Here is a 123,114-nt window from a genome sequence, read left to right as displayed (position 1 = left end):
AAACCTGTGAAAAACAGGCAGGATTTTACCAAGTGGAATAACTGACCCCGGTGAGCAGCTTGTTCAAGAGGGAACTTTGGTCCTGGGGTGATGTCCTGCTGCTGCAGCTTGGTGCAGGGAACAATTGCTCCAGGGAGGAGGGGGTTCCCCAAACATTGTCAGCTTACAGCTGGATGCAGTTTGAAGCTGGGCTGTTCACTGAAAAAAGAAATACAGGTTCAACAGAAAGAACATACATGGTTTGCAAAAGCTCTGCTTTACCTTAGTTGTTACTACTACAGGGTAAAGATATAAAAATAATGTACAAAATTACTACTCTATATAAATTTAAATATAATTATATAAAATATAATTACATAAAAAGTAAAACCTATATTCATATATGGGTAATTAATCTGGAAATCCTCTCCCTTGGAAGAAATAGACTGACACTATTTCACCAAAAATGTCCTTACTTCATAAATTGACAGAGCAGAACATCACTAACAACCAGTGATAGCTCTCATGTCCCCCAAAAGAATTGTCAAGGCTTGTAAATACGAAGGAACTCTTTCTCAGTCACTACAGCACTGATGAATTTCCTTTGGCCCTGAAGTGTTGAAACTTCAGTTTCAACTGACTGAGCTTGCAGTCAACAAATTGAAAACTTTATTAGATCCCATAGCTGACACGAAGAGTTTAAGATACTCAACATTGATTCCATGCACATCTCAGCATTCACTGCTACCTCCACTCATCTAGTAATACTCAGCACATGTGAGACCTTGGTACAGGGTTTACCACAGGATATTACATGTTTTATTCAATATTCATTTTTTCAATATTCATTCACAATATTCATTCAGTAACAAGCTCATGCTTCTGCCTGTGCATCTTTTCCAGTTGATAAAAGTACTCAGAACTGATGAAAACAAATAGTTTCTTTCAGATTTAGTACAGAATTTGTTTCTGAACTTTGCAAAAATTTATTTAAAAGCATTATAGATAATCTTTGCAACTGTACCCTGTTGAAATGTCTCATTGTATGCAATTCCTGCTAGATTTCTCAGATTTACACATTTAAACTTTAGAAACTGACTGGACTCAGTGGATGAACAAATACTGCCTCGAAAAGACCTACCCAAACCAGAATTTTCCGGAAATGCATTAAGATACATTCCCATTGAATTGAAAAACTGTACGTGGACAAGCAGTTAACCTCAGCTGCGAAGAGGTCTCTGTTTCCAAACGCAGCTTTGTGCACTATTTGATCTTAATCCCTCACGTCTCAGTGGAAACTAATTTCAAAAACAACGGATTTTCTGACATCAAACATTTGAGGCATCCGGAATTAAACACAAATAAGCGGCCCTCGTTCTCCGGGCGCTGTGCAGCCTTACAAACCAGCGCCCTGGGCTGTCAGCGGGGGCGCCGGCAGTGATGCCCGAGGCACGGCTCACCGTCACAGGCATAATTTCCCGCAGGAGAACCGCGCTGTAGGGGTGTTCGAGGACACCCAGCGTTTCAAACACCCAGACGCCGAGCGCCGCTGGGGGCCGAGCCCTGAGGGGGCCGAGCCCTGAGGGGGCCGAGCTCTGAGGCGCCCGGCCCGGCCCCCGCCCGCCGCCCGCCAATGGCGCGCGCCGCAGCCCGGGCGATGCCGTCACCCCGCGCGGGGCGGCCGCGGATTGGCTGCGGCTCCGGCAATCGTCACATGGGCAGAGATCAGCCCAGCGCCAGAGCCGCCGCACGGGCTCGCGCCAGCCCGGCCCACCGCGCCGCCCTGCCCCGCGGAGCCACGGCCGATGGCGGCGGGCGCCGAGAAGATGCTGAACCTCATGGAGGTCGGCGGGTCCCTGCTGGAGCGGGTGGCCGTCGGCAACCCCCTCTCCCTGGTGCTGGCCGCCTCCGCCTTCGCGCTCAGCCTCGGCTACCTGTTCCAGCTCGGCTACCGGCGACACCTCGGCTCCGAACAGAAGGTGAGCGCGGCGGGCGGCGGCCGCAGCGGGGACGGTGCCCCCGGGCCGGGGGAGCCGGGCGGCCGCTGCAGCCTCGGGACAGCCCTCGGGAGCGGCCCCGGGACAGCCCTCGGGAGCGCGGGGGAAGCGGCGCTGAAAGCCCGGCGTGGGGGAGCGGGTCCGGCGGGCGGGCGGCGTTCCCAGCAGCCGCGCCGTGCGGCAGCCGGCCCGCTTGGCCCTCCCCGGGCTGCTCGGTACCGCGGGGGGCAGAGGCACTCGCCTGGCGGAGCCCTGGGGCGTTCCCAGTACTGTTAAATCGATGGAGCTTAAGAGAAGGTGCCCTCAAATGTATGAAACACAGGTGCTTTTGAGGGGCTGTTCAGCAAATCCTCCAGCACTGTTTCGTTTCTGGCTGCTTTCTTTTCAGTTGCAGTATCTTTGTGCTTCACATTCAGAGGCAGCGTAGGAAGAATCGTAATCATATGAACTTTATTTTAACCTTTGCTGCTTTTAAATATAGCTCTATCTGAACAACTGAATAATTTTTTAAAGTTGGCCTTTTCACAAAAGAGTTTAAACAGATATATATAAAACTTTCTCTGTGGTTAGTTTTTATGTAAATGGACATGATTTTATAACTTTTGGGCACTGGCACATGTACTTTGAGCACCAAGCCTGGCAGAGTTCGAGAAGCGTTTGGACAGCTCTGTCACGGACGTGCTGTCACCCTTGTGGGTGGTCCCGTGCAGGGCCAGGAGTTGCACTTCAATCCTTGTGGGTCCCTTCCAGCTCAGGATATCCTGTTAGTTCATGAGTCTGTGATCATCTCTGAAGAAAATTCAGTGGTTTTTTTTCTCTTTCTTCTACAGAACTACCCACCTTTTATTTCATCAGGCATCCCTTTCCTTGGTCATGCAATTGCATTTGGAAAAAGTCCCATTGAGTTTTTGGAAAATGCTTATGACAAGGTACGTTTTCCCACATGATTGGCTGAGCATATACAAACATAGTTTTGTGTATCTATTAAGTTCTCTGTCTGGGGCCTGTTGAAAATCAATTTATTCTCATTTACCATCTCAAATATAGAATGGAGTGTGCACAGTAGGCTCTGTGATCTTCAGATCTCTTTATGTAGTGGTAGTGTTTTCTGAGCTCTCATGATTCATGTCACAAATATGCTTGTACATTTGGGTAATACTCATAGCTGAATCACAAGTTAATTAAAAAGTCATTTGCATGAAATTATTTCTTACTGTAATTGGTAACCTTTACTCATATTGTTTAGCAATCTATGACCAGGTTGGGATGTAGCTGACCACCTCTGTGGGCCTCTCTGATGTTAAAAGAGCCAGTGTATAAAACCTCAGTAGTTTTTATACTGTAACAGCCCAGAAGGAATTAACTAAATCAGTAGAGCCTTAATTTCAATTAAATTAAATTTATCAGGCTGTATTTCACATTGTCTAAAACTAGAGTTATAAGCTTAAACCTTAGCTTGGTTAGCTTAGAGAAAACTGAATCTGGTGCATGAAGGTCTGCTAGAGATGACTTTTAAACTTCAAAATCATATTTGCCCCTAATTATCTATGCATAACTCCATAAATCCATAATTTTTTGAGACAGTGTTTGTAGATTACTGGGGTCAGTATATGCTGCAATATCTCTGCTATTTTTTTTTGGTGTGACTGATCTTTTATTAATGTTTTCTAAAATAAATGGTTTTAAAATGTGCATGCTCACACGTGTTCATTATAACATTAGATATCAATAGTGTGTACATAGAGAACAAATTCAAATGTGGTTTAAAATATATTTATCTTTATTAAATGTCTGGATACTTCTTAGGAGAAAAATTAATTTATGAAAGATATGGGATAGAGATTTAATGATTTTTGTTCTTATTTCAAATCAATTGGTTTTTTGTTTATTCTCTCACTTAGTACGGACCTGTGTTCAGTTTCACTATGGTTGGCAAGACATTCACGTACCTGCTGGGCAGTGATGCTGCTGCGCTGCTGTTCAACAGCAAGAACGAGGACCTGAACGCGGAGGACGTGTACTCGCGCCTCACCACGCCCGTCTTCGGCAGGGGCGTCGCCTACGACGTCCCCAACGCGGTTTGTATTTTCAGGGCCATCACTAGGAAAGCGGGGCAGCTTCAGTGCTGTGTAGGCAGCCCTGAGCTCCTGGCTCTGTGTGTGGGGTTGTGTTTGTATGATCTGTACATATTGCAATAGGTAAGCAGTCTCGTGGATAATCTGGAATGTTCAGGTTGCTTTGTTTACCACCTGGCTGTTTGTCACTCTGGATATTATCTTTCGTTTTTGACACCACCTAATCTCACCATAGAGGAAAAACCAGTCAGTCACTTTTTTCTTCCCATGCAGCATACCACTGCCTGCAGCTCACTTTTTCCTTCCAAGCAACTTCAGGTCTTTCTTCTGAGAAAGCCCTAAGAGTGGTAACTTTATATATGTGCCATGCCAAATTTAGACATGGGAGTAATAATTTAACAGTTTGAACCACAAGCTTTGTTTTGCTCAGACAGAAATCATTCTGTGTATGTTTGCAGAATACAGTCTGCTCGGGAGCACGGGGGCTGTGTCACATGGCATTGTATCTGAGCTAGGCATTGGCTGCTTTCTTGTTTGTGAGGGTGGCCTGTCATGTCAGACTCAAAGTGCAGAAGCCAACTTTTCTGTGGCTCCACTGGCGCTCTGTTCAGTGCATGTTGTATAGCAGAGTAGTTGGGTGGAAGAAACAGCACTGTGATATACTTTATTTTTGGATCTTCAGTTCTGGCCTCATTTTGTTAGTGTGAATGCCAGTCATTTGACCAGTTTTTGTGACCATCAATTTATTTTCCTCCTTAGCATATCTCTTCGTTCATCCCTGCCTACATGCTGTGATTGTTGCCCTGTTAATGATGTGGCTTAGGGGCAGTAATCACGACTCTCTGTGCTTCCACGCTGGCATTTTGCCACGATCCCAGAATAAGCATGTTGGCCATACCCTGTTCTTTTGGAAATCTCATACACAGCTAGCTACCTGCAACTTGCTACTTTCTAAGTAGGTAAAGGAGAACTTGGTTGTCTCCTCCTTTGTCAGAAGTACTAAATTGTGGATAGCAGTCTGGGGGAGAATTGGTTGGTTGGGTGGTAGGTTCTTTGCCACTTGATGGATTTGCACAGCTCCTCATCCCTATGAGAGCCAGCAGGACTGCAGCCTGGACAGCAAGTAGGAGACAATTTCTTCTGTCCTAGGACATCTCTTCCTTGAGTGGGATCATTCTAACAGACTTGTCTCTACCAGTTCACATAGTCAGAGATCTTTCTCAAAAAGAAGGGGATGGAGTTGTGAATCACTTTTGCAGATGCTGGAGTGTGGAGGATGCACAATTCGCTGCAGTGCATCTCGTGTTCTTCTCTGGTATATACTTGTTTCAGAAGAGTATCTTTGAATCAGGCTGCAAACTTGGCCGGATTTTCACTGTGTTGTGCTTGTTTTGTGGATTCTGACTGTCATGGGATGTCTTCTTGAAACTGAAAGGTCATGGTTTGTCCTTAATTCTGTGAAAGTTTACCCACTTGTTACAGATGGTTTGACTTCTGCTTTCATGCTCTTTGTTTGTGGATGGATTTGAATGTCTGTCTTCATGCAAGAGGTAGTTCTTTGATGTGATCTAATCTCATCCATCAGTTTTATAGAATTTTCTGTAAGCTCCTTGGAAATGGGCATTTCTCTACCACCATGTACTTCAGGCACCTAGGGATGATTAAGGTCTACCTCATTGGCCCACCATATACAGCTTTTTGTTGCTTTTTTCTGAAATTAGGTATTTTTCTACAGTCACTGTAGGTTTTCTTTTTCCCTAGAGTGCACTTGAGTTCTGCTTTAGTCAAGAGATGAACCATATTACTCAGTAAGCCTTGGGTATCTGTGGATATGTCTGCTTAATTCATACCTTTGATACCACAAGGACTTCTTTCCTATTATCTCTGCAGATTCAGGTTCCTCAGAAAAATCCTTTTTTCCCCCCAAAATTCCTTTTTTTCCACAGTGAAGAGATGCAGGGAGTTTGCTATTGACCTTTAAATGATCTCTGACTCTGATTATCTCTAGTTTCCTTTTATGAAGCTAGAGAGGTAGCACAGCCAGTTGTGGCCAAATGCATTCTGCTAGAGGTAAGCTGGGGTTTTTTGCACAGTGTCACCGCCATGATTTCATTTCAGACATCTAATAGGAAGGCATTTAGAGAGCCATGGAGAATTTCATTGGCATTCAATAATTGATGGGTCATCCTGAAGTTTCTTTTGGGACCCCCTTTTCTCTGCTTAAGGTGCTAACTGTCTGTTAATTCTGTGACTTTCAGTCATGTGTTTGGAAGAACCATCCTTTATAATTTAAAATTAGTAACTTGCTTACTTACCAGTGATTCTGGTAATTGTTAATATCCATAGTCAATACATCAACTCATATTCACTCTCGCTCTTTTCTCTCCAAGCCTCTTGCAGATAGTTTTTTGTTGAGAGGAGCTGAAATTGGAGAGGATGTGTTCACTCCTTTGGCTATTCCTGTCTCCATCAAGCTGGAGAGTGGCTGGCATGCTGCAAGGGAAAATGTGCTTGTCTCTTTGCTCTGTGGCATGTGTGCCCTCTGACAGACTGCTGGGCTCCTCATTGCATTCTCAGAACAGAAGCCTCTGGGAAGTAGCTTTTCTCTTAATGCCTTTTGTTCTGTATCATACATGCAGAGCCCTTGGTGGGAAGACAGTTTTTGGTGTATTAGTCATGGTACAGTGCAGATGCCTCATTCATAATGAGGGCATAAAAATCAAATTATTATTTTCTGAGTCAATGTCTTCTCAATGACATTGAAAGGTTCTCATGTAACAAAGGGTTTTTCACTGGTAGGTTTGTTAGCTGTAAACCTATACGTAGAAAAAGAGGTGAGAAGGGGGTGAAACTCACCATTTTCCTAGGAAGCAGTTTGCCTCCTGCCTGTCTGACTTCCTGGGCAGTGAGATCAGAGGGCTCTGTAAAAGAAAGAGTAATTTCTAGTTCAGGGACCTTCTGCCTGAGAGAACACAGGAGAGGGAGAGAAGGTGAGGAGGCCACATATCAGGGGACACAGGCTAAATCCAGACTTTGCAAAGATGGGGCTGGTTATATTTGTGATTATATATCTAAAGGGCATTTCAGCATTTCACAGTTCAACTTTGCATGCATTTTGTATCTTCAGGGAGAAAACTTAATTAAGATACTAAAATATTTTTTTGTTTGGCTACTGCAAAAGACAGAACTTCTTTTGCAGTAAGGAAAGAATAGCTTCTTTAAGCTATTACTTTACTTGAATGTTTCTGAACTGTTGCTTCAAAGATAAAGAAGTGAAAAACAGAGTATTACCTATTAGTAAAAACTGAGTATCTGCTGTACCCTGCAGTCCTAATCATAATCCCTATTGAATTTGGATGTTCTTATAGTAGAAATTCTAATAAGTTTTAATCACATTAATATGATGATCCTTGTACTGATTGCTTATTCTGTCTTGGTTCTTTTAGGTATTTTTGGAACAGAAGAAGATGCTCAAAACTGGGCTAAACATTGCCCAGTTTAGACAGCATGTATCTGTGATTGAAGAAGAAACAAAGGAGTATTTCAAAGCATGGGGAGAAAGTGGAGAGAAAAGTAAGCAGGATCAAATGCATTTTTCCTCCAGTTTTCTGGGATGTACTTAAGGCCAATGCAGTATATTTTTGTAAAAGATGTACTGCAATATAAAAGAAATTAAATATTACATAGGTAAAAGGATACTGAATATCAGAAGAAAGAAAATACAGATTTTTAAAAATCAAATGTAAGACTATTGGAGAATAAAGCTGCTCAGAAAATCACTGAAAGGGATGAAGGACTATGTTAGTTTTGCTTTCCTAGTCAGCTCATAGTGCACCTGTTTTGCTTGTTTTGGATGGTGTCAGTCAGCTCAGTGTAACCACTTCCTAGTCCCTGGGAAAAGCTGCAGCTCTGACTTCCTAGAGAGCCTGTGCTGAAGATCTTGGCTCTGGGAGTTTCTGCAGTGAAAAACTGCATCTTAGAAGCTCATATGGTTACGTTAGTGACTGAAGTGAAATTGTTATTTTCCCTCATTCCCAACTTGCCCTTCATCATCATTGCAAGCTCACAGTTGCATAACAGTGTCAAATATTCTTTAAACATACATACTTATATTTAAATGCATAAAAATTATATAATAATGTCACATTTTAATATATTGAATTACTTTGAATGTATATTATTTATATGTAAACGTAGTTCATAATATGGTAATATAGAAATTGATATTTAAGTTTCTGAGGACTACTATATAAAAATAATTCAGTGGGCAGCAAAATTAACTGGTTTCCTATGGATTTGGATTTCAAGGTTAAATCTTTGTATGACTTCACCTATATTTATTAAGGATTGAGCTTGTGATGCATGGCTTGCTTTGTAAGAATTACTAACTCTGCTAGAAAAAATTCTAGAAAGACATACCTTAGAAAAAAGGTATCCATGATATAATTAAAGAGTTGTTCAAAGAGACATCTGATCAGCCACATTTCAGTAATGTTTTTCAAACCTTTCCTCAGACCTGTTTGAAGCCCTTTCAGAACTGATCATTTTGACAGCAAGCCATTGCTTACATGGGAAGGAGATCCGAGGCTTGCTGGACGAGAAGGTGGCTCAGCTGTACGCCGACCTGGACGGGGGTTTCACTCACGCTGCCTGGCTGCTGCCAGGCTGGCTGCCTCTGCCGAGCTTCAGGTACAAGCACTGACAGAGCAAGCAACTTAAGCATTTTATCTAAACATCATTGTTTGGATTGCCCCCCATCCCCACCACTTCTTCTTTGTAAGCTATTCTAGACATCCCAATAAATGCTCATAAGCATTTTGTGTTACGTTGTGTAAAGTTGCTAATGGAAGTGTTTTGAATCGCAGACGACGAGATCGAGCACACAGAGAAATAAAGAATATTTTCTACAAGGTTATCCAGAAACGTCGAAAGTCTGAGAAAAAGGAGGATGACATGCTCCAAACTCTACTTGATGCTTCATACAAGTAAGCCAAGAGTTTAAAGACTTATTTGAAGATTTACTTTAACTTTGAGCTCTTTAGTTAGAACTATCTACCACAACCCAAGAAACACTCCCACATGTTCTGAATTGGCTTTGTTGCATGCAATTTGTCCTAGTTGTACTCTTAAAAACAGGTTTAAAACTTCAGTTGTCAATGGTTATTCAGATTTCCGAGATTTTCATTGATGGTCATGAGGTGATGACTGAGGTTGCTTCCTTTCTCTTTGCTGGCTGTTGAGGAATGATTTTCTTCAAGGCTCCTAAAGAGTCTCTCTCCCTCTGTTCTCCCTTCTCCTTCCCCTTAGATCTTTCTCCTCTTTATTTAGGGTAGGCAATAAAAGAGTAGGAGTAAGGAGTACGTTAGAAGGAATTGTAACTGCTACAGTATGAATAGCAATGCTCAATAGTGAAGTGTGACCAGATGAAGCTGCAGCGCGGTTCCTTCTGTGCAGGGACGGGCGTGCGCTGACGGACGATGAGATTGCGGGGATGCTGATCGGGCTGCTGCTGGCAGGGCAGCACACCTCCTCCACCACCAGCGCCTGGCTCGGCTTCTTCCTCGCCAGGGACAAAGCCCTGCAGGAGCAGTGCTACGCAGAACAGAAAGCTGTGTGTGGGGAGGACTTGCCACCCTTAACTTATGATCAGGTCTGTATCTTACATAAGTCCTAGGGGTATTTTCATACTTTTAGATGATTATTTAAAAAAAATTAAAAGCTCATTGGACCTGAAATACAGTCACATGCTTTTGTGTTAAAATAATAATTGGCACAGTCATTCTCTGATAATGCTGTTTGCCAGTACATTTCCTCTTCTCTCTTCCTGCCCAAGTAAAGTCAGCTTGATACTGGTTTTTTAATCAGTGTTCATTAGGGAAATTGTCATTCCTATGTTTATTTAAAAATGACAGTTCTGTAGAAGATCCTCATATTTTTACTGAGGAAAGCAATGCAGTGTGACCTTGTTCTTTAATTAGGCAACAGAAAATACTTAAGAGATAAATCACTAAGACAGTAGTTGTATTTGATTGCACCAGTCAGTTTTTTCCTTCTTAATTGAATCAAATGGAAAAGAAATAATCAGTGTAGCTAATGAAGTACATGTAAATACAAACTACTTACTCTTCACTATTTTATGTTTTTAAATGGTATAAAATAGCATTTTGTTTGTGTTGAATAAACTTGGCTAAATTTTGGTATGTCATTTTCTCTCTATTTTCAGCTCAAGGATCTCAGTTTGTTGGATCGCTGTCTAAAAGAAACTTTAAGGCTTAGACCTCCTATAATGACCATGATGAGAATGGCCAGAACTCCTCAGGTGAGAACACTTTGGAGCTAATTTCACTGCAGCAGCACAGGCTAGGTCTCAGCTGGCAGAAGGAAACAGAAGTGAGCTGTGTTTGGTGGCAGGGAGGAAAGCTGATGGCAGCGGTAGCATAGCCAATGTCGAGTTAGGAAAGCAATTAATACCTTGAACTTGGTATTTTTTTACCTTCATGTGGAATTGTGTCCAGTTTCAGACCCCTGCAGCCCCCAGCAAGCAAAAGACTGATGAAGTGAAACAAGCAGAGGGGCCACCTGGCTGAGAGAGGGCTGCAGCACTGCTGGTGAGAGGCTGAGGGAACAGGGATTGTTCCACCTGGAGAAGAGCAGCTCTGGGATCCAGCACCAGCCATGTGCTATTTTCTTTCAGCAAAACCAGTAGTTTTGTAGTTACCAGTCTTATTTGAGCTTAGTTTGGTGCCACCATTTTCTTGTTTGCCAGGTACTTTTAATTGGTGTAATAGAAAAATTTGGCTTGCTTTTAATACAAGCTAGGTAAATCTGAAAGAAAACTTGCTGTTTGTACAAGTATGGTACCATGTCAAAAATTCAAATTTTTTTTAACCATGTCCCTTCAATGTCAAAGGCTTTCAATAAATTTTAATTTCATTCTTTCCTTTTTTTTTAAAAAAACCTCCTGTAGAACTGTGAGCCTTACTAAAACAGCTGGAAGGTTCCTGCAACTCCTTGAGCACTGTGTCCTGTTCAAGTATGAGAGGAAGTGTTGGGTTGCAGTAATTTTAAATGCACTTGGCCAAAAACTCTTGAAATTTAAAGTGTCATGATACAACACTTCAGGTAACATTTTAAAAAGAAAAATGGAGACATTTTGTCATGTGGGGTCTTGTCTCTTCTCTTGCAGACTATTGCTGGATACAATATTCCTCCTGGCCATCAAGTGTGTGTATCTCCCACTGTTAATCACAGACTCAGAGACTCCTGGAATGATGCTCTGGACTTCAAGCCTGACAGATACCTCCAAGATAACCCAGCAGCTGGAGAGAAGTTTACATACATTCCATTTGGTGCTGGTGAGTAAGAGAATGCAGCATCTTGTGTGAGGTTGTGCTGAGATGCCTCACACCAACTATCTCCTACAGCACCTCTCCACACTGCAGCATCTGAGGATAGATTTGGTTTTTTTCCTGTTTTTGCCTGAAAGTTTTCTTACTCTGAAGGTGCTATTAAAAGAAAAAAGTTAATAGTTCTGCATTAGTCATAGCTGTATATCTCTCACAGCAGTTATCAAAACACCTTCAGGTTAGCATGAGTGATGCTTGACTCACATCTTTTCAAGTCAAGGACAAACCTGGTAACACAAGTTCAGTTGAAGGCAGAGAAAAAGTCTGCAGAGTCCCAACTTTCAGAACAGTTTGCAAATACTGCTGTGATGGAGTTAGAGCTGATCTCATTTCTGTGTTGCAAATGCTTCTTTCCTGATATATAAATTAATGCTGCCTAGTGGGGGCAGAACAGCACAATCTCGTTCCACTTACTCATCTGCTTTATGCAGTGACAACTTGGAAAAATAAGACTTGGGTGGAATTATAGAATGGGGTATGTGAAACATCAGAGCCCCAGATTGTTGAGAAAGGGGCAACTACTGTCTGCATAAAACTTCTGAAGTTTTCTGATTGTCAAAGGCAATCCAGTGAAATATTCTAACTGCATTTTATGGCTCTCTTTTTAGGCCGTCATCGCTGCATTGGAGAAAACTTTGCTTATGTTCAAATTAAGACTATTTGGTCTACTTTGCTTCGTTTGTATGAATTTGATCTCATCAATGGTTATTTTCCAACTATAAATTACACAACAATGATACACACACCTAACAACCCTGTTATCAGATACAAGAGGCGGTCACTGTAAACTCTGGCGCTAAAACCTTACTTTTTAAAGTCGTGTGAACTAACAGACTTCTGAATAAAATTGTGACAGGATAAGTGGCAGATGGAAGCTGACGAATCTACAGTTAGGAAAGCAACAGTAGCAAAACTTCTGCAGTTGTAGTTTTGCATCTGTTTTGTTTGCCCACACTGTTTACTGCTGCTGTGGATAATTGCTTGTTCTACAATTTTCTCATTGCATTTTTAAAGCAAAAGTGTCTTTTTTATTGATGTAACACTTCTAAGGTGCATGCCAGATCCTCCTAATGAAGAAAAAAGTAATTTCTACAACTGGAACTTCTTCCTTTTGAAAAGTAATTGAAGATTACTTTCCCCAGACAACCAAGGGGCAAGGCTGCCTACCTTGCCTCTGTACCCAATTCAGCAAACCCATCTGGGAACAGGCACCACAGGGGACTCTACTTGGTGGTGCCCTTCCTTTGGCATTTATGATCCTGTTCCAAGTGAATGATGGTCTTGGCTGATTTAAGAAAACAACTGTGCAGCTAAGTGGTAGGCAGAGTTCAAAGTGTTCACAGGTAAGTCATTTCAAGAATGAGCCATTTAACTGTCTAACTTGAAGTAATTGTAAAATGCTTATGTTCAGAAAGAAACAAGTAATTCTCTAAAAAAAATTGAAAGTGGTGATCTCTGGAAGCTTGATGTCAAGTGTAAGAGTAACAGTATGAAGATATGAACAACATGAATTTTGTAAATAACATGTTTGTGTGTAAAAAGGTGAAATAGCTGAATGTTGTCTGGGTTTGTAATGACTCATGCAGGATTGCTAAATGGTGTTTGGTTCAAGAATGCTTATGATAAATGGTAATGAGCTCTGGCTCATGGGAATTTTGAATTAAATTTGTAAACAAACCTCTTGGAGAAGTTTTCCATGCATTTCTGTACTTCTTTTTGAAAAGGTTTCATCAGTAAATTTCTAACTCCCTCTTGGAGTGGGCAGTGCCCCCTTCAGCAGTGCTCCATTTAACCAGGGTTTTGTCTTGTCCTTCCTGGTCTAAATTCAGTGTAACTGTTCTAAAACCTGGTGTTTGTATCAGTCATGGCCGGTGAGGGAGCACAGGCTCCTCCCTCCCAGCCCTGTGAGATGTGACCAGGCTCTGCTGAAGCCAGGCTTGTCCCTGTCCCTCTCTCTGAGAGCAGCACTTTGGAATCTGTAGAAAGTCTAGCTGCAGTCACTACAAGCAGGAGGAACTCAGGCAGGAGTAACCTCTTCCATGTGAATAAGGGAGCAGTTCTCAACACACTTAGAAGCATGAAGTCGTGTTTATTTCAGTACTTTGACAAAATACCCATAAAATTCAAAACTTCTACCATTACAAAAATAGGTCTCTACAAGTGATATTCTGTCAGCACTGCCAGTAGCAAATATTACGAGAGTCAATGTAACTTCAGTAGCCTTGCCAGAAAAAGTGCAAGTAAACTTTGCTGAATGTAGCTCAATTTAATTAATAGACAAGTTTCATCTTCGCACCCTTTTGATAAATACACACTTTATAAGTTAATCATTTAAATTAGCATTCCACAAATATACATGTAATTTAATGGTTGGGGGAGTTTGCTTTGGGTTTGGGGAGATTTTTGGGGGGTGGGTTTGTTTGGGGATTTTTTTTGTTCAGATTTTTTTTTCCCATGAACACAAAGTGCCTACATCCATAAATCCCAGTCTCTGTGGGTGTGCCAGGATGGAACTGTATACAGTCAAATAGCTGTGTTCATATTGGTCCCACAATATACACCTTATACAAAAGCACAGAAAGAGCACAGATTTACAGAAGGCAATCTGTTAGCATCACTGCCAGTGATGGAGATGTTGAAGGGTATTATTATCTTCTTATACCCATGTGCAACTGAGTGTATGAAGTCGAACCTGTAAGACAGAGAAAAAAATGTCATCAGGATTACTTGGAACAAATACATGCACTCATTCAGCTGAATAAGCTTGAAAGATTTTACATGGGAAATCATAGAATAGGGACTTTTATAGATCAACTCTTTTAAGAACAACATTTTCCCAAATGATGGAGAAGACAAACACAAGAACCTCAAAACTGAAGTCTGATAAATTTCATCCCATTGTTCTGACAATTTTCTTGATGTATTCCTCTTTCAGTACAAAAATTGTCATCTTCTATGGGACAAATTGACTGTAACTTCTGTAATCGAAGTGGTACGAGAAAAAATTCTTCCACATTCCCAATTTTCTGGATACATTTTTCTCTATATAACTGAAACTCTTAGCAAGATGCCAACTGAATCCTTGCTGCGCATTTATTAGAGACCGGGGAAGTCAAGTGTTACCAATAATCTCAAAATCTACACTGAAAACATGCTTGTATTGCTTTTCAAAGAATTTCACAATCTTCTTTTAGGTGAGCTTTTTGCTAGAGCTCAGAAATGCCTCTTGTTCAAGGCTGGCAATTGAAATGGAAGCTGTGTATCTCAGAGAGCCAGCACCCGTGGGGCAGGGCGCCCAGAGGTGCGGGCAGGGTGCCCGAGCCCCACCTGACTGCACGCTGCCGAGCCGCTTCTGCAGCGCCTCCAGGCGGTGGATGTAATCCGTCAGAGCCCTTTCGGGGTCGTAGTTCTGCAACTGGGGACAGGCGAAGGACACTGGGTTTAAATCAGCATGCATCCCCTGCAGCCTGGGGGCACAACAACACACACCGATTCAGTAAGGGATACATTGAGTCAAAATATCAGCAACACAGCAAAATTCTGTAAGCAGGGATAACTTATGGCCTGCATATCCATGTAGCAGCCAGCACATCAAACCCATTTAACCTCCCTGCCACTACTGCCCAAGCCAGAGAAACCATTCCTTTGTTTCTGGACTTTTCTTTCTACTGCACAGGATTTGTTGCTGCATTTTATGGAGACAAAGACTGACCAGCAAATCCCTACTGATATTGCAGCAGAATCCATGGCAGATTGAAGTTTAGTTTTCTATTAAGAAGCTTGTGTCAACAAGGACACGGCCATCTTTGCATGCCTCTTGTCATTACTCTCTGTAAAAGTCAATAGTGGCTAAAATAGATTAAAGGTTTTTACCATGTAAACTGTTATGGTTATGAAAAACTAAGACAATAACAAATATCGAGGTGGTTTACATGAAAATGAAACCCATAAATGGCTAGAGTTTGATACTCAGTGAAGATCTGAACTCACAACTTCATGTAAGCTCATCAAAGCATGATGGCACTCATAAAAATGCTGCCGTTGATGAAAAATACCCGGTTTCACTGGCAGGGGTGTGTGAGCTTTGGCCTCAATCATGTTATGAGTAATCACACACTGAATGCTTGAGACACAATTTTTGACATATTCTTACAAAAAATTAGATCTTGCAGCATCAAAGGTTACAAACCTTAGCAGTAAACACTGAGGCTTTCAGTTATTTAAACAGTGCCTGAAAGAGAATAATATTAAAAGAACCCCAATATATGTTTAAAGTTTAAAGGAGATCTAGAAGATTCCATGCCTGACCTGGATCTAGAAGTATGCCTCTGTTCTCCATAAAGATCCATGCCAGCAGAAAATGAATCAGGCCGTAATTCATTACCTAGAAATACAAAATATACAGAATATTAGAAATACAAAAAGCAGTGTCTTGAAAAATAAAAAAGTAAGACCTTTTGCACTGGGAATCTCAGCTATGAGTTTTCTGTTTGCATGTCACAAAAATGACATTTAGCACGTGTAGGCCACTTTCAGACTCCCTCAAGCAAAAGCAGAGGTGAAATCCTGGCCTCACTGACGTCAATGAGAAAACTCTCACAGACTGAGCAATGATTTTAGTGCAGACCTAAACAGACAGTAAATAAGAAAGAAGCTTCTGATTCTCCTTAGACTCCTACAAAAAGCAAACAGAAAACTGCTATTTCCCAGACTTAAACCTGTAACAAAAGAATGACAAGTTTTTGTTCTAAGGACCCTGTGGTGCAGATCTCCTATGAAAACTCCAATGACTCAGCTAAAACTGCTTTCATGAACATGCTCCATAGGGAAACCTTCCATATTTTTTTTAAATCCCACCCACGATGGAGCAAAACAAAACTGAAAAGAAAGCAAATAGGTTAGTGTCTGTGCTGAGCATGAAAACTGAGAAATAGGTTAATCCAAACAATTCTAGCAAAAGAAAGAGGGAACAGTCCCCATTCATTCCTCATGAGGATAACACAAATTAAAACCCATCTCCATTAAGCAGTGGTGTGACTTGTGAATACCACTTTGTAAGTCATTACTGGACAGTGACTCACCTGTGTTCTGGCTAAAGACATCCCTATTGATAGTCAGAACTCCAGAACCTGTAATTCTGTGCCATCGACGAACCAGGAACTTCATTCTGCATTTCAAATTTAAAAAAAAACAAAAAACAAACAACTTCAGGATAAATGAAATAGTCTGATAAAAGTAATCTGCTTCTTGTATTCTAGAAAGTATAAGTTCTTGCAATTTCCATCAAGCAAAATTAACAGATGGGCATCTAAAACCTGAGTATCAAGTACAAAACATCCTTTTGCATATCCCTAAGAAAGACCATCTTTCATCCAAACCTGTTTTCAGTTCCACCCGTACAATTCCAGAGGTGCTTTATAGGTCCAAGTGGACAGTAAATGGCTCAAACACCGAAGCAACAGCACACCAGTATTTTAAAATCATACTAAATGTACTTTTTTTGTCTGTTGCAGCCCCAAAACTGCAACTGCAGAGCACTATGAGTAAAATCCTCACAACAGGTATGCGAACACTTCCTTGAATTTATACGATACATAAGGCTCAGAACAACAGCAAACAGAAGTGCCTGGGGGTTCACACCTTTGTGAAGAAGGTTTGTTAGCCACACTGCAGTACTATGCAGTAATAAACTTTATTTTTTCTTCCTCACCAATTCCTGCTCATCCTTAGTCTTCTGAAAATTAAAGGACTGCCTAGATTAAGAAAATCAATTCCTAAATCTATATTACACTTACATACAAGACTTTAATCTTTACAGGAAATTTAGTTGCAGAGAAAAACCTTTGTAAGTAAGTGCAATCCTTAGAATTGTAATAAAAGTTTTTTAATAATTTGACTTTACCCAGTACAGTGCATCTGAGATTATCAGGTACTGACCCCTTTTCAACTACAATCAGACTGCTTATTCCTATTGCAGAATTTACCTACACTCTGCTCACCTTGTCACCCTGAAAGTATCTACTATATTCATGACTACCAAAAATATGCCATTTAAACAGGATGGAATATGAAAATTTCTAGATTTCATTGGAGAGCTAGAAAAGTATATATTAAACAGCACAGTCATATCTGTTTGAAATGTAACTTCCTGCAGGTTACCTTGAAATTGCAATGGACACTCTGACTGCAGAGCGAAATCGTGTGAAACCCTTTGAATGCTGTGTGATGATTTCAAGGTCTGCGTAGGAAGGCTGTCCCCCCATCCGTGCTATGAGGGCCAGTGTGGCTTCTTCACACTCCTGGAATCCTCCAAGTAACAGCAGCAAATATTTTTTCTGATATATGAGAGCCTTCCGAAAGCTCTCTGCTCGTAGGTATTTGCCATAAATCCTCTGCAACAAGAGAAAAAGACAAAAAGCTCCATAAGCTCCAAGAATCACAACAGTTCCAAGACCTTTGACATTGTTACTTCTACAGCATTTCTGGGATTATTAATTTCATTCCAGTACCATGGAGAAGACTGTGCTGCTGCTCACACTTGTTGAATGCAACTTCATATATTGAGGATCACTAAACAGCAAGAAATAGAGCACACACAAAAGGACAACACACGTGTTTACATGTCATTCTTGGAGAGGAAAAATAGTAGTCAGATACCTGAATATGAAAATTTTAAAACTGAATTAGTATCTTTTGACTCAGAATAAAGCAGAGTGAACACAATGAAAAATAAGCCCAAATCAAAATTTTTAAAGCACTTGTAGTTAGTATGTGGGGGGAAAAAATCTTACCCTTAGAACAGCATTTTCAGTATCTGATCCCAGTTCTCTGAGGAAAGCCTCACTCCTGAGCTCTGCTCTCAGCCTGGATAGTTCTGCATCAGCTTGTTTCAAAGATTTCTGCAGCGACAGCCTTTCTCTGTTCCACATCTCCTTCTCAGAAGCAACAAGAGTATCAATATTAACTCCGACATCTGATGAGTGCCTGGAAGACTGAAGACAAAGGAAACTGAATTTGAACGACATAATTTGGAGAAGCTTAGGCCATGTCATTCTAGTCATTGGTTTGGTGGAGAGCTCATAAAATTAATGAGAAAAACTATTCAGTGCTTGGATCTGAGGCCACCCTTGCACTCTGACACCTCAAAAACAGTGACTTTAGGAGCCCAATCAATGTCCCAGTAAAATACAGCTTCTCTAGAAAAAAAGTCCCTTTAACTGGATCATACTAGCTTCTTGATTTTGAAGACTATCTGAATCTATCTGGATCTGCTCACGGTGATGAGATAGAGATAAAAAAAGAAAGGTACAAAGCGTTTAAAATAAAGGAGTAGTTAACAAAAAAGAAGCTGGGTAAAATCACGAAGTTTTACACTCAACAGAGTTGAGGTATACTGACCACTGAGCAAGAGTTGAGGCATACTGACCACTGAACAAGAATAACTCACATCAATTTACTCTGCAGAGGGAAGCCAAGAAAGACAGATAGCTTGATCACTCTCAACTGGGTGACCAGGACAAGAAATTAGGCTTTTTTATGTCTGTATACATAACTCATTAGATCAGCACCACCAAGGACATACATAGTCTGCAGAAGGCTGTCTGTGCTGGTATCTTCTCAGTTCTTCCTCCAGTTTCATAACAGCATTCCTCAAATTATTCTTCTCTTCACTCAGTCTGCTGACAAAGCCTGTCAGCTCAGCATTTTGCCTGAGCAGCCTCTCAGTCAGAGAGCTGGATGGAGTCCCTGGCGGCAGCACCATCTTCAGCTACGAGGAATAAAGAAAACCAAACTCAACTTCTACTTGATCCAAATTGCCAGCTTGAAAATAACTGGCTTACAGTGAAAAACGTTTATAAACAATGATAACAGCTTTGTATCAACTTCATATAAAAAAATCCATTGTACATGTAAACTACAAATCATGGTGTCTATACTTACTGTATACATGACAACAAAGTATTTTCATACAAGCTCAATTTTACCAGCTATAACAATTTGCAGAGTTTTCCACCATGTTTATCTAACCTAGAGGAAAAGAAAAGCCTCAAAGCTTTTTTCAAGTTACATTGAAAATCCTTGCTTAAAATATAGGACCAAATATAGGGACCAAATCAAGCTCACTTAAAAATCAAATATTGCCGAATTCTTTGCAACAGATTACCTCACTTCATTTTTTTTACATAAGTGCATGCCACTCAATCTTCAGTGGCCTTTCATTTAGTAAATATAGGGCAGTTTAAGTAAATGTGTTGTGTCAACACAATACAGTAAATACTAAATGTTGACTTTAATATCAGGAAGTACTGAGAAAAGTTTCCTCAGTTATAGGATTACTGCTGAAAAGAAAATATCTTAAAGAAAATGAGATGCAGAAATTTAAAATGAAACTGGAAAAGTTCTGATTTGAAAGTTGAAAAATCACTTTTAAAGTATTAAAATTAAAAAAAAAAAAGGAATGGGGTTTTTGCACTTTACAAACTCCAGTCAGAACACTTGCTGGAATTTTCCCCTATAAAGACCTGAATAAGTACAAGCTTACAAACTCCCTGCAGTTCTTCACAGCTCTTCATCCTAACTCTCCCATCAAAGTTACAGCATTGACTCTCACCTCTTCCAGACTGGGCAATCCAGGTAGTATTTTCAGTTCTGTAATAACTTCTTCAATAGCATTTTGTACTGAAACGAAGTCCTGATCATCTGCTGTTTCAAACTGCAATCTGAAACAAAAGGGGTTTCAACAGCAGATCAGCTGTGACACCATGAGCCAGACTAAAAGGACTTTCCATGGATTCCTATGCACTGGATCTATAGTAAGTCACTTCAGCAGTACTGGAGACAGGGCAACATTTTCAAGACTGCTAAGTGACTCTAAACAAAATTGTCTTGTTTTAAAACATAAGTATATAGAACAGATTCCACTCATTTGTAGACAGGGATATTCTACATGAAGCACATTTTAAATAGTGGTTCTGCCTCCCACAAATCTGTTGAATCTGTGTTATCAAAGGCCTAGGGTATTTTCCAGATATACTGCATTCTGCAAATGTTTCAGAAGGAATGTTTAATATTAAACAACAATCACAGCAAAATAAAAACAGATTCAAACCTCCCATGGACCTGGTACCATGATATTTTTTAATCTTATGGAGACAGTAACCTTCCAAAAATAAGAATCAAGATCAGTTTCACTTGACCATAACGATTTTTCCCCAAGGAGGATGATTCAGAACAATAATCCCTATATTCATCCCCTTATGCATGATGAATCATTTAATTACTACTTAAAATTCCTCTACCTATACCATACCCAGATAAACCTTATCACTTTTCAGAGGCAAAAAAGACTATTTTGCTGTGCCTTAGAAAGGACTCTATTAAAACATACAGGATTTACAGCAGCACTTGATACTCTGTGATCCTGTCTTCCATCAGTATATCTCAAGTGACAGCATACACAATAAAACTGTATATGTATTGTACACAATAAAACTAACAACCCCAAACTCAGTTAAATCCTGCAGTCTGTGAATTAGGATTCAAACCCAATATATTAGCTTGCTGGCTGCTATTTACTAAACCAAATTGCTGGAAACTGGTCTAACCTGCTAGCAGCTTTCCGAGCCAACTGCTTCAGCTTTGGAGATGCATTTTGCAGCTTTTGTCTGACTTTTTCCAGAATTTCAGTAGCAGCAGAGAGATCTCCTGTCAGTGTGCGGCAAGTCAACTCATTCGTCTCAGCTCCTTCCATTTTTTGCTGGAGAACCCAATTTCTTGTTCTGTCATTGGGTGTATCCCAGGTAGTCTGGAAAGAAACGCGTATTTTAAATATATATCCATAGAATGTATATGATCCAGTGCTGTAAAATGAAAACATATGATTTTGAAACATACTCAGAAACTGAACAACAGATAAATCTGACAGAAATTTAGTGTGACTACAACACTGCTGTAATGTAGCACTAAACTATCACTCGTGAAAGGTCTAGTGTCTTTCTGTACTAAGAACTAGCAATCATGGAGGTACAGTGTGAATCCAGTGAAAAAAACTCAGCAGGATGTCACAAAGCCTTTCTGTTTCTTCCATCAGCAGCTGCTTTACCAGCTGTGCAAGGAATCTGGGAAACTGGGCCTATGTGTTTTGGTAACAAATTTATAGTCACAATAACAGGGGCTGAAAGAGACCACCATGGTCATGGAGGTCAGTCCAGTCCCAGGCAAGCACAGCACTGATGCTAGCACAAGCACTGAAGAGGTGTTCCTAGGTACCAGCCTCCCAACACTGCCATGGAAGAACTGCTAACCCTCACAAAGAAACCTGAGTCTGTGGCTCTGCCTTTGGCTGTTTCCCCTACAGGACAGTACCAAATAAGAAAGTCAGAGTGTTTCAAACATCACAGGAAACAGCAGGAGATTCGTTATTTGAAATTCCAGGCAAGTCCTGGAAAGCAGATCAGACTATCTGCTGATGAGGAAGGGGAAAAATCCCCAACAGCTGCTGCTAACCTGATCCAAGAGAAGACTCTGCTGACCACAGTGCTGGCAGCTCCCTGTGTGCCCAAGAACGAGGTGCACAAAATGAGCATGGCAGGAAGGCTGCTGCTGTCACAGTTATCAATACACTCAACAGCCTGCCTCTAGATGTGGGTAGTTTCCAATGCTTCAGAAGAGAAAAACCAGTAGCCAAAGTAGATGAAAAGAAAAATTTCCTTCTTGGCTCCACATACAAGTAACTGGTAAAACAAATGATGACAGGATGGGCAAAAACATGGTGAACAAAGAGGCAAGCAAGTCTCCTGTCAGTCCTCTCTGCAATTACCCACAAATCACTCACCAGCAACACTTACCTCTTACAAGTAAGTTTCTAAAAGTAATTTAAAAATAATTTTAAAACTCACCTAACTTTTTATGACAGTGAAAAATTTAGAGGCAACAGAGAAAGCACTTTCACTCAACTAAAAATTAGGATAATTCCTAAATTGATTTTTTACCTTGATCTTTTTCTTCTATTTTGTTTGCTAACATACACATATTCATACATATGCTTGTTTGATTGCTTACTCATTTCTTTACTGAAGCTGTTGGAAGATCCCTTATGGTGTTTCAAAGATCCCTTGCAGTTTATGAACTACAGATTAAGGGCAGTGACCTGAGGCATTCCAGAGTAGGAATAGCTCATTCCTGCAACTGGTTGCAAGGAACATTCTCCTGTACTGAGACACAAAGTGTATGTATAGACCCAGATGCATTGTCCTGCTCATGCTCCTCCTTACACACTTCTATGCTCCTCCTCATATACGCCTATAATTTCACTCTCAGGAGGAAGCATGTGAATAGTTTTAGGAAGCAAACTGGGATGCTTTCCCTTTTCCATTCTCTGGTGCCCATGCTCTGTAATCTGCAGGCTATTTCACAGATTGAGTCAAGGCACAGTGACACATAATTGAGCAAAAGAATTAAAGCTAAATAGTATATTTCAATATTACACATTACTTTTAATCCTACTGTACCTCATTTGGGTTGTGGCTTGGTGTCCTTTTGGCTTCCTTTCTTCCTTCATCCTCCTGCTCTTTTTTCTGTAGATCTTGGATTATTTCCTGCAACTTCTTTGTTTCATTCCCTAATTTATGAACTTCTTGCTTCTTTTCTCCAAGTTGCCACTGAAGGTCTTCTACTTTGGACTCCAGTTCATGGAGTTTCTTTTGTACTATTATGTTAGCATCTTGTTCTGCTTGTAGTGCTTGTCTCTGAATCTGCCTTTCTTTTTCCATTTGCTGTCTCACTTGCACAGATTCCAGTTTGTATTTCTCCATCTCACTTACTAACTCCACTATACGGTCATGCTTTTCATCCATTTGCTTCTGTAGCTCTTTAAGCAATTCCTCAGATGGATTAGGTGCTCCAGCTTTCCCCTTATCTTCAGCACTTTGAAGCTGAGCACACAGCTCTTTTTCCCTTTCTAGGGCACTGCTTATTTCGAGAGCTCGAACCTTCTCTGACTCAAGAAGCACCTGCAACTCAGAGTTACGGCCTCGCTCCCGTGACAGCTGGGCAGCACTGAGTGCTTCTTGGGATTCAATCCTCTGCTGCAGATCACTTGACAGCTGCTTCTCCTGCTCCAGAAGTTTACTTAACTCTAAGTTCTTTTGTTTTTGATCTTCAAGAGAAAACTTTAAGTCCTTTCAAAAGAAAACAAGAATTGATCAAAGCCATTTGCACATGCTTTCCATTAAATTCTGCAAAGTGCAAATATGCTGCCTCTACACATGCTGCCTTAACAGGTTTTGCTATTCCCAAGTAATGTGACAATACTCTGGATGCTGCAGTTACATCTGATACTAAAATACATTACAGATGTCTTTATTCTAAAATCAGATTATTTCATAAAAGAATCTTTTTAACACATACTTTAAAGTGGGATACAAACAACTGTAGTTCTGAAGTTGAAGACTGCCAGCTGCTTTTGCTTTCTAAACTGTGAAAATGATTTTTCAGCTTTGGATTTCAAGATGTAAATAAATTGACACTGTTGAAGTTATTGCTTTTTTGCCTTTTGTCTTGTACCAGGATACCTGCTCCCCCCTATATCAAATACTGCAGAGGTACCAAGGAAGGTACTAATGGAGCATTTTCTCCTAAAGTAAACTCCCTAGTTTGATTTTCATGAGGTGAAACTGCAGACTTTTTAAACTGTGACAAACAATATATCTCCTTAAATCATATTCTTAAATACTGTATTTTATGAGTCAGGCTGTGGTGGGGGCTGAGTGTAGCCATCAGCAGTGTCCTGTCCCCTTGAATAACTGAGAGTCATTATAGAATCTTTTAATCTTGGGCCTGAAAAGCACAGTAAAATTGCTATTGATTTAAATGGAATGTGCATCGGGCCTTTTTCATACTTTGCCACACAGCTTCTACAGATTTTTCTTCAGCTCTAGATGATATAATACTACAGCTGAAGAGAGAACAATGAAGCATGCATTGGACAAAAAATGTGAACTGACATGAAATATTAACCAAAAGAATATTTTCATGCTCCTTGATGTCCTAGACCACTTGGGATTGTGGAATACCTCAAGCTCTTCTCTTCCTCTTTCCTCACTGCGTTCCATTTTAGCTTTTTCTTTTTCCAAAGCCCACTGTAGCTCTCTTGATCTTTTCTGTTCATTGGCCATTGTATCCTTGAGAATATCTAGCTCAGCTGCTTTTTCCTTAACTTCAGTCCTAAAAGAAAAATGGAGCAAACTTCACATTAGGCAGTGACTCTAATCCTATCATGATGCAGTCAGTTACTTGGTATTTATTCCATCCTGGGCACTGAAAACACTGCTAGTCTAGTAGAGTAACAGTAAAAAGCCTATTTAGAAAGACAAGACTAACTCAAACCCAAAAGAGTTGCATAGTTCAAGAACTACAAGTGTGTCCACCCTGCTACCTTTGTAGCTGCCACTGGTGGGGGCTCAGAGGCAGTTAAGTGTTCAACCTCATCCAGCCACGGGCCAAAATCTTAAAGAATGCCATGGAAGTGCATCTTGCTGCCATGTTTCTCAAGGGAAAAAAATATATTGGGGAAAAGGAAAAATCTGTGACTTAAATCTGCATTTTTTTGCAAATCAATTTTGTATCTGTTTTGAAAAAGAAACTTGCTCCTGATGGTCTGAAAAGGTATAAAGTAATCTGTAAAGTTATCCAAATTTAAGCTCCAGCCTAATTTGTTATCTCTGAGCTGAACATTCTGCTCATGGGTGCATCCCTTTGGTTCAGGCATAAATAATAATGGCTTTCCTAAGTGCCAAATCTGTGGTTTTTACTATCAACCATGTCCAAAGAACATTTAAGACTATTTCATATGGAAGTACTTGCAAAGTCATCTTAACTTTGCAATTTTTTTCTCCATGTTCATAGAGATTAAAAACCTTTAATAAATATGGTCTATTTATTAGCTTGTATAGAGTAGCCTAATGCAACAAATTTTAAAAAGGAACTTGATAACTAATAGAGTTGATTATTAATTGAAATATATTCTTTGTGAAATGTAAAAAGTCTATTTTTGTCAGGTAGGTTTTACAGAAATACTGAGAAGCAATTGTACTACATGAGATCCAGACCCTTAAGAAAATCAGAATTATGGTTTCAGATAAGGAAACATAATCTTCACAGTCAACACAAACTGGCACTGAAAGCCACACCTGATAGTTTCTAGGTCCTTGAAGTGCTTGTGCTGTGCTTTAAGGGTTGCTTCAAGCTCTAGTTTGGCTTGTGCAAGTTCATTCTTCATCTCTGCGCCCACCATCCTCTCTGAATTCAGCTGCTCCTGAAGCTCTGCTGCTCGGTCCTTCATACTCCGGAGCTCCACTTGCATCTCCAGAATCTGCAACTGCTTCTGCTGCATATTATACTCCAGCACTTCTAATGAGAGCACCATTCATATGGAAATTACTTCATGAAAAACACTGTGTTTGGGTAAAGCCTCTCCTAGCCAGAGCATGACCACTATTGGGCTATTATTAAGAGTGATATTTTAAAATAGTATTTTCTTTCAGAAGCACAATAAAAGCAAACCCATGACTTTTATACTTGAATATCTTTCATACTTTGAAGAAATTACTTCAACTTCTTTATTTCTTAAAGGCTCTAAGATGTGTGCAACTATATCAATACGCATCATTTGGATAATGATTAACACAATTTAAGTTAGTTATACTATATATGTATACTTCTGACCTAATATTTGTAACTAAACACTGACAGTGAGCTTTACTTAGTTTTAAACTATACCTGTTCTCTGAACCTTTTGTTCTTCATTCTAATTCCTTAGTTTCTGCATTATGACAGAATATTCAACTTAGATAATTTCAAAGCTGCTGAATCTAAACAGTGAAGCATATACATGGAAATGGGCCTTAAAATTCAAGCTCCATTTTTATAGCAATTGAACATAACTTTGTATCACTTTCAGTTTGATATAAGTCATAGGAACACAGACTATCTTAATTTTTGCAAAAGTAGTTAAGTAAGACTGAAGAAGATGAAAAGTATGCATGGTCAGAACACACATATCAAAATCAGAGACTAAAGAAAGTCACCATTTTGGTCACTCACAACATTATGAGCACTGCCCTGAAAGCATTTGGAAACAGACATATATTACCAAAGAAGTCACCTTGGCTTTTTGAATCAATCTCTTGCTCTCTCTTGGGGTTACTTCTCTTACTGTTCATCTGAGCATGTAATACTTGAATCTCCATCAGCAAACTTCTTCTGTCTGCATTCTGAAGGCTGTCCATTGCTGCTCTCTGGTTAGTAGCCTATTAGCATTAGAAAGATTTCTAAGTAAAACTCCAATTTTTATGAGAATAACTATGGTGTTGACATCACATTTATTTATATATTCACAGTCCACATATATTCAAAACATCTTCAATGAAGTCAGTATTACAATATTTGGAAAAACTACTTGTTATTTTTTAGTTCTCTTCTAGACATCAAAATTAAAGACTGAAAATTGCTATCACTTTTCTGGCAAACTGCAATTTTCTCACTAATCCTTCCATGTTCCAGAGGAGGTAACTGACTTCCCTCTGTCCCATAGCAGCCTTCACACTTTCTCTTCTTGCAAATTATTTTGTATAAACAAGCTACCTTTTCTCTTAGACAGTGTAACATAATTCTAATCAATTTAATGACATCAAGCTCAGGACAACTATGCTCAATGCAAATTGATCTCTGCAGGCTGTATATATTCTGTACCTTGTGCACCCAAAAGTTTCTTTCCCATGCCACATAATTTTTCTTTTAAAAGACACCAGTTCTTTCTGCAAGTCTGACTTTGTTTTCATCCTTAGACTGTCAAAACTACCACTAATACATATATTTATAATGGATTTATAAATTTAAAATTAAAATAGACAAACACTTTGACTACAGTACAGTTTATATTACCTGCTCTTGTAGTCTGTGCTCTAACTGATTCATCAACATCACTGCATCTCTTGTGCCCATTTCTGCAAGTTCAGTTTGAAATGCAGCAAGGAGAACATTTTGTTCCCTCACAAAAAGCTGCTGAATGGCATGCAGAAGTTCTCCTCGCCAGTCTGACACACCTTCAGGAGATTCAGTACTTGCATAGATCTGCAGTGGTACAAAAACAATTTAAAGAGCCAAATGGAAAGATTACATCATTATAATTTCTATGTATAGTGTGTGTTTTTAAGTGGAATGTTTAGCTTTTCTTAATAACTGTGTAAATGTCACCCATCCAAATGGATGTGTTTATTGTACACATCACAAATTTTTCTGCATTCATAAAATCATAAACTTTTAGCTTTGCTTTCGATGGAGGCAATTAGCTTTTTGCAACTGAAAACTTAGCCCTGTGTAGTTACTACTGATGTCACTATATCACACTACTCTTTAATTTTTATTATATTACATGTCTTTCCCTAGGCTCTCACAAAGCTATGTGGTATTGTGCAGATACTGTGTATGAAAAAGATTTCATTTTAAATGACATGAAGGTCATCTGCCCACTTTGCATGCTAAAGAAAATGCTGAAGTAATAGAAACTACCTGCATATATCCAGGAGTCTAACTGGGGTAATTTAACAAGCAAAAGTTTCAACAGATTACTGATTAATGAGCCAATAAATAACAGCATTAAAAATTCTATTTAAACTGCTACTGGAACATGTCTCAAAATACAATTCTTCTTAGAAGGTGGACCTATACAGTCAAAAGTTATCAATGCACAGAAGAACAAATATAAGCTGTAATCCCATTAAGTGCAATATGAAGTTTTATGGCACATTTAAAAAAAGCTTCACCTTGTAAAAGGATATTTAGGCATTTAAGCCTGAACAGTGGATGCGCCTTAGAAGGCTAAAATAAATAATTTTTTACTCAGATAGAATCTTACGATATTTTTTATACCTCAGCTTCTCTATGAACTTCCATTTTTGCAATTAGGTCTTTCAAAGATGAGATGGTGTTTAAGAAAGCTTTTCTTTCTTCTAGCCAAGATTCTGGCTCTTGCTTATGAGGTGACAGATCTTTTTCACTATATGGAAATTCAGTGAGAGACAGCACCTGTATGCCTTCATGATGGACTGCTCTCAGCAAACCCTACAATAAAAGCAAAAAGAAGTCAGTGGGGCCAGTAATAACAACATATAACAACAAGAATAACTGCAATATTTAATATGTATTGGAAAGGCGGTACTTCTAATTTGATCAGGATAAGGAAATTATACTACCTGATATCAAGGACAGAAGAGTCACCCAGTCCTTTATATGTGTCACAAAGAAACTTATTAAATAGTTAAAATTTTCCTCAGTTTCAAATAAAATTTTCCAGTGTACATCTGTCAAATCAATTTTTTATTTTTAAAATAGCTACTAAAGGAAACTGACATTTTCAAAACAGTCCTGGGAAGGCTTCCAGGTGAGCTCCGCCATTCACTTTTTGAAATTATTATGAAGCTAGGGCTTTGTCACAAAATACTTCTTGAAAAACGTAATTAAAACATGATACCCTTACTGTTTATAATAAAAAATTTGCTTTCATAACACAGTTATAAAAATAGAATCCATAAAATTGTGTAACATGCGATCATGACATTATTGTTAATACAATTAAATTGCAATAAATTATAACTATTTTCTATTTTTATTTCTCGTAATCATAACTGAGAACAAGCCTACAGATATAAAACTCATATTTAGCCTAATTTAAAATGCAAAAATGCACATCACTGTGAGAAGATGTATTAAAATAGTCAACACTAAAACTTATCTAAATGGCTCTGTTATAAATGATCAAGCAGAAGGCAATCTCAACTTTCAGTAGTATCACTCTTGTTCCTTAAAAAAAAGATTGAGTCTATTTTACCTTAATTTTTTTTGGGAGTAAATCTGTTGAAGTTTCACCTTCATCTATTCCTTCAGATATCGTGTCAGATCCCTGGGTCTGAGCAAGATACATTCCTTGACTCCAGTCTGAACTGGAGTCTAAAATAAAAGGAGAGAAAAACATGAAAGCTAGGTTACTGTGAAGCTTTGAAGAACAGGCATCAGAAAACTATTTTTTATCTGTTGTTTTAACAGGTAGTTGCATGTCACTAAGGGTTCATTCTAAGCCTGGAGACTACCTGTTTTATAGTTTTTCTTTTTCAGTTTCAGAGAAGTAACAGCAAAACAAAACTAAAAAATAAAACCACAACCAAACTTAAAAATCCTTATCTTATTTTACAAGACAAACAACTACTTGCATAAACACTTGTGCCAAATGACCCCTCTTAATATGCTTTGCATTGCCTATGTCAAGGATCGCTTGAATAATTTCATTACACTTGGAGAAGTCAATCATCATCTCCCACTGGTAGGGAGTTGTAGCTTTAAATACTACCAGGAGATGATGAAGCTATGGTGAAGAGATCATGTAATAGCTAAGAAGGATACAGAAACTCCTATGGAAAGGAAAATAATTAGCATCTGATGCCTCAACTAAAACCCATCTCTGCTCCAGACATTTTCCTTTTGTACCAAATTAACAGACATGGCATGCCCAGAATCTTTTGCTGGTGCAATAGGCTTCTGCTTCAAGCTGGGCAGTAGCTGTTTTGATTTCTTAGAACACAAACTCTTTAATGGTAAACTTAATATCAAACAAGTAGATTTAATTTATAATGCTGTCTGAAACTGTACAAACAAATCTCTTACCACTAGAACCTCCATCTCTAGCTTGATGTGGTGGAGAACGTGCTAATCCAGAAACTGGGATTCTCTGTATTTGGAAAAGAAAACAATCAAGTCTTTAACCCCTCACCCACTCTCAGGAAGGGAGAAACTTTTAAGAAGCAGGAAATAATGTGAACCAATTCCCCTGCAATCAAAGCAATAAAACTGAATATGAGAGAGATGGCATTCCACAGGGTGACCTACATTTCCCAGAGCAGGGCAGGTTCAAGGTAGAAGCACAAGGAAACAACTGATAGCTGAGCACACTTGCAAACTTCAGTGCTGAGAAAGGGGTTCACAATCTCTCCCAGGGCCATGGAAACATTAGAACACTTTAAAGTTTTTTACTGAGCATGTGGTGGTTCACACTTTACAGATTTTATATGGGAAATTCTGTAGCAAAAGCAAAAGCTTGAACTGAAATATTTCAGTAATTATAAAATAAAATACATACTTCTTTGGCTTGTAGAGTTTCTATGACTTCCTTTAAACTATTACATTCTTCAGTCAATACTTGTACTGCAACAAACTTCTCTCTCTTTAATGCCTCAGACTCAGAGATATGCCTTGTCTCCATGTCCATGATTTCAGCAGCATGCAGCTCCTGCATTTGGTCAATTTTTTCAGTAAATTCTCTTACAATCTCTGCAATCTCTTCTGAAGAGCATCCATTTTGCAAATCAATTTGGATTTCTGCATTTTTAACAAGGACTGGTGAGACTTCCACAGTCTTGTCTGTTTTTGATGAGGAGCTGTTTCCAGTTAGAGTAGACTCACTGGCTGACAAATCACATGATATTTCTGCATCCTTCTTGCCTTCAGTTTTCACCATTTCTTTGTTCTTTCTCAGGTAACTTGCAAGCTTCTCCTCTGCTTGAACCAGGTTCTCTTTGACTTTGCACAGGTCTTCCTGAAGATGTATCAGACTTTCCTCTTTTACCTGTAAATATGGAGAATCTCAACTGCAATCCTTCCAAATACTTCAAACAGCTAAAATCCAATTACAGCTCAGTTTAGTTCTATTTTAAAGCAGTTATGACACATGGTAGCACATATTATCTCCTCAGAAATACAGCTCTAGATCCACTGTTGCACTGCAGTAAAACCAAGTACTTTGGCAATGAGTGAATATTTGATCTACAGCCTCAGCTCTGTTCCACTCACAGTAGTCACTGAGTGGCTGCTTTTCTTGGTGGCATTCTCAGTAAAAGATAAAAAAATCCCAAACTATAGCATGCATATTTGAACAGTAAGTCCTGTACAGCTATTTGATTTAAATACAATATGGAACACTCTGGTTCTTACTGTTAGTTCTTGCTGAAGTTTTTCTGCCTTTTCTCTGTAACTGTTTAGTTCTTCCTTAGCAGCAGCTGCCTCTTCTTTCACTTGTTCAAGTTCAGTAATAAGCACTTTTTCTTTTTGACTTTGCATGAGCTGTGCTTCTACCTATATGGCAACACAAAACATGGAAAATGGTAAAGATTCAAATTTTAACAGCACTGATCACTTTCACACCAACTTACAAAGTGAAAAGACCAAAGGAGAAAACAAATGTATGTAATTTGGGTTAACACAGCTTCAAAAAAATAAGACTAAGACCATGGGAGGAAAGACTATCCTACAGTTCACTGAACTCAAGCATAAATTGGACACACCACACCGCAAAGGGAGGAAGGTCAACAGGGAGTAGGAAATTATAATATTATTTAACTTATAAGACATTTATGACATGCATTAAATTTGTATTTGGATGAAAGATCTTAGAATCTTTTCTTGTCCAGTACTAGGTTCCCTGACTTCCAAAACTCTCACATTCAGAGACATCAAGGCCATTTTTGGACTATCAAACATAGTTTGGTTTCTGATGGTTCTAAACTGAGAAGCAATAAACCACTGCTGCATGGAAATCTGGACAAATGAATATTGGAAAAGCCACTAAGGGAAATATCTTTGGAATTGCGGTGGGAAAACAAGAAAACAACTCAAGATCAAAACATATATAAATAAACAACTTCCATCCCAAAAACACCTGTATAGAAAATCGGTATAATTTCTCTTATCATTCTGAGTCCTGTGTATGTCTTAGACACTTTATAATTTTAATTTTTATGTCTCTACATCCACACCATGTAAAAGTGTACTACATTCCATTCTATGTCAAGTCAAAGAAGGAATAAGAAATTTTATGCCCAAAATTCAAAACCACCTCACAATCATGAAAAGGCAAGGTATTTTTATTACATAATGGAAACTGATAGTGGGGTTCCTGTAAAATAACATCCTTCTCTTCTTTGTAACTGTAGGAGTAATATAGAAATGAAAGTGCTACAGAGCAGAATATGCCTGTAGTTATTCTCATTAAGAACTATTTCATTCATTATACTTACATAAAAGAACAGGTTTTAGTGAAAACAAGAGAAAAGAAAATGGCGTCTATTTACCTGATAGGTCTGCATGTCTTCTTGCTTAATATATTTCTGAATCTCTCCTTTATGTTTTTCTTTAACCTCTTTTAGCAATTGCTGAAGCTCTAAGAACCTCTCTTCTTTCACTGTAGCTTCCCTTTGTGCAACTTTTACATTTTCTTTTTCTAGCTCCAAGCTACGATTTACCATTGCCAGTTGGTCTTCCATCTCACTAAGTCTCTGTGTTAAGAGTGATAATTTTGATTCTGTCTCATTTTCAGTTCTATCACTCAAACCCTCTGTTTGGGTATTCTTGCTTGCTTCATCCACACACTCTGAAGCTTCCTGAATTTCCTGCATGAATCTTCTCTGCTCTTGAACTGCATTTAGCTGAACCTGACTCACAAGAGCAGCAGCAACTTTCTCCAATAGTGTCTTTTCCAGTTCTAATATCCTCTTTTTAAGTGTTTCTTTTTCAGCTTTGCTTTGCTCTTTCATGTCTTTTATTTCATTGTAGCACTGGCACAGTTCTGAATCTTTTTGCTTAATGCATGCCTGAAGTTGCTGCAGTTTTATGTCCACCTTGCTAATGGTGACTTTTGCATTCTCATCTGAAGTCCTGAGCTGGGACTGATCTGGCAAGTCTATCTCCTGACATAAGTCTCCTTTCATTTGTTCTGTTTTTCCATTGCCCCTGTCTTCTGGTTTTGACTTAACACCTTGGACCAGTGCACACTTATATTTCTCTGTTACACTTGCATGCTCTTTTTTTAATATACTTATTTCTTGCTTTAACTGGCTCATTTTTAACTTTGTTTCCTCAAGCTCATTCTTCGCTTGACACGCCTCTGCATTTATGTTTTCTACTTGCTTTTCCAAAGCTTCCTTTTCTGCCAGAACTGCTTCAAGTACGTGTTTTGCACTGTCAGCATCTTCTTGAAAACCAGCAACATCTGTTGGTGTCTTTTGTTCAATAATTGCCAGCTCCTGCTGAAGCTTATCAATTACATCATGCAACTGCTCTATTTCCTCATCGTTTTTCTTCTTCACACGTTCTTGATCACTTTTCAGACATTCAACCTGGGCTTCAAGCTCCCGTATTTGCTCATTTTGCTCTTCAATAACCTGGGGGAAAAAAGCCAAACAAAACCACCAAGATCATGTTTGTCCGGGACTTCCCAGAAACAGTTTAATCAAACTTTGAAAGATCTTGTTAAAGAAAGTTCTCAATGAACTTCTCAACATGATGTCTCTTCTAAAGCTTTAATGAGAATTGAGACCTCTTCAAATAGGACTGAGAAAGTAGCCCAAGACCTTAAAGAATTGAAAAATAGGTATTAAAGCATCAGATGAATTGAAAGCATTTGTAACATTCACAGAGCTAGGGAACACTGAATTTTAAGCAAATATTTGCTTATATAAGACACATCCAATTTAGATTAATATGTATTTTAAATACAAATAGACCTTTTACTAATTGTGTTGAAAAATACCAATGTGACATGCTTTTTAATCTTAGACCACTGAAAACACCTATCAGGTGACTGTGACATTTTCTGTCACAATTCCAAATATGTGTTTGTGTGCTTATGTGTGCATGCACACATGTACGCAAATGTGCACACAAACATGCAGGGCAAATAGTACACACAGACCCAGAGCACACTAATTTCTTTGTGCCATAGTTTAAATCAAAGTAAAAAGAGACAAAGTTACAGAAGTATTTATTTGATAATATATATGACTACCCAAACAAAAATCACAGACTCATGAAAACATGAATAAAATAAGAATAATACTTTCCTACATTACTTCTACAGACACTTGAAATTAGACACTGTGTAAAGGGATCAAAATTCTAAGAAATTAATAAAATTATGTAACTGATCAAATACGAAGGTGATGACTTTATGTTGCAGAAAAGAGAAGACATCTTATATTGGTTCCTAATAAATGAGTAGAAACAAAAAATGGAACGACTGGTATTGATGAAGTCTAAATTCAATAAACAAAAAAGTGTCAGCAAAAGGAATAAAAATTTGTTAAAAAACTTTTTTAAATTGCAGTGGAAGAAAATTTCATTTTAGTGTAGAAGAATGATAAAAAATTTATCTTTATGAAGACAAAATAAAGACAGACAAGATTGTAAGTAGTAAGGCTAAGAAACAAAAAATTATTTTTTTTAAAGTGAATGTTTGGAGATCTGAAGTCAACAGTGCTTCTACAGTGGAAATGCAGAAGGCAGAAGAAGATATGTCAAAATAATCCAGAAAACATATAATAAAATAAAATCAAATCAGTTATGGTATCTGAAATAGGTAAGAACTCTATCAGAGTCTTTTCAAATATAAAAAAAACATGCAGAAAAAATGAAAGATGATTAACTCATTACTCAAACAGCCATGTTTTTTCCTTTATGACTCAATACGTCACTACGCTTAGTTAGTTAGTACAATAACAGGATGACTCTGTAATAAGTATAATATGTACAAATATAAATGTGACCATACAAATTAGAAAGGCTGGTTTGTCAACCAAGAACTTAATATTAAAAAACCTCAGACTAGAGAAAGCTCAGAAACACTAAATAAAACCTGAATGAGTCATAAAACCATAAAATGGCTGGGGCTGGAAGGGACCTTACACATCATATAGCTTCAACCCCACTGCCACAGGCACAGTGACCCTGGTGACTGCTATCAACTCAGCATAACAGTTTCTGTTCTTGATAACATAATGGAATAAAGGACCATAGAATGCAGATACAGTAACTAAAAGAAAAGCACTTAGTGGAATGAAGATGTCTAAGGGACTTAGAAAAGGGATTAACCTAAGAATAATCTATTAATATTTAATAATGCTCTCATAACCAAGCAGAGTAATTATTTCATGTCCTGGAAAATAAAAGCAAGTCAGAGGATGAAATTAAGAAAATTAAGTTTCATGTAACAGGAGAAGAACCAATTCCTCAAAATGAATTATAACTGAATCGAAGGTATTTTTCTCAAGGCAAGAACTGTAAGTCTATTACTGAGGTCATTGTATAGAGCAGAACTGTTCTGGATTCTTGGATTCTGGATATTTCCTAAATCCAGTTTCCTAAATCCAATTCAAAGTTTCATCATTATTCACTGAGTTTCACTATAACTGAATTTTGAACTAAAGACTCAGTGAAATTATCCAGCTCACTGAGAGCTCTATTTTAGTGGATTCAATATGTTGTAGTAGAATGTTGGCCTAAATGTTCAGTCAGCTACCAAGGGATAACAGAAATCCTATTCTTAACTTGCTTTTGAATGAAAGCTTATGACTAATAAATAACATTCAAAATAGTCAGAATGCAAAATTCAGCCACTGAAAAAATCAGTGTGTTTTATCTGTATAAAATTAAAGCAAGCCAAAAAAAGATGAAGCTGATAATCAAAAAAACACATAGCTGAAAAATAACAGAAACATACAGGTGCTAAAGCTCAGTAAATAAAAAATAAATCTGCTTCTTTTTTTCTTTCTCTCTACTTCTAATAAAACATAGCATTTTCTTTGTACCTCCATGCTTGAAATTGGATAAAAAATGTTGCCAACACCACTATGAGAACAAAGCATTCACACAAGCTCATGGAGCTTAGAATTAACTGCTAAAAATGCATTAAAATCTCACATGATCCAGCAGGTGTCACTGGAGTGCAGCACTGAATGTAAGTCATGCGAGGGAAGATGCTAAAATGAATGTGGAGATTGAATTCAGCTACCTAAATACTATTAAATATTCAGAAGTATTGGAACAAGGAATGAAGAAGAATTTACGACAAGAACTCAAGCAGAAATAAAAGAGAATAAATAAAAAGAAAAGCAAGCAAAAAAGCAGCTGTCATACATGAGACTAAAAAGGAAAACCAGATTAGATTTAAAGCATTGCTTGAAATAGAAGCATTTGCATTTTTAAATTAAGGTGGCAATAGAAGATAATGCAACTGGTGGGGGACAGAGGTTTTTTTTTTCCCTTCAAACTAGCAGTGTTGTGAAAATAGGACTCTGAAATGGATTTCAGAAGTAAGTACCTTGTTGTCAGTTGTGACTTCAAGTTGCTGTTGCAGTTTTGCTATTTGTTCATGAAGATGATATATTTCCTGATCCTTTTCTTGCATGATGTGAGCGAGCCTCCCAGCCACTAAGTGATGGTCCTTTATGGCAGCATCTTCAGATTTCTGGATAGCTAGTCCTAGTATTTCCATTTCATCCTGCCCAAAAACCCCCCAAAAAACATGTTACAGTTGTATATAGCATTTTCAGCATATTCTTGTATGAGTATTTCAAGTGTAGGAATTAAAATACACAAATTTCATGGAATTACAAGTACTCATATGAGCCTTTTAGTATTTTGGCAAGTTGAATGGTGGAATACTTGAGAATAAGAAAGAATTCAATGTCTTGGCATTTTCAAAGAACTTATTTCTGTGAAGGAAGGAAACTAAATCTTTAGGTTTCTCTGTTGCACAGTTACCTTAAATAATTTGTTCTCTTGTTCAAGCTCCTGCAGGTGTGTAGTGGATTCCTTCCGCTGAATTTCCAGCTGCATGTGCAATTGCTGAACTTCTTCATTTTTATTTTCCAGCTCCTCTCGAAACTGCTCCAATTGTTCCTCAAGGTTCGTGACCTATGTTTCCAACAAAAGGAGCAGGAAAAGGAGTAGGAAGCCATACCAAAAATTAAGTGCTATAAATTTCTCTCCAGTAAACTGGTTGACTGTGTACAAACAAAAGAATGGGTACTTGGTGATATTCTGAGTCCTTAAACTGAATGGAATTTTATACAACACTACAAAATTCAGCTTTCCTTACTTGGGCTGAATTTCTATTTCAGAAATACTCATGCAAGTCATAAATATTAACATAGAACAACAACTACCATGGATCATGAGAGAATTGCGAAGGGATTTGGAGTGCTGTCTCTCTAACTATAAAAAATCTCATCTGTATAGTTCACTAACTTCAACAAAAGACAAAAACTGACAAACAAAGATCTAAGTAGAAAGACAGACATTTTCACAGGCATTTTACCTCCTTCTCCTTTCTGTCCACAGCTTCTCGTTCAGCTTGCAGTTGTACTTCAAGAGGTAACTCTTCCTTTACTATGATGGTGCCAAACTGTTTCCTTTCCTCCACCTATAAATAGAAATAATACTAATAGTTATCAGATTAAAAAAACATACTATTTTCGTCTCAAGAAAATAAGAAAGCAGCAAATCCTTGATAAATTTCAAACAAGAAATACCTTTTGCAAGTGGTCTGCACTGATGATTAAGGCTTGTTCCAGTTCTCTTATCCTGCATTCTAGCTTCTCAATTTCTTCATTTCGTTCTTGTACATCTCTCTGAAGCTGCTCCTTAGAGAGCAAAAGCTCACTGCATTTGTCTGTTTTTTCTTTGAGGTGATTTGTTAACTGTTCAACCTGATGACAAGATGGCAAGATTATTATATTGTACTGGACTGGAAGGGTTGGCTAGCAATAGCAACACCATGCATTTCTGACAGGAAGAAAATATTCCTCTTTTTCTACCATAACAAAACTCCTACTCCTTAGGTGAAACAGAACATACAGTCAGAATACTGTGGTACTACATCCAACAAATACAAACAGCATTATTTAAGAAGTGGCATGTTCTCTGCCACACCGCCTACTCTCTAGATTTGGTCTTGGTCTTCTGAAGCCTTCAGACTCTGCAGTCAGTTAAAAGCAAGCAGCACAACATCCCTATGCAGCCCACTAAAATGACGCCTTTAACATCTATGGATGGAATGTCTTGACCCTACGGTCAAGAAACTATTTGCCTCAGAGGAAAATCATAGTTCTAAAAATCTGTGACAAAATTATTCAAAAGAAGGAGCTGATTAGTGACATACAGGAATATCCTAAAACTCAAAGGATCTTTAACACTGAAGAGAATAGCTGTTCTTAAATCACAAAAGACAGAAAGTTTTGGTTTTTTGCTGTGTTCCTTAAATGGGACCAAAGAGATGTCATGGATGTAATAAATTCACTTTCTATGGGGGATTGAACATTCTGAATCTCAGTAGGTCAGATGTATGTATCTCAAAAGCAACATATTAAAAGATTACCTAAAGTAGCAGAGACAGTAATATCTATCCACTTCTAGCTGTATTTCAGAAATTATTAACTGAAATTACAGATAAGAAAGACGCATAACAAATCCGTAGTATGATGTACAGAGATAAGACCTGAGTAACTGAGCAAGAGACAGGGAAAGTAATCTTTGTCCCACTCAAGAAACTGATTTCAGTATTTACAATTAGGAAGTTACGATGTAGCCAAAAGGTAGAAGACTCAAAGCATTTCAAGAGATAGGAGAGAAGAGGACCAGAACATAAAGCTGACAGGATGGTATTATTGACGTTATCCATCCATGAGTAACATCACAGTCTGAAGTGACCTCAGAAAAGTCCTGAGAGAGAAATGGAAAAATAAAAATCAAGTCTGACGCAGGCTCTATGACAACCCTTCCTGGAATAAGTTGATAAAGCTGAAACAACAGTAAGAAACAAATTTAGTTATCAACCAAAAATGGTCATGGCATTCCCTCAAAGCAGAAGAGGATTTATTATTTAAAAAAATATGCAACTATGAAAAATAAAATAGCTCTCTCAAAAGCATGATAAATAATGAAAATATGTATATTTACAAAATATTTCAAGGAACATTGTGACATCAAAATACATGATGTAGTAAGAATATGTACTGCATTTGATAAGATAAATGTAAATCTAATACATTACTGAAAATCCCATCTATAATTCCTAGCATGTCACATTTAACATCACCTATATCTAAACCAGCTTCTACATCTGTGGTGTTTGCAGACATTACCTTACTGTCTACCTACTAAAAAATTCTAATTTAAAAAGTCAAGTAAAAATCTCAAAATTTTAATCACAGTTAAAGCATGTCTTTACAGCATGTTTTCAATTTCCATTGTAGCATATCTGCCACCTTAAGAGTCTACACATATGTGTACATGTACATATAAATCAGGATGATTTTTATATCTAGATTCTGAACAAATGGGACAATTTTTATCATGCTATCAAATTTGAACTCTTCTTGGGAGAATTTTTTAATGTGAGAATTTTAACCAGGAATTCCATGGCTATGCTACCCATGCCAAAAATAATAAACAGACATGTAACAAAATGAACTGAAAATGAACATCCTGGATTCAGGAAAATTAATTATGCTAGAGCCACCTCCATCTGTGTAAAATGTCAGCAGGAGAGGAATGTGCACATTCTTGGCAACAGAAGGAAACAGAGGTAGAATTGCTCTGTATATTCTGTTTAACATGTACTCAGCTAATTCCAGATGATTCATTGTTCACAGAGGTTGATGACAACCATATCCCATAGTGCTAAATTAACACTGTCATATTTAATACAAACCTTTGTACTAAAAAATGTTTAGAAACCCAATGAAACACAGTTTTAAACCTGTAAATTCTAAATAGGTAAGTAATTTGACACGCTCATCTCACATATAAGAAATGTATGTCCTATTACTGTCTGAGGTCCTAAACTATAGCCTAGAATCCTAAAATGGTTTTGGTTGGAAGGGACCTTAAAGGTCACCTAGTTCCAACACACCTGCCACAGGCAGGGACACCTTCCACGATTTCATATACTACAGAATACTAAATACTGCTAATATTTAAGAATTAAATGACTGCAACTGAACTACTCCAGTTAGACCTTTGATTTGAAAATGACAATCTAATGTAAAAGAGGGCATTTTAATGCTGAAAATCAAGCCAGAAAATCATGCAGAAGTACCAGCCTTGATCAAAAAGCAGCACACAAGAAAACTCACAAAAAATAAAATGTAACTTAATTGACTAACAGTTTATAAAAAAAATCTGCAAAAGCATTATTACAGATAGCATTTACACCGCTGACACTTCTTGATTTTGCTGAGTCTAAGAGCTTTCTGTGATTCCCTTGAGCTGCTGTTCTACAGTCACTACATTTGTTTCAGTGCCAACAGGTGTTAAATCTCAGTAACTTGATTCCCTAAGTAGTGTACATGTGTTATAAAAACAGGATGTCAAAAAAACCTGTAAGAACATGTAAAAATTGCTAAAATAGTCTTGAATGTTTCCACAAACTCTTGAGAACAGTGGTTTTTCTAAGTTAAGTTACAAGAGAAAGCCTTATTGAAAGTCAAGAAGTTTCTGTATGTCTGCTACCAAAACCAAACAGCCTAAAAAAAACCCCAAAACACCATTCCACCACTTTCCTGCAACACCTTCAATCTCAGGGCTTTTACTTTCCTGCCCTGCAAATGGACGCAGAGTAGGTACACCATAAAATAGCTTCATTATAATATCTTAAAAGCTGTCAAATTGTTATTTATATTCATTGAGTACAAGTAACAAAATGTGTTACCTCTCTGGTTTGATGTTCATTGACAGGCTGAGTCCTTTGTGGAATCTTAAGCTGCTGTTCCAGCTTCTGTATCTCTTGCTGGAATACATCTCTCTCATGCTCTCGGTCAATTGCTTGCTCCTGAAATTTAAGATATTATGTGGATACACCATTTGATTTAAAAACTATCCAAGTTAAGTGTCATCACTTCTAACTTCCATTCATGTGAGGCTGGTAATAGTAATATCAGAATTTATAAGGTAGCAGAATCTATTGCAGATACCATTAACATCTTAATAATTTGGGGCAATAAATTTCCTATTTTTAATAAAAAAATTAGCACAGCACAGACACATCAAGTAACATTTCACAAAAATGGAAGGTTTGTGTCTTCTGTTCCAGGTACACCACACAAATGACAGCAAGCAAATATTTTATGATTTCTTCCCTACGATTTGTCTTTATATAAATAAACAAATAATAAGTAGAAATTAAAACCAGAAATTACCTATGGGTTAATATATGAAAAGCCATCAGAACAAAAGAACTATAAATTGCTTGAAATACAGAGCTGTCTTAAGCAAGCACTTCAAATCAATTTTCAACTTTTAAAATGTTATTAAATTCTTGGGCTGGAACCTAAAACATGGCTGATGTTCGCTATCATCTACCTATGTTTGCTCAAGATCTGAAAAAAAATCAGCATTTCTCCCTGAACCAAACTTCAGTAGCAGTGCTACCCATCCTCCACATCTTCATGATATCTGCCTTTTACCATACTTACATCTAGAAATTTTCTTGTTTTCTCCAGCTGCTTCTCCAAGGCCTGGTTTTGCTGCCTTAAATCCATTAGTTCTGCATTTTTCTCTCGTTCTAGCTCTATGAAACGACTGACTTGTTCTTCCAAGTCTATTTCTAAGACTTTCACTTGCTTCTGAAGGTCATCATACTCCTTTTCAGCTTGACGTTGTACTTCAATTTTTTCCTTCATTAACTTTTCTGTTTCCTCCAGTAATTCTGAGTATAATAAAAGCATCACTACTTTTAGATACAAATAGTAAGCAATATTATGAAGCAAAACCACTCCCCAAGGTATCCATGCTGTAATCTGCAGAAGGATGTGAACTGGCTTGGGTTTTTACTATTTTTCTTTTTTGAGAATATATTTTCTTCTGAGAAATAATCATGATACTGACTGAAGCAAATTCGTATTAAAATTACTATTCTTTAGGTAGTCTTCAAAGGACTGTTACTGAAGTTGTATCAGAGCACTCCCCTGTTTAAGTTTCATATCAATTAAATGACCTTTGTACAATTAGAAAGAAAAGAAAATGTATGGGGTCAAACCACAGCTAGAGTCAGCACAGGAGTTAACAGTGATGTACAGAAAACCCAACCCTCTTCTCATCCCCATTGCCAGTAAAATCAATCCACTCCCAGATTTCATTATTTAATGCGATACACAAAAATAATTTGAGGGAAATACTGAAAGACTTAGCGAGATTGCTGGGCAGACAGAGAGGAAAATTACTGACCTGCAACTGGAGCTTGCAAAATCAGTGACTGCATGAATGCCCAATTCTGAGTCATCATGAAAAAGCCAGCAAGCACATATACAGGAAAGCCCCAAACCACTCTAAGACTCTTAAGCCACAGCCCACTGAAGTGCCTATTAAACAACCACATGAACCCCTTGAGGTAAAACCCAAACAAAGCGCACTTACTTTTGGAGAATCTTAAAAACAGGATCGATATTTAGACAGAAACAATAAAATTTACTTTCACTACAGAAGAAAGATCCTTCAGGCACCATCATCTTACATCGTATTTAACCAATTCTCATTTCTAGGTAACCATTATATATCAATATAATAAGATGTTTAATTACCACACTGAATGACTCAGCTGTATTTGGAAGTAAAAAGAAATAAAAGACTACAAAAATATCTCTCAAATACCATCTAAGTAACTATAATTCATAGGTGAATAAGATGATGGTTATTGATGAATTTGCTTATTATGTTTAGAAATTATAAGAAACGTTGTTAGCAAAATGTAGAACTGAGTATGAAATACAACATCAAAGCTGCAGGCCAGTAAGAATGACAAGTAACGTCAGTAAGCCAAAAGCCCAATAATCCTGATTAACAGTGTCAGTATGTGTCAGTCTTCCACCCAGTTACAGATTGGCCATGCAACATACAAACACACCTGCTTGGGAAGCTGCATCGATTGCAGCATCTACTAGGCCTAGGAGAATAGAGAGAGAGAAACAAAAAAAAAGAAGCAAAGTAATTCACATGCCAGCTATAGTTTTCTCGTGGTGCAACAATGTAAGAGAAAATGAAGCCAAAGATAGATGTGGCATTTAATGACAAAGTTGTTGAGATAACTTAAGGAATGTGTGACAAGTTATTCTGGTATGCATGATATAAGTACCTACACATATTTATAGAACTGTTTGTCCTTACAGCTCTTAAACATGAAAATAACTTTAATATATTTAGAAGCCTAAACTATATAAAAAATAACGAAAGTGGCATCATAGACAAGGATCTTCCTTATTACAGAGTAGGAAGCAGCAGGCTGTTCTTAAAATTTTGTTGTTACAGAAAATTGCAGGAAATTGCAAATACACAAGATGTGCAATCTACAAAAATGGCAACATTATAAATTGGAATAAACTTCTAGAAATTAGATAAAATTCTTACTTCATCCTGCTATTTACAATGTAAGCACCGCAATCCTTGAAGAATCAGTACTTCTTAAAACACTAGAGTCCTAATTTTCTTCCCCTCTCAAACATGAAATATTAATTTCAGTTATTAGTTTAAGGAAGAATTAAAAGACACTTTTACTTCATGAGGGTAAATGCTTTTTTTGAGTAAGCAGTTAGTTAGATTATACTGACAAGGTGTATATATCTGAAATTTTCACCATCAGGGCTGAAAGTTTTCATTACTGGTAGATAAAAGGCTTTCCTTATCATGGAACTGTTGTGCTATTCTTCCCTGAAAGAGGAATTTATTAGAAAAATTTATCTTCCATGACTAAAATAAATACAGCTGTCACATGTAGTGCAATCATGTTATAGTAGGTATGCTTCCTAGTCTGTCTTTAAGTCTGTTTGGAAAGTATTTAGACAGTATTTTTATCCACTGTTGCTATTCTATCTCCAGTGGTAATCTAAATGAAAGCAGATTTTTGGAAATAAAGTTTTTTCTGGCTTAAAGAACAGCTATAATTTCTCAACACTTCTGAAAACAGTCATTTTGTATTTAAAAATCAAGACAAGTTATCATGCTAACATTAGGCAACAGGTGTGAAAATATCACAATTGGCTCTATCACATTTTTACTAATGATCACAAGGCAATGGGGAGGAGCCTTTGCCAAGACCACTTATTGTTTTTCAGAAGTACAAGCAAATGTCATAGAAAGATTGTGATGAATACATACGCTGCTCTACTGGTCCCGCCTCTGCTCTCATGGCGTCCTTCTGTCTGGAGAGTAACTCCTTTTCCTCCTGGACCTGCTGCTGTTCAGCCTCTAATTCCTGCAATTTGTTACCTGTACACAGCAACTCTTGCTCTAGATGGTCAATCACATCTAGTTTTTCCTGGAGTTGTTTTTCCAGAAATGCTTTCTCATCTGCATAGCCATCAATGAGGCCTGTAAAACATCAGTTTGGAGGTAGATGTAATAGACAATCAAAACCAATTTTTCTCTTGTTGAAGTCACTATTGTATTCTGACATGAATGCACATGTCTGTTAGATGCTCAAACACCTAACAATTTCTACTCCTATCCTTGCTATCCTTTCATCATGAACAAATTACAGGAAAGATACCAGAACACCAAATAGAGCTCTTAATTTTAACTCAGCACAAAACCTCTGGAGCAAAGGAACTCCAAAGCCAAGGTAAAATATGTATGTAATAAACACAGCAGAAATAAGAAATTTAAATAAATTCAGTATAAATCACTACAAATCCAGTCTTGAGTCAGTATTAAAATGGATTTTACCCTGTCTTGAGAATGTAGAAAAACTAAAAGTATTTACATTTGTTAACCATGTAGACCCATCTTTTCTTTCCATATTTGAATTCACAGAGAACACACAGGACTGGGCATATAGGACTGGATATTGAAACAGAAAATACTGAATGAGTAACATCACTTATAACATTTCAAAACTTTGAGACAATACAAACTCCAGTGGTTATTCCCACCATATCAGATGCTGTTATGCTGTTCACAATGAATATCTAACAGATTTAAGTTGAGAGGGCATTCCCAGGTTAAATGGAAGGCACACTCCCACAAAAAATTATGAAGTCTGCTAAAATCACATGTTGTGGTATTTATTTCTGCCAGGGTTTTTTTGGTTTTGTTTTTTTTTTTTTTTTGAGATGTAATGAAAATTGTCAGAGTTCAGTGAACAAATTTGCATTAGCTTTTCCATCACATCAGATAAGTCATATCTGACACCACTAAAACACAAGAGGTTAGAAAATGTCTTAGCTGCAGCAGTTTTTGTGATAAGAAAGAAATGATCACAAAGGACAGATTTAATCTCAAGAGAAGACAAAGTACCACCGGATGTATAATGAACTAAGACATTGCTCTGCATACCTACCTAAGGAACTCAATAAAAGAATGTAGTTTGTCAGAGTATGCTCACAACTCAGTTCAACGGGCACAAATCAAATAAAGAGTTCTAAGACATCTTTGTTTTGTTATATCAACATCAAAAAAAGTTGTCAGTCATTTAAAAGTGTATTAATTTCAAATGCACCTAACTTACAACTGTGAAATATATTTACCAAAGGCTAACACTAACATCTAATTCTCTCTTATATTCTAGAACTGCTCATGAACCAAATCAACAAAGCCATTCTGTCCTAAGATACTAGGCTTTTTTACTTTATTTTACTGAAGATTTGTGAATAAAATTTCTATCAAGACAAAATATTATCCTCCAAAGAAAGCAGCAGCATATAGCTGCCTACATTCTGAAATTCTTCAATATTAAAAAGTTACATTTTGTAACTTCATCTGTGTCAGAATATAAATTCTTGGGTCATTTATATCTTGTGGAAGAGTTCTTCATATTTTTGCATGTTAAGATGTGTTCTAAACAATGTTTTCTTACTCTTAATTTAATCTTGAAAAAAAAAATAGTAATGCCTATTTCAGATTTTAATCCATTCCCTCTGAAATCAATTTTCATCCTTTCTGGTTTTGCTAAAGCTACTGAATTGCTGCAGCCAGTACTGCTGTTGCTGATACACAACATTTATGCTGTATGAACTGACAGGCCATCAGCTGTCCCTCACACCACATTTTAGACACATGGCTTAGAAACCTGCACTGCTTTTCAGCTTATGTGTGTCCCAGCTATTAACAGCATGTGCAAGCATGATGGATTATCTGTGTAAAAAGAAGAGGAAGCCTGGCAGGGTAGCATTCTCCAGGAGTAACATTTGACTACCAAACTTCACTCTATGCTCCCACTTTGAAACAGAGAAGTCTGCTGAGCTTCAAAACTACCAAAAATATCTTTCTGCTTACTACTATGGAGACCCTATCTATAGAACAAGTGTTTTTTGCATATTTTCCAGATGCTAATCAGATAAAATGACAGAAATGTTGAGTGGCTACAAAACATTGAGCTATCAAAACAAGAGAACAAATTAAGTGTCCGTCAGATTTGAACATATTTTCCAGATGCCAGAAGAGATTATTAGATTTCCCCTGCTGTAAGACACTATAATTTTTAATTGCTTCCTTAATGCAGTTGCAAATATACTTTTTAAAAGATCACTTCAAACAGTGCAAATTGAAACATATTACCATCACATAATCACATTCAAAATAAAAATCCTGTGCCAATGTCAAAAGGCAGCAGACACAAACTGAAATACAGCAAAACGCACTTCAACATATGAAAATAAGTTTGGCATTTTTTCCTTTCCTCTCACTGATGTTAGCTGGACACTGGAACAGCCACTCAGAGAGGCTGTGGATATTCAAAACCTGACTGAACAGGGTCCTAGGCAAGCTGCTCTACCTCATCTTGCTTTGAGCAAGGGGTGGGAAGAGTTGATCTCCAGAGGTGCTTTCCAGCCACAACTATTTATGATTTTAAGCTGTTAACATTTAAGCTTGTCTGCACAAACAAACATGTTGTGATGAAATATACTAATTCTGAGGATCTAAACACATATACAACCTATTATTTTTAATATTGTCATGTACATTTTCAGACAATAAGTGAGTCAAAATTGGAAAACAGAATCACAGTGTGGTTGATGTTGGTAGGGACCTCCAGAGGTCATCATGTCCATAACTATCCAGAAGGCTGAAAACATTCTAAAATTTACAAAGAAATATATCAAATTTGCAATTTCTTTACCCAATTAATAAGCAAGTAGGTGCAAGTCCAACAACTCATAAAAAGAGCTACTCACCTTCAGCTTTACTAAGCTCCAAAGCCAACTGCTCTCTGGCTTTGGTTTCCTCATTGAGACGTTCTTGTAGCTCTTCCTGATATCTGATAAATTCTGTGGCCTCTTGCTGCTTTTTGAAGGACTCTCGCATGAGTTCTGTCTGAGTAATTTTAGCATGTTCAAGCTATCACAGGAAAAAAAATTCAGACATTAGATAAACCTATTCTATCACTCCTATTTAATTCAAAGTTGCTTTACAGCGTGATGGGAAGCCTCACATAACTTCACTAAACATTTGATAAAATCTTTATTGAACACTCATTTGCAGAGTACAAGATGAAGACTGACTTATAACAGTCTAAGCAAACAGGCTTTGTCAGTACAGTGAACTCCACGAGCCACCTGGCTAAATCCGTGTCTTTGTTCCGGTAATTCCTGATTTATGAGTTTACACTAGATTCACCTTTGTTTATCCAAGTTTTGCACTAAATATGAGGAAGCTACCACTCACCACAGACTTAGAATGGCCAAAGAATATTGTATAAAACTGGCAGAAACCTTATTATAAATTGACTGAAATGTGCTTCTCCTTTTTTTCTCTTTAACATGAAGATCGATGAGAACACCAGGAAAATGTGAATTTTCACAGTATTGCACATTTCAACCCAACAAGGGAGTAAAGCAATGCTTCTTCCACAGTGTCAACCTAGCAGAATTATTAATGATCTTTTTTAATTCTTCTCCACTTGTCTGGTGGGTTAATATTTAACGTGTACTGACACGGACACAGCACAGCTTCACTGTGCCACTATCCTGAAGTACTGGAAAACCATGTCATGTGAAATTGCATATTTACAGTTTAGACATATCCAAAATGATAATTTCAAAATTAATTAAATTTAGAATTACAGAAGGAAAATAATGCATAAAGATTAAGCATTGTTAGAAGTTTTGATTACACAAAATGTTTTGATTACACAAAATGTATTTTCTGTTCCTTTGGTTTTTTAGTGTTTTGGGTTTTTTTTACTTTTTAATGTTCTGGTTATTGGCAGAAATTTGAAAGATAGTTACATCTACAGTTTCTATAAATTATTCTGTCTCTTGATTTCTTAAAATATAAAAGCTTTCTCACTAAGTCCTGCTAAGATCATGAATATGAGGAGTTTGCTTTAAAAGCTCAAAAAATGGGTTAAGGAACATTAAACAAAACAGTGCACACAAAATTATCCACTTAAACTTTGAAAAGAAAATCTGAATAATCAATACATTCCCTTTTATAATACATTGAATTTAAATACTCAATTTCTTTTCTACACCATTCCTTTTCAGATGGGCATCATTAACATGTTCATGATGTTTCTTTATTCTGACAAGAGTTAAAGAAAGATCTAAATATTGTAACTATCTGCACTAATTTGAGATATTTTTAAAAATCACAGCACACCCTTCCTTTATTCATGTATTTTCAAGTGCTTAATGAAAGACCCACCTTGGATAAAAGGGAAATATATGATAGATTTACTATATACATAGACAACTGTAAAAGTGGCTTCCTGAAATGCATGAAATTTTTCAGTTAAAACTCAAACAAAAACTATTCTCTAGCTTTTTTTCAGTAATAACAGCACAAATAAAATTTGTGTTAAAAATGTGTTAAAAATATCACCAGGCAAAACCAAGAAGAAGTACAAACACGAACATGATTGTTTAAAATCAACAATTTCTCCACAGGATCACTGAAAGCGAGCTGCCAGCTTGTGCTAGTTACTGCTACCAGTCAGTGCACCCAAGTTAAAGGGAACAGCTTTGACTGCAGTCTCTCCCCCACTTTGAAATGAAATATAATAGAAGTAACACTGCAGTGCTTTAAAATGAGATCTCAAATATCTAGAATTTAACATATTTCTGTGTCTAATAAATTTCTTGTGCTAGAAATTACCAGAGAACTGTATAATTAAGTGCCCAGTTCAGTGCCCAGTGAAAACTGCTTAGGAAAAGGGCCTCTTTTCACACAATTTTTCACTGCATTCTCTTCTATTTAAGCTTAATTTCTTTTAAAAACTTGTATACTTACTGAATAGGGAGGTGTAGGCAATGAGATTTTAGAGACAACTTTCAAAATGTGCCCATTTTTTTTGTGGCTGAAGTGAAAAATTGAAGTATTTACAACTACAGAATTATTCTCATCCAAGTGTTCAGTGAAAGGAAAAGGAAATGGCAAAGGCACACGAGATTCAACCTCATATATATCTTCTTCTTGGCCTTCAGTCCACAAACCACTAAACAGATTAGATGCCCAGTAGGTGCGGTAAGAATCCATTCCAAAAAATACTGCTTTTGCTTTCTTCTGAGCTAGGCTGGCTTTAGGAATTTCTGACAGGAATTTGTAACAGAACACATAGGTTTAACAGTCTGAAGACACATCCTAGCACAGTTGGTGACAAACCTACTCAGAATCAGTAGGAAGCCTCAGATCACTTTTCAAGCTGAGTAATTCAGGAGTGGATTAATCCCAAACAAAGAGGTACAGGAAAACTTCATATGATCTCTCCTAAAAAAGTCCTTCTTGGAGAAGTTTCACATCAAAAAGCAACAGAAATCTTCCAATAGCAACTGGCAAGTAATTCCCAAGGCAAGGAAGCAGAATCTTCTTCTACCTGCACAGGAACGCTGCAGCAGACAAGCAAGCTAGCAAAACTGAAACTAAAAATTTTCCAACTCCACTACGGCAAATGAAAGAAAAATACAGCTATGTCATGATTTGCAGCCATCCTTGCTGCTGGAGTTAATTCAACAGGAAGAACTTTCTCAAGCTCTGCTAGTTAAAAGGCTTCCTGCTAATATCTCAACTGAAGGAGTTCAGGGGAGTGGCCCAGTTTATTCACCTATACATAACACCAGCAGGTGGAATTTGAATTAATACACCCACTATATGCTTTGCCTCAAGTTTCAAACTGCACCTCAGGTCTGAAACCTGTGTTCAGACAGGTCTCATATGGTTACTTTGAAGATTTTGCCAGGTTTTCTCTGACTCTTTAAAGTTTACTTGAAGAAATGGGTACATGTCTGTATGCAAAACACAACTGACTAGAGGAAAGGTTAAAATCTTTTCTGCTCATAACAAGTTTTAGATTATAAAATATTGCAGACTGGAAAAAAATAAAGGATTCAGTTCTGAATATTTAAAAATAATTTTCAAGTCACCTTTATATAAATGGTATATACAAGAACTGTATATAATCCAGTAAGCAGACATTGCAAAGCAGACAAATTTGAGAAGACCCTCTACAGAACAGCCAGAGAAGTGTTAATATTTATCCTGTGAGAAAATGTGTAAACAGAAGGCTTTTTTATAACTTAAAAAAAAAAAAGCCAAACGTATGTGATCATCAGGGATAAATCCATCTTTGTATAATAGGTATTAATGAAGAAAATGTGTCTGTATGTGTTTGAGCCATAACTGTTGCTGGTATTGGCAAAGTCTCAGCTACAAAGATATGAAGGAAAATAATTTGACACCTTCAAATTGCAATGTACAGAATCTAAAAGTAGAGCACATGATAAAAGCAGTGTGATTTGAACTGACCTAGGTATCTAGTTCCTATTTCAGTTAACAAGGAAGTACTCCAGACAGCAACTAGCATCCCACCAGAGAAAGTACTCCGATAGCAAACTGCCTTTTTTCTGGATACTATTCCTGAATCACATACCTCACATAAATGCTGGAGTGCAGACTCCTTTTCTGATAGCAAGGTGGATATGTGCTTAACTGGCCATGTTTAAATCACAGTTGGAAGAGACAGCAGGAGAGCTCTATCTTTTTGGCCAGTCAATTGACTAAGATGTTTGTCAAGAGAACTAGACATAGTTGCCCTCAATCCTCCCTCTTCACAAGCTCTATGTGCTCTGACACCTCCTGTCTCATCTCTCAGCTGTAGCAGAATGCAGATGATCCATATGAGCAATGAAAGATTGCCCTAGATTGGCAAGAATGTCCCAAATTCAGGCTTCCTCTGCAGACCAAAGCAGATTTCTAGTAGGAAAGTAAATTCATCAGTAAAGTCATACTGGAGCAGTCTTTATTTGGGTGGAGGCACTTGAAGCATTTTTACAGCTGTCAAAATGAACCTGTGGGTTTTAGGCTTATGAAAACACAATCACGAGAAAAATAAAGAAAAAAGCCCAACTGAGACATAGAATTTAAAGTGCATCTCTATTAAATCACCCCACCTGATTTGAAGTTTCATTGATAGCTTCCAGAAGCTTTTCAACAGCCGCCTGCAGTCGAGAACTAATATTCAGAATGAGCTCTTCATTTTCGGGATCTATTTCCATCCCACTTTCTGCAAGATGTTGGCTCAGCAGTCCTTCACCTGCTGCTCCTGACCACATGTTAATATCGTCATCTCCCATACTACTACCATGATATAAGGAGCAGGACTCTGAGGAAAAAAAAACAGTTACCTTTTCACACAGACTCTTAGCAACTGCAAACATGAAAAGCTGTGCAACTCAGTTACAATAAGGAAGACAAATCCAAAAATGATTAAAATATTCATCTTAGTCACAAAAACAGAAAGGGAAATACTGCATACTAAAATTCACATAAACAAGATAAACAATGTGTTAATTAAAAGAAGCAGAAGTGTGAGAGAAAAGGAGATATTAACAGACAATACTTTAGACATACTTTCAGTATGCTTGAGGGGCTCTGACGCTCATCTTTGAACCTTTGTTCAAATCAGTAACCCTTACTACTTAGAATAACTTGCAATAATACTTGCAAGATTGTCTTTAAAATACAAATCAGATAAAAAACTCCAAACAAAACCAACACCAGACTGTCAGTCCTTGTTTCGCCAACAACCAATTATGTTACTATGCATTAACACAAAACTGTTCAAGTCAGTGAATCAAACTCAAGTGAGTAAAAGGAAAGGCATGCATGCAATTCAGACAGCTCCTCAGGACAAACAGACTAGAATACAGAACCACAATATTCAGCATGGCTATTAGTGAACTGAAAATTCACTAAAATGGGTAGCTGAACAAATCAAGTACAGTGCAGCAGGACTGCAACTGCTCCTGCTGCTGGGCCAGCTGGCACCTGCCTGATTCTCAATATTCTTGAGATCTGATGCCATTTAAGGACATTATCCATTCTGACTGAAAAGCCAGACACACAAGGTTTGCCTATGGTATTAGGCTGACAGCAAGTCCTCTAGAAAACAGCAAATTTGCCATATTTAGAATTCAAGGCTGTATTTAAGCAATGCAAGTGAAAGCAAAGTCTTGAGATGTTTTAAAATCACACTTTTGGTATGAAAGAACAATACAGTAGGTATATCATGACAGTTGAAACTATTGTTGATAGCTTTTTAAAAATAAAGAAGTGTTATGCCCTTAGACTGACAGATCTGAAATGTCAAAAATAAATGCTACTGTGGAGAGTTTTTTAAACGACAATTTATTTAAATGAAGCATACCTCTGGAATATATTTAAAGTAAATATTTTGATATGGTGCATTTTTTAACAATTAGATGTTTTTGCTTAGGATTTTCTCAAAAATATCTAATTTTTCAGGAAAAGCATTATAACTAAATGAATTAAGAATACTCAGTGCCTGTTCAGCAATGAAGTTTCAATACTGGGTTATCTTTAAATTCAAGTTCCTGGTTACTCCACGAATTGTGACTGCTGAACTAGAACAGTTTGTTTAGCTACAGAAATTGAATTGAAATTACAACAGGTCAATCTCACAAATTGCCTTTAAAAATGTAGTTAGGCCTTGCTGTTTTTACCTCCTAACCAGATAGGCAAATAACACTGGCAGGCATATAATAATATGAGCACTCTTGTTGATGTTGTTTGAACCTATCAAGCACATCAGATTCTAGTTTGAGGTTTGTTTTTAGCTTTTTTGTAACAAGCTGCAACATGATTAACCACCTGGTGTACTCAATATACATTCCTACCTGCAGGTATTCTGACAATAATATCTGCAGCCATATATAAAACCCATACACAACAAACTAATCTGTGGTGATTTTAATTGAGGAAGGTTTCTCTTGGTTTTCTTTTCTCTTAAAATTGCTAAGGTTTTTCAAATGCAGATGCATTTAGTATTTTTTTTTCTAGTTGTATTATTACTGTTTCATATCTCCTTTTAGGTATGAGGGATATGTTACAAACTGTTTTCACACTCCAAAGGGAAAAAACAGAAGCACATTATATGCATGAACAGAATGAATAACCAGATGAACTGAAGATACATTCACATGGCACCTTTCATCTACACAGGATTTCAAAGCACTTTTGAGTACTGCACTTTGGAATGGCAGTCAAACTCCTGCAGTGGAATCACCCTAGCAGTGGCTGGCAGTCATTTTCTGCCAGCACATTAAATATTTGCAATGGGTTCATAGACCATAAAGGCTTTCCCACAACACCCTAATATTCCAACCCCCTGCAGTATAAGGAAGGCTGCAAAATTAACAATTTCATTTTTTATATTTGATAGCATTTTGATATCTTGCCACCCAAATTTGGGCTCCGTTTGGGTGTTTCAAAATATATCAACAGTGATGCAGAAGCTTTAATATCCTCAGAGTAGAAAGGACCTTCACTTGAGATGGATTTCGAGCAGCATAAATATTTCTAAATGCTGTGCCAAAGTACTGGTTAAAGACTGAGTTGAAGGGAAATATACTCCCTACTGAGCCACCAACACACTTACTGCAGCACCTGATGCTCTTTGGAGGCCACCCATCTTAAGAACTGACCAGGTAAGACCCTGCTTAGCTTCAGAGATCTCACAAAAAAAAGCTCACAGTACAGTAGCACAGCTATAAACAAGATAAAACAATGACATATTAGTTATTGCACAATCTAATTCTTTCCTGATGGAGTACAAATAATCTTGGCCATGTTCCTGTTTTCCTTCTCAGGTGTAACCCATAATTCATGTCCTGTCACCCTTCCATTTCAGTAAATGATTTGCTTGTGAGGTACATCTGAATTGTGCAATGACGATTGTGTGTAAAATACAAAAATAAAGATTATACAAAATGAAATGTGCAACCAGAAATGTGCAGAAATGTGCAGTTGGTTGCAAATTCATCTGAACTGTCTGTCTGGAAACTTCTGAAGAAAAAGGTAAAAACACTGATGGCAGCTCAGAATGTAAATGTAAAGCCAGGTTCAGAATATGTCTTTTACATTAATAATGTCACTAATATTACTATTTCTTCTTGACAATGACCAGAACAGTACCAATGGGCCTCCACAAACTTATAACAAGACTTAAGACTCCTGTTTTGTTTATGACAATTCTTTTGTAATTCGTTTCCATTTCTTCTTGATAAATACAAAATAAATCGACATTAAAACATCATTTTGTTATATGAAATATCTCAAAACAAAACATCATAATTTGCCTGAAACATAACTATAAAAAATGAGGAAAGAAAAAGTGAGCTATCACCAAATGTATAATTTGGCACATGGAAACTTTAGTAGTCTCAAAGATATCAAAAAACTCCAACAAGTATCAAATGCACAAAAACCTTGTAATAATTATGTTTATATAACGGTGTTGGCAACCTAATTGATAAAAGTAGACAACCATATTATGATTTCTACAAAGTGGAACTTAAGACCACAAATTCACATTAAGTGTCTCCCTAAGTGCACAGTAAAAGTCTTTGTATCTTTTTCCCCTCAAAATGATCTTAGTACACAGCAGCTCCGTACAGCATCTTTCCACACAATTTTCAGTAGTGGAAATAAGAAACAGAAACACTGTCCAGTCTCATTAAGCACCCCTGGCAGCTTAATGTCTAATCCCCATTTTGTTAATCCTTATATGGCTCTTCAGTCTCCCACCTTAACAGAATTAAATCAAATTCCTCTGTCCTGTAATTTTTTTTTCCAGTCAATACAAAACAACAAATATAATATAACTGACTCAAGTAAAACTATCATCTCTCCGTGTAAACTCTCTCCTGGTAATGAAAAAAAAATCAACCAAAGAAACAAAGGTTTATTTTGTTTCCTCTGCCATGGAGCATGCAGTTCAGCACATCAGATGTCATGGCCCACTAAATCTTAAGAAAAGTGCTCAATTATAGAGTGCTTGCTCAGAAGTTTCAGATACAGAAGTTGTTTATGGGCTGCCAACTGACATTTATGAAGCAATACATATTTTGCATCATGTAGAGCCAGTGTCTCAGTTTACTCCTGGGATTCTACTCAGGAATTAAGCTTAGGGGTTACAAACTGAAAACAATAAATCAGTCTTGTGGCAGCACAGCGTTTAGCTATTTACTACCTTTTTTCCTGGTACACTGCTCAGAAACAAGGAGCTCAGAAGCTCAGAATGAACAAGGGTTTAATAGTCAAGGAATGCCATAACCTCGCAGGCTTCTGCAGAGCAACCTGCATTAGTGCAGTCCCTCTACCCAAGCAAACTCACCAGAGTACTGAGAACAAATGTCATTCCAATGATACCTTTTATGACTGAAATTTGAACTTTACTCACTCTTCTAGAAATGAAATCCTGTGCTTGCAGATAACCTAGTCAATGTCCCTCTATAAATGCACTCTATAAATCAGGTGTGGTTAAAAGCACATGATCTTAACGATTCAGCTTTTAAAAATGCTGAAACTCAGCAAAAACAAGTTGAATTTTGCTTGTCAATACATATAAATTATGTTCAGTAGGTCAGAGAGCATTCCCTTCAAGAAACATATTATTTTACTACTTTATTATTACATTAGATTTTTTTTTGGTATAAATTTATTCCTACAGATTTCCTAACTAATTAAGGGAGATCTGTTTGGCTGGGTACTAGAAAATACAATATCATAACAGTTTAAAAATAACCCAACAGTGTCTACATATTTCTAACTTCCATAAAATAATGGGGAAAAATTTTCAAATTTGTCCTCTCAAGCCATTTAAGTCTTAGTATAGAATATGAATAATGAGAATCCCGTGTCTGAAAACACCAACAGAATTGATCATCTTATTCCATTTGAAGAAAGACCAAATACTTTAGCTGATGAAACAGTACAACTATTACTATGGCTGCATGACCCCAGTGGCAGAAAGGATGCTCCAGTATCCTTCTGAGAGCAAAAAAGCAGAACTGTCAATACAGCCCCAGAGATACATTACAAACCATACATTCAGCCATTATAGCTGCTGTAAGCTCAGCTCTTTAATTTTCACTTTTTACTTTGGTTACTCCTTCCTTCATTGTTATTTCTGAATGTAAGGAAACATGCAAAAAGGATACTGGAATAAACAACTGGTAGGTGGGCAGCTCAAATGCTGCTCTGTACCAAGGAGGGGCACTACAAGAACAGACACCTGCTTTCTTACAGGAGAGTGAAACCTTACATACCTCTTCAAAATACACTAATAGCAAACACATTCTGCCACTAACAGAATGGAATTGAGCTTTTTTTCTACCTGAAGAGACTTCTCTTTCATCAGAAGACTTCACAAGAAATTAGCAAATCATTCCAATCACAGGGCATGTTGTGTGTGTAGACAGTAGAATTATGAAAGCCAAATAAGTAAAAATGACAGAAAGATATATTTTTAAACTGTGTTTTGCTACATACATGTAATGCATTAAGAATTGTTAATGACAATAATTAGTGACACATACAAGTATACACACTGATAAGCAGGAGCAGGCAAAAGTGAATGTACCAAAAAATAAGATCAGAAGTTTAGTTATCCAATCTGCTATTTGAGGAAAAAGGCAAAGCCTCAAAACCTTGAAGTTTGAAAAGATAATTTTTCCCACAACTAAATACAGTTAAATGCATAGAAAATAAAATTTACTTTCTTTAAAAAATGAAACAGAAGTACAAGAAAAAAACTGCTGTTAACTTGAACACTTCAGAAATTGTTAGACTACAACTTTATACATGTCATTGCAGATAACCTTTTGAGTGATCAACTGACGATGTGTCTGGGCTACAAATTCATGCAACCTTTCTTAACTTGCCCTAAGGCTTAATGTGACCTATATTTAAAGCTAGATGGAATCAATAACATGCAATTTTGATCAATAACATTTTGAAAGAAAGAGGTAAAGTTCACTTGCATTTACCAGTCATATTATTATCCTGTGATAGACACCTTCTTAATACAGAAATGTAGTATTCCACTTCCAGTTTGTTTTCTCATTCCTAGTAGTTAAAACTCCAGCCAAATCCAAATGTATAATGTGTCTGAGGTTGAACTGATCTGTTGCTCATTAGCTCTCCACAAGATCCAGGATGCATGTGCACAACCTTAATGTACCTAAAGGACAGTGTAATCAAGCACCTACCTACTCTTGCCCAAAAGAGAAATGGACAGACACTATCTTAGTGCACAAGAAAATAAACAGAGCCCAGTAGAGTTCTTTGACACTGGTATGCAACTAACACCAAAATGCTCCTTCAGTCTTGTGCCAACAAGCACTCCTGGAAACAGCTGATGGGCAAGTGTTGGCAGCTGAGAAGCTCTTGGAACTGTGTCCAGAACTGGATTTGCATGCAAACACTTCTTCAGGAAGCTAATGAAGTCCATAAGCACACATATACAAGCTCTCCCCTGCCAGCTTGGTCTCAGTGACCAGCAGGACACCTCTGTACTTTTATTGCACTGGTGCAGATACAGCCCTTGGCACCAGTGCCCATTCCCCACACATACACAGGAGGGTGTAAGTGGTGCAATATGCTATGGAGCTGTGGCTCATTCTTTTTGCCTCCATCAACAGAAACTTTTTTTTTCTTGACTTCTCAATCACTTTCCCATTCTGTTGCAGGCTTTGCAACAGGACCCTAGATGTGAGTTGTAACTGGTGTGGAGCATGACCCAAACAACCCCTGAAATGTTGTCTCTTAAACAGAGATGTCATATCCATTCAAATGAAAAATAGGTTGTGGGGTTTTTTTTCTTAAGAAAAGTTTAATTTAAAATATCAAAGCTAAGAGTATTTAAATATATCATTAAAACATGCAAATGGTACTTCTTATGAAATATAAAACCATACAATCAGTACCTTTTTCATATCCCACACGGATGCAGGGTTTTATTGACTCCTCTGTCTCAGTGTCCCAACCAGCTTGTTTGGAAGCCTGGACTTTCCCAGACCGATCCAGTAACCCAAGAACATGCTGACCAATTGTCTCCTCCATTGCTACAGTTGTCTTCACAACTTCTAAAAGAATCTTCATGAGTTTTTCATTAGCCTTCTGAAAAACATGCCTGCAGGACAGAAACTAATCAATCCTCTGATCTTTCCCTTGTTTTCAAGTGGGTTTTACCTTTTATACACTTTTGCAACCAAAGAAGTTTGCAACTGAAATACAAAATTAAGATTTCTTTTTTAAGGCTAAACCCTACATCATATAAATACTAAATACACATTTGTGTTAAACATCAGTTATTTTTACAAAATATGTAAAAAGTCTCAGTATTTATCACTATTTCTACTTTTATCTTGGCATTTTATCTAGTCATACTTTTAAAGCGGAGGTCTGCTTTCACCTGGTATTCATTATAAAATTAATCCTTTCTCAAATGACAGTTAAGAAAATTGCCCCTCTACACAGATAAAAAACTTTACAGAATAGTCAACTGGTATCATAAAATAAAACAATTGTACTAATATAAACTTAATTCCCATATATACATACAACATGTATATAAATATATGTGTATAAATAATGTTTATGATTCAAAGTGTGTAATGCAAAATATATAGTAAAATAGGCTACAATTTGTCTCATCCTCTGTAACATTACATTCTTAGGCTTTATAAAAAATATGATACTATTTAACCTTAAGTACATAAACTTACAAATATAGTTTTCTAGAACAAAATGTGCATATTATCATCAGTCAGAATAAAGCTTATAAATATTATTAATCTAACAGCAAAAACATGATTATCAAAATTTAAGAAGAATATTTTCTTAAGAATTCTAGGCACCTTTCTTTAGAAAGAAGAGCTGAAGGTGTTTCATCAGGGTTCCTTTCACCATCTTCATGCTCAAAGAGCTGCTCTCTTGCATCGTTTGGGTTTTCATTTTCATTCTGAGTAAGTTTTGGCAGAGGGAGAGAAAACAAAAAGGACAGGAATCCTGTCATGTCAGAATCAACATATTCTTCTTATATATGGCAGGATATGAAATTGAAAACCTAAATAAGTCGTCATTTCCTTTTTAATACTTCTGCACCAAATTACAAATAAAGTAATGCTCTTATTACGTGGAAAAAAATATTAACAAAACAAACCAGGAAATCCAAGGCAGGGCCAATTAGAAAGAACTTTGTTACGCTGATTAAGCAGCTGTTGTACTTTCTGTTTGCGTTGCTATAGCAATATGGAAAAGTAAGTTTACTTAAGGAAATAGCTGTAGTAATAATCCCCACCTTCAAGCTGTTCAACCAGCTTCTGCTTGCCTGAAGTCAAAAATCTATGTTTACCACTAGCACCTCTTGAATCTTACACCTGCTCTGTTGCAGCAATACCCAACCTCTTTTAGGAAAATATAATACACAGAAGGAGTATCAGCGAAGAGGAATCTTTTACTGGTTTTACATGCCAGGGTTGCCCAGAAAGTCAAAGTCCATATTTACCTCTGTCTGTGTGCTGTTGTTCTGTAACTCACAAAACAGCCTCTCTTTTCCGGCTCCAGAATGTTGTTTTAATGACTCCAATTCTTCCAAAAGCATTCTCTCTCTCTCTGCAACCAGGCTGTCATTCTCCATTGAGACACGCTAAGAAAGAAGTGTTGTAGAGGCTCACACAGTTGTTTAAGCTTCTGAGTCAAGTGAGTCCTGTCTCATCTAATTCTTTACGGACACTGAACAATGAAATTTCAGTCTGTCCCGTTAAATCATTACAAAACCACTAAAAGCTCTCTAGAATGGAATACAGATAAAAAATACCCAAACCTTCCTTAAGATTTTCATACCATTTTTATGCTCTTTAAGAAATACAATGGTCACAAAGAAACTGGAGGGAATTTCTGAATATTACATGCTATAACATGTTTTGCACAAAAAGATAATAACTTATTTTTATAAAAACCCTACACACATTCTCTTTTAGAAGAGCTAGAAGTGTTCATGGCTTAAACACAATGCATACATTTGTATGTAGTTCTTATGTACACACATACTTGGCATTAAAAACAAAAAAAACCCCAGCAGCCTAAGTTCTACGTAGTGATTTTTATCAGTTACAGAAATTTGCAACCCTGACAAAGATGCAGTTAAAAACAGAAAAAAAAAAAAGGTAAAAGGAGAAAGTATGCATATATCAAAAGGAAAGATTATCAGAATAAATTATTCTAGGACACCTTCAAAGCAGCTAGGAGAGACAGCTGATGTTGCTGGAAAGGACTCCTGAGGTACAAGTCATTGGCTTTCTAGATTCCAGAACTCCATGAGCCCACACTTAATCTGAGCAGAAACAGGTTTGGAAAGGTCTGAAGCTCCACTCCACAGTGATAGCAAAGAATTCTAGAATTCACTGATTACTAGCTTCATGTGCATTTTGGTAATGTTACACTGTTGAAATTAAATGAGAGCAAGATATATTGTTCTGGATTCTTTTTACTTTGTCTTTCAGGAGAAGGAATCCTTGAAAGACTGTCTATAAATGACATTATTTTTGAATTATTAAGATAAACTAATGAGTTTCATTAGCACACCTACTCCAGGCTTTGAATAGATATGGAGTGACAGCAAGTTAAGTTTGAAAAGGCAAAGAAACGTTGATGTTTCCCACCAAATCCTACAGATATTGTTTCATTCTAAAAGCTGGTAAGGACTTATCTCCCAGAACCGGGGGGAAAAACCCCAAATTGCCAAAACACATTGTTGCAGGAAGCCACTGATACTGTTCAAATCAGAATGATGAAAAATGAAGAGTTTTATAGTATTTCTAGTCATGCTTGGTGGCTTCATGGATGTAAATGGCTGCTAGCCTGCATCCCGCACAGGGCCATGTATCTGGCAGTGCATCCACAATCACTCTCTTCTGGCTGCTGTGCAGCACTGCAGGTTTGCTCCATGTTTACAGAAGTCTAAATCACAGCCTGAGCTTTGACTACAGAAATATGTCCTCTATAAATATATGCATATATGGGTTTGTATGTACACACACACAAAAAAAGGGGTGTGTGTGTGCATGAGTGTCTATGCACGCACATGACAAATATGAGCATGCCTCTTTCCCTCTAAATAGATATAAATGCATAAATATGAATCTGCCCGGTGGTGTTCCTTTGTTAACTCACTGGTTGAATTCTGTATTACCTCAGCCAATTGCACCTTAAGACTCTCCAGTTCAGCGAGGAGTTGATCCTGATTTTCCCTCTGGCGCTCCATCTGCTGCATGTGGCCCTGCCTCAGTAACTCGGTGGCCTGCTGGTGCTCCTGGTACTGCCGCACCAGCTCCTGCCGCATGTCCTCCAGGCGCTCCTCGTACAGCAGCAGCTGGCTGCTCGTGGCTGTGTCTCTGTCCGTGGTCACCACCCCACCTGAGTGCTGAAACAGTGCAACTACTTTAGCACCTCATTCTCAACAACTGTTCCTAGCATATAGTTAAATTTCATAAAATTATTTCATACATGAAAGTAGCTGGAATGAAAGCATTATCGTGTTGCCTGCTTCTTGGACAGTCTAGGCTTAGAATTATTCTCCATTTAAAAAGATTTTTTTTTCCAATAACTCTCAACAGTATTAGCTTTCATGCTTATTACAACTCCTTTTTATCATATTTATTTTAGCTTGGCCCTACCCCATGTTTGTGAAATGCTAAATATATGCTTTACACCACTTCAATAATTTTTGTGTTCAGCTGATATCCTTTATCACAAGAGGCTCAAACTGTTTAAGCACTATTTTTAGTCTGTTCTTTGTATAAACACTAAAATATAACCTAGTTTACAAAAAGTCTTAAAACAATTAATTGTCTGAAATATAGCTGGCATCATATTCCCTTCCTCAGGCATAGCACACAGGAAAGAAGAGTAAATAATTCTGGTCTGAAGCTGTCAACTCTTTGAAAGGGAAAAGGAAATATTTAAATGGAATTTTTATCTTCATTTTTTCTTTGCTGTTTTTTTTAACACTTACTGGTGTTTCTTCTGCTGTAAGACCTCTGCTATGGGAAAGAAGTTCTTCAGAAATCACTGGCTTATGTGTTGACTGTCCTAATATGCAATCAGGGCTGCTATTAAAATGAAGCTGTTCTCCAAGTGAATTGATCTCTCCAGACTCTTCACTGAGTTCCTTGCAAAGTGATTTTAATCCTTCTTTGTTCCTACTGCCTTTTCCAGCTGATTTCCTGAGAAGGCTGTCAACCTCTTCCTCACTGTTCTTAATCCCAAAATGCATTCTCTCAGGATGTACAATCTGCCCTGGTGCTTCTTCTTCCTTCTGCCTAGCAATTCCTGACAATTCGGTCTGTTTGGCAAATGCTACACTCATTGACACAATAACCTGAAAAAGAGAAGTCTGCATTAGTTTATGCTTCACAGCATCTCCTAGTACTGAAGAAATCTCATAGATGACCACCAACAATAAAAATATAAGTACCAAAAGTTCCCAGAGGGAAACAAAAAAAGATAAAAGAACAAAGATATCTTGTTAATCTTGAAAATGGTCACATCTTAAAATGCAGATATGCTGTATTTAAGGTAGTTTAATGAACTACAATGCTGTTTTCCATTACAATAGATTATTTAGCATGGAAGTATCCAGTTGTGTTTGTTTTTTTTTTTTTTAAAGATCCTATTAGATGATTTCAAAAGTGCTGGCAAACAGGCTTAAAAGCAGCTGTGCTAAGCTTTCTCTATCTAGCCAAGCATCCTATGCAAAAATTTGACTGACATGGAATTTAGGGCTGTATAAAGAAAGCAGTGCCATGTGCTTGATACTTAGCACAGGAATTTTACTTAACCAGAAAGAAATGACTAGCACTAACTGCAATTGCAGTTACAACAGGCTGATAACTTTTGTGTTGCTAAGAATCTCTAATACAAATAAATCTCTTTTCCACTCATGTGAGTAATTCTATTCTAGATTTAGAATACAATGATTTATAGCATAAGCTACAAAAAGTGTGAAAAAATAGTATAATAAATACAGAATTGTTACACTTGAAAACATCAAACTCTTCCTTTCCAGAAAATTTGAGTTTGTATTTTGAACTTAAACTGATCTTAACCAATGCAACATTTGTTTCCTCATAAAGAAGGGTTTTCTTGGCAGCAGATAAGAGAATATTTTTTTTTACTCTGAAAAAAATGGAAACTTTTTTGAAAATCAGAACGTAAGTAAATCCACAAACGTATACACTCTACCTATAAAATCTTACTTTTACTTTTCATGTTTTAGTCACCAGATCCAAATAAAAATGATGTATTTTACACAACATATTAAAATGTACAATAAAATTTTATGAGAAAATAATATTAAACTATTAAGTGCAAAAGTCTTTTGAACTGACCTGCTGATAAGCCTATGGTAGCAAGAAATACACCCTAAGTCTCTGGATTTCAAAAAGAAATTCTAGTGCAGCATATGGTAGCATGTTGTCTACTTCCTTTGAAGTTTTAAACATTACCACTAGAACCCATATGAAGAGAAATTATGAGTTAGGAATAGGACAGATAGCTAAGAAACCCCAAACTGTTCCAGAATTTTTAAGGCTTTCCCATTTAGAAGCCAAATGAAACTAATCCTTGTAAATAAATCATATGAAAGTTAGCATATGCTACAGCAATTACCTAATAGTTGAAAATGGCAAATAAAAATGACAGATATTTTAAACATATTTTAAAGTAATGAAATAAAAGTAATACCTTTGCTACTTCTTCTTCTAATCTTTCTTGGTACTGCTTTTGGAGCAATTGAACAACATCCAGATCATTCTGCATTTCCATCTCCCTACCAAGCTGTAAGAAAAACATGAAATCTCAGATCATGAATATGTGATTTTACTTCATTAGTTTCAAGTTTAAATCCAGCAAGAGATTTTTTTCCTTAAATTATATTGTCTACATCTCATACAAATCACATAATTTTGTACCACAAAACAGAAGAACTGGGTAGAACACTTTGCCTTGTTTCTGCTTCAAAATGAATTTTAATTAAGTTTGCAACAACTCTCTTTCCAGCACTATTTGAGATGTTAAATGCTGTGAAACCAGGTCAGTAAGCACAGAATCACAGCACAAAACAATGTTATTATTCTGCAAAATGCAGAATTTTTGAGCCAGGTTTCCAGCACTCCTAGGGGAGGAATGCATGGGGTCTTTCCCATTTGCACTGGTCTCTTAAAATCTTTGGGGTCATTTGCCAAATTTTTTTCAAAATTTCTCCTAAACTGTGCAGCATGTACTACAAAAGTCCTGGTATTTAACTTAAATTGCTCCTTTCATAACTCGTCTTTAAAGAGAGGTCACAATATTTTAAAGATTCCTGAAGATATCTCAGAATTTGAACATGAATTGTCTCCCACTTTAGTAAGAAGCAGCCAACTGAAACATCTTGTCTCAGAGATAAAATAAATGTAAACCCAGCATCAATAAAGCAAGTTTTCTTAATCATAAGTCCCAGATATGTTTTTCAGAAAAATTTAAATATTTTGCCCATCACATTGACTGTGTAATAGTATAATACAACACTAAGATGATAACTATCTTAGTCTACTAAGTATTAGTCCATAATTAACTTTAATCTATGAAGCCAAAGCATCCAAATTATGTCACTCATATATATTAGCTATCAACTGATTTACATCATACCTCTAATGCTTTATCTGTTTTTTTCTGATGAAGATTTTCTGTGCACTTTACTTTCCTGAAGACTTCTTTTAACTTTCTTTCTGAATCTGTGGATACACTAAAAAGTACAAAAAGCAGAGAGGAGAAATAATAATTTTTAAAAGATCACTATTTTGCCCATGACTTGGTGAAAACCATTATGTGTTAACTCGACTTAAACTTTACCACAAACTTTAGTATTACCTAACATTCTAGAAACTAATTAATTTCAGGCAACTACATCTACACAAGATGTCTTTAGATGTAAAGGATAGTGCCTGGAGTTTTGAAGACTAAATGTGGTCTACTGAGTTGAAGTTTTGAAATTGCTGCTATAAAGCTCATATATATGAAATTACTTTTCCACATTGTTCCATTTATCAAATCTTCCTCTATTAACAATAAATGCTGCACTACTTAATTTGCAATGTTTATGTCATTTCTTTTAAGACTCTCAACAAGTCTTGAAGGAATAAAACTACAGCAGAGCAATATGTTTATAAAGAATTGCTCCAATTCCGAAGCAGAACACAGAGCTTTACACAAATGGTTATCTGAAACACTTCTTAAATGAGCATGAAGTTTTAAGCATTGAAAAACTGGTGAATACCTTGTGTGGTCAGAGGACACCCCAGCCATGTGAAGCTTCTCCTGCAGATGGACAAGCTCTGTAGTGTACCTCTCTTGACTTTCTCTCAGCTGCTGCTGGAAATAGGACCGGAGGTGCTCCAGCTCTTGAGCATGCTGCTCCTCAAGTTGTTTTTTAAGATTCCCTATCTCCTTTGAACAGTATTCTTGAATAGTAGGATCTGTATACAGGTTGTGTGAAGCAGGGGGTGAGAAGGACAGAAAGAAAGAAAAAAAAAAAGAAAGAAAGAAAAAAAAAAGAAAGAGAAAAGAAAGAAAGAGCAGAAAGAAAGAACAAACAGAAGTACGAAAGAAAGAAAGAATGAAAGAAAGAAACTATATTAACTTCTTCACAAATATTTAGCAGTGACTGAATAATTAATGTAGTTTAAAAATATTTCTGACATCCGGTCAACTACTTTTCTGTAACAAAGAATGAGAACATAATCTTCCATTCTGCAAAATAATACTTGATATGGGTAACAAATTGTTACTGTGGAAAACTAAAAAGTACTAAACCCAAAATGTATCACAGAATCTATTTCTGAAAGAATTTACAGATTTAAGAAAATCTGAGTATTGTACTGCAAAATCAGAAAAAATCTCTTATGTTCTAGCTGTAGTAAGATATAAATCAGTTAAAAATAAAAGCAATTGTCTTTTCTTTCTCTCTGAATGTACAAACATTAAAAATAGCATATACATCTTTTTACCCATTAGATTCTGTGAAGGAGTCTGCAGACTTTCCTTTCTTATTTCCATATGGATAGGTTCCTCTTCTTTCCTCCTTTCTGAAGAAGACTCCTTTGGTTCCTTAACCTGAATAATAACCAAGTAAATGCAATTAACAACAATTTGTCAGTAACAGCACAAAAATATTATATCCAGTGCTGCACTCCCAGTATGAAAGGGAAATGGACATACTGGCATGAGTCCAGCAGAGAGTAACAAAGGAGATGGGAGGCCTGGAGCATTTGTTGTACTAGGAGAGGTGGAAGAGCTGGGCATGTATAACCTGAAGAAGGCAAAGCTGCCCACTGGGCTCCTAAAGTATCAAAATTCAGCAGGACACAGTCCTTGGCAATCTTTCCTAGCTGACTCTGCTTTGGATGAAGGGCTGGGTTAGATGAACTCCAGAGGTGCCTCCTAACCTCAACCAACCCACAATTCTGTGACACAGACAGCAGCTTTCTCCATTTTCTCAAATCACTGCCTTGCTCTGCCACTCAACCAGGATACACGCATTCTCAAACACCTCCTCAGTCACCCAGAAGGAATTAATGCAACAAAGAAAATTCAAATTAAAGTTTACCTGTTTGCACTCTGCCATCAGCTGTGTTTGAAGTGTTTTCAGCCTGCTGTACTCTTCCATTATCTTCTGCAGAAGAGCATCCATACCTTCTTGCACAGTTAAATTACACAAAGAACCAGGGACTTTAAAAAAAGAAAATGAACATTTTACCATAAATTTTAACACAAGTGATTTGTTCACAAGTTCTGCCCCGAAGAATTGTCTGATAAACATTACAAAATACTAAAACAAGTGAAGTCCTTCCAGATTTTGAACACATTTTTATATGTATTGATACATATGCATTTTTTGGTAGGATTGCTAGCTTCTTCTACAAAAGGAGGAAGAGAAAAACCCCCAAAATTTTTTTCCACCAATATCCATGAAAATGAAAACAGCGTAAGAAAATATCCATAACAAAAATAAAGTGCTTCAGAATAATGAGGCAATCTCTAAAACAGCTATTTAAGCACATGCATTAGTACTTGAAAAAGTAATGGCATAATTGCCAGTCTGAAATACCTTAAATAAGTACTTTTAACCAGCATGATAGTACAAAGTCATTACCTTGAGCTTGATCTCTGTGTACTGGTAATTCTACGCTCAGTTTTTCTTCTACAGGAGGTTTACAGAAAATTTCCTGTTCTTTATCAACAGCTTCTACAGCAGCTGAAGAATGTTCCTTCTGACTGCCACACAAAACCTGCACAACAAATCAAAGTGAAAAGTAAACAATTTATTATTATTTTGTCAATCACAGTTCACAAAGGAAACAAGAAAAACAGGAGAAAGTAGTATTTTGTGAGCATTAACTTCTGTGAAAATGGTGGCATAAATGTTCTGTTGAATCCTAAGAATGTAGACAATCTTGTAAACTCCTGATAAAAGAAACAAATATGAAAAGACTTTTCAGCTGAAGCATAAATGCATGTTTCCACATCAGTATTTAATTTGGAACTGCTAAGTAGTAAAAGCTTTTAGAGAAAAGCCTTCTTTAGTAATGTGGAAAGCAACTTTACATTTTAAATGTCTCATTCTCAAAGGCTGCAATTTTACTTAAAAGAGGAATTCCTTAAAACAGAAATTGGTACCCTTTAAGGCATTACAGCTCATCTTGTTCGTGCTGAACAAATCAGACAAAAGTGTATGGCATGAAAAAGCAAGTAATGAGCAGAATACCCTATGTTTGTTGGTGCTATGTGGTCAGCAGAACACTGCCAGATTCACAAGGGACAGGCAAACCGAAGATTTATCCATATGATTTCTGAAGGTGATACTTGAAAAGAAACTGCTTTCTCAAAGCACAATGGGACTCTTTATTTAAAGATTTTGTACTCAACAAAAACCAAATTGAACTTAGAAAAGTAAAACCACAATTTCTCCAACAGCTCTACAAAAGGATCATACAAACAGGCAGCATTTTTTACACTGTGAAATAACTCATGCCAAGCACTCTCATTTAGCTGCCACTTTCTCTGAGCTACCATGGAGTTCTGCTCAATCTCTCCCATGGTGGATCTCAAGTTAAAATTCTGCTATTCACTTTCCCAAAAAGATGGGAATACCAAAAACGTATTGAAAAAAGTCCAGCAAAGAAGGTAAAAAACCACCAAACCCCAAACCACAAATCATATCCGTTCAAAGTATTTTAGACTTGAAAACTTACAACGAGTGACAAAAGCAGCTTAATTTATCTAAAAATAAGTCTAACAAGTAACTCAATTGATGGTCCAAAAGTCTCCGTAAGGGCCATCAGTTACTCTTACTCTAGAAGAAAAGATATGCCAAAATATTATTATAGGTGGCTGATATTAGAATGAAGACTAAATATAAGGTTCAAATTTTGACTATGATATTCATTTACTAAAAAAAAAATACAGACAGCAATTTTTTTAGATTGTTTGACACTTTTAAGTCTTTGAAAGATAAGCTGCAGCTGATAAAGAAATTACTGTCTTATTGCAGATATGAGAGGTGATGTCCGGTGCATCATGATATTTGTGAATGACACCGGACTCTTGAATCAAAAACATTTATCCAGAAACAAAGAGAAAGGAAAAAAGTACTTCCAAACTAGCAGAGATGAGATCAACATTAGCTAGAAGATTAGGACTATGTGCAAGACAAAGACTTGTCTGGACAAGGACACAAGTTTAGGTGGAAAAAACCAAACAAAACAATTTGCAATACTATTTGGGAAACTCAGGTTTAGCAGTCTCTGTTTTGAGATCAATGCAAAGAGAAAAGCTGCAAAGAGAACCTGCAAAAATAATGTAGAAAAATATGATGACTCACTGACCATAATTTTTTGTTTCTCAAATTTTCATTTTGAAAAAGGCTTTTTGTTAAGTCTTACCTGAGCCAGCCTGGAACATTCCTCAGTGACAGCTTCATTCAGCTTTTCTATGAGTCTTTGTGTAGATTTCTCTTCATCATCTATGAATACAAATGATTCATATTATTTTTAAACACTAGATGCACAACAACTTTCCAAAGGCCTAATTTCCTGCCTCAGCTTGAGGAAGGACACTTTTTTGTTCCCCTCTTTATTGTTACAACACACGGACAGTTTCAATTATCACAGCTGAGCTGCACGTTCTAGAGGAGCTCAGCTCCTCCAAGATAAGAAATGGCTTTGTTTATTACAGACCTCCAGAAAGATAAATGCATACAGATACTTAGTGGAGGGAGAAGAACTTTTGCAAAAAAATTAAACAAGGGCAAAACATGGTATAACAAAAACCTGAGATAGAAAACCATCATGATAACATAATAAAAGTTCACTGAGGCAAAAAGTAGCACCAAAGTTTACTTAAAGTGTCCAGGGAGTCAATGCAGCAATTAAAAGAAAACAGAAAAGAAAAAGTCCAAAAAGACTTTGCTGGTGAATTTGCTTATTTTTTACCTTACAGGTGAATCTACAGTATTCTTTACAATTAATTCAGCTAATATAAACAGCAAACAATGAGTTGTAATACTTTTGATTCCTTATTTTTTATATACTTTTTTTTCAGTAATAAGTTACTTCAGTGGTAGACTGCATGTACTGGGTAAACAATTTGCTGAAAAAAAACACTTTAAAATATGATATAAAAACAATTTATTGGGCAGCTAGATGCACAAACACTTGTGCTTGTTTGGTTGGGGCTTTTTAAGGCAGTTTTTCATACAGAGCTTCATACAGATTCTGATACAGAGCTTTCATACAGATTCTCATAATTCTGGTCAAGTTACCTGTTTGTTGAAATTTCAGCGTCTGGAGCTCCAGCTGATGCATTCTTTTAAGATCACTCATCTCTTGTATATGATTATGAACAAGTTCTTCTTTAAGACTGCAAAGTGCACTCTCTTTTTCTGCCTTCAAGGACTCACAAACCTGGTCTACATGAGCTGAATAAACCAGGGACAGACAAATCCGCTGTGCTTCCATTTGCAGCTGTAAATCAGTCTTTGAATATAAAGACACAATTAAAAGAGTGAGAAACAAGAAAATAGAAAGCCCCAAATAGATAATTGGAAATTTCTGACACTAATAATGTATTGAATGGAATGCTGCACATATGGTATGTATAAAGTAAATTTAAACATAATTAGTTTGAAAAATTGAGTTTTAACAAAATAGTAACAAAACAAAATAGTTTTAACAAAACACTTCAACTTAAAATAAAAATCAAATTAAAATAAACAAAATTCAATTCCTGTCTAGCAGCAATAAAAATACAATGAATTTTAACCTAGTGAAGCAAGAGAAATATCATTATTAACAGAGTAGTTAAGAAAGTGCACTCTAAACACAAAGAAAAGATTGCATTATTAGCAGGCATTAAAAACAATGATTTTCAAGGCTTGTAGTTACAGTCTGCACTTTGGGGATGTTATTGCTAAAGAAAAAAGATGTTTGGGATATGCCAACAGGGACCTACTTAGAGCTGAAGTTTGAAAAGGTTTTTAGATACCTCTGGACCATAACAACTTTTAGTTGTATGGCAGGAAATTGTAAGACCCTTATAACAGCCTTATAAAAAACAAATCAAGCAATCAATCAAGCAAACAAAAAAGCCTAAACCAAACCATCACAAAGCTAAAGCTCTTTTTTATAATCTCACAATTGTTTCCAATGTGGCTTTGCCTGTGACTTTACTTCTCAGGAAATGAATGAACTACGACGCAATGTCAGGCAGTTGGTGGTATTAGTTCACCATTAGGTTGACTTTCATAAAACAAACAAAAAAAAAAAGCTTAAAAAGTAGTAGAAGTCTGCTTAACATCTGTTTCCACAGAACATTTAGTTGCATACACTTGCAGCATGCTATTGAACTTCATCAGTGTACATAAATTTAAATTTACATATAGATTTATGATTCCACCACCTAATTAAATACTGGTAACTCAGTACTTGGCTATTTGTATTGACAAATAAGAATCCTTTCCATGTTACCTACAACTAATTTATAATTCTGAAAAATACAAGCAAAATTGTGCCAACAAAACTTAAGACAATAGTTAGAATCACATGATACGAATTCTCATTATCACAGCCAGATAAATTTCTTAAAACAAAATTGTTGATAATGTAATTTTGGTGTTTCACAAGTCTGATATTTCAAAAGTTTGGTGAATGATGACTGATGAAGTTTCATTATTCTTTATACTGTTTGAATGAGTACTTAAGAGAACTGAAAAACTAATCACAGAATAAAAATTTTTGTCCAAAATAAGTTTTTCCCTCAAGAAAGTGAAAAGCTGCATCAAAATATAAATATGAAGAGCTCTGGTAGTCTTCTTACATTTTTGTGGTTGCTGTTGACTTAATTAAACGCAAGAGAAGAGGTGGTTTTTTTTTTTCATTCAAAACCCATCCTCATACGCATTGCCTGTATGTTATTCATGTAATCCCTTTCAACCACTGGCCACAACCCTTTACCCCACTGACACACATACACACCTATACTTCAAAGCATCCAATTGGAAAAAATATGATGCAAATTTCCAAGTGTAAGCTCCTACCAATTTTCTTAGTTAAAGCTTTTTTATACTGTTTCATGTCACATACCTGCTCTGATTTTAAGGCATCCACTTGCTGCTGAAGGTTATTTTCACTCTGTGTAATGGCTGGTAATGATGTTTCCTCTGTCAGCCTGTCTGGCATCCCATGCAAATGTTCCACAACAGTCTGCTGTCCTGGTTTCAGCATTTGCTGGACCTCCTTCTTTTTTGTTACTTCATGGCTGCAGTCTTTACCAGAACTTCGATTACCTCTTGAATTTATTCCTTCATCAGCTTTACTCCTTGAACCAGGGGGTTTATTCCTACTTTCAGATGCCGGAGTAGCAGCCTTTAGAGATTTTCCTTTGGAGCATCTTTTCTTAGAGTCATTACTACTACTATTTCTTTTCTGAACATGACTAACTGTGACTTCTAGTTCTTTACATTTCACTAGAATTTGCTCTTTCTCGTCTTTTAAGGATTTGACTTTTTCATTTAAATGACAGATTTCACTATCCTTTGACTTTAACTGTTCAGAGAGATCAGCAAGTCTCAGGGATAATTCCACTTTCTCACGCTGAGTAACCTGAAGTTTTTCCATAAGTTCTGTAGCATCTTTCTCAACAACTTCTCCAGCCCCAAATATGTCTTCCCTGGACACCTTTATTTCTTTACTCCCTTCAAAAGCAGAGGGTTTAGTTTTAAATAAAACTGGTCTATTGCTTTGTAAGTGGCATACCTTTTCATTCAAAGCTTTAAGTTTACTTTTATATTCAGCTTCCTGCTTTTTGTTGTTCTCTTCTAACTCAGTTTTTGCCTTCAGAAGACTTGCACATTCTTTCAGTAATTCCTTATAGCTAGCTTCAAGTTTTTTCTCAGTCAATGAAAAGGCACTCTTCTGCCTTTCAGTATCCTCTTGGAGGATACTGTTTTGGTTTTTAAGTTGCTCATTTTCAGTAATAAGCTTTTCTATTCTTTTTTGCAAGTCCAAAATTTCTGTCTTAGAGCTAATACCACTGTTACAAAGTAAGTTTTCTTCAGAGCATACCAACATATTTTTTAATTTCTCTTCCAGAGTTTCATTTTCCCCCTTAAGGACATTATTTTGTGTTTCTAATTCTGAACATTTTTTTTGAAGGGTATCTTCTCTCTCCCTCATTTGTTCCTGCATCAACTCAGTTTTAAGCTGCAGCTCTTGTATTTCTTGTTCAAGAGTACCCTTCTCTTTTTCCTCTTGCCTAAGCACCTCAATCTCCTTCTCCAGTTCATGGATTTGAAGTGTCATTTCTTCAGATTTAGAATTTACAATAGACTGCTGTAAATCTTTCAGGTTTGTAATCTCCAAAATCAACTGATTTTGCTTTGTGATTAAGTTGTCCTTTTCATATTGCATGGCTTCTATCTTTTGACTCATTTCATTTTGCATTTCATCTAATTGCTGCTTATGGTGTATATTCAAGTTGTGCTTAAGGCTTTCCATGTTCACCATGTGCTCCTTTTCTAAGTCTTCTTTAAGCCTGGAAAGTTCCTCTTCATGACTAAACAGAAGATTTGTCCTCAGTCTCTCTAATTCTGCTTCTTGAGATTCTGCCATCCTGTCCAAAACTGCATCCTTCTCCCTTTCCAGCATTTCAAGTTTTATTTTGTAATTTGTGATTTCTGCCTCATGTTTTAATTCCAAGTCTTTCCTAAATTCAGAGGCAGAAGCCAGCTGAGTTTTTAAATCTTCAATCACAAACCGGTATTTTTCAGCTTCATTTAATCTACATTCCATATCCACTATAGTTTGCTTGGCTCTTTGAACCTGCTCTCTTGAAAAATTCAGTTCTTGTAGAAGATCTTCAATTCTAGTTTGTTGAAGAGATTTCTCTGTTGCAATAACTTCCATCTGTTGTGACAATTCCTGCTTTATTTTTTCCCTTTCCTTATCAGCATCCTGCAATTTTGCATTCAATTCATTAATTTTAATATTCATTAAATGCATTTGATCTTTATTAACATTCTCATTAAAACACAGACTCGAAGTTTGCTCCAATTCTACTTTTTGTTGCAAAAGACGCTGCTCTATTTCTGCTGCATGCTGCTTAATTAATTCTTGCTTCATTTGTACAATCTGCTGGCCATGCACTTCATCTAGTTCAGCCTGAAGTTGTGCCAGTCTCCTTTGTGTTTCTAATTCCATTCTTTGCACAATGTCAGCTTCAGACTGGCTGTCTTTATAACATCGTTTCTGCAGTTCTTCCACAGTTCCCATTAATTGTTTTATTTCATCAGAACATTGTCTTTCTTTCTGTTTGTAGGTGGTAAGTTCAACTTCCATGTTACTTATTTGCTGGTTCCTTAGGGAAACTTCTTCTTTCAATTCTTCAAGTAATTTGCTGACATCTGATAATTTTTCCTTTAGCTGAAATGAATTTTTTTCCTCTTCTCCAAGTTTTGCTTCCAGCTGTTCAACTAATGCTTCTTTTTCTTTTAATTTACTCAAATCTTCCCCCTCTTTTCTCTGTTTTTCCTTAAAATAGAAGAGGAAAGCCATGTTCTTATTTTTAGCTAATTATCTGAACGTGTAAGAACATTTACAGACTTAGCTATTTAGTCTTTTTTAGAAGGCTAGAGAGGCTATGTTAGTTATAAAACATAAATATAAATTATTTGTTGACCTCATTTGGAAGTTTCTTGTATCCTTGGAATACTGAGAACCTCCAACCCTACCCATGTGATCATGTCTCTCCCTTACTCTTTCCAACCCCACTGTGTCTATAACTTTTAGTAATATTTGATTTTTAGGTGGTTTTAAAATGTTTTTTATGAAGGATAATAAAAAAAGTACACAAAGGAAAAAATTCATTCTTTGCTTAATGCAGAAAAGAATGTTCAGGCAGATAATGTAATTCTTTTTTCTAAAATAATATAATTCATTGAAGGTGTTTTAACACATGAAACATAGTTTCAAAACTTGCTCTAAATATTTCCACAACTCTTATAAAAATAATATATAATACTGACATAAAATTTTCAGTTTTAAATTATATACATATTATGTGTTAGTTAAGAGAAACAGTGTCAAAAACTTAAAATTGTTGTATGCATTCTATGCAGCAAACTCATTACCTGTGCTCTGGCTTTTTTTTTCCAAGGAATTACAAAATCCTAAAAAGTGTTTAGGAAAAGAGATCTTTAGAGTATGGAACATACCATTTCATATGTCACTATTTTCTCTTGAAGATGTGTAATCTGCTCTTCAAATTCTTCATTCTTCTTTTGGTAATTCTTAAGCAGACTTTCTTGTTCTTCTAGCTGTTGCTGATGTGAAAGTATCTGTTGCTTGGCTTGCAGTAAATCAGCAGCTGTGCAACTATGGCTGCTGTTCCTTAGGGCTTCACTTGCCTGCAACTTGAATTTTAAAGAAATAAAACCTAAAATACATCAGGTTTTTCAGAAAATGCTTGTGCTACATACAGAAATAGTGATCCTTACTTTCTTCTTCAACATCACAAGTCAAAGATTTCTAAGTTCTTTTAGAGGAAGTCAAACATCCTTATTCATTTGGGAAGAGCAGCCAATAATTATTTCATATTAATTAAATATTCATGGTGAGGTAACATAGGACAGCAGTGTCTCAGATACATCAGTGTGTAGTAAAACTAACTACTTGCAACTATGGAGCCCATAATCAGATTTTTAATAATAAAATCTCAGGCTTCAGAATATAATCCAATTGAAGCTCAAAATAAGCTATATAATGTGCTTAAACAGCATGAAATACTACAATATTCAACTGCAACACTGTAAGGTGTCATCTGTGTGCCTGTGGCACCTCAATCATCATGCTTGTTAGAAGAAATGTCTTTCTGAAGCTTCACTTTGTAATTTAAACTACCTTTTAATAACACCACAAAGGAAGCTTTTATTCAGAAATATAAGAACTGGAGTGTGAAGCTGTGGCCCATGGAAGCTGATGGCCGGATATTTTGATTTCAAAGGGAACACTTCTGCCCAAAGCTCTGAGAACTACCTACCCAAGTATTTTTCCCCAGGATAACTGCCACAATTAAGTATTTATCAGAAGCTATTACCACATAATAGGGAAGAAAACAGACTAATATTTGTAATTTTACAATTAATTATTCTATACTGTGACGACAACTGTAGGACCAGGAAAATGCCTGCTGATCTATGCTAAGAGGCTGATATTTGAAAAATGCACAAAAAATTTTTTGCAGGAAGTGGCTATTTATGGAACCTCCAAAGTGACAACTATTGTCAAACCCAGATAAATGTTGGCAGCTGTAAAACTTACATGCTGAAACTGAATTTGCAGTTTTTGACTTTGCTCAGTAAGCTCCAAGAACTCCCTCATGGTTTCATCCTTCTCTTTCCGTGCCTGCTGCAGGTTAGTAGTGAGCTGAGTGATAATGTCATCTCTTTTTTTGATCGCAGCTTCAAATTCTTGCAGCTGTAAAAGATAAAATTTAAACGATTAATGCACATGAAAACTACAGTCAAAAATACTAGTTAATTTCAGTTAGGTAGGAATAAATCATCCCTAACCTCTCTATTTTAAAAGTGTCTCACTAGTATAGTTTTTATATTTTAACAAGCTTTATTTCTAAAAATTAAAGAAGGAGGGCTTTTTCACCCTCATTGAACAATACATGATCTCTCCATAAAATATAGTTAACAAATAACAAAATCTGAACTTTTAAGAAGGTTATTAGTTAAATATATAACTTGCTTTTAAAATAAAAAGTGTGGCCACATAAACCATCATAAAGGAAGCCAGAATATCTACTAATGGTGTTTGCACAACTACTCATGTTCACACACTTTTCCCACAATAAATGCAAGTTATATCACCTCTCACTTGAAGTGCAACAAACAGCATTCATTGTACTAAAGGAGGGTTTCCTACACTGTGAACCCAGGGAAATCATTCATAACTACACAAGAAAATCAGTTCAAGCTGCAAAATGGATACAACACATTTAACAGATGAATCTTCTGTAATTTGCAATGATGAAGAAATTGTAAGAGTACCAAAAAATTCTTTGCCAACTGTTTTAATTTTTCGTAGGATTACATTCAAGCAGTCATAAATTCTACAATATGGATTTGCAATATTTTTGTGTGCATTTATACAATCATGTATCAGTATAAAGTTTCTTTCTCAATGTGAACTCACTTAAGGCTAATGGAAGCCTCCTGTCTACATGTTGCAAATTTCTTAAACCATTAGTAATATTCTGTAAGTGCTTTGTTTACAATATTCCCTCAAAAAACCTTCTCCAAGTTATATGTTGAATCTTGGTTTTTAACATGGTAATGCTTCCAGATAAAGTTCTTTTAGAACACTGGAATCAACTCCAAAAAAAGTGCACATGCCTAATGAAAATACTAAATGTTTGTTATAGTAGAGAAAATCAGGAACAGATCAGGAACTTAAGAGTGCTACACCTTTGCTTTAGCATCTGTTCAATGAAACTGAAAATGTAAATATGTTAGTTCCAAAGCACATCATGTGATATAATTTTCAACTTTTTAAATTCAATCTCTGTTCTTGACAAAGGCAGAAATAACGCACACAATTATCTTCTCCACTCTCCTTTTACAATTCTTTTGTTTCTTCTGAAAAATAAACCATACGCATTTCTCAACTGAGACACTACTCACTGTACCACTATAAAAAAAAATACACTTCAACAATTAAAATATTATTGTACCACAGCCCCAAACCCAAAAACACTCAATTTTGTTAAAGTAAATTTTTATTTTATTTTTAAAATTGTAATTATGGCCATTTTAAAAATGCAGTTTAAAAAAACATTTTCACTTTCTACTCTTTCAGGAAAAATTAACAGTAGTTACAATCATTAGAAATACCTATTTTGTTTATTATGCTATGATTGTGACTATTATGTTTAGCACAACAGATACAAGACACAGTAATTTAAATTCAACAACAGACAAAGAAATAATAAGCCACCTCTTCTGGGGCAACCACTTAACTGGTGCTATGGCGGATAAAATGACATCTATTATCACAGTAGTAGTAATAATAATAATACTACTAATACTACTACTACTACTAAGAATAATGCAACAGTGAAAATAACTGAATATTAGATTTTTTTTTTAATTTTATAGCACTTTGCAAAAAAATAGCAAAATACAGTGACATGACCTTAATCCAAATTAGGAGAGAGACAAGTAAGACATAAAGCACAGCAAACCACTGACTTGAGTGCACTGCACCACTGGCTTAAACTGGAAAAATATTCTTTACTTTAGAACTTAAGTTTATATTCCAATGGTATTTTTAAAGTAAGAAATGCTTTCCTGTAACCTCAAATTATTAGGTGTTTTAGATTAAAACATTCTGACACTGTTGTTTTTGCATTTCACACTGTGAAGTCTTACATACAAATACATGTTGGTTCAGTTATATTATTTCTTAGGGAGTAAAACCTGAGGTTTTTTTGGTCTTGGAGGAGCAGGAAGACATTAAAGTCTTTGCATAAGTAGAGAAGAATTAGGGCTTTTCTTGAAGAAAACTGTCTTTCCATTCCTAATTTGAAGAATCTCACTGTAAAGATAATTCAAATTTTAGTCACAAAATACAGAGAAAAAAAGACATACAATGGAAATGCCATTCAAAGTAAAAGAACACATGGCATATGACTGAAAGAAATTACATGTACTTAATTCTATATCACACACTGAGTGCATTCTGAACAGCTACCATTAGTGTGAACTCTTTCCAGCGAGGCTCTGCATTTTTGCATGTAACCAAATAGCAAGCAGAAAGCAACATAAGGTAATTATACCTGTTGCAATCCTTCTGTACCATAGGCTGCCCTCATTTCTTCTATCTCTCTGCTTAGTTCTTCAATCTCTTGTTGTTTCCCAGCCAATTGATTCTCCATCACCTCTAGCTGTGTGTGTGAGTGCTGCATTCCATGCTCTGAATGAATGCCTCCAACTCCAAATTCTTCTTCCTAAATCAATCCAAGTTCCTTTACATGCCAATTTTTATGTTTTATCACAGTAAATAAAGTCAAGCATCACATTCTGTACCAAATGCCACCTTAGAACATTAACATACAATAGTGCATCAAAGATCTTATTGCCATGGTAACCGCCTTTGTTAGTATAATTCACACCTCAAAAGCACTGACACAAAACGTTTCTGCCAGTTGTGCTCTATAAACTTAGCCTTAATAGATGGACTAAACTGGTTTGCATTTCAAGTTTAAGGATACACTACATTAATATAGCAAACAATGTAGATGTAGAGCACAGCATGCAAAGTATTAGTCAGCAACACAGTTTTTGTTCAAAATTGAGGTGTTTAGTATTCTCCATTAGTATTCCGATTCAATTTGCAATACTGTACCCTGATTAAGTCTGCAGGTATAGCTGTTCTTGTCACAAAACTGCAACCATTTACCTGTATAAAGACAATTTCTAAATACATTATTTGAAATAATGCTTGATTTTTATTTCCCCTTACTTGAGTCTTATGTGGCAATTTCTGCAGACCCACGGGAATTATTATGCTACAAAAATTTATTTCATTTGAAATACAAAATAGCTTTCCATATAGTAAATTGCATCAAAGTAAACATAGATAACAGGTAAAACACCCAAAATTTCAAAAATAAATACTACTGTCTAAAAACAAAAACGTTATTACCAATCAGCATCTAGAGAAAACAAAGGAATTCAGATTTAAAGGTCAATGCAAAGCTTTATCTTTTAAATAATTAAAATACAGCACTATTGCATTTTAAATTACATGTTTAATATTTTTACATATTATTAAAGATAGTTATGCTTTCTGAAAGATTTTTATACACCACAAAATTTAGTCTTTCTGAAAGTCACCTATCTCTTGATAGGGGATGAAAGGCAGTATCATAGATTTTCATTCTCAATTTGAAGGAATTTCATGAAATTGAAAAAAAAAATATACATTTGACATAAGACATTCGAAAATAAATCCTCTTTTACTCACCTAACACTGCAAGGCCTATCAGCTTCTATGAGAATTTTGGTTCTACTGACTTACAAACCAAAACCAGCAAATCTCCAAAAGGCAAGCACAAGCCAAAGTAGCAGTTATAGGTAAAAAAAAATCCAAATGAAAAGAGCATGCTGGGTAAACAGGAATAGTGGTCAAACAAAAAGGCAGGCTCTTAAAGCAGCAGACCAATGTTCAAAAATGAGAAAGCAGTAAAAGCTGCATTTCTCCTCAGAGCTCATTATTACATCAGAGTCTGAAACAAAAATAATGGTACTAGAAATGGAAAGGCGGCATAGTATTTCAGATCCAAATACTATGTTTAAATCAAAAAAGAAGCTGCACTGCTCAGATGTCTGCATAGCCTGGATGAGGACTTACTTACAAATAACTACCACGCCTGAGCAAATCAATAAGTGCACTGTTATAAATGGGATCAATACAGTAATTGAATTTGTATTAGGCAAATGGACAAATCTGCATTAGAGAATTTGCAGAGCTGATACAGCACCCTTTCAATTTCTGATTTTCCCAGTAAAAAAAAGACACCACAGAGTTTACTACTTTAGTTTAGAAGAAATAAAGAAAATGGCAGCAAACAGCAGTCCAGGCAGCTCATAGAGGCACTGTGTATCATTTGTGCATTGCCAGATGTTTGCTTTACTTTCAGACACACAAATGTCTTCGCAGCGCCTAGTACCAACATCTTTATTCAGATTTTGGCACATGTCCCAGATTAACAACAGTAGTAGTTTAATAGAAACTACTATGAAATCCTTCCTTTCCCCTTTGCAACTCCCATTTTACTTAGGCTTAATTGATAAAGATGCAGTGTACAAACACTGTAATCTACCACAGTGGATACACTTCTCTTCCCACGAATCATGGCTATGTGTGACTATCAAAGATACTTTATAACAACAGCTAACAGGAAAGGCACAAAAGTCTTATCTCATTAGCTGCTCCAGACTGCTCAGCAGCTGAAAATTCTACAAAAGACCTTTAACTTAGAGAAGAGATTTTGCTACACACATTCAAATCAACTGTGTGGAGCGTCAGAAATCCTGCTCCATTTCATGGGAGTGTAACTCTTCAGCATCACACAAGTGATGGTAGCACATAGTAACATGGTAGTCCATGCTCTTCTCATCTGATACCTTCTTCTTTCAAATGTCTCCTGCAAAGTGTAAGTGGAAACACGACGAGGCAACAAACTGCACTGCAATCTGTGAAAAATACCCCAGCCAGGCAGCCACAGCAGGGTGCTGTGTTGAGGGAAACCTTGGGAGTAGCCTGGCAACCCCTAGCATGACAAATTCTGCTGTGTAAGAGCAAATAGTTGGTAATGAGTCACTAGCTTAAAATATCTTAATTAAAAATTAATTTTCCACTCATCTGAAATATATGAATTCAGTAGTTCAGATGTCAACTTGAGTGTCAGTAGATGACTAAACAAGGCCTGCAGGACTCTTGTGTTTTGGATTATGGTCCCAGTGATTTACCCATTTAAAGATCTTCTGCAACTCTATAAATGCTCTTCATGTAGATTCTTATAATTCCTTCTTTAAAAGCTTTGCAGTTCACCTTTAAAACTGAAACATTCTTATGCCTTATTTACTTATGATGTGCTTAGTTACATACCCCAGGAAACAATTAAACATTGAAAGAATAAACCACATACCATTTTAACATAATGGAACCAAACAGTAACAAGAGCTCTGGATAAAATTGCATGAGTAAATAATCACAAAATAAGAACAGATTAAATTTTACAATACATTACTCAGCAGTCACAGTTTTGGTGAACAAACAATATGAAACAAGTGAAGGTTATGGAAGTTTCAAAGGACATTATGTCTGATTGTTCTTCCTTCCTTGCATTTTCAAAATAATTCACAGAAATGTTATTTAGTATTATAAAGTAAAATATAATCTGTAGTCTAATGGCTAAAAATAAAGGTTTCATTTCTATTGCATCAGTTAATACATATGCTTAAGGCAAATAAAAGGAATCTTCTTTCTGAGAGACACAAGGAAAACCAACCTCCACCACGGGATTAAGGCAGTGATTCATGACAAATACCACCAGAGGTCAGGATTACATTTATGAAATCCCTGTACCCTATCTAATGTTCCTTAGACCTTGGAACACTTGAAATTGTATCTCAAAAACAGCAGTAATAATAAATAATGTGTAACTACTTACAACATTAATACCATTACTACAGAGATTTCCCTCTATAAATAATAAATTCATGCTCAGCATAAATCAATACATACTGTTCTGCTTAAAAGACTTGTTTGATTTGGTAGTAGAAACATACAGAAGTATCTGGAACATATTAACAATTTTACCTCATGTTTTCTTTCCCCCTTCACCCATTATTGTACATTTTGGACACCTGATTCCTTCCTAAAAATTAATATTTAGACCTTGATTACTGTTTGTCAATGTTCTTAGCCTCTCCTGAATTTTCTAGTTATGTCACAGCTGACTATATGGAACTTAGCTAAAATTAGCAATCAGGTTACCTTGGGAAAATTAATTTCAGCATATTTTGGAGGTTTTGGTGGGGAGGGTTTATACTCCATAAACAAAGGCCATTTTTAGATTGTAGCAAAAAAAGTTACAATCCTGTAACTAAGGTTAGTAACTTCTAAAGGAGAACCACTGATGACTTTTTAAACTATCAACTATAGCTTAATATATTTTTCTATATAGTAACAGAATAGCAACTGATTTCTTTATGCAGCAGTTAAGGCTGAGGTATAGAATTTCATTAAAATATATAAAACCAAACAACTTTCTACACTTTGTATTAACCATCTTTTCAGAGATATACTTTGCATTTTGGAAAGAGAACAAAGAGGAGAAAAAAAATGATATTGAACAGCTTTTCAGTTATACCATAAAACTGAGGCTATGGAAAATGTATGGGGGTAACTTTACCTTACACAGTTATAAAATCCCTCAAAATTTCAACTGTTAGGAAAAGCCTAACTTCTCTTAGCTCTGAGTTCAAACCATAACCTTAAATAGCTAACCACCATTATCATTTAAGACAATGCAGGTAGGTGTCATTGCTGCTCACATGGAGGAACTTGTCCCAAAAGACAAGCTGGACATATGAAGGATTTACCAGTCCTCAGTCAGCTACTACATTGACAGTGTAGGTATTAGAAAGGTGGCTGAGCAAAACTGAACAAAAGACTGTATTTACAATAAACTTCCTTTAATACAAGAATTCTTACATAAATATACCTTCAGTTTTGCTTAGATTACTGTATTGCCTTATAATTTTGTGTCTGGTAAGTCTGCTAAAGAGGGAAATACCTTATCACTTAGTTTTATAAATTCCTCAAGAGAAGGGGCTGAAGAATTAGCACCATCTGATTTAATTTATCAACAACAACAAAACAAACTATTTACAACCTGTTTGAATTCGAAGCATGACAACCTCAATTCAACTCAATTTCTGGCAAAACCACAAAAAATAATACAGATGTTCTAATCTATAAGAAAAAAGATGGATCAACAGGCCTATGTCTCTTCAAATGTGGGTTTTCTTAGCATTCTGAAAAGGAAATCATGTACTTGGAAAAAAAAAATTAGCTCAAAATTTTATATATTTGCATAATTATGCTGATACAGACAAAATTTAATTTATTCTCATCTTCCACTGAAAAGGCTTCAGATAATTTTTTTTACAGTGTGTCCATGAATGGAAAAAGAGCTTTTAATTATAAAAGTAACATTACAGCTGATATGAAACATATTGAAAAATCAGCTCCTAAAATATTTGCATTCCTAAATGTGATGTCTCCCCATTTCAGATACCAACTAATTGTAATGAACTGGAATTAACAAGAGTTTATTAAAGATGGCAAATCTGACAGCTTGAGCTTGCTCTTTATGAGAGCCAGTATCATGCTACTATTCATAAGTTTTGTGTTGCCTATTTATGTCTTAGAAAATAACTCTCAGCAAGGTAAAAATTCTTTTTGCAGGAATAAGCACTGCCTAGTAATGCATCTGCCACTACATTTTTTAGGAAATTGATAATTTTTGTAAGGAATATTCAGATATCTCTGCTCTTCAGATTCAGCAATTCTACTCTTCTGTGTCTTCAGTATTTGAAAATTTGGTCGCTCATATCCTCTGCAGATTATTCATGGAAATCTTTGGAGAATTTAGTGCTTAGATGTGGAACTTCATTTTAAAATGAGAGCTTTAAATTCAACTGAAACTAAAGCCCCAAACACTAAAATCAGAACACATCCACAATTACCATTAGGCATTATACCAGATGTTTTCTGTATCTTGTTGCTCTGTGCAAAGACATGTTTTCTTCAGCTTTTGCAATCAGTCTCCATCACTGCTTCCTACCACCTTAGAAGTGGATCAGAATTTCATCCATTTCATACATATATATGTAATATGTCTCACTTCTCAAAATACATGAATATCAATGACATTGTCAACTGTTTTCAAGGGTTCATTCTTCACACACTGCAAATTGCATTTAAAAGTAATCACATACCATGGTGATGCATATTCTAAAAAGGTGCACTACAGTCATGGCAGTTCTTCAAACTGCCTGTCTGCTACATTCTTGACAGCAAACAGCAATGAGATTGATTTGATTTACTTCATCCCCTCTTCCTTGTTGCCAAGTTTAAGATTCTGGGTGTGTTTGTTCTAAACTGCTTAGCACAGAGAACTACAAAACAAAACCCAGACTTCCCCAACACAAAATGATTGTTTGAGACATGAAAAATTAGATTTTCAAAGTAAAACCAATTCCTACTTTATTCAGATGTTCCATGGCCATTTCTTGCTGGCATGTTCTTGACCAACATTTATGCATGCGGCAGTCTACTCCTTACAAACACAACTGTTTTATCTGGCAGGACCCAAGCTCCACACACACAACTACCCTTCCATGTGACAGAGATGACTTGCAGATGCCAACGTGTGGGCTGACTCTGTCTAGCAGCTAAGCCTCTGTTCCAGTCACTCACTCCCCCACCAGCAGGGTGGAAGAGAGAACTGGAAGGGCAAAAGCAACTGAAATTCATGGGCTGAGATACAGTCAGCGTAATAAGTGAAAGAAAACAATCCAGCCAAACAACAAGCGATGCACAGGCAATCACTCATCATCTCCCAGCAGCAGACTGACACTCAGCCAGTCACTGAGGCTGCTCTGAAACTCATTAAAATGTAATCGACTTGTTAAATAGTCTCTCACAGAAAATTAGCAGAGATTATGCACAGCCAATAGTCCCATGGCAATACAAAGCATTAATACGACCTTAAGGATGACACTGCTACAACAGTTTATGTATATACTGCATTATTTATTACAGTAGCCATCCCATTATGGAGTTGACATAATGCTTGCTTTAATGGTACATTGATCATACCAGTAATAACATGCAACAGATTTGTCCATAATATCACATCTGCTCTTTCTTTCCTTCTCCTTTTGAAAAACTATGCACAGCATTGCAGCAAACATGTAACAGAAAAGGTTGAAAGAAAAGCTAGGAAAAGCATTACTTCAGTCTTACCTCAGAACTGTAATCTTCTACTGTGGTGGAAATTTCACTTTCCGGCTAAAATAAAATATTAAAATATTTACAATGATGGCACTCTAAAAATACTAAACAAGACATTTTGCATTTTACAGTATTTGAAAACACAAAGGTGTATGTGAATTTAATAAGAGTGTATGTACAGCAATGGTCACCTTCACTTCCTTGAAATCCCAGCTTTAACAACAACATTTTGCTGTTGAACTACGATCACAGAAACACTATAATTACCTGATAAAATTTTCACACAACTACAGGTACAAAATAATATTTTGAAAATTAAACTTACTTTTCTGGGATTTCTTTTTTGTTTTTTAAAAAGAATTGAGAAGTATCATGAAAATAACTTGTCTCTGCTATGTCAATTTTACCTAATTTGAAACTTTGCTGGCTTAAGAACACAATTGTGTATAGAACATAATTTTCATACATGCAAGATTTTGATGCTGACTAGAATTTTAAAACAAACACTCATCCTGCAGCTTCCATGGAAACCAAGGGAAAATAAGACAAAGACTCAAATCTTGTGATCTAATGAAGCAGAGGAATGAGGGGAACAAAGCCTTAGGAAACTGAGCACAGATGTGCCACGGCGGATGCCTGAATGAAACACAGTGTATGTTGATGAACTACATAAACTGTATGAAGTTTGGGAATCAAAATGTTCACGGGAAAAGATGCAAATTATGTATATAAGGAGCATGATCATGGAATAAGTGCACTTGAAAGAAAAACCTGAAAACTTTGAGAAGTGTCACCCTGAGTTAGAATTACTTTGGCAAAAATGATGTGCAATTAATAGAGCTTGTCCAAAATTCACTTAACAGGTTAGCCAGCCTCACATTAAATTTCTCAATTTTACATTGAGTTCTTTCAGGCTTATTTTCAAAGGAACACGGTATGTTTTGCATCAGAAGACATAGGTAAAATCTGGAAGGTGAACTGAGTTTTGTTTTGGTTTTTTTCAATGTAATCGACCACTCAGACCTCCTGAAGTTCTGCAGTTTTCACAATCCTAACAACATTGATTCTACATATTTTGAATCCAATATGCAGCTCCAGAATGTAATTAACATAAACAAAGGGTATTGTTCCACATACAGAGTGCACAATATTGCCTTAAAATATTTATGTGGAAGTTAAAATTCATACGGTGCATATAATTTTAAAAAATAAGAACAGGTCCACCTCAAAAATAAGACACGAACTGAAACAAAAATCAAAATTATGTTTTAAAACTCTAGGGTGAGAAAAGTATTTCTGTTATGAAATACAAAATTAGTATTTTAAAATATTTCATTTTTACACAAATATATTTTGTTCATATTATTTATATCAATATTTGTGTATATATATATATATATATATATATATATATATATATAAATCAAAAAAATTACATCTTGTTTGTAGTCTATGTCCTTGGTCTAGGACAAAATCCTCTGGAAGAAATAAAATCAGAGAAAACCACGTTATTCTTTTTGTAACAGGGATAACAAATATGGTTGTTATCTTCTTTAAATTTTTCATGGTTTGTTTCAATTCAGGAGTCTTCACAAAGAATGATTAGAAGCATTCCTAGAGAAGCTCAGAAGAGCTACTAGAAATGTGTATATATATATATATATATATATATATATAGCTAGATCTAAGAACTCTTCAAGAAATATTTATATATAGCATGAAATATAGGCACTTCTCCAACATACAAAAAACAGGAACAACTAGTCCCACTTCTTTAATAGTTTTTCCTTGTAAAAATTCCTTTTTAAATTATAAAAACAGCCTCTTGTTCATAACGGAGATGAAAAATGAATTTGTACATCCTCACATAAACTACAGACAGATAAACCTAGCAGATAATTATAGAAAAAGGGAAATAATTTGTAGGTTGAAGCTTAGGCTGGAGTGAGAAAATATTAATTCTCATAGGAAGCTGATTATTGAAAATAAGTCTCTTGTTTTGTTATGACAATTTGGCCAGATATGATATTTTTTAAAAAGTTAATATATTGCTGGTCCTTTCTGAATACCAATCTAAAATTAAAAAAAAAAAAACTAAAACTTTTTTTTACAAAATCATCAAAACCACATAGTGCTCCATCAGTTTAGGTGTACAATATCTGTTAGCAGCATAAGTAATCTTTCCAAACTGCCAACTTCAGTCCTGGATCTAGATAGTTATTTGCACGTTAAAACCAAGTCATTTTGCTGAAGGATTCTATGATTTTAAGGACAGAAGGATGGCCAAATGAACTCCAGATAAATGCACTGTCTCCTTTGCTAATGGGATCATCCAAACCCTGCTTAAAACCAGTTAAAGAGAATTAAATCCTATGAGCTCATGCATTACACCCCAGACTGCAAGACTTCATGATATTCTTTTGCTATCAGAATCTATAACATTACAAATAGTCAACATTTTGCAGGCAGTCATCTTGCCCTCCAAGCATCCATGTTACTTCCTAAGACCTTACCAACTTTAATTCAAATACAGTTCCTTCCATAATCAAGCTACCTGCTCTGTATCCTTCAATTCTTCTTTGGTGAACAAAAGTAATTAGGTTTTACATAGCTCATTTGAGCCACAGGGGTCCAGTCTCAATGGAAATAATTTCAAAAAATTCTTACTACACACTTTGACAGGATAATGCCAAGAAGGCTATTTATCAGGTCTCAATGCTCCATGGAATTTGAAACAGGTGTTTGTTACACCCTCACAGTTGTTTTGCACATATTCTATTAACTGCATCCCACAGTATTTTCTTGCTGCAGTTACTCTCTTCTGGCAAAGTACTTTAGACCTTATTTAGTATTTTCTTCACTGACAATGTAGTTAATTGCTAAAATACATTGAAGAGACATCTCAAAGATTCTTTACAGACAACTATCTCCATAAATTCTGCAGATGGTACCTTTAATGATAACAGTATTCAGAAAATTTTTAAAAGTTCTGTCTATATACTTCAGAGGAAATACTGCAAGATGATACAAAAAAAAACCAAAAAAAGAGTATCGGCCTGTGGAATACAGTAGGCCCATTTTAGAGTAACTTGTTTCTGTATGCAGTTAAGCACTGCTCAAAAGTCATGTTCTTGGACACTGGGCACCCAACAATACCCCAGGATTCACAAAAGAACTCATATACAAAAGTGGCCACAAAAACTGCAAAGTGATTTCCATATTTCTTTGAAAAATTTCCATAGGTGACAATAAAATGCTTTGCAAGAACTAATACAGAGTTGGTTCTAAACTACTTGAATTGCAATGGATGAAGGCATAGACTGACTCTCCATGGAATAGAATTCTATCTGAAGGAAACTGCTGACTTTTTTATGACCTCAGTGAAAACTGTCACAAAAATGTAACTGTAACAAAATGTAACAAAAGGATGGATTAATTATTGGACCAAGATATTTTGACTTGGTCATTTTCAGACGGGTTTATAGCGATTCATAGAGGATCACAAATAAGTCTAATTAAGGAGACCATGACTAGAAATGAGGCAAAGAGAATGTAAATAGAATATCCCAGACATAAAACCCTCTCTTTAGAATCCTGAACCTTATGGGCCTTTAATATTTGTAGAACATTCTGAATATGAAGGGCTATTCTTTTATATTGCCTTATCATGTCTTCCTTAACTCCTAATATCAAAAACCATTCAACTCAAATTCTCTAGTAATTTATGATCTAAACCAATTTACTATGATCAAATTGAAACTGAGTGCATTTTAGTGGAGATAAACTGCTGCCAAAGCTGATCTAACCTGCAGCGAGGTACTGAACTCTGCAGTGTGTAAACCTCTGATGGTATCAGAAAACACCATCAACAGTGGTAACCTACGCATTCAATTAGGTTTCTATTCTTTGGTAACATGGCTTTATAAATGTTTAATCTAAAGTGAAATACTCTGTAATTGCAGAGACCATTCTCCAATACAGCTAATTTCTGTGCTAGTAAATCTATTATATATGAGTATTTTATGAGTATTTACAGAGATAAAGGAAGGCGTAATACCAGAGGTTGTCTTATGAATCAAATAAAATTGACAAGTTATCCTGGTAATTTTCTGGCCAGATGGTGAATAGAAAGAATGACTGGCTTCAATCAGAACCATATGCTGCTGAGAATTTCCTACCTTCTCTTGCGGCACTGCCTTTACTACTGAACAGAATATTTCCAAACGTTTGCTTTTCTCCATTCTTCAATTTCAAAACATGTTCCAATGGATGCTGTATTATCTGAAGAGACTGGGCTAATTTTGCTACATTTTATTTATGCATATTTTTTTCCAATTCCTCCACCTTGCTGTACATTCCAGAATAGCTCTTTTCTAGACAAAGTCCTTAGTTGCTCTTGGCTTTCATGCTTCCATCATAGCAATGTCTTACCACATTCACCACTTATGCCTTTTCTCACTGAGGCATCCTCACTGTTTCTCCGTATTGCTTACATACTTTCTGATTTCTGATTTCTTTCACTTTTCTTCATCAGATCTCAAGAATCCTACCCAGAGTCTTCTTCTTAATCACTTGCTGATCCTTGTCTGTCAAAATCTCAGACACTAGAAACTGGAATACCTTAGAGAAATGAAACAAGAACATGGAGCTTTACCACTTTACAACTGTTAACTTTACCACTTTACAACTGTTAACTGTTAACTGCTAACAGTTAAGCTATTCTAAAACTATTACCAATAGGACCTTTAAAAACCAAAAGACGAGTTACTAATCCAACCTTAGTCAATTAGCAGGTATTCTTCATCACAGAACTTTGAACTTTTCTTTTCTAAGAAGCTTTGTATAATAGCTTTTACTACCCAGGTGACTCAAGGACAATTTTACTGTGACACAGGTTAATTAATTTCTTTTGCTTTTCTGGCATTAAGACATTCTTGCAAAGCAGCGTGCTCCAATCCATCGTTTCAAGACTTCCCAGAAAAGGTGATCTCAGCAATTATCTACCTTAGAAGTGACTTTTGTTTTCTTCCATTTTTAGCCATAGAAGTCACAAAAAGAAGCAATCCTAAACCTAAGATTTTAATTGATTCTGGCTCATTTTACTATGTGGTCTAGGTTATTTTTATTTCTATATGGAAAAGGACACTATGAATGTCAATACCTAAAGGACACTATGGATGTCAACATCTAAAGATATTGGGGTGCAACAGAATAAAGACAAAAAATATTCTCTTTGTGAAAAAAAAGAGAAAAAGCATTCATGAAACAAGAGACCCAACAAATATAAATACCAACTAGCACTTCTCTAAGAAATCTTGTAAATTGTTCCTCCAACAGTGGATGGAAACCTTGGAGATTACAAATGAGTTCAGATGGAATGTAAAATGTAATGGCTAAACAATGATAGTTCTTCCAGAGTTCTTCCAATTCGTTTCTGCAACTCAAGAGAACACAGAGGGATAGAGGAACGCACCCTTAGGAACACAGAAGGGAAAAAAAAAAGGAATTGGATGACTGTAAAAAAACCTCTTTGTACTCTGAACACTTTTGTCCTTTCTGAAAAGAAACTCTTCTGCCTTCACAAGGGAAATAAGCTCTCAGAGGAGTATCTCTCTTTCACTTTCTGATATTCATATTGAGTAAGACAACCCTTTTATATTTGTATTTGGACATGCTAATTCCCCTGGGGACTTAAAATCATATTAGAAGAACTGCAGGGAGATAAACTCTACCCACAAAACTACCACAGAGAAGCCCAGCCAAGATTTTTAGATAGCCAATATAGTCAGATGTTCTGAGTCTGTATTTTGTGGCACAGAAATAACAATTCTAAATATCAGTTCCAGTAAAAGATGAAATAAATAAGTAGAATCAAAGTTTAGCTAGAAAATGATCCTGGATAATGCTTCCAGTAATCCTGTCTCACTCTTCTGACACAGCAACCTCCAACGACTTAATTTTGGGTGAAAAAGCAAACAGCTCAAAGCTGTAATTCTCCATGGCAGAGATTAGCCTGAAACTGCCTATTACAGTGGCTGCCATTTCAACTCAGCCAGCTCCAATCCAATTACTGTAATACAGGCTCTGGGTCCAAATCATTGCACTTGTAAAACTAAAACCAGTAAATTATGAGATTCACTGAAACACTTTCAGAGTTTTTCCTCTTCTATTAATATTGCAAAGATGTTAGCCATCACCTTCCAACTACAAAATACCAATCATTTATTTAAGTAATATGAGTAAGGAAGCTACAGACCACATTTAACAAAGAAAAATGCTCTCCCAATTGGGAGCAGGGTGTTTTTTCTTTTTTGTGGAAATGAATACTGGTATAAAAGTCACTAAGTAACTCAACAGAGTCAAATTACAAATTCACATGATTCTAATGCCTACTCTTTTAAAGCTACATTTTAAAAAAGAAACAAACCACCTCCACCAGCAAACCAGAAACCTCAGTGCATCTCCATATCTATTTATTTAAACAAAAGATAAGTTGCATTGGAAGTAAGACAGACCTCAAAAAAATCATACCCCATCTTAAGATATTTCATACACACAATCTTTAGCAACTGAAATGTAGATTTTTTCCAGTTCTAAAATCATTTCTGTCTTGCACTGTATGCATTTAGAGGCCAACACAGGCCACTAGGACCAACCTGATCTAATTAGACCCACTCTGAGCACAGGATCAGACTAGACAACCTCAAAGGCCCCTTTTAACCCAAGTTATTCTATGACTCTGTACTTTACCCTGTTTCTCCCACTGTACTAGAGATATTTATCCTAACAAAGGAAATACATTAGCAGAGTCCATCTGCAACTTCAAAATATATTTGATCAAGGAAATTACTTCATACAGTTGTCCTATTTATGCAGACTATTGCATTATTAAAAAAACAATTTAAGTGATTCTCTCTAAACACCTCTCTTGCCTAGCAGTCCTCTCTCATTAGCTGTAGATAATCTGATTCATTTCATAAAATACATCTTTCTCTTTTCCTAGAAGGCAAAGAAGTCATACCTTGATCTAAGAAAATAGTTATTTTGTTATCAAATTTCTTACCTACTCCAAGAAAATCTGAGTTGAACAGACAGTTTTATTGAGTTACTACAGTTTTGAAGTCTTAACATGAGCTTTCTAAGAATTAAAAGCTACATTTTAAAGGCACATACCTACAAGGTTCAAAATGTCTAGTGTATTGATATATTGATATATCTATTACTGATATATATAATCCAGTGTATTATAGGCTTAAAACTGTAAAATAAATGGATCAATTACTTTACAAGTTTTCATTTGCATGTATCATTTAGTCCATCTGCCTCTCCACCATGGTAAGTTTGGGGGTTTTATTAACAAAAATGGAAAAACATTTCAAAAAGTGTAATTTCTCAGTTAGTCCTCAGTTGCTGGAAATTCAATAATGGAGCCAAAATTGTTACAAATGGACTATCCCAGCACAGGACTGGCAAGCCAAAATGCAGAGCATTCATCTGTACCACATCAAAAATTACTGTATTCATCTGCACAGAGCTGGGAATTTGCATTGAGATGCTTCCTCAGAATGCCACTCACGTCATTGCAGAAGCACTGGTTTCAAAAATGGAATAAGTTATTTTGTAAATAATATCAGCCTTTCTTGTCCCTTCTATCTGTAATGACATTACATGAATTCATATCCACCCAGAACTAAACTGGACTGCCACTGTATGTCACACAGCATCTTCCAAACTTCCCAGAGCAAGTACTTTCAGCAAATGGCAATTAGAATTATATTTCATTAAGTAGTCAAAGTAGAGTAACTGTTCACCAATCTCTTAAGCCACTCAGGTCTCAGTAGTGATTTCTAAATTCATTCCTTGTCCTCATTAACCAGAGTGACTCAAATTACATCAAGAATACAAGAAAGATGTTTAGTTTCACATTTTGGTGTAGCCATAAGTGCAGAAACCAAATATCCACTTCAATCCACAACTTCTAATAAAACAAAATTGATTTATGCACATTTAAGGAGTATAGCAATATGAACACACTTTCCATACCCTACAGGGAACTGACTACAATAAAAAATTATGCCAGTAGACAAGTAGAAAGTGTCTTCTCTGGACACACTAAGTCAGACAGAAGAAGAAGTGAAATAGTGTGCAAAATCTCATCCAACTCCTTTATTTCCACTCTCAAAATGAATGGATTATTTTATGCCCACTCACCCCAAAAGTGATTGTTGCCTGAGACAAACTTACCTCAATGGTGTAAGCTGGGGTGTGTTTGATAATTTCTCCACTATGCAAAGTCCTGATAATAGCAAAGTCAGCAGTAGCAGCTCCTCCCCTTCGACTGCTGCATGTGGATATTTCATCACTTCGAGATCGATCACTTTCAATCCCATCTTGTATTGATTCTTCATCTTTGATGTTTGCTGTTTTCTTCTTCTTTTTCTGCTTCTTTGATCCATTTTGACCATCAGTTTGTGCCTTCCGCTGCCTAAATTGGGCAAGCTGTAGAGAAGACAAAATCTTGTTAAAGGTGAAAGTTTTCCTCTTTATTACTAATGACATCCTCTACAAAGCCTTACCCACTACTCTACAGAAAGCTTCCAATTAATCACTAGTGAAAACAAAGTGGAAAATAGTATTGCATATGTGAGACAGACCCAGATTATTTTTCCATTTTGATACTTTGCTTTGACAAAATCTTAAATGTAAACCAACACCCAGTTAATTAATTCCTTTTCAGTTTCATACTCGAAAGTTACTGTTCCATAGACTGATACCTAAAAATCAAGACATTCAAAGGTAAAGGTACAAATGTCATTATAAAGGACAAACGCAATGAAATAACCTGATCTCATTTTTCAATTTCATAGGAATTTTAAAATAATTGACAGAAATTCCTTTTAATTTTTATTTCAGAGACAGATAAAAGCAAACTTCTCTTCAAGCAAGTATAATATGAAGCTTTTAAAAAAGTTTGCTATAACACAGTTACTGAAAACACAAAGAAACAGCAAAGTGGCAAAATACTTATTAAGGGAATACTCTAAAACCAGAAAGTGAGCAGATTACAAGACACACTACCTTGTAGCAAAACATGTTGACGAACAAAAAGTCACAGGTGAGCCAGGCACACAGTTTAAAAACCAATTAGTATATAAGCTATTCAAATACAGTAAGACACTGCCTTTTGAAGAGCTTATCACTTTTAATCACTTTACAGTGGTTTACACAAGAAAATCCATTTAAATTTTTTTTCTTAACAAGAACAGAAGTTTTGTTCAAATAAGTAAAACAAGCACATTGGGGTTTACCAATTAAAATTCAAAACTAAAAAGATCTTATCAATAAAATCTGAAAACAAGAATCATTACTTTCCAATTGAAGCATCCAACATTATGTACTACAATACATTTCATAAATGTAGCTCCAGCATACAAATGAAGACCCTAAAACTTTAAACTTTCAACATCAACTAATACTCAAATACCATGGTTTTTTTAATAAACATGCTGCAATTTTAAGAAAACAAATATAGAAAAGACAGCATATTTGCTCGTCATATTCACCAGTCGAGAAAGCCAGGCTTCCATGCAACTTCTTCAGGAACATCCAAAGTGAACAGGACACACGGATCCCCTTTCCCAGTCACTGTTTGGTTACAGTGGAAGATGTCACCTGAAGGGCTTTCTAGCTCTCATCTGGCCCCAAGAGAGCTGAGCAGCCCCAGTCTAAATGCATCACTGAGAGATCAGCTCTGACTTGCGGCTGGTTTATGCTTTTGTCCTTTTATTTGTATTTCTTCGTGGGTTTCTTCAGCCTCCTCTCCTTTCTTAGGACGACAGCTTGGCATATGGCTCCTGCTCTGTTTAGAGGAGGAGGACCTGAACATGTGCTGAGCCAAATATGCTCACCTAAGTACTTAATACTTACCTCCTCCCTACTACTTTTCTAATTAGTTCAACTTTGTGATTTTTTTTCTATTTTTAAAATATGTATCTTTTGTTATTTCAAAAAAAAAAAAATCCAGTAAATTCAAAAATTCTAAACAAGAAAAGAAAGGTCTCCTTCTACTTCAAAATTTAAGAGAAAAAAAACCCCAAAAGAGCCAATCAACCACCCCTAAACCCAACTAAAGAGAGATTAAGTTTCTCAAAATGATTTAGTTTCTCAAAAATAGGAAGGGAAAAGGTTTCAGCTGTTCGCTTAGGATATTACTACATTCTCCTCTAAAACTGTAAGTTTATCTCAATAAAATACTTTCAATTTGTCCAAAAGAAAAGCAGAATTTGTTCAAATGTTCCAATGATAGGAAGCAAACAACCTGACTTCAAGTGTAAGTACAGAGAGATTTTGCTTTTTTAATGTTTTATTTCTAAGTAATAAATGACATGTAGTGCCACTGGTCAAGAACTCTCTTCCCCAACTTGATTGAAATCTTCTGTAATGGAAAGTTAAGTTGGCTTTTTAAAAGCAGCTTTACAGTCTTTATTTGTCTACAAAATTAGATGTGTAGCTCAAGGACAAATGAATTACTCCTTGTCTCTCTTCAAGTATTTTGCATATTTCAACTGAAGCATCTGGGCATGGCAGATTTCCCTCCTTTCAAAGTTGTCGACTTTCACTTCTTCAGAATTAACAGATTAAAACCTACCATGGCAGTTATAAGCAGATCCTGGTTTTTTTTTCTGTTTAAACATTGATGAAGATGAGCACATGTGAAAGCTAAACACATGTGAAAATGAAAATGTTACATTCTTGTATTACACAAGTTCTCAACTGACAAATTCCACTTGAGGATCTAGGACTCTGGAAATAACTGCACTAGTAGTGACGGATGCATGAACAAATCATAGCACTTTTAACCCCACACATTCAGGTACACAAAGAACTGTCCAGCTACTAATGCAATATGACTTTAAATTAATATTTTTAATAAAATTTTAAAAGCTAGAAATAAGAGAAGCAGCACAGCAAAAAGCAACTGCTGACCAAATACATTTTGTGATGCTTATACCAAAACAAGGGAGTCTCAGATACCAAATTCCTTCTCATGAACTACAGTCGAGGATCTATCATTGTTCCAATGATAAGCAGGGAAAAGTCCACAGCAGTCATGGGAGCCAAGGAAAACAAATTCTTTAGAACTGAAATTTTCAATTAAAAATACTTCCAGATTTTGTATTTCTAGAAAAATAGATTTTACTGGTGTGAACAAAATGTGAAACAAATACACTCTGATACAGTGCCTTATCCTGTCTTCCAGACACAACAGCTTAATTATGCCACAACTGAGCCTGTGGAGAACTTAATGCTGCTTCCATCAGTTCTGAATCTGCAGTTTTGAAACAATTCAATGTCAAGTCTCTGCTGAGTTACAAAAATTGCAAGCAAGAGCCAAGAATGCAAACGCGGGAGGTACTCATGGAGGAGGAAGGATGCAAGGAAACAGAAGCTGAAGGACATTTAGAACAGACTCTCTGCATTGATATACCTCTGAGAGCCAACAGAGAATGAGCACCTTACCCTGGGAAAGCATAGGGAACACAGTCAGCCATGATCCACTTAACACATTTCTAGCACATATGAAAACCAATCCAGAGCATTTTTAACACTATTGACCTATCTGTCAGGACATTGCCTCCAGCTTGTCCCATCATGCTGGTAAGATCTTGCTTGGATCCTACAAGCAGTACTGAATTCTGTTTAAAATTTCATCTGTATTTTCCAGCAGTAAGAACAATCTATTTCGCTCCTTGACTCTCAGCTTTTGCAACTAAATAAACGAACAACTTGCAATTCCCAGCTCACAGGTTTTTTCAAGTCCTGCTTCTGGGCAAAACCCCAGTACTCTTGGAAACAGGCATGTTCACTTCATAGCATTTAGAGAAAAAAAATTATTGTCTGAAATATTTCTATCAAATCTCTAGCGTACAATGAACCAAGAATGAAAATATGTTTCTTTCCTTTTAATGCATAAAAAGGGACAATAAAATTGGGCAGGAAGAATTACTTGGTAATTTCCAGATTTTCAGAAGTGTCATTTACAACAGCTACTCAGCTTTTCACCAGTCTGGAGAATGGATATTGGCAATAAATTCTGTCACAAGATGTTGTTTCTTATAAACAGAAATGTACTGAGAGTCATCAGCGTTTTTTCACTCTCTTGTAGTCACAAGAGAGCAGCATGCAGACTGACAATAGGTATACTTTTCAAAACAATTTTCTGCAGCAAAAGAATAATTGAATAGAAGAACTTAGGTATTTAGATGATATATGCATTTATCTAGTTCTAATTATAACTTCCTACTAATTAATCCCAAATCAATATACTAGAGCACCAATTCCCACATCACGGACTGCACCAAAATTACCAACACCCTGGTACAACATTATCTTCACTTTTAAATGCCAGTATGCTCCAACTGGCAGAAAGTCAGAAATGCAGAGAAGAATCAATCGCTGTTAGGAACTAAATACTTACCCTTGAGACAGAAGGGAACTAACTTGCAGAGTGGAGGGGATTACTTGTGTAAATCATGTAAGTTATGACAGTTAATGTACTGCTATAATTAAAACAGCAGCATTATTTATTTATTCAGCTATCTTCAGCAGATTCTGACCTCTGGCACTTGCGCCAGCAATCTGGATTGCTGGGTAACACTGTTCATTGATTAGTTTCAAATATGGTCTGACTGAACTATTTCTAGAGTAAAAGTCCATGGTAAAATAAAATTTGGCTCCAACATAATGTGAAACTTAATCTCTTAAGCATTTTTTAAAAAGTCTGAACAAAAGCTGCAACATTTAATCACTGCCTATACACCAGTAGAAGACAACACTGAAAAATATCCCTGAAAAACAATGAAGCTGTATTTGTAAAGCATCAAAAGCTATAATTTTAGTTCACATGCATAAAATACTTTTTAGAACAGAAACACATTCTGCACCATTTAAAACTGGATGTTGCTTTATGAATGCTTGGTATTCCTTAACATTCTCAGATAAGGTAAGAGATCTGGACAGCCTCATTTTCAGAGATATTACAGTCAACAGAAATTGAAAGTGCTCAGTGCTTCCAAGGAAGAATGTTAGGAAATACTATAAAACATATTTGCTGCAGTTACTGAAAAAAAAAAGCCTTCTAATTGTGAAGAAATTCATAGCACATCCTGTACAAGTATAGCTGTACAGTCACACTTCATGTACCTGTAAACAACCATTATTAGATTCAAACTTCAACTTTCCAAAATCAAACTCATTTCCATTTCATAGCTACAGAAAGAGAAGGGTCTGTTCATCTCCCACAGCTTCTTAAGTACAAACCCCTATTTCTTTGTTTATATTCATTCAAAGAACAACTATAAAAGGATGAGTCACAAACTTACAGACTGACAACAAAAAGGAACCTCAGACAAGCTGCTACAAGCAAGTAATTACACTTTTTTATTTTTACACAGTACAAAAAGAGCATGAATGGAGATTCACATCATGATTTTGCATTTCTCAACTACTATAACTTCAAAAAATGTTTCAGACACTGCCTAAACTTCAGATTAGTAAGTCCTCACAGACAGGGACTTATTCCTTGTCAGAAGTTCTCAAACAGTCTGGTGTCCAATGAGAAATGTTCTGTGCTGGCCCAGGTCATATTTAGATCACTCATCCAATGTAAGAAGACAAGGACTTCTGAATCTTCTGGTCTCTAGCTAAAAACAGTAGTTAATGCCTGAAAGACAAACTGATAGCCTTGTAATATTCTTTATAGATAATTTGGATGATAAAACTGAATACATCTTAAGGAAGTTCATGGATCACAACATGGTGGAAAGCCAGATACAGCAGAAGGAAGAACCACCATACAGTAAGACCTCAACGTGCTGGAAGCTGAAGCCAACAAGAACTGCATGTGAGTTAATAAAAATAAACCTCACGTCCTGCACCCAGGATGGAATTATCCCACATCACAGAGCAGCTGGGGACTGACAGGGGTGGTGTGTAGCTCTGCTGAAGAGCTAACCTAGCAAGCTACCCCAGAGCAAGCAGCATGCCCTGGCAGCAATGAAGAGAAACCATTAAACTTTGAAATGGCTCTCAATGCCTACCACAGTAAATGACTAAAACATCAGTTTGGTGATTAAATACTTACGGTATGGCTGAAAGCCCCCCAGGCAATCCCGTTTCATAAAATGGAATTTGATAACAATAATACCATTTGTTATGACTGCCTCACAATACAGCAGAAAAAGCCCAATAAGCCTAACAAACAAATCCTGGCTTCAGTGCTTCAATGCAAACACTTTATTTAAGTGTAGAAAGCATATTTTAAATTCTCTATTTAGTAGACTGAAAGTCTCTACAGGAACAGTATCTGCAACTGAGCATAATGAGGGTAAGAAAAAGTGAAATAGAATCCTTTGTCAGGTGTTGCTTGAAACTTTCCACCAACATAAAAGCCACAAATTTGCCTCAGAAAGGTATAGTTATTCTGCATATAGAGCAAATGCTACAAAATCCACTTTAAGCTGCACCTGAATGTATAGCATGCATTGTGACAAACTGTACTGTGTAAGTGGTAGCTATGATATATCCCAGACCCAGACAGACTGTGGCTGCAAGTACACAGTAACACTTGGATATATCATGAAACTCATCATGAGAGATCATAACCAGTCCTGTAATAGAAAGGCTCAGGCTTTCCTAATGATATTGCTCCTAATCCCCCATCACTGAATGATAGTAACACATAAACTCTGAAAGATTACTGAGAGTGAAAGTGAAACCAAAATATGTAGACTGAGACAGACAGCCACCTGTCTTAAAAGGTGAAGGACTAATTTAAGAATCACCTGCCCTAGTAATGATACAGCAAGTGCCTCCTCCCTCTGACCACGGGTAAGTAATTATTCCTACAGAAGATTTCAGTAACACAAAAAGAACAAAAAGCAGAGCCCATTGGTAGGATTTGTTTTGATCATTTATTAAGCACATATACGTCCTAAGAATCCTTGACTGGGGTGTCCTGCAAATCAGTAGTGACCAACTAAAAAAGCCAACCTGAATTTGAAATTTTGGCATCATTTAAAAGTTGGACATTTGCTGTGGTTTAAGCTTATCTATCCCACCTTACCCTGGACAACTGAAAAAATATCTGCCATAATCTCTCTTTCACCCACGAGAGAGTCATGGAGACAGCAACACTGAGATTTAGGCAGTAAATCTCACTTGAGCTGTTTAAAACTCATCTGCTGTTAGGCTATCAAGTTTTGTAAAAGCTAGTCTGTCCCCTGAAGAGATGCTGAACAGTTAACTGGCATTAGAGAAGAAAGTGTCACTTTGTCACTTTTGACATATTCTCAGAAGATCTAAGCACTAAGGGTTGTCTTGGCAAAGCACTGACTCCTCAAGTATAGGCAAGTTTATAGTGCCTGCTTCTTCTGGGTTCCTGATATCTATACTAAGCAAAGGATACTGAAAGTAAGATTAATGAAAAATTGCCAACACAGAGAATAAACAGATGTCTTTCTAGTGAAGTCTACTGATTGTATTCTGCTAATCAACAAATAAGAGAGTATCACAACTCTTTTTAAATCCTGAGATAAAAACCCACTAAAAGAAGATAAATGAGCAAGCAACCTGCAAATACTTTAAACATATTATGTCACATAGCTGAAAAGCCAACCTGTAAGTAAAGAATTAATGTTCTTTGCAAGTTTCAATCTGCTTATCTGTTGAGCCAAACAGAGCTTTAGGTTATTTGTTCTATTCAACAGATGCTGAGTTTACAAAACGGGCAACATTAGGCTGAATGAACAAGAAAGAATCACCCAGAAATGAAGAATTTTCAATCTACTGATTTTTATGTTGCATTCACACCCAGGATTTCCCAAATAGCTTGAACAAGACCTCAGAATGTCTCCCCTTATGGAAACTTAAGTGGCTCATGAGTCCTAGTTGATGACAATAAGAATAAGAAAATTTCCAAAGAAGAAATCCTAGTGTCTTCCTAAATAAAAGCCTGAGAGTCTTTCAGCTTCAGAGACAGCCATTCCTTTGGAGTTCTCTGAAGAAAACCAATGGTATTATCAGTTTACAATTATAGATAGCTATGGTATCTTGAAGGACAGCACAGGATAATGAGAGGAACAGCACCTCAGGCAATTCTTTTTAGCCAGTCTTTATCAAGTTAAGAGTACTGCTGGCAGTGCTAATTACCAAGGGCGCTGAACTGGAATGAACCCCGCCAGATGGCACTGTGAGCTGGAAAGCCTCAGAATTAGTGCAGTTCTGATCTGGTCTGCTCTTCCCTGTCCCAAGAGTTTAAATAGGAACAGATCTAGGACCAGCTAAGTTCATTACAGCTGGGTTATTTTCTGGACACAGAATGGAAGTTAAGTGTATGAAAATTCACTCTAAGTCAGGTTACAATGACTGACACAAGTATACCAAGCACATTTCAATGCTGGACTGCTTCAACAAAAGCAACGCATTAAACTAACTTCTAAAAAAGTTGCTCAACTGGTCTTTAACTAAACTGCTTCTACTTAAATGATTTATATACTGATCCTAACTACTTTGTCATTTTACTCTTCTCATATTAAATGCTGCCTCCCTCTGGTGATATTGAGGGTCAAAAAAATCATCTGACCCACATTGGTACCAAATGCCCCAAAAGCCAAGAGGAAATAACTGGACTGAGACAAGCTGTTAGTGACAAAAATGAGAGGCCAACAGAAGCTTGTTTCGTGCTGCTTTCTAGAAAAACCACAGGTCATCCATACTTGAAGCCTGAAACATTAGGATCTTTGGCCAACCAGGCTCAAGGTGCCTACATAAAAGCGACCCTCATTTTCCCTACATTAAGTGATGAGAGTCACCAGTTGGGTGCTGTCTCCAAAGGCATTGCCTATCAGACACTTTTGCCACGTTTCAGAGGCTCAGTAACAATAGGAAGGCAAAAGAGTTTTGCACCAACAGAAACACACTCTTGCTCCACCAGGTTTCTGTTTAACACCAGCTTTTAATTAAAAACTGGATTCTGAAATTATCTTCAGCTAGGCTGAAAAAACCCCAAATGGCACAAAGTCAAGTCTTCAATGTCCTAAAACCTTTTGAAACAACTTTTGGAAGGGAGGTGGGGAAGTAGGAGGACTTATCACAATGTTAAAAAATGGATTCACAAACATGTTAAAGAAAAATGTTTCTTCCTCTACTCCCTAAGCTCTTCTAAAATAATCCAACTTGCCATAGTAAGTAAATTCCAGGACAGAGCAGAAGTTTTGCTGAATAAATTTTAATAATGGTAATAAATATATTACAATTAATTTTAACTTTTATAAAAGAATGAGGGAAGAAAGGTTTTACTACTTTGTTAAAAATTGCAAGTTTTTAATAACTTATGTTTTCCACTAATTTTTGAACTAGAAAACTTCACTGCTTTGCCATGTCGTCCTTCACATCTCGCAAGTCTTTTGAAAATTTACACCCAGAAGACGGCTTTATATATTAATTCATTCCTAAAATCTCATTCTAATATGAGATTTAGATACTCTGAAAGCATTAGTTGTTTTCCATATAGTTAACAGTACATTTCATTGGACTGTATGAACACTTTATCCTACCATCCTTTAGAAAAAAAGTATCAACACTTATTTTCAGACACTTTTCTGGGGTGTTTTGGTATCCACCTAAGGCTATGGGTAACTTCACCTGTGGCATCCATTCAAGAACAGTAATCTCAAGGAAGTGCAGGACCCTAAACAAGATGTAAATGTAGATGAGATTTTATTAACTGACACAGCTGCTGTTTTAAAGGTGTAAGTCTACACTATGATTTTAGTATCAGTTTCCTATGAATGAAAGCACAGGATGCAACACGTTTTGCTGACACAAACAAAAGACAGACTTTAGGAAGTGCACAGAAAATTTGATCTCTGGTGTTTTAAGTCAAGCTATCAAATGATCATATCTTAATAACACTTAACAGCTGAACAGTAAGCGGTAGAGGCTATGACAGGCAGAATAATACATAAAATTTTTGAGCTCCAAAAGGAGATACAACTCTATCCATCACGGTCTTGATGTGTAACAACATGATACCCCTTCATCTTAATGACAAGTTGTCAAAATAAAAAGTTTCAGATATTGTGTTAAAACTTAAGAATAACTAATAAAATTAAGCCACTGATGGCATGTATTAGACTAAATTAGGTAGGGTACACATGATACATGACACCAACCAAATGGAAGTTAGATTGCTGTGTGTTTCTACTGCCTTAAGGCATACACAGCAATCAAGACAAAGCTTGTGCTCAATAAATCTGATCAGATGAAGACACAGGTAAAACAAACGCAAACAACTAAAAACCAATCAAAAACGCCTGGAACTTGCAAAAGGCATCACATCTTAAAGCCTTTGGAACAGATTAATTGCCTACAAAACACACTTGATAGAAAAATCATTAGACAGAGGCCATAATTAGTACAATACTTCATAAAGGTGAACTCCTTAGCAAGTTTCTGCATTGACATTTTTTGTAAGGTTGTACAATTATAAATATGTTTAAGATTTTACTTTTCTCCCACTCCATTCTTGATGAATTCAGCCTTGTGAAACAAGTTATCTTCTGAAATTAAAAGGCAGATACTGCCCTCCTGAGCAGAAGGCAAAAAGCAGAAGGCAAAAAGCACTTAAGCATTAAGACTATGTACTAGGTTGCAATTTTATATCTGCTATTTCTTTCAATATTGTGTTTGATTCAACAAAATTGTAGGGTTAGGCTTTACATTTACAGCAGTTGATTCCTACAGACCCAGAAAAGTCCAGTGAGTTACAAACAGGATCAACTTCTCTCATTCTTACCTGCAGAATCATACTTCATGAACTGTTCACAACTGAATATTTAAATGAACCATAGAGATGAATATGCCACAGACCACAAGAAATTCAAAAAGAAGCAATGGATTTGCACTGATAGTGAGCTTCAGTCAGGCTTATGAAAAAATAAACCCCAAATATATATTTTAAAGCATAGTAGCAACTTAGAGGCTAAATATAAGCATTAAAACATTAATCTATTCAGAATTTCAATTTCTGGAAAGCAGCAGAGTCATCAGACATATATCGGTATGTATCACCAAAATAAATTTATCAACAATCTGAGCATTGCTTAGGTAGTAGCTTTAATTTATTTCTTCTTAAAGCAACTGGTTTAACAGCTGTTCTTTAATAAGTCTATAGTTGTATCAGCTGTGTGACTAAATATAGTTAAATCAACAGCTGGAGACGCCTTTAATTAATCCCTTGGAGTTCTTACAGGGTAACTATTTTAAGAAAACAACTACAATACAGTAACATGGCTAAACATATAAGCACATTAATCCCACTATATTTAGGTCTTAAAAAATACTCAATTCAGAGGAAATGTCTTACAGAATAGGTACAGCATAAAAAGCAAAGAAACTATGTAATTAAATACTAGAAGCAGTCAGCAAATTTCTGCTTTGTTCTGTAACTTTTTTCCTGTGCTGCTCTTCTTCCCCAAAAAATAACCTTAGGAAAACATTCCTGAGACTGCAAAGCAGTGAAGAAGTGAGTCTACCTTTTCCTTGAGCCCAAAGCAAGGCTAAATTTCAATCTAAATTTTGGTAATAATGGATGGAAAGAGGCCAGTCTGATTCTGGTAAAAGAGAAATTATTTTCATATCTCCTATGTGCTACTTTTTCTTCTCAATTATAATTTTCTTTGTATTAAACACACATAACTGCAATTTATCACATCCTAGAATACAGACTTCAGCCCTCATTTTTAACAAGAATCTGAGAGGGGAAAGAAGTTATATACCACACTGAACTTCATAGACAAACAGAACAAGCCTGGTATTTCAAACAGAAGTTCACAGGGTTTCTCTAAAAGCATTTTAAACTCTAGGTAAAAGCAGTCCTAAATACTTTATGGTCTTTTGACTTTAGTACCTCTGAAACTACTTACTTTGTGGCAGAACATTTTTTATTATCAGCATGATAGAGGTGTCAAATCGGAGTAATTTTTTTCAAGAAAACTTTAAACAACTTCTACTACCACAAAATAACACTGACTGCTTAATGAGAACAAGTTTTCTTGTTACTCCTAAAAATCCCACACTCTAACTTCCCAATTAATATCAAAACCCATACAGAGTAATTAACAAAAGATATTGAGACAATGAAATTTAAAGTACCATATAAATGTTACATTTCATTCAGAAACACACAAAAATCATAACCTATGGCCATCTGTGCATGCCAGTTAGAAGGCAACTCTAAAAATACAAAAGCATGCAGAAGCATCAGTTGCCAGTAACTCCACACAGTGCTTGTCAATCAAATTACTGGCAACCTGCAAGTTTGTATGTAACACAGACACTTCATTCTACTTATCAATTCTTACCTGTTTAAAAGTTAACGTTGACATTTTAAATTTTAATAAAGATTGAACTATTAACACTAAAACTACGAAATGAGAAAATTAAAAGATTTGACAAGTAATGATTCTAGTGTTTCTAATAATGTTATCCTAAATACAAATTACTTACACTCTATTTGATTTTGAGCATTACCAGACTCATTTATGGTTTTGCTTACATGCATTTATGTAAGAAATAACTCTAAGCAAAATCTATGTTTTCAACTGGAGAAAAATCCCCAGAATAAATTCACTTACACTTGTTTTATAGCATTCTGTACATTACTTCAAGTGGGTTTCTAGTAAAACACTTGAAATCCATTTTCCTCACACAACTAGTTACATGGACATTATGGTCCAAGTTAAAGAGGTGCTCTTCCCCAGCCTAAATTGATGAAGATAACACCTAAAAATACAGACTTATTTTAGGGAGCATGGAAAGTGTGAAACAGTATCATAAATTATCATAATTGTTAGTCATCTTACCACATTAAATCACAAAAATGCAGTTTTGATATAATCCTTTTGTTGCACAGATTAACCCAGCTCCTTAGGATACAGTACAGTACTAAACTACTGAGTACATACCTATTTATTTGTATTTTTTAAAATTACCTTTATATTGTGTCTAATCTGGCACTGTGAAATCAAATATTTGAATGTGATTTTCCCAGCAGAAAGGATTATTTTATTGCAGTTGGTTGGAAAGAAAAAATTTGTATCCATCTATTTCCTCCATTCTCCCACCACCCCAACATATGCTGCCATGAAATAATTACATGGGGAGGAGCAGGAGAGAAGTAAAACAGAACCCCTTAATTTCTCAATCAGTATTTGATCACATCAGCCCATTATCATCCAGATAACAGCTAAGATGCTATTAAATAACATAATTCTGTTCCCCAAGTTATTCTTACCTTGTTTCAGGTAAAACCCAAGAATATTACCTACCCAAGTTGACCACATTAGAAAAGCACAACTTGGCTTAAAGAAGTCATGAGAAAAAAAAATATTCCAAAATTTGGATTGTAGGCAGAAATCAATTTTGGGGGTCCTCCTCCTGTTTCAGGATATGAAAACAACATTGCTGACCACTACTGAGATATACAGGATGCCTTCCTGACTTCAAAGTGGATCACACTTGTATCACCTCTTTCTCTTAGTCACTCAAACATCCTGTAGGCTACTTTTACAGCCCTGTAATGAAATGGAATCAAAAATTCCTCCTTTCTGCCAATGGGAAAGTGTGTGAACTTTCCTCTACCATCTTTCATGCTGCTAAGACTTCATGACTTTTCTGCCAGCCTGTTCTTTCAGACTGCCAAAGTATCTCTGATAAGAAGCCCTATGCCTCAGCTCATTAACCTCCCCAAGGCAGTATCATCCATGAGCACACAGCAGGCACACTCCCTCCAGGGCAGGTCATTTACAAAATATCCAACTTTACACCTGAAGAGCACTACGTACCACCAGCCGGACTTTGCTTCAGCAATCTGAGCACAGCAGTCCAGCTAATTTTCTGCCCACCTTGCAGACCAAGCCACCTATCTCCAGTTTGTACAAACAGCCTCTAAGAGATCACATTAAATGCCTTCCTAAAGTCAAGGTAAGCAACACCCACCATTCTCTCCCCATCTACTGAGACATTCAGTTTATCACAGAGGACAATTAACTTGCCCTTGATAAATTCCAGTCATGCTCTTGGCCTTTCTGTGCCTGAACATGGGTTCCAGGAAGATCTGCTCCATCATCTTCCAGACACCAAAGCCAGGCTGACCTGCCTACAGACCTTGATACTCCTTCTCACCTTCCTTGAATATGGAGCTGATGTTTGCTTTTTTCCTCCTGCTTCATTTGAAATCTCTGACGGCAACAACCTTTCAAAGTTGAGCAAAGAAACAGCCTTGTAACAATAGCACCCAGCTTATGCAGGATGCTGGGACGCATTGTACTCAGTCCCATAAATGCTTTTACATCAAAATTGCTTAAGTGGTCCCCAGTTTGTACAGAGGATAATACATCAGCCTTCCAATTCTGCCATTAAACACAGGGACCTGGAAAGCCCAAGGACAGTCCTTACCACAAAGAAGCAAAAAAAGCCTTGAGTGTTGCTTCTACACCCTTTTGTACCAGATTATTTTGAAGTCTAAACCTCTTCACCACGTTTGCCACCCACTTCAGTTTAGTACTGTTTACATACAAACACACATTCTTTCCACAGCTAATAATGTAAATACTGAGTGACACAGGCTTTGTGGAAGACTGAATAACCATCCACTTAGAGTAAGCCATTAAAACAAATAACACTAAGTCAAATTTTCTATTCATTTGTAACATGAAATGATGATTGTACCTTAACCAAGTCTTTAGTTTGCTTATAAGATGATGTCACACAGTGTCAAAAATCTTTAACACTTTCAGCAAGTTCTGTCAGATCAGCCCTAGTTACCTAAAAGGGGTCTCCTATTAACAGTTGTGCAGATCCCCAAGGACCTGAATGTTGACAATTCATTCAGAGAAGTCTCCTTTGTTTAAAGAACAGTCTTTGCCAGTCTTTTGAGACTCCCTAATGAGTATATACAGAGTCTTACTGATAACTGCAGGATAACTGCAGCCGTGGTTACTGTGTATTATCAAGCATCAATGTGGCTTCCAGGGGGCCAAGGCTGGGGATAATCAACTGCTTCTCAAAAATCATGAATACTGGCTAGAATCCCACAATGAAAATCCTGACACATCTACAGAAAATTGTAGTCAGGCAAGTACTACATCCTGTGGGATACTAATCAATACTCCATTCCAGCTCCCATAGTTCCTCCTTCCACAACACACTGCAATTATTCAACTGCAAATTCTAATCAGTTAACTTTAAATAACTACCACTTCTAGAGCACAGGGCTTTAAATATGCAACAATACTGCAACATGTAAAGAACTGCATGGAGAGAATATGTATGTGAAGAGGCTTTGCCCAGACTTCTCTAGGTAGCTAATGCAAGAAAACTTGAATGACAAAAGCATTTGTCTTTAGTACTGATGCTTCAAGAAAGGGGCTGCAGCCCACTGCATGTTTTTTTCTGATCAGCAGAAGTCCTGTACTGCCCAACAATGCACATTTTTCCTTCCTCCTGCATGGTAACATTTAGTCATTATACTAAATGAGGAAGCAGAGTTTATTAGATACTGGCTGAGGAGGGTCGACAAAAGCATTTTTGGATGTTAGAAAAAGCATGAACTATTGATCTACCTTAAGACTTTATGCACTGTTTACATTATCCTGATTCATGTAAATTTAACTTTTTCATCAGAAGAGGAAACAATTTAGGTGCATTTATGTAGAATAGATCTACATTTTTCCCTTCCACAGTGTCCTCTTTTGTAAAAATGTAGCTGCGACAGAGATATTTAAAGATCAAAAACTGAGAGAAATAAAACCCAACAGGTAGAGAAAATATGTAAAGGCACAGCAAGATCTCAAGAGTTGTGTTTGCATCTAATTTCTCATTAACCAAGATGTCTGAAAGAAAGAGGCACCTTTAGAATGAACAGACTATGTCTAAATAAGGCTTTATTAATAACCAACACAAGATTATAATTTTTTTAAACTTGACAAGTGCCAACTGGCACAGAATCTGAGAGGTTACATCTTTTGTCAACAAGACAGTCAGCTTTTCAGATACAGATCAATTGCTGAAATTCAGTTCATGCTAAGCAGGAACTGATAGCCATTCCTTGTTAATAAAAACAAGTGATTTGATGACTTCCATCCAGTTGTCAGTGCAATCTTTTCAGGAACATTGTGTTCAGTTGTCAAAAGCAAAAATTCTGGAGAATTTCAATACATTTTTAAGGGATTATTCATATGCAATTTGGCCACCTCTATGCTTCAACTCTGTGTAGAAACCAAACAAAACTTAAATTTTCATTTAAAGAAATGTTTATAGTTTCGATTCTTTAATTTTTTTAGTAAATTGCAAGTATTTTAGAACAAGTCAAACTCAGTTGTGCTTCACTTTTTTCCCACCTAGTTTATATCACTTTTACATTAATTCCCACCATTTGGCATGTCTGGCACTGAATGGACAGAGTGAGAATAAAGCCCACAAACTGCAGCTTGTGAGAGAGAGACAGCTCTGCAAGGAGCTGGGCAGACATAAGGGAAGAACCAACTGCATGAATTTCATGCTCAGTGTGCAAGGCTTGACAGGCTTGTACTATTTTGACAGGCTTTTATCACTTTTTACACGCTGCTGAATTATGAGAAAAGCAAGTTCACAAAGACATTGATATTGCTCAGAAAACTGACTTGCCTGTGGAGTCTTGTTTTTGTTTTTTGTTGGTTGTTTTTTTTTTTAAGAAAGCTAAATTGAATTCCTAGAATATATTTCAAATAGTGAAGACAATTTAACACACATCTATCTTCAAGGAGTCTTTGATGTATCAGACATCCTTTATTTCTTTTAATACAGCAAATTAGGCTAGCCAACACAGCATACAACTGAACAGACCCAGACAGGGTTTTCTTATCATTGTTATTGAGCATTACCTGTTATAGTAAGACATTTAACCTATATACCTTTTAATTGAAAATATACATTCTCAATGCAAATATATAGGTTTTATGTTAAACCAGTTACCTCCCTTAGAGAATCTAAATGGATTTAGAAATACTTAAATATTTTCCCCTTGTTTTGTGGTTGGATACCGGAGGTTTCTTCACAGAGAAGAGTTTAATGACAAGTAAAAAGGTCAGCAAACAAAGCCAGGATTAAGGGATAACCTCTTCTATCAAATCACAGCCTACCACTGAACTCAGATTTGAATAAAACGTTATGCAATTACTCTGCTTATTCTCTGGAACACCTGTCTTATCAATATTTGCACAGAAACATGTTCAGTGCCAGAACAATCCCATCAACTCCATCTCTTTAACTCCACCAATCTTCTTGGGTCTTGCTTGCTATTGTAGTTTTAGAGACATCCTGTAATTTTGCCGTGGCAGAACAGTTTTCATCAAATCTAGGCTTTCCTCTAAAAATATCACAAAAATGGTATATATTCTCCTTACCATCATTATGTCACATTGTCAAGAATTTTAAAATTTCTTCATGTTTTGAGATTTAGAAGCATAGTTCAATAGACCACCTCTTCATTTTGCCATGATGTTACAATTCAGTGTTGTTACAACTGGGATTTGATCATTCCCTCACTACCCTCAACATAATGTTTGGTATCTAAAGTCTCACATTCCTTTGCCCAGCTGACAACTGTTGAATTTGTTCCATCTGGAAGCTTGCTGGGGCTCTTTTTTAGAAGAGGGGAGAAGCAGGAGAACTCATCCATACTTCCAAGAAACTAAGAATTCCAAATAATTGGAACATTTTTATTAATTGTTCAATCTTTTCTCCGCCGGTTGTAGGAAAGGTAGTTATAAAATGTTGGCTTCTCAAGAAATCATGGGAAAACAAAGATTCCCAAAGATTTCCTTCAATAAACAGGAACATCAGAACCATCACCACAGTAGGGTGTGCCAAGTCTTGGCAGTCAACAGACAAGCATCTCATCAACATAAATTTCAAGAACGATTTATGTTTCAGTGTAGCAATTAAAAGACTGCAATTATCAATTGTGTTTTGTTGAACTGTGGTACATTTATCATTCCAAATTCAAAGTGACACACTAGCATGTATCTGCAACAAAATTATTTTGAAACAAATACATAGAAATACCTTGAAATCTCTCTCTGTGGGGCAGATATTTAGGACAGAGCTTTCAGACCCTAAATTAGGATTTCCAACTATTGTGCTACTAGTATATAAGTTTATGTTGCAATATACGGTAGTTCAACAAAGTTGGACCTACTTCAGCAACCTTGTTTTCATCAGATTTTTCACTACTCCAAACTCTAAGATGCTAGAGTAACCATGTATTACTCTACAGTTAATACCTTTGTACATCAGTATTTAAAAGCACCCAGTTGTTTGGATATTCACTGTCAGGAAAAAACACAAGATTTTCTGGCAACACCTACATATGCCAAAAAGTCCAATTTCCTGGGAGTATCAGATACACTTAAATTTAGAAAGTCCTTTAGAATGAATTTGTGGTGGTGATCAAGCTTATTTCCAAGTAAGTACCAACAAACAAACTTTTCTAGATTCTAGTTATAATACGGAAACAAATGTTGCAGTCATCTCTGTTTTGCTATTGCAACACACATACTAAGAAAATAAGTAGTTAGAAAAAGACCAGAGAAATGAGGGAGAAATTTGCACTAAAACAAAGAAAGTCTTGAAAGTAGGCAAAAAGCAACTTTGTGCTTTCTTTTCTGTAATTCCTTCTTACACAAGGAACAAGAAAACAAGAGAACTGCAGTTTTACAATGCCATTTCTTGCTCTCACTGTGCTACTAACTGTGTTGACTTATTTCTCTATTTTTGTGAAATTCACTAGCATTTTGGATGAAAGAACAATTCTCTCTAAACTGGCAAAAGAACAAAGATTATTTTGAAGTGATATTTCTCTGCATTCACAGAAGAAAAAAAAATAAATTACAGCTTGTTTTACCTTGCACCACCATTGGAAACTAGAGAGCTACTTTAAAAACTTGAATAAAAGGGTACATTGATAATAACATCTAAAACCAATAATCAAGCCCTGTATCAAAAGCAAGAACAGATTTCTGGAATGAGGGAAATAGACATGAAAACAACAATATGAAAAAACCCACACTCAGAAACAGGAATACTTCTAGTAGTTTCAATTTGAAAGAGAGTTGAAATCCCAGATTTCAGTTGAAGTATCTTTTTTTTTTAACAAATACCCAATAGAGTCGATAAAAAATTTGAACATGTGAGAAAAAAATTACAATTTATTTTTATTTTTTCAAAGCAAAAAAAAAGAACACTGAGTAAATTGTAATGAGCTGATAGTCTTATTATCCTCAAAAGAGAAATTAAACTAGTCATACCAATTTTTCTGCTATTAGGCATATAATGTGTCTTGAAAATGCTACCACAGATTTCCATTTGATCTCTCACTCAAGCTTATATACCACACCAGTAGCAATCAATTATCTAGACTGAACATATTTATATCTCAAATGTATATAAAATCTTTTTCTCTACAATACAACATAGATATCCACTGTTTTGAACAAAAATAAATGCATGCACAACAAGCTGAACACCTCACACTTTGCTCTTTTCTCACCTCTACTCAATTTCTGTACTATCTTCTTTCACTAAAAAAAGTTTTAAAACCACATGTGCTCTCTCCAGAGCAATGTTCAGTCTTTATATTTGTGATTTTCTCTGTGTTGCAGAGAAAATCACAGATATAATTTCATGTTTATAATCAAAATATATATGCAATTCCACATACCTTCTATTATTTGCATTTAAAATTGACAGAGATGCAGATTGGAGTGAGCAAATTGAAGCCTGTAAATTAAAAGAAGTCAAACCCCACAATTTCAGAAGGACCTAGAGAAAAAAAGCTTTGCAGCACAACAAAAGAATGCCTAGGACCTAGATACAGATTTGATACAGATTTCTGAGGATCTCCATGTGCAAGAAAAAGTACTCCTTAAAATAAACTGTTCATTATAGTATTTTTCAGTTTCACTGTACTCTCAAGCCAAAGCCTTCCCACACCTTTGCAGGAAACTCTTGAAAGATCTACTTGCTTCCTGTCTTGTCCATTAATACACACCAGCATCTTCAGATACAGGCAAAGCACCACTGCCATGCTGTGAACTTTTAACTCAAAAAGCTTCTTCTGTCCATAATTTATGAAGAATGACCACAATGACTAGGGTTTTATGATGAAATCAGCACTTCATGATATGGCAAATACAACTTCTTTTAAAAGAAAAGCAGAGTAGGAAAATGCAGACTGAAAAGTAAATTCCTCCTTCCACAATTCCGTTTATTTTTGCTCAAGTTATTTGAGGCAGACAGGATAAACAAAACGAACAGTCTACACTTTAAAGTGAAAGATGATGTGTTAATAGCCCAGCTATTTAATGACATGTAAGTTTTAAATCTATTTAATTTGACTGACCCTTAAATTAGCTCTGTTGGTTAGAGCATGGTGCTGACAGCACCAAGGTTGTGCATTCAGTTCCCACAGGTAAATCACTTAAGAGTTGAACTTGTCTTAAATCACTTAAGAGTTGAACTTGATGATCCTTGCACGTCCCTTTCAACCCAGAATATTCTATATTCTGTGATCTGTGACTTCAGTGATGAAAAACTCTTTAATAACTACCGAGATACTGCTTTTTTTCCTCTTCAGGTAAATTACAGGGAGTTCAAAAAGACTGTGTTTCACACTGTGTTTTAGACTCAATCTCTACTTTGAGTTCTTCTGGGGGATTTAAATTAGAGCTTTAATCACTGAGTCACATAACTATTCCATGTTTGCTTGAGTGTTTTATTTAAAAAAACTCAACATATCAACACCTTTCCTTGAGACTTCTGAAACTACCCAGTCCAAAGAGGTTAGAGATGAGTGAGGATTTTTCTCCCCTCAAAAAAGAAAGACGTAGGAATGCAAACAGCAAACATTCCCAGACTCTTGGACAATGCTATTTTAATAATACATATCATTTTCACCTTCAGTCATCTGAAATATTTACATGCATGACCAGATGACAAAATATGTAATTATTTCTTTTGACTATTCAATTTGTGAAGAGAAGATAACTTACCAAATTAGTTATACAACCTGTAATACTTGTCCACTGAGAGCCATTAGAGCTTCCCCAGCCGACATCACTGCTCCATCTGCTCAGTGATTTTCTGGTACAGATGAAAAGCAGTAACAGCCTCTGCTCTCAAGTGTTTAAACCAACTCACTAATTTCTTCAGGTTATCCAACAATTACACAGTTTCTTAGAACACTGCACAATGTATTTCAAACATTCATAAAAGCTTTGAAAAACAAAACACTAAATTATGTATTTCTAACATTAGACCGGAAACCCTAGACCAGCCCAAGAGAACTTACAAAGTGTATTAGTGTCACCCCCTTGTTCACCCCTCCCATAGGAAAAACAAGCATACAGTCAAGGAGTGCCCTTTGCTCACTAGAAATTTAAACACTTTTTAAATACTTTGCTAACTAAATTTCAGTACTGTAAAATGGATCATTCCATAAAACTTGCTACCGATAGCTTCATCTCAGTTTTGCCAGTTATAATAGTTGTGCCTTTCACATGTGCCCACGTGCATAGAAATTAAAATATTTTTATAAATTTCAAAAGCTTTACACCAAAATACACTCAGCCACTTTCTGACAAGGGAATCCAATCACCATGGTTTTATTCTGAAGCTAGCAAATTACTCTCTGTAGTCCTGAAAGTTGATCAAGACAGTCCCACACCCTAATAAGAAAAGCAAAAGCTGCTAAATACATACATGAAATTAAAATACCCAACCCAACTGCCATAAACAGTACCCTCTTTAATGTGAGATGAGCTTTCCAAGCAAACTGATGCACACAGGAATCCACACGTAGTATGCCATGTCAAGATCTTCAACCACCATGCTCCACAGTCCTTTTTTAAGACCAGATACACATTCACTATCTCAGGCCACCAACAATATTCCAAATCTCCTCAGCAAGGCACAAACACATCTCATGCATTCCTAATGTCACTGTGTTTTAGGGCACTGATCCACCTTACAGCATGCTTCTATATTTCTGTTGCTGGCACACATCTCCCTTCCACTTTCCATCACAGTCAACAAAGCTTCCCTTAACTGGCCTAACATACACTGTGCTTGCTTCCATAAGGACATCACCAGATAAGGTAAAGAAACAGCCTGTTTGGGGGAGAAGGGAGTTCTATGGAGGAACTGAGAGACCATTTTGAATGTCTCCCTTCAATGGAAGAGAGACAGACATTTATAGAGTCTGGGTTAATATTCAGCAGATTTACTCACAGCAAAAGAAAATGAATGACTATAGGTCTGGGAAAAGGAGCTTGTAATTTACTGGATTTAACTGCATGCCTCCCTTGCTTTTGCAGACTTGTAACAGACTGAACAACAACATATTGTGCAAACTGCTTCATAATGCAGACTTGGGTGTAGTCACTGAAAATCAGCAGGTACACATGAATATTGGTGAGCCTCCATCAAGACTTTTTATTCCAATTTTCAAATTATGTACTGGGAAAGGCTTTGTGTTCACACTGAGACCTACTCTGCAGGCTTGAGTACACTTGGCACCATTCAAGCAAGGTAAGATTCACAATTTCCAGTAACAATAAAAGAGGACTCGGAAGAAAATTAATTTGCAGAAAACCCACTTTTAATACGCTTCTCTGTAAAAGATCTATGTGGGGGGACAGTGTCATAGAAGTCATCAAGAAGAAGTTCCATTGTAGATAAATTCACACAAAACCAAATACCACATTTACCACTTGATATTAAAATACAACCAAACGGTTGCTTTACAAGAGAGTTCATATGGTTTAATATGCATGCAGACAATGACATTTAGCAGTGCCAACTTTACAAGGAAAAAACCAAACCAAACCAGAATCCAGGTCTCAAGTGTGAACAGTAACTTTGCTGTTAGCAATGTACCAGCTACCTTCATGGCATCCACCTGGCTCTTTTACCAGATTGCAAATTACCTGCATTCATCCTGCAGTTTATGGAACATCTTATTTAAAGTTGGTCATGTCAGGTGGATGGTTTAAGGTGTCTGCAGTATAGCAATACCTGCACTTTTTGGCATAATAACAACATATACTTAAACACATTTTCTCAGTTACTTTATTTAAATAACTCTCAAGTGATAAAGCTCAAAGGTTTTCTGGATGTTTTTTTGGTTGCTGTGGTTTGCAGAAGATATCCACTGGAGCCAAGCAATTTTAGGAGATGCACTTATTACACTACTGTGAATCTGCCTGAAAATGAGAAAAGCAACTACAGGAGCAACTCCTGCTTTCATTCTCTACTAACAAAATTCCTTCTTTTCTGCTTTTATCACTGACATTTGTCACTGAAAGATTGTGAGCTAATATCTGCTATACAGCACATTTTTACATTCACATGTAAAAAGGGGGTAAATGCAACACAGAACACAATCTGAAAAAACTCACACTGCTTTTACAGTCCATTTTCACATAAACCATGTATAACTTTAAAGAGTGATAATGACTTAAATCACAGGGGACATTTAAAAGCATAGAATACTAAAGTCTTCAGGCAAAAACAAGAACAGCATTAGGTTTTAGATAGAAAAGACTAGAACTATAGTGAAAGTTATGACAGTACTCTTAAAATACAGACTAAATTAGCAAACTGTACATGTCTTTCCTCAAAGTTTTAAGGAAGACACTGAATTTCTGCTAGAGTGCTGTCTTTTGGTTCAATTTTCAGTAATTGTCATCAATTTTCTGTGTTAACCCCAGGCCAAAATGGGCAGAAAAATCTAAATTCTTCATTGTGCTTTACAATACTGGCAAATCTACTTCAACCATTTTCTTTATTAACTACTTTCTAATTTTCTGCAAAGAATTAGCCAGTCTGTGACAGAATGTACTGCCACCAGGATCTAATTGGTCCCAGTGCCTTTTATGAGTACCACATAATGTGCAAGCACCACTCTTGCACTAAGCATTTAAGGAACAGGTTTTTCTATATAAGCATACAACTCCATCTAGGAGATCTTCCCAACAGACATTTTGAACCCAAACAGAAACACACTAAGTTTTTTTACTAGTACAGCAAAATACCTATTCAATACTTTGCAAATGAATATCTTTTCTGTAGTCTGCATAAATAAGACGTGAAAATGATGTTTCACAGTTTCATCTTTAGCTTGTCTTCCTTTTGCCTCTACTATTAGCTCCTGCCAAGTTACATGCATATCTTTAGCATGAATGACTGACCAACTTCTGAACTCTTATCATTTAGCTATGATTACAGGAAGGAAATAGATACCTAACGTCAAAACACTAATTTTATCTAAAATGCCTTTAATTAGCTTATCTCGCTAACCACCAAAGCTTCCTTTGAAGTTAAAAAGAGGTCCTCCTGAAGTGTAGTCTGGTCTGCTGCCCAGAAGACAAAATGCTGTGCAGCCGGTGTATACTGAGCCATGCTTACAGTAAAATGCTAATCTCGCCGAATAACCCTTGGGTTAGCCCGCAGAGCAGCGTCGGAGCCGCCCGGCAGCCCCGAGACGGTGAGGGCTGCGCGCAGTTCCGCGGGCACGGGGGCTGCGGGCGCTCCCGGCGGGGTCCCGCGGCTGAGTCACGGCGCTCCCAGCCCTCGGCACGGGCACGGCGCCGCTCCCAGCCCCCGGCACGGGCACGGCGCCGCACCGCTGGAGGCGCCGCTAATCCCCTGCCTCCTAAGGCTCTCCCACGGCATTAGCTCCACGCTGAGAACAGCTGTCGGTTTCATAAACTTCCTTAAAGGTTCACAGGGTTTCCCAGGCTTATGAGGTAAACGGGATTCGCGCCTCGGCTGCGAAGGGTAATGAGGTTAAGGCTCCTTCTCCTCTTCCTCCTTGGCTCTTCCTCCGTCCGGCGCCGCAGCGGGCGCTGTCCGGGCTGTCACCGTCCGGCCGCGTGACTAGCACCTGTGGCATGCCAGGTGTCGGGGGCCGGTGTCGCCGGGCACGGACCCACCGCCCGGCCGGGAGCGCAGCCCGGCCCCGCGGCGGGCGGGGGAGCGCGGGGCGGGCGGCACAAAGCGCCTCCTCCGCCCGCGGCTTTGTTCGCGGCGGGGCCTCGCGCCAAGCCCCTGCCGCAGCCCCGCTCCGCCGCCGCACGGCGCGGCTCGGCCCGGCCCGGCCCCGCTGACAGCCTCCCCCGCCCTGACCCCGCTGTCTCCCCGCCACGCCACCGCCTCCTCCTCCTACCTTGGCTTTCCCAGCTTCCAGCTTCTTCAGCCGCTCCTCGTCCTCCATGGCGTCTGTGCGGCAGAGCAGGGTGTTACCGGCAGCAGGAGGAGGGGCTCGCACCGCGGCCTCCCCTCAGCCGGGGTGCACACGCTCGCTCTTCGGTCCGGTCCGGTCCCGTCCCGCCTCACAGCGACGACAGCTGCCGTGGCGAGGCTACCGGCGCCGCCATCTTCAGCTCCACGTAAACACGCGGCCGGGGAAAGTGACGTGTGGCCGCCCGCTCCTCCTCCCGCCGGCGGCGGCCCCTCCTTCCCGAGCCCGGGCCGCTCCTCCTCTGCCCGCCGGCGACCCCCGCCCGCCCGGCTGCCGCCGAGTCCCGCCGGAGCCGCCCCCGGAGGAGCGCGTTTGACCCCTGCCCGCAGGGCGGCGGCGGCGCTCGGGGCACCGGGCGCGGACAGCACCGGTGGGCACACCCCCCTCCACACCCCCGTCCACACCCCCGCGCCCTGCGGGCAGAGGCGGGGGCTCCCGCTGCCCACAAAAGAACAGCGCTGCTCAGGCGCCCGGCGCTCGCTGGACTGCGACACGGGGCTCTGAACGGGCAGCGCCCGAGCTCTGCTGCCCCGCCAATCCCGTGTGTGGGGATTGAAGGCTAATTCTGACAGTTCTGCTTCTCCAGGTGCTGTCCCGCTCCGGCGCGTCGCTCACACAATTGCAGGGATCCTACAGCTCGATCTAAGGCTTGGCAGTACAACGAGCTTCCCGAGCGTGTGCCGCAGACTGTGTAAGGATGACAACAAAGGATGGGTAGCCTCCCCTGTTGAAATGACTTAGCATGCGCTCGTCGTGCCAGACGGGCTGGAAGAAGTGTGTTAAAAGCACAATGGGGAATATGGCACGTGGCAATTAAATGCTCATACAATTTCTATACCTCAGCAAATACAGAGCAATATTCTGAGATAATTTAATAGTCTACTTAATGTGCGCCTCGAAAGGCTAATAGCACTTTGTATCACGTGCTCCTATTGTGCTTTTTCTTTCAGTTCCCCCTGAGGTGGGTTCCGATTGTGATGGTGCGATAGATGGCACAGGCTTACACACAAAGGAAGGAAAAAGGCTTCCCCGGAACGTGTACCAGCTGCAGTGGGAACGGATTCCTTATTCTGCATTTGGAATCGTGCTGCTTTACTAAATGCAAAACTCAAAGTCTTTCGGAATTTACTTCGATCTCAGCTTTGCTGATCTTTTGAGTGTGGTTCCTTTAGTATCCATTCTTTCCTTGCCTGAATTTTCCAGCAAAGACAGGATACACCCAAAAAACCAAACAAACAGAAATACAAAAGTAAACAGTATTTGCACAGTATTACTGACCAGGAACAAGGTTTTTTTTTTTAAGTCAATTAGGTGTCCTAGCAACAAAACACCCATATTACTACCAAAGTAAACAACCTACAATCTGAGGATTTCATTTCAAAGGATTTTCCTTTCCTCCTCCATTACATTTCATGGAAAAGTCTGAAATAATTAGATAATAGGTACAGGTCATGTGCATTCCTGTGTTTACAAAACAATGTTCTCAACCTTCAGTCAAAAAGGAATGTATACCATTTATGTAAAAAGAAAACACCATCCATCATAGGGAATGAAAAATGTCTGCATCATCTGTTGTTTCATATTTGAAGCAAGACATTTGTTTCAGTTAAAGTTCTCAGACTTTGCCATTTCACTACAGGAAAATCATGTTATAGAGGAAAGCAGCAAATGAAAATGAGAAGAATTAATTAAAGAGGAAAGATTTTTATAGGAACATAAATTTGAGTTCATTTCTTAAAAACATGTTCCTAAGTCAGTAAATTAAAGTACCTCCTCAAAGCCTGTACAAATAGAAATTTTTTTCCCCAGCAACTACAAAGGCCCAGAGACCCCTGAGGGAAAAATAAATCACCATTTTTGTGTCAGTGACATTCCTCTTGACTGTTAGAGGCCCCTGTAGTAGAACTAGCAATCAGATGTCAGTCAAATTTCACACACACATGACACTTAGATAATAATTTTTCAGTAAATATCCCATTTAGAACACAATTACAAACTTTCCAAATCCTATAATTAAATGGGTTCTTGAATTAATGCTAAGAATTGATGGGCCTAATTTTCCTTTTGCTTATAGACTTATATCCATGTAATTCTATTGGATTTTAGCTTAACACCTAATTCATGACTATGAAAGTCATGATAGCCATACTGACAAACTGTAATAGAATACTGTGGAAACGACTACTAGATAGAATATCTAAAGGAATTATATTTCCATATCCTCTCAACATTGGAAGAACAGGACTTTCTCTCCTAGGGAAAAAAAAAACCAAATCCATACAGTATGATTTCCTACTTCAGCTATTTTAGTTCCTATTTTATCATTCATGCAGGGCAAGCTGTCTGGAATTCACAACTTGGTTAGCCAACTAAACTTTCAGTTACAGAAGGGCATTCATCTTGTTTGCTTAATTCTCAGAATTGACTAATAATGTTCACTTGGCCAAGAATGTAAGAAAGTGCTGAATTACTCTAACACTCATTAAATTCACTTAAGTTAAACATGTAAACTGCTTTCGACAGCATATGTGAAGTAAAACAGATTAACAAGGTAAGAAATAAGATCAGATATTCTCCAAAACAAGAAGAACTGGTGTTTTAGCCTAGTATTATTTTTATTTAGAACTAAATTTATTATTAAAAAATATTCATATATAAAATGGCACTGAACCAGCTTTGAATATCAGACCTAATTTTTAGTTGTGTCTGTGGACAGGGACAAAGGCTTCTTCATCTACAGCATTTTCTCTAACAATGAAGCTCCACATTCTTCCTACCTCTTCTGTTTCCTTTATTCCCTGTTCAGAGAATGTATGCCTGGTGACTTTCATTGTGGTGCTTTAGTGGACTATGAAGCCAAAAGATGAAGCCTAAGGACCATCTGTGATAATCACAAAGTTCTGATTAGGAGATTCAAATTCTGTCACAGTCCACTGAAGCCAGAATCAGAGGGCTGTCAGATCACAACATGCTGCCAGTAATTCACAAATAATAGGAAAAAATTTTTAAAAAATCACAGGCATATACAACCTCTTCCAACATGTAAGGAGCACAGATATTATGTATTCTCAGGTGTTATAACTTCAGCAATACCTCTTAATAACAATACTATCTAACTCTAATTTGTTTTCTTCAACAAAAATACAGGTCAGAATGAAAGATTTCTATATGGATCACATAAGATTCCCTGATCCATCTTGTAAGAAAAAAAATACCTGACAGCGGTCAGATGTTTTCCTAGCAGCAATACAATGATGATGCCACTTTCTAGATTTTAACTTAAATACTTAAATTAAAACATTTTTTTAGGTTTGGATTTTTTGTGGGTTTTTTAAATTTATTTTTTATTGTTATGGGTGGTTTTTTTTTTTTTGCTGTTGTTTTTGTTCGTTTGGGGTTTTTTTGGTTTTTTTTCAGTTTTGAATGTCTGTATTTGGTCAATATAATTCATAAAGGAGTAATTCTCCTGTTAATGGATATGACCTTCTTATATGTATCTGTAGCACAGTGATAGAGAGAAGACTCTTGGTCAGGCACAAAAACCATGACACTGATTATGTACATTATTATAATTAGATTAGTTGCTAATACAGCATTTAAATGTTATCAATGCAGTATATAATATAAGCAGGTATAAAAAGTTATAATATAAGCAGATTTGGCTACAAATGAACTGGTTTACAGTCTTTGGCCTTGCAGAATTCAGAATTACAAAACACCTATGTAGCTACTTCAGGATTTTATCTTTGTGTTTTACCAGATCTTAGCACCTTTACTCACCCACCCAAAAGTGAGTGTTCCCTGTCTCAGGGCTGGATATACCCTGCAGGTGTCCCTGTGGGGCTCGGGATTCACCAGATCCTGCCTGCAACCTCAGGATACCAGTTCACTCAGCTGGCC

At 36.7% G+C, this 123,114-nt stretch overlaps 2 protein-coding genes across 6 annotated transcripts; one reads left to right on the top strand and one right to left on the bottom strand.

The window, feature by feature from the left end:
• Positions 1-1,758: 1,758 nt before the first annotated feature.
• Positions 1,759-13,138, top strand: LOC128935720 (lanosterol 14-alpha demethylase). The gene is made up of 10 exons (XM_054274229.1): positions 1,759-1,958; positions 2,807-2,905; positions 3,878-4,054; positions 7,498-7,624; positions 8,566-8,740; positions 8,917-9,036; positions 9,506-9,701; positions 10,275-10,370; positions 11,238-11,406; positions 12,066-13,138. Exons 1-10 carry the CDS (start codon positions 1,785-1,787, stop codon positions 12,242-12,244), a joined length of 1,512 nt encoding a protein of 503 aa, XP_054130204.1. The 5' UTR covers positions 1,759-1,784; the 3' UTR covers positions 12,245-13,138.
• A 122-nt stretch (positions 13,139-13,260) lies between these two features.
• AKAP9 (A-kinase anchoring protein 9) lies at positions 13,261-119,362 on the bottom strand. 5 transcript variants are annotated; one of them, XM_054274224.1, is made up of 51 exons: positions 119,140-119,362; positions 94,059-94,313; positions 85,827-85,871; positions 79,629-79,682; positions 79,060-79,230; positions 76,536-76,691; positions 75,431-75,628; positions 72,303-74,747; positions 70,484-70,697; positions 69,606-69,685; positions 67,817-67,952; positions 67,271-67,392; positions 66,672-66,777; positions 65,942-66,140; positions 65,314-65,410; positions 64,369-64,461; positions 62,639-63,004; positions 61,817-62,047; positions 60,131-60,271; positions 59,481-59,584; positions 58,548-58,753; positions 51,711-51,922; positions 47,499-47,661; positions 44,485-44,697; positions 43,238-43,276; positions 41,811-42,043; positions 41,048-41,167; positions 37,869-38,045; positions 37,655-37,759; positions 37,099-37,251; positions 36,656-36,835; positions 32,634-33,722; positions 31,498-31,638; positions 30,647-31,132; positions 30,175-30,238; positions 29,345-29,463; positions 28,387-28,578; positions 27,400-27,588; positions 26,621-26,765; positions 25,647-25,866; positions 24,531-24,681; positions 22,968-23,636; positions 21,063-21,262; positions 20,069-20,177; positions 19,040-19,225; positions 18,249-18,449; positions 17,617-17,849; positions 16,539-16,624; positions 15,766-15,841; positions 14,785-14,924; positions 13,263-14,149 (listed from the first exon to the last, which is right to left on the bottom strand). In XM_054274224.1, the coding sequence occupies exons 1-51, from the start codon at positions 119,185-119,187 to the stop codon at positions 14,106-14,108; spliced, it is 11,802 nt and encodes a 3,933-aa protein (XP_054130199.1). In that variant the 5' UTR covers positions 119,188-119,362; the 3' UTR covers positions 13,263-14,105. The 5 variants fall into 5 exon arrangements, with proteins under 5 accessions (XP_054130203.1, XP_054130199.1, XP_054130200.1 ...); XM_054274228.1 differs by lacking the exon at positions 22,968-23,636 and having other exon boundaries at positions 13,261-14,149; XM_054274225.1 differs by lacking the exon at positions 43,238-43,276.
• Between the last annotated feature and the right edge of the window lie 3,752 nt (positions 119,363-123,114).

Source organism: Melozone crissalis, unplaced genomic scaffold, assembly GCF_028551555.1.
Source record: "Melozone crissalis strain CALT ecotype California unplaced genomic scaffold, PUWL_Pcris_2 ptg000016l_1, whole genome shotgun sequence".
Taxonomy (NCBI): Eukaryota; Metazoa; Chordata; class Aves; order Passeriformes; family Passerellidae; genus Melozone; species Melozone crissalis.
The sequence above is the reverse complement of the archived record's forward strand: the minus strand, read 5'-3'. Positions and strand labels throughout refer to the sequence as shown.

Excerpts from the sequence above, each read along its gene's own strand:
- LOC128935720 (XM_054274229.1), top strand. The coding sequence starts at position 1,785 with ATGGCGGCGGGCGCCGAGAAGATGCTGAACCTCATGGAGGTCGGCGGG. Across the intron at positions 2,906-3,877 it reads TGGAAAATGCTTATGACAAG|TACGGACCTGTGTTCAGTTT; the intron begins GTACGTTTTCCC and ends TCTCTCACTTAG. Across the intron at positions 9,702-10,274 it reads CACCCTTAACTTATGATCAG|CTCAAGGATCTCAGTTTGTT; the intron begins GTCTGTATCTTA and ends CTCTATTTTCAG.
- AKAP9 (XM_054274224.1), bottom strand. The coding sequence starts at position 119,187 with ATGGAGGACGAGGAGCGGCTGAAGAAGCTGGAAGCTGGGAAAGCCAAG. Across the intron at positions 23,637-24,530 it reads GAGGAAGAGAAGAGCTTGAG|GACTTAAAGTTTTCTCTTGA; the intron begins GTATTCCACAAT and ends TTCTTTTGAAAG. Across the intron at positions 14,925-15,765 it reads AGGCATACTTCTAGATCCAG|GCTGCAGGGGATGCATGCTG; the intron begins GTCAGGCATGGA and ends TTGTGCCCCCAG.